We start from the raw sequence: 137,332 nt of genomic DNA, 5'->3' as shown, positions 1-137,332 counted from the left end.
AAATTTTTAGAATAATGACAATACCCTCGAATCGGTAATGGGGGAATTGAGCATAACAAATATTGAAAAAGACAAGTTGAACCTCACTGATCAGCTAGTTCAGGTCTTTTGTGAGGAAAATATTGAAGCAAGTGCAGCTGCCCAAAAAGAGGAATTAATTAAAAAAATTCTCAAATTGGGAGGGAAGAACTACACATACAAATATTTAAGGAAATATTTACTAAAAATTGAAAAGGAGGATAATGACATAAGATAGTCACAGCTAATGGAGCAAGATGAGCAAAAGGAGCATAAGAACAAAATTGATAGCAATAATGGCATAGTGGGTGCAGATGCAGACTTAGAAAACCATTCTGACATAGTGTATCAATTTCTCAAAGAATTGGTATAGGAAGAAAATGATTGTAGCCCTGAAAGTATAATTGGTGTATCCAAAATGGAAAAAGACAACCTAGATCAGCTGGGAATTCAGATGAATCAAGAAGGGCTTAAATCCCCTATCTGTGGCAAATTAAAGGGAAAAAGAGGTAGAAAATCATTATAAGAACTCAGAGAAGCAGATGGGCACAGCAAAGAGAAACAAAAAATTGATCAAATTTTTAATGTTGGGAAGGGGAAGTGCCTTCTTGAAGAGCAATGAGGATCATGACATGGAATGCTAAGGGACTTAATGCCCCTAGCAAAAAGAGGTTACTAAAGAATAACCTCAAATCTTTTGATTTAGAAATTATTCTCATCCAAGAAATTAAACTAGATAAAGTAGAGATTCCTAAATTAGATAAAAGGTTAGGATTTTGGATCTCTATTTTTCAAGAATCAATAGGGGCTTTAGGGGATTTAGGGATCCTCTGGAATCCCAGGAAGGTAGACATAAACATCATTACATTAAATACTAATTGGTTGAGAGGTTGGTTAAGAGCCTCAAATTTGACCTCAAATTCATCATCATTAATATTTATGGGCCTATTACCAACCTTGGTAAGTGATTAATATGGGAAGAAATTGGCTCTTCTATAGATAATTTGAAAGGTAATTGTTCTTATTAGGAGGAGACTTCAACACAATTTTAAATAATAATGAAAAAATAGGTGGTAATCAGCATTTATCACAAGCTTCCAAGGATTTCAAGGCATGGTGTGATTCCCATAGCCTAATAGATATACCGATTAGCAATAGAATATATACATGGAATAATAGGAGACAAAATTTTGCATATATACCAGAGAAACTAGTCAGGTTCATGATTGAAGAGGATCTTGATCCTAAGAACTTGAACTTTCACTCTTCCATGCTTCCTATTGCGAGGTCTGATCACTTTCTAGTTAGATTCAAATTTTTAGAACCGTAAAAACCCACCAGGAACCCTTTTAAATGTGAGAAAATATGGTTCCTAGATGCTGATTTCATTAATAAAATTAAAGAATGGTGGACACAAGATAAATTTGAAGGATCTAAGATGTATGTATTTGTAGCAAAAATGAGGAAACTTAAGAAACAAATCCTTAGATGGAACAAGGAGCACTTTAATGATATATTCAAAGAAAAATTAGATATAGAAAATCAATTGATTAAAAAAGGGATGGATAATGACAATTATATGAGAGAAAAAGAACTACTTGCAAGGCAAGAGGATATCCTAACCAAAGAAGAAGTCTTTTGGAGACAAAAATCTAGAGAGAAATGGTTAGATGAGGGAGGCCATGACACAATATAATTTCATAATTCTACTTTATACAAAAAAATCTCAAAATATCGACTATTAAAAATCATTAGGGCATTGTATCAGATAAACCTAGTGAAATAGCAGAAATCTTTGTTAAACATTTTTAGAATACCTTAAACAACTATGAAGGGTCCAATAGAACAACATAGGACAAGTTACATAAAGTAATACCTAAAATGGTCACTATGGAAGATAATAAGGAGTTAAACAACTCCATCTCATTGGAAGAAGTTAGATTAGTGGTTTTCAAAATGAATCCAGACAAGTCCCCAGGCCTAGATAGCTTCCAAGTTTTGCTTTATAAAAAATGCTAGGATATCATAAACATAGACCTTTGGAAAGAAATTGAAGCATCTAGAAATGGGGGTGCTCTCTTATCAGAAATTAATCAATCATTCATTACCTTGATTCCCAAAAAGTCAGAACTAGAAACCTTAGGAGATTTTAGACCCATCGCACTATGCAATACTATCTACAAAAATTTCTCCAAAATTTTAGCCAATAGGTTAAAGAAGATCCTACCTAAAATTATTGTAGAAGAACAAATGGGTTTCATGCTAGGCAGATCCATCCTAGATGGTATTATCACTATCCAAGAGATGATTCATTCAGCTTGTACGAATAAGGAGCCATGTATGTTCCTGAAATTAGATATCCAAAAAGCTTATGATATGGTGGATTGGACATTCCTCTGTAAAATTATGGATGCCTTTGGCATCTCCCACCAATGGATCAACCTTATCTATAAATTCATTTCAACCCCTAAAATCTTGATTCTCATCAATGGAACATTGGAAGGCTTCTTTGACACATTTAGAGGTATCAGAAAAGAGGACCCTCTATCCCCTTCCCTTTTCATCATCATGGCTAAAGCTTTTGGAAGAGCAGTGACTAGTGCATACAATAGAGGGAAAATATTAGGTATCTCGATTACTCAGAACATTCCCAATATCACCCATCAACAATATGCTAACAATATGATATTGCCAGGTAGAAGTAGGTTGAATGATGCCTGGGATCTTAAATCCATTGTTAAAGCATATATGGAAGCTTCAAGTCAAAAAGTCAATGAGAGTGAATATGAGATATGCTTCATAAATATGAAACCTACAGTGGAAAAATAGATTTGCAATATCATGGGGCATAAGAAAGGGTGATTCCCTTGCAAATATTTGGGAATCGCCCTTGAAAAAGGATCAAAATTCAAAAAAGTGTGGAGAAATACCCTTGAGAAAATGGATGCTAAACTCAGATGCTAGAAGAATAAATGGTTAACAAAAGATGAAAAATGTACTAAGATCATATTAGTATTATCAACCATCCCGATCTTCCCATTATCTTGCCTACCTTTGTCCAAATGGAACCTTCATAAATTCAAATCCAAAATACATAATTTTCTTTAGAAAGATTGTGAAGAGGACAAAAAATTGGTGCTCATTAAATGGGAAAAATTTTGCAAACCTAAGGAATTAGGTGGTCTAGGGATCAAGAATCTCCAATGACAAAATGAAGCTTTAGGGGCAAAACTAATCTAGCACCTATATAAGGATAGTGATAAAAAATGGACCAAGATATTATATAATAAGTATTTGAATAAGAAGGATCCTCTATCTATCTTCAAGACCAAACAACCCCCAAAAGGGTCAGAATGCTAGAACTTTATGCTTAAATGTAGGCCCTTAATCTCTAAGTATTTGACTTGGGCTATAGGGAAGGGCAATGAGGTACTATTCTAGGAAGATTAATGGGATGGTCACCCTCTTTTGCATAGACACCACACAATTAAGGACCTCAAAGACAAACTAAGTTCTCTATTGGGTATCAGAGTTTGTGACTATATGACATTAGTTTATGAGAATGGGAATCCAAAATGGGTGTGGAAATCCTTGGAGGGCTTGGACATGGATACCAAATCAATTAATATTTATCAAAAGCTATTAGAAGATAGAAGGATTAGGCAATTTGAGAAATAAGATGAACTAATATGGATAGCCTTTAATAATGGTAACTATAGTGTGAGAAGTAGATATAGGGCTATCTTAGATTCCCAAAGATGGAATGGAGGTGGATATTTCACTCAAGCTATGTTGGGACTGATTGTTTCTTTTGAAAGCAGGTTTCTTCTTATGGTTAGCATTCCAAAATAGAATTTTGACCATGGATAGGTTGAAGAAGTTGGGCATGTAAGGTCTGTCTAGATCTATTTTGTGTAAGAACAATAGTGAAGACACTAATCACATTCTATTCAAATGTCCCTTCTCCCTAAAGTGTTGGGAATGGCTTAGGAGAATGTTGGGTTGGTCAACACCATTTCCAAATTCTTTGCTTGACCTTCTTAAGGGATGACCCACCTACTGGGCCAAGGGCATATACAATAAACTATGGAACATATGTCCATCCATTCTAATATGGGAAATCTAGAAGGAAAGAAATTGGTGTATCTTTTGAAACCTTGAGTTGGGGCCGAAAGAACTAATTTCAAAAATTGAAGCTAGTATTGTTGAAACTACTAACTCACACCTTAGAAAATCCCAAAAAGAGGAAGGTTCCTTCTCCATATGGGGTGAGCACATGAAGAAAAACTGGGTTAAATTGATTAACCCCCCACTTGTTTATTTGAAATTTAGTAAGAAGGCTAGAGAAAACTGTAGATGGGCCCTTCCCTAGGATGAGTGGTTTAAATTTAATTTTGATGGTGCTATTCATTTATTCATAGGTAGAGAAAATTGTGTTCTTCATACATGTGTTTTAGCTCCTTTTCTTGGTTTAGGTTATTGGTAGAGATAGCTTTGGTTAAATTAATGTTTAAGGGATAGATCTCAAATAGCTCATAAGGCTTATAGCAACCCCAGATTCTCTCTCCATCATGAATTGGGATGGTATACAATTCTCCTTTATATGTGTAGTTGGCTTTGGTTTAGTTAATGATGGATTCATCATATTTGATCCAAGGCAAGATTAAGCCGATTCAAATAGGTTGCAACATAGGAGGACATCACTATATCCACCTTCCAAAGGCTTCTTTTGGCTTTATATGGGTCTTTTGGACTTCTTTATTGAATAATGCCTTTCCCTTTAAAGATGGAAACACGTATCTGTCTCTTACATGCAACCGAGAATTGAACCATGGCTTTTTACATAAATGTCAAATTGGAATGCTAGAACATGATACTCTACCCTATTGATGACATGTCTTGATTGGCCATTAGTAGAGCCATTGGAGAAGGGGTATTTGACTATGAATTCACCTAGAGGACCAATAGTGAAATCATAGGGTCCCTTATTGGCTGCATGAAAAAGGAAAAGGTGGATAATGAGGACATCATAAGGCTTTGATCTAATATCTTCATTCCAACTTGGAGAAAGGGATTGGAGAAAGATGTCAGGAGTATTGATGATAAAATTTGTATCCCTTTTTCGAAGAAGTATATGAGATTATCAATGGGAGACCCTAATTTAGCCACTACATTTCAAAGGTTATCGCTAATAATTTGGGAGAGTTTGGCCTTTTACCATGAATGGCTAAAAGTGAAGGCCAGCATTCAATTTTTGCTCCACTAGCAAGGAATTATAGCTAAAGAAAATAGGGATTAGCTAATGGATTACCTCACTTTTTCTAAGGCATATATTCAACTGGGAGTAAACCTTGACAATCTAGAGGCTCTTGGTTTCTGCACACCTAACTCAGAGAAATCTAGTAGGGCCAAGTCTGGTTTCAAAATTCCTCCCAAATGTCAAATTGAGAACCCAAGTGATATTAGTGAAGTCGTCATGGTGATCTGGAAATGAGGTGTGGTCACTAGTTTTTTATAGGTTTTGGTATTATATAGTTAGGGTTTTGCTAATATTGGATTAATTATGAAAGAAATATAGGATGATAGATATAATCAGTTTAGAACCTATGAAGATATCAAATATAGGACTATACATATTTTCCTTTCTATAGGCACTGATGTATATAGTTCTAGAATGTAATTACAGTAGACTCACTCTCTTTTAAGATATATCTAAAACCTAATATATATGAAGTATAGTTTATATTAATGGGTGTATATGTTCATTTTCTCCTATTTACTTGGAATGTATGGTAGCATGATCTGTTGTTTCAAATGGTAATTGACAACTATTAATTTTTTACATCAACATGGTTGTTTGAATTTGAATTTAGGCTAATTTCTAAAATTCACTCGCATTTCATGTTGATGTCTTTCCTCTTTTTTGTTCTTTTTCATGGGCTTAGATATTTGGCTTTGCTGGCTATTGTCATACATTAGCATCCCTAAATAGGCTAGGCAAGGGATTTGATATGTTAGGCTTAATGAGCATGTAAGCTATTAAAATAAGAGATGGTGACTTAACGATGAGTTTAAAGTAGGGTTTTAGCTTTACCCCATAAATGCATATCATCAGACTTAAGATAGAATTGTTTGTTAGACACTCGGTTAGATGATAATTGGAGTAAGTCGTATATCATTGTGAGCACTTGAATGTAATATTTTTAGATTATGGTTATTAGGATGATAGCATATTATTACTTTTTTTTGATGGATGATTGTAATCCTAGTGAGGGAAGCTCTGCAGTCAGGGCTCCCTGTTATACTTTGTTTTTCATTGGATTGATTTGAATAACTATTCTTGAGAGTTGGAAATGGTAATTGGTAATGTGATGGTATCTTAATCTTTGATCCTTATTGTATCGAGGAGACTCTCAATAAGATAAATCATTCATTTTCTTTTGGTATGGATAAGTTCAGTCCACAAATGCAAATTGGGTTCAGCTATTATCCCAACTAGTTTGGGGGCAGCCTTAGACTAGCTTTCAGCATTAAAGGTTATGGTTTTAACTTGAGCCTTTAACTTGCAATTTAGAATAATGGATATAGGCTTTCTCATTCTATGTTCCCAGAGCTTAAATATCTAGTGATTTGAAATTAATATGCAACATCCATGATGGTACTTAAGTTTGTATAGTGACATTAAAATTTCATTTGGATGCTATGGTAAAGCTCTTATTAAGTTCATGTACTATGGTAAAGCTATGGATACTTGTGGGGTACCTCAAAGTACCACCAGTGCATATGTGTTTACATTATTCAATGGTGCAATTAGTTGGATGAGCAAGTGAAAATCTGTGGTCATTTTGTCCACTACAAAGGTAGAGTATATGGTAGCTACTCATGCCTACAAGGAAGCCATCTGGATTAAGAGGCTATGTTCAAATATAGAGTTCAAATAGGGTGTACTAGTGACAATTTATAGTGATATTCAGATTGCAATCTACCTAGAGAAGAACTCTCATTAAGTTCTTATTAAGTTCCTGTACTATTTTGATGTATTTGTATAGTGACATCAAACTTCCAACATCACTCTCATAAAGTACTCAGGTCATCTCTTCCATCTCCAATGGGATGAAGGACACTATGAGCTAGAAAGGTTTGTTCCTGTACTATCAGGAATACTCAATGGTCTAGAATCTGGCATATTGAATATTCTTAGAAGATTACAAACATACTTACTCTAGCCTAGCCAAAGATTTCTATTTTGTCTATCTGTTATAATATCCATTCTCAGAATGTACCTTGTTGCACCAAGATCTTTCATTTTAAACTTTGTTGAGATCTAAGATTTTAATTTTATAATCAAACATTTCCCTTTGCCAATAAAAATGTCATCAAAATATAATGCAATAACTAGGAAATAATCACCATTAGACTTGTAGTATATACAATGATCAAATTTGGATCACACAAATCCCAAACTCAATACATATGTATCCAAATTTTGGTACCACATCCTAGGAATTTGTTTTAAACCATACAAGGATTTCGTCAATTTACAGACAAAAGGACTTTTCCCTTTCACCACAAAGTGCTTTAGCTGTGTCATAGAAATTTCTTCCTCCAAATCTCCATGAAGGAAAATTGTCTTCACATCCATCTGCTCAACTTCTAGATCATAAGTTGGTACAATAGAAAGTAAAAATTGAATGAATGTCATTTTTTTTATAGGAGAAAAAATTTCACCAATCGTGCTTTGTACTTCTCAATGCTTCAATCTAAACCCATCTTCCTTTTGAACACCCATTTACAACCAACAAGCTTCTATCCAGTTAGGAAACGGTAGAAGGTCCCATGTGTCATTCCTCTTAAGAGCTTCGATCTCTTCTTCCATGGCTAACTTCTAGGACTCTAAATCATTCATATCAAGAGCCTCTTCTATAGATTTTGGTTCATCAATATTAGCATTCAAAGAAAATATACATCTCCAATCGTTAAGAGAATATCCATACCTTTATGGTGCTTTTCTCTATCTACTAGACCTTTGAACAAGATCTGGTTCTCGTTCAAGATCATGATCAAATTCTCTCTCTTCCTGTAATAATTCAGAACTCATAGAGCTCTCTTCAACAACTTGCCTTTCTAAGGGACTCGATTCAACTTTCTTAGGTGTAGCAGGAAGTTGAATAACATCTTTCTTTTCTTTTATCTATTCTGACTACATTATAATAGAAGAAGGCCTGGTTTATCTAAAAATAACACTTATGGAGTAAAATATATTTTGTGTAAAAAGATCCCAAAGCTTGTATCTTTTCACACCATAGCTATATTTGATGAAGATACATTTGACAAATTTTTTGTCCAATTTTCTCCACTTCTCCTTTGGCACATGAGCATATGCATCATAACCAAAAACTCTTAGATGTCTAAGTGAAGCCTTGTGGCCCAACCATTTTTCCATTGATGTCTTATCAATAAGAGTTGATGTAGGAGACCTATTTATCAGGTAGCAGGTAGTGGCTATAGCTTTAGCCCAAAGCTTTTGTTCCAGTCTAGCTCCACTCAGCACACTCCTAGCCTTCTCCATAAAGGTCATATTCATTCTTTCTACAACTCCATTCTACTGTGGAGAATATGGAGTTGTCTTCTCTCTTTTAGTACCACAATCTTTACAAAATGTGTCAAAATCATTGGAGCAATATTCACTACCATTATTAGTTCTCAAACACTTTATCTTCTTTCCAATCTACAACTCAACCATTGGTTTAAATTCTTTGAAATGACTGAAAACTTTAGCTTTACCTCTAAGAAAATAAACCCATGTTCTTCTACTAAAATCATCATGAAAGAAACATAATAAATTGATATACCAGTAGAAGGAACATTAACTACACCAAATACATCTGAATAGGTTAGATCCAAAATACACGAGGACCTATGAGAACTTGAGTAAAACTGAACGTGGTTTTGTTTAACATAGATACAATGCTCACAAAATCAAAATTGAGATTGCAATCATTCAACCCATCAACAACGTTTTTATTTTTTAAGGTTTGTACACCTTTCTCACCTATGTGGCCGAGTCTTGGGTACCATAACATATTCTTCTCTATAGGTAACTTTGATTCAATAGATAAAGCACCCTTGGGTACCCAAAAACTATGACCATCTATTGAAAGAGATACCCTCTCCTTCTCCAACAAAGTAGTCCTCTTCACAATCTTATCAAAAGTAATATTACACTCAACTATGCATGCATCAAGCTGGTATAATGTACCCAATATACTTCCTCTTGCTATTACCATAGCACCTCTCACCATTTTCACACCTACATTAGAAAAATATACATGCACACCCACAGCTATTAGTTTGCTAATAGATAACATATTCCTTATTAGTCCTAAGATATGGAAGACACTATTAAATCTTCTAATTCTACCATCAAAAAATTTCACATGAATACTTCCATGACCAACAATATCAAGAACTGAGTCATCACCCAAATACACCTTACCACCATCAAAATTTTCATATTTACTAAACCAATTTCTATTAGGATTCATCAGAAAGCTTTGCACTTGAGTCTATCAACCATGCATTATCACCTACATGAGTGGCCAAGGCTATGATGAAATCATCTCCATCTTACTTCTTAGACTTAGAACAAAATATTCCTTTTTCTTTTACTTTTCCTCTTTGCAGTTCTTTCATAAGTGTCCAAGTTTGCCACAATTCCAAGAGATCACCTTACCACAAGATTTTGATCTCCCCTTATTCTTGTACTTAGAGCAACAATGATGCTTCTCATTCTTTCATCTTTCCTTTAGTCTTCCTCAAACACCCAAAGCCTCTTTTGCATTCAAAGATACCTTCCTTCTCATCTCTTTAGAAAGTAGAGAACCAACAAGGTCTTCTATCTTCAAGACAACTAAAGTGCTCCCTATGGCCATGACAAGGCTATCACATGATTCTGGCAATGAACATAGCAATATTTGGCACCTTTCTTCTTCATCCATCCACACCCCAATTGAGGTCAGTTGAGTCACCAACATATTAAAACTTTCAAGATGGTCAAAAATATTTCCACTTCCTTCCAATCACAAGGAATAAAACTTCTTCCTCAAGAAAATCTTGTTCACAAGTGTTTTCGCTTGATAGATCTCCCTTATCTTTTTCCAAAGCTTCCTTGCAGTAGGTTCCTCATGGACATTAATCAATATGGAGTCTACAAGACACAATCTGATGAGACTTTAGCTTTTCTATCTCTCACATCATACTTTGTGGCTAAATTTGGATATGTGAGCCTCAACTTCTTTTCATTAACTACATCACATAGATCCTGATCAATCAATAGATCTTCCATCTTCAGCTTCCACATTTCAAAGTTTGTGCCAAAAAAATTCTCTACATCAATCCTCCCTGATGTGTTTGCTATCTTTGCAATCCTGCAACACATACATAAAAACCTCTATACAAGCTCCCACTCAAACTTTGATTAGCTCAAAAAACCTTGTACCCAACAAATAGAACCAAAATGGGCCAGGCTTTGACACCACTTGTAATGAAGCTAAGGTGTGTATAATCACTTCCTATACTAATCTTTGAGAGGACGATTATGCAATTTTGACTAACTATTGCAAAGATCTCAAGAAATGCACAATAACATAATAAACTAATAATTAACACATAACATAATGATTGCCATGGGGAAACCCTTCTAAGAGAAAAACCCCACCCTCTAAAACCCGCACAATGTATTCCCAAATCTAGAAGATTAAAATACACTTGCAATGCAATTTCTTACAGGAGCACATCACCACAACTCAAACTCAAACTCAGACTTAGAAAGACTCCTTCTAGCACTAGTCTTGTAAAATGAACTTGATGATTTAAACACCTCCCCAAGCCCTCCTTTTATAATGATTTTCCACATAGAAACCATTTGTGGTTTTACTAAGCCATGTGCAAAAACCATGGGAAAAACAACCATGCCACATGTTACCCACTTGTAATCTGTAACTCCAAAAATTCCATTTTTGTCCATAATTTTGTCCTCTAGTTTAGACCCCCATAAAAGTCATATAATGAGTTGTTTACACTCAAAAAATAGCCCTTCTACATTTCTCTAGAGACTAGACATATTTTAAACAAATCATACACCTTTCTCCAACTCATAAACATGTAGAAAACTACCACAAACAAATTCTAGAATTTTTAAAAAAAATTCTAGAGTTTTTCTGGAAAAAGCTTGCAAGGTTGAGACACAATTCTCAATAAAGACTAAATGACATAGTTTGAATAAATAAAATGCTACTTTTATAACTTCTCCATCTTTTCCATCTTTAATAACCAAAACCTATTCTTACACAAAATATTACACCATTTATAATAAGTGAATTTGAAATATTTATAAAATTTTCACTATGATCTATCACAAGGACTTTCCAAGGCATTATTTTCTCATTTTCATTGCTGCTTAAGTTTCACATTGTACATGCATGTTAAATGCCTATTAGTCTAAGTAAATAAAGGAGAGATATAGAGATAGAATTGAAATAAAGGAGAGATATAGAGATATAATTGAAATAAAGCAGATGAGATATGAAGAGATTGTTAAAAGTATAATGATATAGATACTTGGAAATTTAAAAAAATCAAAAAACTATTATGCTATAATTATTTCATTTAAAATATATTTAAATAAAAATTGTCAATTTATAAAAATATTAATTATAGAATTTTTAAAATAGAGCTAAATAATTTAAATAGATGAATATTTATAATTAAGTTCTTCATACTAATTATCTCTTAAAATTAAAATAGAATAAGCTAAATGTAATAATCAAAATTATTAAAATCAAAAGAGGAAATGTTTCAATCAAATTTTAAAATAAATTTCTAAAATAATAAGTAAATTTGAAAGAAAAGATCATAAATTATAAACAAACATTAAAATTAATGAAATAAACATTTACCTATAAATTATCTAAAGTAATTTGTATTATTAAATATATAATATATAACTCTAATGTAGTGTCATTGTACATCTATATTTAGTTAGAATATAAATTATTATTATAATATTACATAACATGTATCTCTTTATTTATTGGCATAGTTATTTTTTCCTTATAAAATATAATTATATAATTACAGAAAAGAATTTTTTGTAGAGGCTTCTTCAAAGATAATCAATTATTTAGTTATGGAAATTTAAATTTATTTAATTATAGAAATTTATTAAAATTTAAGTTTTGGGATTAATTTTTCTCTTGTTCATAGCCAATTGAAACAATGATAAATAGATATTTAGATTTATAAAGACATCAAATCTAATTAATCTAAGTTTTAGAAATGATTGCACTGATAGATGCAATATGTTGAACTAGTAAAACAAAAAAATGCATCAGTAGTTAAGAATTATATCTAGCTTATCATGCACTACTATTCCCATTTCGCATATAAAGACTAAGATTATTTTTTGATGAATGGTTCTTTTCTATTAATAAAAATATAATGAGAATAAAATTAACAAAAAAGGGTTGGGGGATATTAGATCACTTGGTGAATGAGTTCACACAGCCATAGCCGGAGCAAAAACACATGGCCATAGCTAGAATCATACACTATTCATTAAAAAGAAAAACTTATATAAGGAAACATCATGTAGCCAAAGCAGTGCCAGCCGAGGGTGGTGGTTCATCTTTGTCATGGAAGCCCCAATCATCTTTAGGATTGGGGGTTAGCCTAGGAATAGTCTAGCTATCTTTTGTAGCAGCAACAGGAGGATTAGTGGCAACCTTTGCATCTTTGAACTCTGGCCACAAAGGAGAAATTTCCAGATCCATGTGAGGCCATTTTCTAGAAAATTCCTAATGAGTACTAGGAGGAGGAGCCGAGGACCAACCAAAACCACCATGGGACAAGGAAGCTAAGTGGCACCTCCATCCACCATTTCCATTGCTGGGAGAGTGGTGGCAGGAAGCCTAGGAGCGTGAGGTGTATGAGTGGAGTCCTAAGGAATGACACAATGAATGATGACCATGAGGCATCAAGGTTTCTGCCAAGACATAAGGAGGAACTGTAGCAATAGTGTACGGAGCATTGCCCCAATGGTTTAGTAGCTCCTACAGGTGAGCTACGTCAAGGGCAACTTTGTTAGCTTGCACTTGAATCTACATAATTACATTATTGAAAATGCATACCTTAGTGTACATTTTAATATTAATATCCAAAAAGCTATGTCTGAAAAGAAAAACATTCCTATCTTTCCATAGAGTAAACAAAATTTCCAGTCTGAAAGTATGCCAAATCTAGGTGAATTTCTAAGGGATTCTGGGAGAATCACCTAGGAAAATCATGTGCCAAGAAAAAGATTTAGGCCTAAATGGCTTGAAAAAATCATGAATCCTATGCCAATAATTTTGGGCATGCCTACAAAATCATAAGATATGCAAGAAAGACTCTATTTGTCCACAAAAAGGGCATCTAGGATTTGGAACCCCAATATGTTTGATTCGAGACCCCAGGGGAAGAACTTTGAAGGCAAGGCACCAAGAAAAATGGGAAATCTTGGGTTCTATTATAGCACTCCCAATGGTATGAAAGTGTTTTCTCCATTCAGGAAGAGAAGATTGCAAATGCCATCTCTGGTCTAGCATGTCCACCATCAGAAGATGGGGCAAACACCATCAATATCCTAGACTTGGCTTATAATTGGAAAATGGAGTGGTAGGATACCACTTCCAATCATGCCACCAAGGTCGAATAGACTGAATACCCACTTTATGAATTAAGTGAATTGGAATTGAAGAGAGCAATAGGTCAAAAGTCTGTCAATCTAAGTGGATAAGGAGGTATTGTACTTGCATATCTTCGTAGGACCTGAAACTCATGGAGACCTTCGAGAAGAGGTCCTTGGGAGTTTTGAAGCCTTTTTTGAAAAAATGCAGAGCCCTAGCACCTTGAGTCTTAGCAAGGGGAGTACCCTGAATGGTAAATAGGGGAGACCACCAAATGTTTTGTTGATTCAAGGAGAGACCATTTTAGACCTCATCCCCAACCCATCAAACCCAAGGCTTAATAGCTTCCCAAGCTTTCCATATGCTCTTGATGACAAACAAACCCTATATGGTTATTGGCTCACACATGATGAGAAGGGTGTGGAAACCAATCCCATTCCAAGCAAGCTTGTTGACAAGAAATCCAGAAGATATGCAATGTCAAACAAAAATCTTCCAGGCTTCATCTCTAGTGATAGCATGAATAATCCATTTAGTACAAAGTGCAAGGCCTTGTTTCTAACTGGAAAGCAGGCCAAGACCACTAGATTCTTTTGAGAGACAACAAAAATCTCAGGCAACTGTGTGAAACCCATGATGATTCAAACCAAAAGCCCAAAGAAAATCCCTGAGCAATCTTTCCAAATTCTGATAAGAAGCTTTGGAGGGAGCCCAACAAGAAGAATAATAAACATAAGTAGTCGCAAGAATGTTCAAAAAGATATGGAATTTTCCAGCAAGGGAGAGCAATTTTGCAATCTAATAATCAAGCTTATTGGTGATCTTGGGAAGCATAGCATTCCAAAGTTCAACAAGCGAACCCTGGGAAGCAAAAGGAATGCTGAGAAAGTGAAAAATCTCCCCATGCGTAACCCAATTCTATTCAAACTAGCTGAGCCAAGGTGGAGCTGGCAAGAATGACTAGTAGAAGCAAAGCATTTTATGCCACTAAATGGAAGATCGAGAGGCTTGAGAAAAGGTGTCCAAGCAACTTAAATCATTGTTGATATTTTCTTCATCCTCTAAAAGAGTGAGAAAGGAATCATCCACAAAGTGGCCATTGACTAAGTGAGAAGATAATTTGGGCAAGGAAATGCCACAAACTAGTCTAGAAGACACATTATCTTTTTTATCAATAAAAAATTTAGATGGTTTGTGGTTGAATTATTGTATGCACCTTTAATTTTTCTCCATGCAAAATCTCTCAAATTTTGAATAGGTTTGTTGCTTTCTAGACATTTTTGGACTTTGTAGCGATTCAATCCATTTAAATTATGAGATGGTCACCATTTTCTTAACACTTACAAGAATGTACAAAAGGTTCTAATCATAATTCTCATGAAATTTTGAGTGGTGCATGTACCTTAGAAGAAACTAAACTATTTTCTATTGTTGAACTTGAGAAGATGAGGGTATTCGAATAAATAAAAGCAACCTTGCAATATTTTCAAGAGGGCTTCCTAGAAATTGGAATAGACAAAAATATTAGGCCTAAAAATTTGATGTAATCGAAAATAATGTAAATATAAAGGAAAATTTCCTTTGTTTTATTCAACGAGATTCATTACATAAATAAGCTAGTCATATAGCAGCTCAATTACTATTTAATAACTACCAAAACTAAAATGTATAACATAACTTTATAACCCTAATGCTTAATAGGTTAACATCCCCTCCTTAATCAAAAAAAGTTACATGAAATTAGGAATATTCTGAGCTCTTCAAACTTTGAGCTCAACCAGAAACATTTGCTAGTTGATTTGAATCATCTTTTGAAAGCTTGTACCTATGATATGATCTAAAATCCATTTGAACTTGCAGGGTTCAAACTTAAATATATTTCAGCATGTTGTCCATTGTTGGACTTTAAATTTATATAATGTGCTTGTTTCTTTGACAGGCCTCAATTTGAGACTTATTTTGTCCCTTTTGAATTAACACACTTTGGGTGCATAATATCTTAAAATAACACACATTGGGTGCAATGAACTTGTATTGTTCATGTTATAATTTGATAAGAACACACATTGGGTTTTATAGAATTGTTTGTTTGTATTAAAATTTGATAAGAGCACACTTTGGTGATATGAAATAACACACATTGGGTATTATGATTTTTTTTGTCCATACGACATTTTGATAATAGCACACATTAGGTGCATTAAACTTGTTTGAAAATGGTATAAACTTGTAAATGTAATGGTATACAATGAATCATTCTAATTGTCTTTCATTTGAACTTGAACCTAGAACTCACTTGAACTTGAATCTGAAATTGCATTCGCTTGAACTTGAATCTGACATATACAAAATATCCTCCCCTTGGCAGATGAGAGGAAATAATTTTAATAACATTAAATTCACTTGAACTTGAATCTAACATATACAAAATATCCTCCTCTTGACAGATGAGAGGAAATGAATTCATGTGATTAGCTATTGGATAAGATACCACTTATTTATCTTCATTACTTCAAATAGATGCAATACATTATTATGTATCAATATCATTATAAAAATTATAAATTTTGCCTCCAATATTAACAAAATCATTTTCTATCACAATAAATACCTTAACACATTTTATCAATTGTTAGTGACAAGTAACTGTATATCTTCTACACCATTCACGTTTCAGATTAATCTCATTTTTCTAATTGATACTTTTGAAAGTCCATCAATGATCCCTTTGTTACTTTATAATATTATAGGATCAAACACTAGATATCTTGAACATTTAACCTAGTAATTTTATAGATTGAAGCATGGTTGATATGTTCATCTCTGAAGTGAAAGATCATAAGAAATATACTTCCTTTTGAGATAAAAAACAAATTCATCAAACTCATCTGACACACTATAATACTTTGAATTCTTTATGCCATCAAATCCACTTCTTTTGAACAATAATCATGCCTTGTGCATATCTTTTTGAAATAATAATACATCTAATTGAATACCTTAGGTAGTGCAAGACAACATATGATGTCAACAAAAATAGCATAGTCCAATGTAATACCTCTAGAAAACCACAGGATGTGTAATAATTTTAGCCACATCTCTATTTTCAAATAGAAATTGATAATAAATAGAGTTTGGTCTTTCTGCCTATCATAAAAAAATCTATTATGCATTGTTATTGCATTTATTTTTATAACTTAAACTGTCTTCACAACTATGTGCATTCTCCTCTCTTTTGGAATAACATATTTGATTCAATGACGTATACTATTCCACAAAGATGTAGAGCCATAAAAAAGGAACGGAGACTAAAAGTACTAAAATTAGAAAAGATTTATATCTCATAGAATATGCATACCATATAATTGAATTTAAATTTAGGCGCCAAACACCATTATAATTTATGAAACTAATGAAGGTTAGAAAGGAGTACTTGCAAGAGATATTTCACAGTCTCTTGTTTTGTAAAAATAATAATAATTATGTAATTGCTTTGACATTAATCATCAAACTTCTTTGCAACAAAAGAGTCAATGAAGCTACTCCCAGAATAAACAATATGATTTAGAAATGACACCTTTCCCCTTGCACAAATCAAAAACTTACATAGTAGAAGTTCATTATGGATTGTCAATAGTTTATCTTTGCAATGATCGATCCAAAAATGTTGTGGATGCTCATTCCTCCTTCAATCATAGATCACTAGATATTATGAGTGACATCATCCATTTGATTGATTTGCTTAATCACAAGAGAACATTAGTCATTTCTCATTCACAATGTATGACAAAGAACTACTCTGATACCACTTGTTAGGCCCAAAAATCTGATGTAATAGAAAATAATGTAAACATAATGGAAACTTTCCTATGTTTTTTTCAACAAGATTCATTACATAAATAAACTAGTCATATAGCAGTTCAACTGCTATTTAATTGTGAGAAATATCAAATTAAATCAAACTTAGTCTCACAAACCTAAACCTAAAAATTTATACTCGGCATTTAAAAGGTTGCTCGGCACATGAAGGTGCCAAGTGCCAGTTTTACTCAGCACTTGAAGGTGCAGAGTGACAGGTTGCTCGGCACTTGAAGAAAAGTGCTCAGCACAGGAAGGTGCCGAGTGCTAGATTACACGGCACTTGCTCGGCACAGGAAGGTGCCGAGTGCCAAACAATAGGTGCTGAGTGAACTCGGCACAAAGAGGAGCTTGGTAGCAATAGATGTCGAGTATGCTCGGCTTCAAAAGAAATTATAACTTAAGAGGTTTCAACGTGAATGCATTCAGCATTAAAACCAGAGAGCCAAAGCTTTAAGCTTTCGACCAAACTTGTCAAATGCAACATACAAGGGAAGATCAATAGATTCAAGTATGCTTGCTTGCTTTCTATTCAATCTTTCATTAAACTATTACAAATCTGGGAGCATTTGGCTTCAACCAAAAAACCCTAAAATAACCCTAAACTGATAATACTTCAAACTTCAATAAACTTTAAACCTACAACTCTAATGGCTGGATACAATGGTGCCTAGAGTAATCACTGCTTCAACAGGACAAATCCAAACAAGAACAAACTCACAGAATGAACAGAAGAGACAGTGCAGCTGTAGGCACAAAACTTCCTTCCTCTTCATTCTTTGCTCAGCTCTGCAACTTCTCTCTGATCTGCTTGATTTGCAAAAAACTCTCCTTAATGAATGTAGAAACATTCCTTTTGTCATATCTTTCCCTCTCATTTCCAAATTCAAAAATCTCACCTACCGCATTCATGTTTTTCATCTGTTCGTCAGGTGGTAGGTGGGCATTTGGCGCCAGGGGCAAACGTCAACGCTGCATTAAGTTTTCCAACATTAACAACTATCAAAACTGAATTGTATAACCTAACTCTATAACTCTAATGATTAATACGTTAGCACAAAAATGGGTCCTGATGAGAACAACTAGGTGATGGAGGAAATGAATGACTAGATCAAAAAGATAAAAGATGAAAAATAGTTTGAATTACTTATAAAATTTGAAGTTACTGACACAGGAGAACAATTAGGAGAGAAAATTAAGATTTTGAAGAACTTCTGTCGCATCCAATTCTGAAGAAAACATGTTACTTGCTATTTTATTGAATGCAAAAAGCTCTTTCACACTACCAGAAATAGATTAGGGTGGTGGTATACTCTGCCCAATTTATCTTGCTGGAAGATGTATTTCTGTTTCTAGCCCTGAGAATGAAAACGGAGGCATAACACTTCGTTCTGTTTGTATTTGTCTTGAAACAACTCTAAGCAATGTAGATATCTAAGGACATGATGAGTTGTTTTTCTTGTGCAAACCCAAAACAAATGAAATTATGCGGGTAGAAGCCAAGGTGACTTTATAATATTCTCAAGAGAGTGGTGTATTGGATCCTATAGAGGGCTCCCTGAAATTTGAATTGACAAAAATGAGTACTTAACAGAACTCGGTGATGAAGGGACGGAGAGTATATGGAAAATAAAAACATGAAAAAGACTTTGAATTATTTATGTCATTTCTGACATCTCACAATTAGGACATAAAGCTATGATTTTTTAGGACTTGGGGGCATAAATTCTGTCTCTATGTGAGCAGCTTTGCAATCATTTTGTGCATCCAATTCTGAAGAATATACGTCAATTGCTGTTCTGCTCAATGTAACAAGCTTTTTTACACTACCAGAAACAAATTTGGCTGGTGACGTATTCCACCCAAAATCTCTTGCAGGAACATGTATTTCTATTTCTGGTCTTGAGAATGAAAATGGAGGCATAACACCTTGCTCTATTGATTTTTCAAACATTTGAAAATCTAGATTATATGAATCTACCCTCTTGTCTCCGACACCAACTCGATCTCTGCTTGCTGGATCATCATGAATTTTACAAAAGCAAGATCCCTCTAAAATACTGTCTGATGCTTTAGTGTCCGAGATATCATGACCATCTAATAAAAGAGGAGTTTTTGAAAGGATATCCAAAAACTCGTCCTCTTCATGTCCTTCTCTTATAACAACAATTGAACCCTTATCTCTCAGCTCATACCTTATCAGTTGTAAAGCAGCAGTCTCTGCCTTCCTTTTCATAAAAGGGCTGCTATATTTTCCTATCCAGACATAAATTGTAGATGGCATTTGTACAATGAAAGTACCTCTGGAGTCTAATACATCTGGGCCAGCACGATCGACTGATTTTGGAACTAGATGTAGAGGAGCATACGAAGAAAAAGGCGCCATTCTATACATTCTTAGGAGAGATTTTGGGCTCAAGGGTTCCACATGCATTCTCCTCTGGTACTCTGATAACTGGCTAGCAAAGCCTATGTTGGGATTTGTGATACCTCGAGCTGATTTCACATACTCAAATGCATCTGTAAAGCTCTGACCTCTACTCCACATGAGATATGCAATTACGAGGGAGGTTGATCTTGAAATTCCCTTGACACAATGTACAAACACTCTGCCTGCTTGTTCTCTTACCTCCTCAAAATAATCAAAAACATCATACAGTATGCTTGTTATGTCTTCCCAGGGCGTGTCTTCCAACCACAATGTCCTGTAAACTAGCTCTGTATTGAAATACTCAAGACATATAAAACCCACACAATTTAGCACATGAGTTATACCATTTTTACGGAGAATCTCTCTGTTTTTTGCAGCTACATCACTGCCCAGATAGATGTGATCTGTAACCATTGAACATTCCTGATCAGAGAAGGAAAGTTTGTCCCTTTCTAGTAGCTTCCTGGCATCTTTTTGACCTCTATGTGTTGTGTAGTTTGCTGAATCTCCAATGTCATCAGATCCCGCTCCAGACAATTCTTCCAAATACTTCCTTTTGATTGAAAGAGGCTGCAAAGGTGGTAGAGACGATCTGTCCTTCATACTTTTCCCTGACCGGGCATTGACTGGAATAACCCTTCAGATATACTTGATTTTGATTCTGCAATCTCCCTAGATAAGTGGATGCTGCAAAATTTCACAAGAATTTGTACTCGATCCTTAGAGCTTGAGAGCAATTAGAGGCAGATCCCCCAGTTGTATTAGGGCATTGGCAATCTCTCTTAGTGTCTTCCACTCCCTCGAAACTTTCTTCCTTGGATTTCAAAAGTACATCTTTGGCCTATTTCCAATTGGTGGAAGAACACAGCTTGCACGGTCGCAGTGGTGAGAGTGAGGGAATTTTACCTTTTGGAGGATTCGAACAAGTCCCTCAATATTTAGGTGTAATTGTCAATTTCAATTCTTTCAGCAGGTTTTTATGATGGAGGTCATCCACAAACAAATTTTAAGTATCTGATAAAGGTCCGCAGTGCTGAAACTTCTTCTACTAAGAGCCAACAGCTAAGAAGAATTTCCAAACAGCTACACCTAAAATTTGATCGGTATAAGTTAAAAGATCAAAACATCTAAATATTCTTTTCACATCTCACGTATAAAAGCTTCTCTATTGCAACTATTGTTCTGAACCAACTTTCTTTGCTAATTTCATTCTGAACATAGCTCAATCAGGAATTCTTCCCGTCAACAAATATTTTTCAAAGAGATTCAGACTTATATTTTTCCCATCATTCTGCGAAAAAAGAATATTTCATATCACTAAAAAGTGGAGAGAATCATTTATAATCTGCCTGCGAAACAAAAGGTTTAAAAAGATATCTTTGTTAAAATATTTAGATGCCGCTTGAAATATTAAAAAAATAGTAAATACAATTTTTAACTATTTGGAGATGAGTGCATATATTGAGAGTGATAAAGAGGACTGAGCAAATTTCATCGCATACCAGGTGACTGTTAGTGTGTCTAACCAAAACTTAATTAGACAGTCTCTGCACTAAATTGTGTAGATGTTGCCCGAGTAATATTTCTTCCTTCAACATTTTCCGATTCATTGCGTGGTCTCATTTTTATAACAGTCAGATCCAAAAACATTCGTCTATTATGATGAATTCCTCAAATCTTTGTTTCACGTTTTTAACGACTTTCTGAAATTTCTGTATCTTTAACGCATTTATGTGATTAAATTTTCCCGATTTTAAGATTAAAAAAGTGGAAGCTAGTAACTAAACAAAATTTAATATCACAATATCTGTCGCAAAATCTGGAGATGCCGCATGCAAATAGTAGAAATGTAAATACTGTTACTTATTGAACAGTCAAAGAGATTCAAATAAAAACATATTAGGTGTATCATGATGAATTCGGGAGATTTCGTGTCTTTAACTATATTTTCTATTTTCAGATGAAGACTCAAGTTAAATATTTCAGATTCGAAATTGTTAATTTCCAGCTAAAAGAAGGAGACTTCAATCATAAGATCCTCGTAAAAGCACTTCTTGATAACACAAATCGGTGGTAAAATCTGATAAAATACTTGTAAAAATAAAAGTTGTAAGTACTCGATTCTTTAATGAATAGTTATTTAACTTTTCCACGGCATTCAAATCGAAGAAAGATTGATTTGTTATCGTGAATTCCAGAAATTTCATGCCTTCCACGTTTTTTTCTACTTTTACGTTAAAGGAAATCTCACATATTCTTCAACGCTTAATCTCTTTGGTACAGACCGAGTTCACAATTTTATGAACAAGATTGAAAACATTAATTTTCATCCAATACCAGGGAAAACTGCATTAGGCTGCCTATCAAACAAAAAAATAATTATACAAAGCGACACTTGCAAATATAAAAACAGTTAATTCTTTTTGCTCTTTACTGAAAAGTCGACAAATATTCCAACGATGAAAGGTACCTGGAAAATGATCGTCCAGCTTTCGTAAGGCAACCTGCAAAGAAAAATTTCAAATAAGATCTGTAAATGCAAAGCATAAAAGGATTTGCAAATTCAAAGATCGTGCGGAAAATATTTTACATTTTCATTAAATCGCTTGTACAGGTTACAACTTCTACAGGAAGTTTTTGTAGGGAAACGAACCGTACTAACACTCCAGAAACTTCTACTGTAAACCTAATTGCTTCAATTGAATATCTAAAAAAACTGTGCATAAATCAAATTTTTTACATGCATAAATACAAAGTGCAACAGATTTCCCACACTTACTAAATTCATGTCGACTCAAAGTTAGCCAGAAACTAGATTTGCAGCGAAAGTTTCCAAACTTGAATCTTGGCAAGCTTGATTTCTGTCGAACGGAAAATTTGTTTTCATTTTGTTGAAAGGGGAAATTTATGCTGAAGCTCACCATAAATTTCCCGGCAAATTCTGAATGGGTGAAAAAAGAAGCAGACTACGCAAAAGACCAGCCGTAAATTTTGGAAAAAGCGTTCATGTGGAAAATTCATGCGTAGGAGGAAGGAAATTTTCAAGAAGCTTAACTTTAACGAAATTCTTTGGAAAGAAATTCTTTAAAATCAATTGTCTGGAAATTGGAAATTTTGAAAGCTTACGTAGCTGAAAGGAACTTACATTTGTAGCCTGTATTTGTAAGAATCTTCCAGCGTGGAAGGCACTACAAACAATAAACAAAGTTAGAAGGGAAAAGAATCTACATAAAAATTACAGAATTTAACTACTTTCCATTTGCTTAACGGCATAACAAATTCAATATTGTAAATTTGGTTTCCCACTCAAAGATACATTATTTTTCAATGGGCAAGATGAATTGTAGTCAATAAAAGCAGCAAAAATACTTTCCATTTTTAGTATGGACGAAGAATAACATTTAAATTATTTTTCATTTTAAGTATAGACGAGGAAAAATTCTCTTTGGAAGATGTGATATTTATTGTAGTACAAAATGATTAATTAAAAAGGAAATTTATATAATTTGTTTTTGGTTACAGATTTTTATTTATTTATTTATTAATAATTTTTTATATTGATTATCATTTAATAATAAAATACAACATTCATGAGTAATATGAGAATAGTCTATTTAGACTACTAAAAGTGTTAGATGATAAATTAATTATCTACATCACTGTCAACACCACCAGACTGCCCATACTTTTCCAAACCTATTCATTGGTTCACCTATCCTTCATTAACGACACATCAAACCAATCTGCCCATACTTTTCCAAACCTATTCATTGGTTCACCTGTCCTTCATTAACGACACATCAAACTTTGTTCTAAGAATTCTATAGCAATTAATATGTAATCCTATAAATGTAATGAATGACAATGCAATCTGTAGAGCCCATATTTGGGTATCTCCTCTACTTTCTCCTACATGTGCATAGTATTTCAACTGAAAGTACATCATGGTGAAATAAATTCCAAATAAGAAAATATATATTTATAATCAGAGATATCAATCAATTCCAAAAACACAACATAGTTTTAACTTTTAGGAATACAACTCAAACTTTGGATCATGTACTACATAATCTCAGATCAGATTACTATAGGAATTGGAGGTAGTAGGAGATACATGTGGGTTTATGAAGACATTAGACTTCTTGTTGAACTATTCATGTCAACAAGCACTTCCAACATCTTGTTTATTCCTCCCTTTACCATTGTCTTTCAACTACTAGAATGATATCAAACTCTTCTTTGTCTCTGACGGTTGTGTATCCATGTGTTATCTCCTTCCTCTCCATCATTTTGATTTCTTCATTCAAGATATGAAGGGAATTTTCTCTCCTTCATTTTGATCATTTTTGTAACATTTAATGCAACATTAGTATAAACGAGTCTCCATAATGACTCGGTAAGTTGTTTGACCTTTCCCTAAAAAAAAAAAAATCTTAATTTTCCAATTGTTCGATAATAAGATAGATAAAAGAATGAACGAAAAGATGTTACATCATTTTCTGCTAGTGAGAAAAGATCTAGTAATAATATTATCAAAAGAGAATTTTTTATTAAGTATTAAACCAAAAAGATTCCAAACTTCTCTGGAAAAGATGTGATCAAGCAACGCATGATGAACAAACTCAAAGTTTCTTTAAACAAAATAGATATTGGGTTCTCTTCATGACTTTTAAAAGTAAATATGTTCAAGAAGAGATGCCATAAAAAATTAAGAGATAGTTTAGGCTCAATAGGGAAATTTCACATGTTTGTAAGGATCTTAATCCACTCCAATGGCTCAAATTAGAGGTTTTATTTGTGCTTGAGATGGTTACAGATATCAACTTTATGTGTGAGGTGGGAGTAAATGTACATGGATTTGACAAGCTAGAAGGGAGTGAAATCAATCCAAAACAAATGGATGAAACATGATTCTTTGGTACAATATTCCTTACACAAAGAATATATACCAAGAACACATTTTCAAGATGGTATAAGTTATTGTTGAGCTATCATTTTGCATGATGTTGAATGATAGAAATCCTTTCAAACTCCTCCCTTGAAAAGATAGTTGAGAATCAACTCCAAGGTTCCACGTGATCTTGCGACCTACTAAAATTCGCTCAATTGAAGATAAATGTATATGTTCACAACGAGGCCTTTGTTGGTTTTAAACAATTTCAGATAATCTATTTGATCTATAGTGATTTGAAAAAGTAGCCACAAAAGAGACATATTTTTGGTATTTTTTGTTTTATGATGAATGTAATTTATTGATGCAACTATATGAATTCCTATTTTAACCAAGTGTTAGAGAAAAAAATAACAAAGATAACATAATGATAGATTAAAGAAAATAACTTGAAAGAGAAATTCCTGATGGACCCAAACCACACTAACAACACGTCTACAAATTAAATCATCAAAAAGATTGGGTAGGAAATCAATGAAAATAAGAGAAACACTTCCTCAATTCCACTCATGCAATTGTCAATGGAACTCAATAATAACGAAAAGAGGTTTTACATTTCATCAAATCACAAGGCCAAGGAAAGTGCACTAATGTGAGACAAGACACTATACAAGAACAATAGGTCATCTTTTCTCCAATTCGTTACGTTAGCAAAATTTGTTCACACAAGACAAACACAAGGACTAAAAGGTCACACAATCATAACAACACAATAAAACCATTGGCTCCATTTTTATTCATGAACACGTATTCAAAAAAATAACACACTTCAGCTAGATTAACTACACTCAAAATGAGAACACCGATAGCATATATTATTGCATCAAAATAACAGTGTGGAGTACATATTACATCAATATATTTATAAGAAATCATCTCCTCCATCTATGTTAGGAGTGAGACTTCTTCAAATGCAAACACATGCTAAAAACTAATAAAACAAATCAAATTATATACAAACTGACTCTCTAAATGGTGTTAAGTAGGTCTCCAACCCTATTTATATTCATTAATGGGTGCATTAGCCTTTACATGACACACAAGAATAAAAGAATTAGAAGATAAGAAGAGTGCAATTACAAGATGATCTAGGAGTCTCTAGAAGCTCTAAAAATGCAAGCTTAACCTTCTCTAGACATTTCAGGGAGTTGAACTACTGTCAAAATGTGTTTCCCATGCATAGAATGCTCTAAATTAGGAACTGGTAGTTAATTGTTGGTGCACTACTACTTCTTCAAAATTTTCAGCACACCTCTATAACAAGTGCACCTATGCACCTTCATGACCGGTTCGAAAAAAAACTAAAATTCTTCTATGTGTCAAAACTGAATTTCCAGCATCTGGGTTTTCTTCCCCTTTGTACCAAGATGATGTCAAGATGTTTTCTCTTGAACTTCTCTATTATCTTTTCCACTTGGGTAGTTTTTGGAAAATCCAAGGCCTAATATTTTTTCTTTACTGATTGTCGATAAATACTAACTTCAATTCAAGTTGTTGCAAAATCTTCAAGATTTGTATCCAACTCCAACAATATCTCTTCAATCTTGAATGCTTGTCTTTTGGCTTCATCTAATGAAGCATCCTCAAATGTTCCTTAGAATTGTTGGATGACTGATTGTGTCACAATAAGCTTGGTCTTAGTCTCATCTTCAAAAATATCATGGCAAGGGGTGTTGTAATACCTTTCTTATTCCAAAAATTGCTCTTGAGTCTAATCCTTAAGCTGCTAGATCTCTGTGTGTAATCCTTCCATTACCTTATTTCTAGCTAATATCTTCTCAATCAGATCATTGAGCTTTTCTAGCTCCTCAATAGTATATACTTGCATATCAGAGCCTGTAGGTCATTCATGTGGGTCTCAACTTCATCCATTAGCCCAAAATATTGGTTCACTATGAAAACCAACTTGTTAGCACCAAACTATATGTGGTGCAATAGGTTCAAATTACACTTCATTATCTAATCACCTTTTTCCTCAAAATTGTCATGCCATTGCTAACATGCTTCAAAAAATGCTTATAGCTATGTTGTCCCTATTCCTATTTTCTCTAATTCCACCAAAAGAATAATCTTTAGATTTTCTAGGTCAATTGGGCGAACAATTTCATCCAGATGACCTCTTAATAGTTCATTTTTCTTCCGCAGTGCTATCAACTCAGACTCAACCCTTTCCATATGCCTGAACACCTCTTTCATACCCATAGTGATCATCACTTTGGTTGTGTCTATCGTGGGTCTTCCCAACATCACCTCCTTGGATTAGTAGTATTTAAGAGTCACATGTTTGGTGTTAGCATGTGGAGGAGGAATGGCTATATGTGCAAGAAAGTCATTATCTTGGTTCTTCATTAATAAGGTCAGTGTTTGCACTTCACCCATAGGTGGCTTAGGCTTCTTGATTAGTTTTACTAATTCCTTAATTCCCTCAGTTGTTAGGTCCAACTACCTCTTTTAGGGAAACATAACCTCCCCCTTCAGTTGTGTTGGTGTGATGCCCATGGGAAACATGTACTTAGCTAAAGAGATTGGTTCTATAATGGGATCTGTGCCCTTATCAGTCCCCCCTAGAGTCTTCTCTTAGTTTGAGTCTCTATTTCTGGTTGGGTTAAGTTTCTAGCCTATGTATCCTAAGGAGTTTGTTGAGGATCTTTAAGTATTTTCCCTTCCTCAGATACTTCATCAACATGCAGCTGTTCTGGTTCCCCTTTCTTGGTCACTTGTTCTTCTTGTTGTGTAGGCTCAAGAAATGGAGTCATTTGAACCTTTATCTAAAAAATCCAAATCCAGAGATGGTGATGGTGGAATGCACAGAGGTCACTGAGGTAGAGGTCAAAATTGATTCTAGTCCTCTCCTAAGGGTTCACTGGTGGGAGTATCTCATATTCTCTCTCCCACCATCTTAGTGACCACTAGCATGAAGTAAAAGTTAGAAAGGTTAAAGACATTAGTTTCTCAAACTTCCTTATCATCTATCTATTGTTTTTTCTCATCATTTGATATCGATACTTGGATAGGCTCCCTTGGAGAAGATGGAGGTATCACTATGGAGTTTCTTCTCCTCTGCTCATCTTTCACCCTAGCAAAGTGGGTCCTTTGGCTTAAGGGGAAAAATTCAATTTCCCCCCTTTTTCTTCATCCTCTTCTTTTGGGATGGTCTCAGCCACTTGTGGCGATGGATTTTTTTCTCTTCTTTATTCTCCTTCTCTGTGTCCCCACCATATTTGATTTAGTTCTTGTCTTCTTTGGAATAGAGGGGGAGGCTTCTTCATCTTTAGTTACTATTCGTGGCACCCTATTCTCTTCTATCTATTCTTCCTCAAATTATTTTGTTTGTAGCTAGATGCTCGAGGTTCTTTGGATGGCTTATGTGTAGGCTTGGCTTAAGGCTCAACTTGTTGAGGTTATATTGGTTCTCTCTGCTTTTGAGTTTTAGGTCATACTTCTTTCAATTGTACTTGTCCTTGTGGAGGTGCCTATGCTTGAGTGTTTTTCTTCTTGGGTCTCAAAAGTATTCTTTTCCTCTCTATACCCTTGTCAACTCCAAAGTACTCAACCTCCCACTCATGTTGATTGCAAGGGGATGGTGGGTTCAGTGAATTTTTAACCCTTTCCATCAATTGGCCTCATTGTGGCTTGTAGAAGGATAGCCTAAGGAACTAGATCCATTCTAAATGTGTTCTTGATCCATTTATTTATCAGCTTGACTATGTGCCTAGCCCAATGATTTACATTTGCATGCTCATCCCTCCCAATCTTAGCATTGATTATGTGTCATTCATAGATTTTATCCCTATTTTATAATAGATCCATGACATCTTTGGTGTCCTTTTCCACAGCCTTAATAGGGATCTTTATCTTCAACACATGTTCTAATAAATATAGATTCATCCTACAATAGTCCCTTATACAAACATCATAGTTATCTATAATGTTCATCCAATGGTCCTCCAATGCATCTTCATGTAAAAAATCTTTCCCTACTAGATATTGTACCATGCCAATTTTATCAAAGTATGGGCAAGGGGAGTTGTATTTTTCCAAGGGATATTGATCTAACTAAGAGTCAAAGGTTACAATTTCTTTCTTTTGTTTCACCTTGAAAGCCCCAGTTGTGATGGAACAGATCACCTATGTCGTCTTATATACTTCTCACTTTGTCATATGCAGAAGTGAGTTTGCTTGCAATCTCTAGGAGGATGAGTCTATCAGATGGCTATCATGGGAGATTCTTTGGGCATGGTAGGGTACCATCTACCCTAAAATAGGAGAAGGATTTGAACTGAATGTAGTAGAAGTTACTTTTTGTATTTCTAGCTACTACCTCTAATGACATTCTTTCAGCATAATCACCTTCAATGAACCTAATTATTGTGAAGATGAAACTGTCATTCAACACCCTCTATTCGACATTTAGTAGTGTGAGATTACTCTTCATAAATTATGGATTTACCACATAGGTCCAATCATTTTCGTCTTACATTATTTCCCTTTTGTAGAGTTCTAGGTAATTTGTGGTTCTAGCTGTCAATAAATACACCATTTATGATGTCATGTAGAAACATGGGTCAACTTTGATGGCTACAAGTTTCTCATCCAAGTTATCACTTAGGATAGTATCCTAATCAATTGGCATCTTTTCCATTCTAATGGTTTCTATAAAGTGGACCATCCAAGTTTGAAGGTGTCCTACTACAAGAAGTGTCATAGCTCTGCTCAAGAAAATAATTGCATATCCAATGTCATCCTCCATATATCCCCTTGTCATATCAACTTTACTGACTCTGCGGCCATTAGTGTTTTTTCAATTAGGAAGGAGGATTGAACTATTTCTTGTGCTTCTTTCAGACCATCCTCATTCCATCATTCTACTTTATCATATGTTATCTTTAAATATTGATCCACCCTTGGGAGATGGAATACTTTATCAATGTTTTGGGGTCAGACATCTAGGACTATTTCTCTTTTAATTCTCTTAATGACCTTCTCTTTAATCACATAGTGTTCTACAAGGGTCATTTGTTGGCCTTAGAATGGTTTTGACATTTGAGTGTCAACACACTTAATCACTTTTTACATTGAAGCCAAGTACACTATGTATGTCGAGCCAAAGTATATGCCGACTTAGAATTCCAATAGGTGTCAAGTGACTTCAGGTGTCAAGTAAGCAATATGTGTCGAGTCACAGTTGATGCCAAGAAAATCAGGATGCTTCATATGCTGAGTGAGCCAAAACTATACATTTGCTAAGCAAGACATAATGTAATAGGTGCTGAGCAATCTAGGATAGTATATGTGCTAAGCACCAACAGTTCAATATGTGTCAAGTAACACAGAATTAGCATATGACTTTGTGCCCTCACAAAATTAGATGTAAACCATATTTTGAGCTAACATAGGAGGAATTTGAAGGATAATAAGGATAAGATCGAATATTTTTCATTTCCTATTGAGAAGGCATGCAACCAATGAGAAAAATGCAAGGAATGAGTGGGAACTTAAGATTCAATATAGATCATAGATCCATACCTAACGCTAAGTCTTCACAATCTTTAAAAGGAGGACAAAATCCCCATTCTAAGTGGAAGAGAATAGTGTATGAGAAAACTATATCAAAATTCAGTGTGAAGTGTGAAAGACTTAGAGGAACAGAGAAAAAATTACATATATAGTTGATCAAAACAAAAGAAGGGACATCATCAGATATTAGATCTCAGTGGATCAAGATCAGAATGAGCAGATCAAATGCCTAAAATCAACAATTGGAGATTGTGAACAATCAGGTCAAAGGTTTCTAATACTCTCTAGCCATTGTATTAGATAGTGAAAATCCTATGTTGATAGGTTAGCTTAACATCTACTTTTTAGATCTTTTGAAGAGGTGACTAAATCCTTTAATAGGGTGACACTTCATGTAAAGTGTTTGTAATTCCTCTAACTAGGTCACTATTGACACAGTGTAAAGCCTTTAACAAGGCAGACCTTTCATAGGGTAGACCATCAAAAGTGGTCAAATAATTATTGTTGCAGTAATTTTTGTGGGTATCATCTCCACCCCAATTTTACCTTCTTATTCCTGGAGGGTTTCTAGGTTACCAAATCTGGTGTTATGTGTGTTGATGCATGTGTTTATTCCATGTTCATTTAATTTTTTTACATGCATATAATTTACTTTCAGTTATTTTCTTTAAAGGATTAGAAAAGGTTAAAAGTGTGGTACTTCTAATTCACCCCCCCCTAGAAGTACTCTTCCCATTTTGAACATTCCAACAATTGGTATTAGAGCACTAGCTCTCACAAGGAGAAGCCTAACAACTTAGAGAAAAGGTCTAAAGATGGAAGTCTTCAAACTTGGGAAGATCATAGACAATTAGGTGATTGATGCGCATCTTGCTCTACATAAAGTTGAGGAAGCCAAAGAAGAATTGAGAAAGTCCTTCAAAAAAAGGGTACAGCCATAGCTGAAAATAACATACACTACAAGAATATTGATACCACACAAGTGTTTTCCAGTGGAGATTCCAAGGAATTTGATGCAGCAATAACATAATTGATAGAGAAAAATAGAGCACAAGCTAAAGAAATTAGAATACTTAAGCTTGAACAAGAGTCACAAGACATAATTCTTTGTGAAGTGATTGAACAAAAGAAGAGAGCCATTGAAGACAAGGTCATGTTAGAAGATGACAAGAGAAATCTTACTAATAGACTAGAGGAAAAGACAATTAAGTTTGAAAGAATCTCAAACATGCAGTTGGACACCTTAAGCCAGATGATGAATTCTCATCATGAGCTAAATATGAAAGACATTGAGATTAGTACATTGAACATACAAAATAATCAACTACAAAATGAATTGAAAAGAGAGAAAGAGATAGTAGAGAGCTTCAAAAAATCAAGTGAAGCCATCAAGCACTTTGAACAATTGTTGAAATCACCTAGATCCAACATTGACACTTTAGGACTTGGTTACACTAGCACTAAGCAAGGAAAATCATCCAAGATTGCAGAAGGAAGGTGTAACCAAGGTAAGAACACTAAACCTACTTGTCTTTTTTGTGGAAAAAAGGGACATACCTCTAATGCATGCAGGAGCAAGAATAGTCATCAGTATGATAAGCCTACAAATACAAGTTTTTCTCACAAGTGGAAAAAACAAGGACATCAACCACATGAATGTAGAATCAAAACCATGAGGACACCAAGATTTGAAGGTCACTGCTACAACTACAAAAAGTATGGACATAGAGCATTTGAATGTAGATCAAAGTCCATGTGGACACCTAATCAGCCTACAAAAGGAAACAACCATGGTCATCACTACAACCGGGATTACAACACTAGATATAACTATCACTATTGTCAAGAGTATGGACACATTCCTAAAAATTTCATAAGGACAAATTTTAGAGGGAATTACAATAGATGGTTAAGTCAAACTACATGTTTTAGTTTCTTGAAAACTGGTCATATCAACAGGAATTGCCCAACAAAGTCAAAAGCACCCAAGATAGAAGTCAACAAAGGAAAAGAGAAGGTTGATGTCAAAAAAATAAGAGGTTAAATGAACAAGACTTGGAAGAAGAAATATGAATGTAGCACATCAAATGGAGAGATTAGTTTACTCAAAAGGTCAAGTGATCACACTTCATCTAACTAAGAAAAAGAAACATGTATGGGACTGGTATGCAAAGCTATATCCTACATTAGTCCCAAAGAACAAAGAAGTACTGCAAGGAATAAATCTGCATGAGCAAAGATGCCAAGTCAAAATTTGAAGCTTTTCCCAATACTACCAAACTATCCTTAGATATCGAGCAAAGCTCCATTACATGCCGAGTTGCTAGTAGAAACTTAGTTGATGGTTGATGTCGAGTTGAGATATGTCAATTAAAGCCAAGTGAAGTTGAAATCTAGTGGAAGCCAAGTAAAAAAAATAAAATGGGATCCAAGTCATGTTGAATCCTTTAAGTGCCAAGTTTACATCTATATGCACAAAGCATTTAATGCTAGGTTTTGATAGGTATAAGGCTGAATTTTGATCATTTTCACATCATTTGAATGTAGAGAAAAGATGAGAAAAGAGCAAGAGAAATTATAAAACAACCTTGGAGCCATTTGCATCGATTGGAACAATGATTCAACATACATTTCAATGATCTAAGGTATTTATCAAGTGCTAAGCTATGTAGAGTTAAAGTTTTTAATAAATTTAAACCCTAGTTCAGTATAATGGCTTCTAGCTCAAGAAACCCCAAAGGAAAGGAAGGTCATGAGGTTAAGGTAGTGAGTAATGAGGTCAAACAACCTAAGTTTAGGCCAATCCCTAAAGTTGCCTATAGAAATGACCAAGATGGCACATTGTCTATCATTCCACCTAAAGTTGTGATGGTACAAGACGTTAGAAAGTGTTATAACTAAAAGATAGGTGTAGTAGGTGATCTAGAAATATTCCAAGCCTATGATAAACTATGTGAAAACAAAATTTTGAAGGACGAATTCTAGATTGTTAAGAAAAAGGGTTTGACCAATCCCCTAGTTTACCCTACTAATTTCAAAATAGAATGGATATGGATTATCTTGAGAAAAATTCACAATGGATGTTTTTGGTTGGAAACTAGACCAGTGAAGATTACAAAAAGGAAACCCTAGATTGCCTAAGAACTTGTGTAGTGATTCCAAAGAAATCATTGAAAGAAATATAGTAGCCAAATGGAATAAGAGGGGTATGACTATTGACACTATAACTGATCCTCTTCTAGATTTTTCTATAAGAATAATATCCCACAAATTCTATCAATCCAGTAGATTGAATAGTGTGCAATGCATAACTATTGTTGTAGCATACAAATTGGTAAAGAAAGATCACACATATGATCAATCAAAACTGATGTTGCAGTAGATAAATGAGAACTTAGGAGCAGCAAGAAGATCAAAAGGTGCTTAATGCAAATTTGGTTCAGTCCTTATGTGTATATTCTTTTATGTCATGGAAGAATTTCCTTCTATTGGAAAGGTGAATTGGAACCCTAACAAAACTACAATTACAAAAATCAATGAGTTCATTGATGAGATGGATGACAACTTTAAGGCCCAAATGACAAGTTATTTTGAGAATTTTAAGAAATCCATGAAGCAAAGGGTGAGAATACCAGTTTCTCTAGTTGAAAAACACATCAATGACATATGCTTTTTGGTTGACATTGATTATACCTATATCTAGGCAATAATACCAAGAGTCAGATGGCTAAGATCATTAGGATATGAGCTTGATATTGATGAAGCCTTAGCAACGATCACAACATTGCTTATAGAAGAAATAGATAAGGCATCTCCTCACTTTGGCAAATATGATGTTGTCAAATCAAAGGTTGAGACAAACTTGAAGAAAACCTCTATTAACAAGAAGAAAAATAAATTAGTAAAGAAGATAAAGAAGAAACTTGGGAAAAATATTGAAGGAGAACTAGGTGGTGAAGAAGAAGAAGAAGAAGTAGAAGTAGAAGGAGAAAGTGAAGAACAAGAAGAGCAAGCGCAAGATCTAGTGGAACTTACACAAAGCTTAGGAGAATACAAGGAGGAAGGTGTTGAGGAAGAAGAAGCCAAGGAAGGACCTACTCAAGCCAAGCAAAAGAAGAGAAAGGCTAAAACTTAGCTTGTAGCTTAGCCAAAGGCCAAAAAGGTAGCAATGCCCACTCAAGAAAAACCAAAGAAGCCTACAACAAGGGCTACTACAAGGGCAACAAAACAAAAAGCAAAAGAGGAAGCAAAAGAGAAAAAGAAAGCCACTAAATAGCCTACTAAAGAGCCAAAGAAAAGAAGAAAGTATGTGGCATAACCAAATACTGGTGATGAAGAGAGAACAAAGTCAGAGGACCACAGCCAATTTAGAGTAGTAAGTCATCCTCCAAAATCTAACTTAGACAAAATTTGTGAAAAGATGAGGAATGTAGATTCAAATGATTTAAAGAATCTTGATTTTAATAAGCTTAGTAGAGAAAAGAAAAATAAAGTAGAGGAATTTGTGTATGCCATGATGGAAGAATTCAAAAACACACATCTAGAACTTGAAAATACCATGCCCAAGGAGCTATATGAGATAATTGAGAATAAATGGCATTATTGTCTAAAAATTGAAAGGGAGATCAGAGAATCTACCCTAGCTCAAGCAAAGCCTGACATGAAAAAAGCACAAATAAAAAAGGCTAATAAGAAACATGGTGGAAAATTTACATTTGAATATAGAGCCTTCAGCATCCTACAAAACAAGATTGAGGATGTAGTGAATAAATCCACACAATTGTGGAAAACAATTTACAAAATAATTGACAACAAAGAAGAGGAAGTAAATAAGGCAAAAACTAATACCAAGGAAAAGAAATCAAAAGAGAAGAAAGTAGAGGAAGAGAAGGAGAAGGAAGCCACAACAAGAGAAAATGAATAAAAGAAGAAAGAGGAGGAAGATAAAGAAAAAGGTGAGGAGGAAGAAACAAAAAAAAAGATATGGCAACAACCGAGCAATAGAAAGAAGAGGAATAGATTGTGCAAGACACACAAATGCCACCTCCTAGCCTTCCTCATATAACCATCACACCTGTAGATACAATAACTATTAAGGATGTTCCTGACAATTTAGCTCAGAACATCAATCCCCTAATTGTAGAGGATCTCTCAAAGATCCTTCACCAATCCACTTTACAAGCACAGTTATGCACAAGCCTTGTATTGGTGAGTGTAGATGAAATTTAGAAGGCAATAGCAGAACCATAAAGAGAAAAGGTGAAACCAAAAGAACCACCTTTCACCTAATCAACTACTAGCACCAAAAATTTTGATTCTTCCACCACCTCCAGCAACAGGTGATATAGTACCAAAGCCAAGAACAGAGGAAAGGAAGTCAGATGAAAAGGAAGATACCTCAAAAGAAAAGGAGAAGGCCACTATCCAAACACTGGTAGAACTACCAAAGACTGGCACTCCTACAAAGACACTTCAAAAGCCAAGCCCTAAAGCCATACCCTTGCAAATCTCAACTCCAAGCTCAAGCTCAACCAGAGTGGCTAGGGTACTTCACTACAGAGACCCTGAATAATACCCTCCTATGACTCCAAGACCATCTGTTGGCATTATGATACATTTTTGTCATTAGTTACAACACTTATTGGATTCTGAATGCTTACCGAGCTCTCACCGGACATTCCTTTGTAAGCCAAGCTTTACCTAGTTCTCAGTGTTTACCGAGTGATCGAGGTGAACAAAGAAGTCAGTGTTTATCGAGTGATCGAGGTGAACAAAGCAGCCAGTATTTACCGAGTGATCGAGGTGAACAAAGAAGTCAGTGTTTACCGAGTGTTCGAGGTAAAGAAAGGAATCAATTTTGACCGAGTGAAGATGTACTTAGTATTGACCGAGAACTTCATGATAATCGAGCTCCTAAGGTTATCAAGGAAATTAATTTTACTGAGCTCAGACGGTTATCAAGGAAACTAACTATCACCGAGTCACAAGGTTCTATCGAGTGTTTCCTTTGATCACCGAGCTACAGTTCAGATAGAAGTGTTCACCGAGTGACATCTCTTCTACCGAGTCTCCAGTGGTTACCGAGTTCAGAACTACTCGAAGTGTTTAGTATGGACCGTGCCTTCACTTCTATCAAGTGCATGATGATGCCGAGTAACGCAGTGGATGCCGAGTATTAGAAGGACATCGAGTCAGTTCAGTGAACCCGAGTTTTTACCTTGGTCCGACTTTGTATAGAGATTTGCACTTGTTGTTTTGGCTGACCTTGCATGTATTCTTTATTTGGATGGTATATATATGCAATGTATTGTATCATTCAAATGTAATGGTAATGAATGAAAATGTGAAAGTGTGAAAGAAATACATGCGTGCGAAAGTATGTGTGCTGAGTTGTGAAGGTATTCAGCAAGGTCAAGTTTTGGAGCAAAAAAGTTTTATCTATCACATCAAGGTGAATCAGAGCATAGCAGATCTTATTAGCAATCAGTTGTAATCAGATCCACTATTTCATTCTAACAGGTGAATCAATTTTTGTACATCCTTTAACAAGGTAGACTTAACAGTCTTTTGTAAATCTCCTAACAGAGTGCATACTTTATTGTATGTTTGTAAATCCTCTAACAAGGTGGATCTAGCAATCCTTTGTGCTCCTAACAGGGCAGATCACCAGAAGTGGTCATTGTAAGCCTTAACCGGCCAACTTCATACTGCAGTAACGAAGCTTTGTGGGTTTCATCCCCACCCCAGTTTTACTTTCTATTTGGAAGGTTTCTGGGTCACCAAATCTGTGTGTTCAAGTGTTGCAAATGATTTTGTTTCATGCTTACAGTAGGTTACTTGGATGAATGGTGAATATATCAGTATGCAATTTTATTGTTTGAAATTTTAAAAGTTACTGAGTCACCCCTCCCCTCTCAGTAACTTGTCATATCTTGAATATTTCCAACAATTGGTATCAGAGCAATAAGGTTCTCAAGATAAAAGTTTCACAGCTTGAGCAAAGATCAAGGACAATGGAGATATTCAGACTTGACAAATCTATTGAGAATGAAAAGCTAGATCTAAAAATGGCCATGGCTCAAATCAATGAAGCAAAAGAGAATCTTTCACAATCTTTGAAAAGAAGAAAAGAACTTGCAAGGCAAATGAATGACCATCAGTATGTTGAAGAAAAGATTGAAGATCTCTCACCATCAAGTAGTTCAGATGAAGCTGACAAAGCAATCAAAGAACTTTTAGAAAAGAATGGATCTCTGCAGGAAGAAGTAAGAAAGCTCAAAAGGGAACAAGAAATCCAGTCCATCAGGCTATGTGAAATCTTGGAGCAAAGGAACAAGGCAGCTGAAGAATTAGAGGTAAGGAATAATCAATCCTCTCAGCTTGAAAATCTTGTAACTCAATTATCTAATGCAAATGAAGAAATTATGAATCTAAGATCTGAGAATGAGAATTTGAGAAATGACTTAATTACTGAAAGGCAAATCAATGCAAGCTTACAAAGTGATCTAATCTTTGAAAAAAAAAGTCAATGAGAGAATGGTAAAATCTCAAAAGGACATGGATCAATTGAATCTGCAAAATGAAGAAAACTTTCATAAACAAAATGGTAAAGCAGGCCTTGGATACAAGGAAGAAGGTGAATCCTCCAAACAGGGTACTCAAAAGAATCAAAGACCTACTTGCAGCCACTGTGGTAAGTTAGGTCATACATCTAACAGATGTTGGAGCAATGGAAAAGGTAAATTTAATGGAAAGTGCTACAATTGCAATCAGCATGGACACAAAGCCAATGAATGCAAAGAGAAACCAAAATTTGAAGGTAAATGTCACAAATTCCAAAAGAAAGGTCATAAGGCATCACAATGCAAATCCAAATCATTTAATCTAGCTGAACAACTTGTCAAAGCAATATTTGGTTGGGACTACAACACTTGGTGCAGATGTCATTATTGTGGAGAATATGGTCATACTGGCATAAACTGTGCAAGGCATCACCTAAGAAAAATGGATACCACTGTAAGATGTTATACATGTACAGAACTTGGTCATATATCTAAAAACTGCATGAACATAAAGAAAGTCGAGGATGAGAAGAAAATCAAAGTAGACAATATTCGGAAGCAAATGAAGCAGCAATGGATTCCTAAGTCTACCGAGCCAGATAATTCAAGTGATGGAATGGTCACTCAAGAAGTGAGTGACTCTACCATTTCCAATTAAGACTCATCAGGATAAGACCAAGACTGTATCTACAAAGCAATATCCTAAACAGTCCTAGAATGAAAATATGATCAAATCAGTATTTCAGATACATCAGGATCATGGCCGGTACATGACCTTACCGAGCTCAGTCGGGTGCAATAAGGCTTCTTTCACCAAGTTGCACTTACCGAGCATTGTTGGTTCTTCTCTTACCGAGTTAAGGTCGGTTTAACCTATTTTCTTTTGGTCACCGAGTTGTGAAGTTTAAGCCGAGCTAGTGGATGATAGTCTGTCGATCGTAGCTACCTCTGTACTGAACATTAATGGCAAATTTTTTATCAAAAGGGTAGATTTCGACCTCATTTTTCACCGCGAATTCGAGATTTACACAGAAAAAAAAAGGCTTTCAAGTGAGTTCAAGCGATTTGAAGAGATTTTCTAGTGAATTATTCTTACGAAACTTTTTCACTCACCGAGCAGCAATGGCATCTGCAAGCACCAGCAACAGCAAGGCGAAGAAGGGTTCCAAAATGCTTGTGAAGGGAACGAAATGGAAGGCACCTACATTCAAGCTCGTTCTTGCCATCACTGAATTGCTCGATCCCAATGGAGCTCAATCATAGATTTCACCCAAGGTACTCCTCTTGAACGACATTCACACTCATTTTAAGTGTGCTATTCAAGAAATAGGGACATTGGACATGGATAATGCCCTAGCGGAGTTATGTGTAAATGGTTCTCTGAAAATCGAGCACAAGCATTTGGAAACTAAAGGTTTGACTCACATCGCGCATATGCCTAGAAAATTCCAAACCAAATGGATTAGGTATATCTTGAGTCGAGTGCATAATGGTCAGTTGTGGTTGGAACAACCCGTTTTGATAACCAAGAAGAGGATTCATGAAATCACGGGTCTCTCGATGCTCAGCAAAGCCAAAACCACCGAAACCCTAGGACGGGATGAGTTACAGAGGCAAACCCTAGCCGAGTGGGATGGTAGAGGTTTGAAGGTTAACACTGTAACAGATCCGGAACTAAGATTTGGCATACATATTATTGCATATAAGTTATATAGCTCCAGTAGGTTAAATAGTGTACCGTGTGAAGCTGTGGATTTGGCCCTGAAAATTGTAAAGAAGAATCTTGAGTTTGATCTGTCAGAAGTAATGTTGAAGCAGTTAAACAAGAACATGGATAGTATAAGGAAATCGAAGAATAACCCCTATAAATTTGGATCTCTGTTAATATGTTTACTATTTTATGTACAAAAATTCTTTCCATCAAAGGGAACTGTAGAATGGAGAAAAGATGTCCCAATTTTGTATCAGATTAAAGAGTTTATAGCAGAGATGGGAGAAAATTTTGATAGTATCATGGATAACTATTTTGAAGACTTTAAGGAGAGGATGAATAACCGATTCAGAATTCCTCCTAGGCTTGTTGAAGAATATAAAGATGACGTATGTTTTATGGTTGACTGTGACAAGGTGTACATACAGGTAGTTAGACCCCGAGTTGCATGGGTGAAACCTCTTCCATATGAGGTAAATATTGATGAAACAAGGGATATCATTGAAGCACTGGTAAATGAGCCAGTAGACCCAAGGCAACGGATTTTTGGTACTTATGATGAAGCAAAGGCCAGAATTGAACTGGAAATCAAAATTCCACAGGCCATCAGTAAAGGTAAGAGGAAAGTGGCCAAACTGAAAACTGCAATGGGTCCTCTTATGCTCACCAAGGGAAAAGGTGAAGATAAAGAAAGTGAAGAAGAAGGAGAAGAAGAATCAGAAGAAGAGCAACCGGCAAAGAAGAAAGGCAAGGTAATCATTACCAAGCCCAAGAAGCAGCCTACTGCAGTATCTACTCGGAGGACAAGAAAAGGTATTCAGGAACATGTATTGGTCAAACCTACACCTACATTCGAGAAAAGGCTCAAATCATTGGAAGAAGGAGCTGGCATCACAAATTTCAAGGCATTAAAATTTGAGACAAGGACTAATGCAGAGAAAATGCAGATTGAGGAACTGGTACTTAACAAAATGGGAAAATGGAAATACTCCCTGGACCAGATTGCTCCTCATATCTCTAAAGAACTACTGGAGAGAGTACAATCAAGATGGGAGTTAGCCACCAAGACGGTAAAAGATATATATGAGCAATCCCTGAAGAATCTTCGGCCTAGCCTCACTGGAGAAGAGGTAAAATCTAAATTGAAAACCTATGAAGGTAAAATGATGATCAGATTCCACACTTGTTTGATTTTGATCAAAGATATAGAGCATGTTGTAAATGATGCTACAAACATGTGGAAAAACATCTATCATCTACATAAGCCCAGTGTAGACCCAGTAGAAATAAAGGATGATGATAGCAGCAGCAATAGTGATGAATCAGATAGCGCTCCATCCATCACAGTTACACCTGGAGAATTGCATGCAATGATGGAAGAGAAAGAGGAAGAAGACAAAGAGGAAGAAGCTGAAGAGGAAGATAAGGAGGATGATCCGGTAAAAATTGCAGCAGCAGTTATTGCATCCCTTCCTCACTCCCCAGCTAAACCTGTGACATCATCAAGGTTGGAGTCAGCTTTAGCAGGTTCATCTACACCAGATTTACCATCTACACTTGTCATATCTCAGCTCCAGGTATCATTAGTGGAAGTGACTACCACTTCATCTACCAAGTTGCATCCCTCTTCTTCTACCGAGCTGCACCCCTCTTCATCTACCGAGTTGGCCTCCTCGACTCCATCATCATCAGTTGGTATTGCTGTGAGTTCTCCAATTTTGACTACTCCAATTTGTTCTACAATTTTGTTGCCATCTACTTTAGGCACAGTGAGCGTAGATACTATATTACCGAGTGTATCACCATTTTTGGCCAATACTCAAATTTTTGACCCTGTACATACTCCTATTGGCTCTCAACCCTCAAGCATCCCAGTTTTTACTGCTAGTCCTTTTGTCTCTATGATTGTGTCCATTCCAAAGGTCAAACCAGTCATCTCAGAAGTCAAACAAAAGCAACCATTAAGACTTATGATCACTGGAAAGGAAATTCCTGAAGACATTGACTTGGACACAGAGATAGTAATTCCAAAGATTAACTTTGATAATGCTACCATTGAAGAAATGAGGTATGCTAGTCAACTTATTGAGAAAAAGGCTACTCAGATGCAGTTAAGATTGGAAAGGGATAAGGAATACAGGATAATTGAGGATGCCCGGAACATAATTACTGAGGCTATAGGTGTTGATGTTGATACTTCTCAACACATTTTGATTCAATTGGAAGAGGCAGTTAATAAATTCAATGAAGATGCCTTCGGACAAGAAAAGCTGATTGAGCGTGCAGCAAAGAAATTTGATAATAAGGTGTTGGGGCACATAGCCCAAAACATTGCAATAAATCAGGTTGCATTAACCTCAGTTTTGGCAGATATGGAAAATTCTTTTAATAATGTAACATCTCTTTTTGCTAAGCTTTGTGATGCTACCGAGTACACTAAGGGAATAAGAGAGAAACTAAATAAAATTGATGAGGATCTGAAGGTGAGCACATAGAACTTGATGCTTGACCCCAGTTCAAGCTCATCTCATCACCTCAAGATCAAATTTTTGTCAGAGAAGCAGGCAGAGCTGTTGAGAGAAGAGGCAAGGATCCGATCTACATTGATAGATATCCAAAACATGATCCATCCCATCATGGATTCAATGCAAAAGCACATTACACATTCAAAGACATTAATCCATGATAATAACTTCTCCATTGCAGACCATGTGATTGAACTTTCGGCTGAAGTTCAAGTAGCTCTTTCCACCTGCAAAATTTTGCAAGAGAATTGGGATAAGACTCTCCAGCTTATTCTTCAGATACATTCAGAGTTCATCTCTCATTTTGGTGTTTCTATATAAGTATATATATTCTTTTATTCTTTGGAATTATTGTCAAAAAGGGGGAGATTATTGTTGGATATGTATACTATGGGTGAATAAGTGTTTCGGAGAAATTGTATAAAGGAAGAGATATACAGCTCATGTAAATACTGTATGTACATTCTATGGGGGAGTTGTATATAACGAAGCTATGTATATTCAGAATTAGTCATCAGCATGTCAGATAAATTTTGTCTCATAAGTGTTTTTGTCACTAATGCCAAAGGGGGAGATTGTTGGCATTATGATACATTTTTGTCATTAGTTACAACACTTATTGGATTTTGAATGCTTACCGAGCTCTCACCGGACATTCCTTTGTAAGCAAAGCTTTACCTAGTTCTCAGTGTTTACCGAGTGATCGAGGTGAACAAAGAAGTTAGTGTTTACCGAGTGATCGAGGTGAACAAAGCAGCCAGTGTTTACTGAGTGATCGAGGTGAACAAAGAAGTCAGTGTTTACCGAGTGTTCGAGGTAAAGAAAGGAATCAGTTTTGACCGAGTGAAGATGTACTTTGTATTGACCGAGAACTTCGTGATAACTGAGCTCTTGAGGTTATCAAGGAAATTAATTTTACCGAGCTCAGACGGTTATCAAGGAAGCTAACTATCACCGAGTCACAAGGTTCTATCGAGTGTTTCCTTTGATCATCGAGCTACAGTTCAGATAGAAGTGTTCACCGAGTGACATATCTTCTACCGAGTCTCCAGTGGTTACTGAGTTCAGAACTACTCGAAGTGTTTAGTATGGACCGTGCCTTCACTTCTACCGAGTGCATGATGATGCCGAGTAACGCAGTGGATGCCGAGTATCAGAAGGACACCGAGTCAGTTTAGTGAACCCGAGTTTTTACCTTGGGCCGACTTTGTATAGAGATTTGCACTTGTTGTTTTGGCCGACCTTGCATGTATTGTTTATTTGGATGGTATATATATGTAATGTATTGTATCATTCAAAAGTAATGGTAATGAATGAAAATGTGAAAGTGTGAAAGAAATACATGCGTGCGAAAGTATGTGTGCTGAGTTGTGAAGGTATTCGGCAAGGTCAAGTTTTGGAGCAAAAAAGTTTTATCTATCACATCAAGGTGAATCAGAGCATAGCGGATCTTATTAGCAATCAGTTGTAATCAGATCCACTATTTCATTCTAACAGGTGAATCAATTTTTGTAAATCCTTTAACAAGGTAGACTTAACAGTCTTTTGTAAATCTCCTAATAGAGTGCATACTTTATTGTATGTTTGTAAATCCTCTAACAAGGTGGATCTAGCAATCCTTTGTGCTCCTAACAGGGTAGATCACTAGAAGTGGTCATTGTAAGCCTTAACCGGCCAACTTCATACTGCAGTAACGAAGCTTTGTGAGTTTCGTCCCCACCCCAGTTTTACTTTCTGTTTGGAAGGTTTCTGGGTCACCAAATCTGTGTGTTCAAGTGTTGCAAATGATTTTGTTTCATGCTTACAATAGGTTACTTGGATGAATGGTGAATATATCAGTATGCAGTTTTATTGTTTGAAATTTTAAAAGTTACTGATTCACCCCTCCCCTCTCAGTAACTTGTCATATCTTGAATATTTCCAACACCATCACCATTGCTCAAATCACTAAAATGCAAGATGCTTTAGATAAAAGGAAGAGGTAGGAGATACACAGAAAAAAGCATAAACACAAGCAAGCATTGAATGACATTAAGGACATCTCTATGGATGCATTCATCTTACAGTCACCAAATGAAGCAAATTCAATAATAAAACAACTATTTGATATAGTTGACCAAGTGACTAATGAAGACTAGGACACCAATGTTAAACTTATGGAATGGTCTAAGAGAAAATTTTAGGGGAAAGTAAATGAGAAGATATCAAGTGGTATAGCAGGGTGAATGCACAAAGTTGGGTCGCAATTTTGCGAAAGTCAAATCTGCAAAATGAAACTTCTTAGAAACGGGAACCAAGTTTTAAAAAATGGGCACCCGTTGTTTTTAAAAATTGGGTACCCGTTTCTCAAACAAATAAAAATTTAAATTTTTAAGAAACAGGCACCCATTTTTTAAAAATTGGGTACCCATTTTTTAAAAGTAAAAAACAGGTACCCGTTTTTTAAAAATTCAATTTTTTAAGTTTTTGGTAGATTTTACATGTCGCTTTTAGCTTTTCAAAATGGGTACCCATTTTTTGAAATTCAAATAATGGGTGCCCATTTCTTACAACATGAGGCGGGATTTTTTTTTCCTGCCTCAGATTTTGGTTTGGGATAGGCTTGGTGAGACTAAGCCTATGCCTTGGCCTCTTAAGATTTGGCTAAGGCATTGAACTGACAAATTCATGCGTTGCCATAATTTTTAGAGAGTCTTCCTGATCAATTTTTTTAATGAAACAAAAACCCATTAGAGTTCTCACTATCCTAATTTTAAAAATATAAATTTTACAGAGTTATGTTTTTATTTACTATTTTTTTAAATTTTTTAATCAAATTTGGTACCTAAATGTAAAATAGCAATGTTCACTAAAAATTTAATAACTTTTTTAGTTTATATTTTTTCTTAAATTAATTTATATGTCATCAATCTACATTCCATTCTTTTGAAGTTAAAAAAAAAAATTGAAAAAAGTGAAATTTTGATCAAATTATGGTGTCAGTACACGAGAGGTTTTAAATTTTTTTTATAGACAATTAAAAATTAATAAAAAAAAATATTCATTAAAAAATTCAAGAAAAATATTCTCATAAATCTTTGGTGTGTCAGATAACTCCATTTAAAAGGATTCACAAAAATTCATTCATTTGTGTCAAATTATGGTGTCTATACACGAGCGTGGTATGGTCCTAAAACAGGCATTTTGAAGAAGTGGTTTTTAAAGATCCATACCAAAAAAATAATCTATCATATGGGTATACAAATAAATTACATATTCAAAAAGTAGATTCCATGCACTACAATTTTTATTTTTGAAGTTTTTTTATATTTAATTTCTAAATGGCTCAAATTTTGGCATCAATTGACAAAATATTTCAGAAACAGGAAAAACACTTCCACTTTTTGGCCAGAAGTGAGACCCAACTTCTTGCACTGACCTAGCACTTGAATAGGTAGAGTTGGCAAGAAAATTGACAAGGTCAAAGCTATACTTGAGAACATTTTCTCATTGTACAAGAAGTTGTGTGGTTTTTCCAACTTCACACAAGAAAAAAATCAAAGGTTATTGAGCTTGGAAGGAAATTTGAAGATTTCTAGCATGCAACTGCCAAAAGATCCAGCTCAAAGTGAGAAGCATTTTGCACAATCACTTTACACTCAAAGGGAGTTAGCTGTACTCATAGTAGAGGAAGGCAATATAAAGGCTAAATTAATGTAGATTCAATCTTCTATCACCCCACATTTGGAGGTCCTCCACAAGGAACAAGTCTATGTTGAAACTATTTTAAAGAAAGATCCAAATCTCTTTACATTGGATGGACTTGTACATCTTGCTGTAGAGATTTCAATCCAACACAAGTCACTTGACATTGCTTTGGAGAATTGGGATGTAGCTTTGAAAATAATAATGGAGGTAAATAGCACATTTTTGGCAAAATATGCTATTACTCCTTAGAACCCTTTGACATTAGTGTCAAAAAGGGGGAGAGATATGTTTTAGGGGAGATATAAGGAAGATATAATATTTTGATGAAGATATAACTAAGGGGGAGAATAATATAAATTTTGATTACATTATTTCATTCATTTTGAGAATAAAAAAGAAAGTTTGTAAATAGCCAAAAGGGGGAAATACAAAATTTTGGCAATCATATGGAAGATAGTTCTATTCCATTTAAGATCTGATACAAAATGCAGGAATTCCATAGCTCTGATAGATCAGATACAGAACACAGGTATAGAATATAGGAATAGGGCAAAAGATAAAGAGTATCAAGCACATCAGCATAGAATTTAGGTTTCAAGAATGTCAAGGCACAATAAGCTCGGGGGGAGTAACAAGGTATTTTGAACAAATTTAGAAATTTTGTACATATGCAAAACATATTGGATAGGGTACTCATAAGGACAAATTAGTAATGATAAGTTAAGTGTTTTTGATACTCATGTCAAAGGGGGATATTGTTGCCCTTAGAATGGTTTTGACATTTGAGTGTTAACACACTTAATCACTTTTTACATTGAAGCCGAGTGCACTATGTATGTCAAGCCATAGTATGTGCCGAGTTAGAATTCTAATAGGTGCTAAGTGACATTAGGTGCTGAGTAAGAAATAGGTGCCAAGTCATAGTTGATGCCAAGAAAACTAGGATGCTTCATATGTTGAGTGAGCTAGAACTATACATGTGCTGAGCAAGACATAATGTAATAGGTTTTGAGCAATCCAAGATAGTATATGTGTCAAGCACTAGCAGTTTAGTATGTGCTGAGTAACATAGAATCAACACATGAGTTTGTGCCCTCAAAAACTCAAATGTAAACCATTTTTGGACCTGACATAGAAGGAATTTGAAGGATAATAAGGATAAGATTGAATATTTTTCATTTCCTATGTAATCAGCATGCAACCAATTAGAAAGATGGAGAAGGCATGCAACTAATGAGAAAAATGGAAGGAATGAGTGGGAACTTAAGATTCAACATGGATCGTAGATCCATACCTAACCCTAAGTCTTCAAAATATTTAAAAGGAGGACAAAAACCCCATTGTAACTGGAAGAGAATAGTTTATGGAAAAACTATAGAAAAATTCGGTGTGAAGTGTGAAAGACTTAGAGGAATAGAGCAGAAATTACATATATAGTTGATCAGAACAAAGGAACAGACACGATCAAATATCAAATCTCAATAGATCAAGATTAGAATGAGTAGATCAAGTGCCTAAAATAAGCAATTAGAGATTGTGAAAAATCAAGTCAAAGGTTTCTAATACTCTCTAGCCATTGTATTAGATAATGAAAATCCTATGTTGATAGGTTAGAAAAATAGCTACTTTGTAGATCGTTTGAATAGGTGACTAAATCCTTTAACACAGTGACACTTCATGTAAAGTGTTTGTAAATCCTCTAACTAGGTCACAATTGACATAGTGTAAAGCCTTTAATAGGGTAGGCCTTTCATAGGGCAAACTATCAGAAGTGGTCAAATAGTTATTGCTACAGTAATTTTTGTGGGTACCATCCCCACCCCAATTTTACCTTCTTATTCCTGGAGGATTTCTGGGTTACCAAATCTGGGGTTATGTGTGTTGATGCATGTGTTTATTCCATGTTCATTTAATTTTTTAACATGTATATAATTTACTTTTATTTATTTTCTTTAAAGGATTTGAAAAGGTTAAAAGTGTGGTACTTTTGATTCACCTCTACTCTCAGAAGTACTCTTCCCATTTTGAACATTCCAACATCATTATCAGTTTAGAAGATTGAACTAATCTTGGGTGATATTTTGCATTGAAAAGGCTTGATTGGATGAGTGCTAACACCATTGTAGATCTCTTCTTAGGTTTGTTGCAAATTGTGAGGAATGCATTCTAGTCTATATGCCTGAGTTTTGTATCTTTGATCTTGAGATGTCCATCTTGAAATCTTGACTTTCTGGGTGGCCCTTGGTGATTTAATGCTACTATTTCAGAAGCTATCTTTTCTACCATTTAAGAGGATGGTGATGCCATCTTATTTGTACAAGAAAAGAAAATATTAGTCAAAAGGTTAAAACTTGATGTAAACAAGACTGTAATTAACTAAAAAATAGGTCAAAATTAATCAAAAATGCAATCAAAATAGTCAAATCCCTCTGAAAACCCCTAGAATGTAGTTCTATGTAGCTAAGATACCTTGTCAGGTGCACAAGTGTGTGTTTTGGCCTTTGAATAGCCTTTTATGTGCAGTTACATGCACACTGCATGGAAACTAGGGGGAAGTCATCTGTACTTTTTATGAGCATGGAAGTGCACACATGAAAACATCATTGAGGTGCACATGTGCATGCTTCCATGGTGCCTTAAGGTTTTAACATTTTTCTCTTGATGTTTTTGTTCGAAGGTGCTTATATGTGGAAAATCATTATTCTTTGGAGTTAGGCTTTTAGGTTGTGTGCAGAGGTTGGAAGGTATGGACATGTGCACCTTATGGAGGTGCATGTACACACCTTTATTAAAAGAGCTGCCCTTTGTTGATGTTGTTACTTGTTTGCTAGATGCAAAGAGGAGTGTACTTGAAGAATTGTGAAGGTGTAGGTTGTGGAAAAGGAAAATGTGAATTGAAGAAAGGGAAGGGGGTTCAGGGTCTTCTATAGATGCTGGGAAAGGCGCACCTAGGAGGTTTTACATGTGTACACCTCCAGAGGTGCACACATGCTTAACTCTAGGGTATGTGCACTTGTGCAACTATGAAAGGTGCAAAAGTGTACACCACTAGGAGTGTGCAAATGCACACTTTTGAAGTTATGTATTTTCACACTTCTGAAAGGGTGTGCATATGCGCACCTTATGAAAGTGCACATGTGTTCACCTACTTGGGAGTGCTAAAATATCCTCAAAAGGTATCCTTCTATGTTTTTGATTCTCCAAACCTTTCCAATCACATATTGGGCCTTGACCTAGCCTCCTAAGGGAGTCCAAAAGTGACCCAAACTCTAGGCTAGGAGCCTAATAGGAAAAAATTTACTAGGGGGTCCCTATTTGTAAGAAAAATGGGGCATGCATTGTGAGTCCACAACAAATAGCCCCAAAAAAAGGGAAGAAATGACACAACCATTTCTTCATTAGAAAGCATACCTCTAACATGTATCAAATGACAACTAAATTTTGGATACTTCAATCAACTTTCAAGTCCCTTAATAGTCCAAACTTTAGAATATTAAATCCTCAAACTCAATGTGTGCTCAATGTATTCATTTCCTTTGACTCTCAAGGGGTAGTCTCTTAGAAGCTTCTAGAAACTTGGAGAAAACCTTTACTCGGTCAATGCATTCATCAGGAATCCTCTTAAAACTTGTTTATCAAGCACTATCTAATCATATGAGACAACTTGTTTTGATGGCTTTTGACAAGTTATCAATTTTATATTTTGAGTTCTTAGTAATCTCTTTTGATTTGCTTTTTAGAGCTCACATGTTTCCACTTGATTCTTCCTTCAAGAAAGTTTCTATATAGGGTGGATAATGTTTTTTATAGAGGGTGGGTATCCATTTTTGAGTGCATATCCCCTTTGTTTGATTAACTTTTAAGATCTTCTGGAATCTTTATTTTTAACACCATCTATAATTTTTTTTTTCTTCTATACCCTGACCATGCTTAGATGGTGTGGCTAAGGTATTGGTGTATTTTCCCTAATTTGTTGTTTATTTTGATAATCCATGTGTTCCTCTTTTATTGAACTCTTGGGAAACTCTCATGCTAGACAGTGATTTTAGCAGTTCATTGAAGAGACCCTTTATCTGAACTAGAAAGTTTGGATAATACCTTGATACTATTGACCTAGATTCAAAAATCACCAAGATAGTCAATCATTATAGTTCACAAAGTGTTGAGAGCTATTGATCTACAACTCTAATTTTAGGACTGAAAGTTCTTTACAAATGCAAGCCATATCAGTTTTCAATTTCTACAAGAAACAAAATCATCTGAATGATTTGACAAAGTAATACCTCTTCCCTAAAATCAAAACCAAAAAGAGAGATCTATTAGATATGTCAAGAAAGAGCCTTGATTTCCCTTAACCACTAGACTAACCAAAAGTGGCAGACACTACTTTTAAATCAAACACAAAACTTTAGTTAAACACATAACTAAAAGTAAACACACTTGTAGAAAGTAAAAATTTATTTTATTTTATTTTTGTTTATTTAGTTTTATTTTTTTTGAAATGTTTTTTTCTTTTACTCCTTGAAGTAATATTTCATAAACTAGACATTAACATGCAATGGAACCAATTACCATTGTAGAAAACTTAGCCTAAAAGTATTTTCTCCCAAAATCTCCACAATTTGATAAGGGCCAATCCACAAGCACTGAAACTTAGTGTGATTGCCTGAATTTTCTTTCACCTTGTCCCATAGGATAACAAGGTTGGATATTTTGAAAGATTTGATTTCAGATTTCTTCTTGAACCACCATTTAATAATGACCTGATGTTTCACTATATGCTCTAAAGCTACTAGTTGTTTCTCATCCAATTCCAAGAGACTCATTAATCAGATCTAAACTCTGTCTACATCCTCAACATACCCTCTCATGAATTTCAAAAATGGAATCTTGAGATTAAGTGGGAATATTGGTTGTTGTCCATAGATGAGTAAATGTGAAGATGTCCCCAAAGCATTTTTAATCGTGACTCTATCCATCCATTATGTATATTTAGCTAAGTGTACAAATCTTTTGGGTTTTCCTATAGAATTTTTTTTATCACTATGATCAATTTCTTATTAGTGGACATAGCCACACCATACCCATGGGGATAGTAATTAGATGAGAACTTGATGATGACCTAATTGTCTAGTACCCATTGCATAAGGAAGATTTACACAAAAGATAACACATTATCACATACAAGGAAGAGTGACATACCAAACCTCATGACAATGTGTTCTTCCAAGAAATTATTAACCACTCTTTTTGTGCAATTTTGAAAAGTCTTAGCTTCTATCCAATGCATGTAATAGTCTTCATCTATAAGGAAAGACATATTTCATGTAGATGATGGTGGGTTTACTAGTCCAATAAATTCCAACCCCTGCTTTGCAAAAGGACATACCTCAAACACTGGTTGTAGTGGCATAGTTGGATGTCTCTCTTTCTCTCTATTAACACTTGTCTAACAAATGTGGCAAGAATGTACATGTTCAAATGTATCCTTGAAGATGGTAGGCCAAAAGTTACCTGATCTCAAAATCATGTGGGTTGTAGCCTCTGCTTATCTGTATCCCATATCATACTTTTCATGAAATTGTTCCAAAACTTCTTTCACTTCTTCACTTCCCACACCTTTCAAATAAATTCCCTAATAGTTTTTTTAATAATTTTTTCTATTTTGAAGCATATAGAATTCACATTTCATCTTGAATCCTCTGAATTGGGAACTATTCATCTAGTTAGGGTATTGATTCTACAAAATATAATAGACAATATCTTAATACCATACATCTATGATTATTCCTTGATCAATATCCACTTGAGATAATATGATCTTTTGTTGATTATTGGTGCTGATTTCTTCATCAAATCCAATTTCATTGTCAACATCAATCTCATTACCAACTATCATCTTAGTTAGTCCTTGTCCTCTCACCAATTTCATTGATTGATTCTCTAAATTGAAGTCTTATAATATAGCCATCCATTTTGCTTGACTTTTTCTTAACTCATTTTACATTAATAATGTTTTGGCAACAAGATTTGGCACAATTAAAAATACCTTGCTCCTGAGTATTTAATGAAGAAATTTATTGAGTGCATTTACTAGATTAAATAATTTTTTGTCAAGATTGGAATAGTTTAATTCAATTTCTTTAGTGTAAGATTCAAGAATGCAATAGATCTTTCATCCTCTTTGTCTTTCTTTTGAGTGATAATATTGACACATGGATCTTTTGAAGCAAAGGAGTAGATTTTAAAAGACAAATTGTAATCTAGACTTACCAATACGAAAGTTGTGGATATAGCTACTTTGATGTCCTCAAAAGATTTCTTTATTTCAGGAACTCATTCAAAATTTTCTCTCTTTTTTAGCAAGTTATTACTATCTAAGCTAATCCATTAAGGAATTTATGCACAAAAGAGATCTTCCCGAAGAAATATTTCAGCTCTTTATGACTATGAGGAGGTGGCAGATTAAGAATCACCTCTACCCTTTTAGGATCAATGGATATCCCAACTTTAGAAATAATATGACCGATAAGCTTTCCTTTTGTGACCCTGAATGAACACTTCATAGGAGTACTTAGATCTTTTGAAAGGATAGTTAAGGCATCCATATAGATAACTATACATTTGTTTATCAAGCCTTTGAATGCTTCTTCTGTCACTCTTTGGAATATGGCTCATGCATTGATCAATCCAAAAGGAATCCTTCGATATGCAAAGGTTCGCCATTTTTTTGTAAATGCAGTCTTCAACCTATCTTCTTCAATCTATAAAATACTTCATTTTAGACCGATTCACAATTTTTAGTACTCCATGAACCGAGGGAAAAGAGTAGTTATACTTCTTGGAAGCTAGGCTCAAATTGAGAAAATCCACACAAAGGATAATTTCTCTAGTCTTTTTCCTTATTGGAACCAAGTTAGCAACCCATGTAGAATGTCATATTTGGAAAATAATTTTAGCATCAAGTAATTTTTGGACTTCTTTCATTATCAAAGGCTCAATTATGAGATTCACTAGTCTCCATCTTTGATGAATATGTTTGGCATCAGGCTTTAACAAAATGTCATGAGTGATGATTCCAACATCATATGTCTTGAGTTCTTCATAACTCCATACTATGAAACCTTTGTATTCTATAAGTAATTGAATCATACTTTCTCATTATTGAGTTTTACATGCCTTTTCGATTCTCACCATCTTAGGAGCTTCTTCCGTACCCAGATTATATGAATTGCATTCTTCAATCCCCTTTACTTGAATAGTTCTTTTACTATACACTAATTTTTCTCAATCAAAGATATGTTCCAACTCTACCATCCCCTTAGGAAAAGTATTGAGCTAAAAATTTATAATCCCATCTTCATCCTCTAGCTCATCGTCTTGAGGTTTATCATCAAGAGTATCATCAATCTCCTATCATTTGAAAAGGCCATTGCACATATTAAGCTTGATAATATTTTTTTCATCTTGGAGGACTTAGAAGTTTGTAATGTTGTTTGGAATAGATGGGGAAACAACCAATTCAACTGAAAACCTCTTTATTTTTGTTCTTTAAGAACAATAGGTAATCTTTTCTCCAATTTTCTATGTCAGTAAAATTTATTCACATGAGACAAACACAAGAACTAAAAGGTCACACAATCATAACAATATAATAAAACCATTGGCTCCATTATTATTCATTGGCATGCATTCACAAAAATAACAAACTTCAACTAGATTAACTACACTTAGAATGAGAGCACCAATAGCATATATTATTGCATAAAAATAATAGCATGGAGTGCATATTACATCCATGCATTTATAAGAAATTGTCTCCACCCTTTCTATTAGGATTGAGACTTCTTAAAATGTAAACACATGCTAAAAACTAATAAAAAAATTTTCTAAGTATATACAAACTAACTCTCTAAATGGTGCTAAGTAGGTCTCAAACCCTATTTATACTCATTAATTGGTGCATGAGATGTTACATGACACAAAAGAATGGAAGAATGAGAAGTTAAGAAGAATGTAGTTACAAGATGATCTAGGAGTCTCTAGAAGCTCTAAAAATGGAAGCTGAGCCTTCTCTAAGCATTTCTAGGAGTCAAACTATTGTCAAAATGTATTTCCAGTGCAAGTAATGCTCTAAATTAGCAATTGGTAGTTAATTGTCAATACACTACTACTTCTTGAAAATTTTTGGCACACCTCTCTAACAAAGCTCATTTGTTCACCTTCATGACATGTTTAAAAAAAAACTAAAATTCTTCTATGTGTCAAAACTGAATTTCCAACATCTTGGTTTTCTTCCCCTTTATACTAAAATGATGTCAAGATGTTTTCTCTTGAACTTCTCTATTATCTCTACCACTTGCATAGACCTCTTCAATCTTGAATGCTTGTCTTATGGCTTCATCTCACAAAGCATCCTCAAATGTTCTTCAGAATTGTTGGACCACTGATTGTGTTGCACTAAGCTTGGTTTTAGCCTACACTTCAAAAATATTCAAGCAAGTGGCATTTTACACTAGTAAATTTGGACTTAATTTTTGACAAATTTTGGTCAAAATTTCAACCCAAGTTGGTTGAAATTTTAACCAAGTAGTACATGGAAAATTTTCTCATTGAAATTTCAACCAACCTATAGTTTAGTCAAAATTTTGACCAATAAATTCATCAAAAAAAATTAATTTTTTATAGCTCTGATTTTTCATTGTTGATCAACATTTCCACCAATGTTTGGTTGAATTTTTTTTAGAATTGGTGGAAATTTTGATGAATTTTTTTTATAATTGCTGAAAATTTTGACCAATTCTTGGTAGAAAACTATCAAGAATTGGTCAAAATTTCTACCAGTGTTTGGTCAAATTTTTTTTAATATTGTATCAAGAAATTTTTTCTTATCCAAGCCATTTAATTTGCAACCCTTTAAATTTCTGCAAAGATAAATTTGGAGTAAGAAAATATTTCTTCTCAAAGGCGTCCTCTGATTGTAAAGCATCCATTCTATTGGCCTGATTTTTCACTATGCAGAGGATAAGGGAAAATCTTCTGAAAAATCATTTATGTCTTGAAATTTTTAAAATTAGGGTTTTATTCCTTGTGTTTTTCAAATCATTAGATTTCCCTAGTTTTAGAATACCCTCAAAATATTTTTAGAAAAATGCTTTCAATGATTTTTTTTTCCTAAGGGAGGGCTTGCATAAGCATGAGGTCATTATAATTTTATTTAAATCTACATGATTGTGCTTAGCATACAAATTGCTTAATCATTCTATTAGCAATTACCTCTGATGATGCAAAGTTTTTTTAATCGTTGATCTTGTTCAGATCAACAAGTATTGCATACCCACAATTTTAAGATGCAAGGTATTTAAATAGTGTGAGTATGCAACTTGGTGACACGTAGCCTTTACATTCCTAAATTCTAGTGAATCATAAATTATCAGGAACTTTTGCAGGTTTGTTAGTACTTTTGCACACATCTTGATTTTCTTGCAATATTATTGGTGGATTCACAATAGAGGTATGCAATTTATCACCAAGAAGTGTCAACCATTGATTTCATCTCAATCAAGGGCTAACACTTTCCCACAAGAAGGAGATTCTCATTAGATAAATAATGCAGGGAAGAAAAAGTTGGACAAGTGGCATGGTCTGATGAGATGGGCCTGCCATTCTAAAGAATAAAAAATAATAATGGTGAGACATCCTCTATGGCGTGTGTCAGAGGAGTTGGAACATCATTTGTCACTATTATCCAATATGCTACTCAAATGGTGAAGTTTCTATAACCGTTGATCCATCAAAGACCAAAGCCTAGTGCATGCCCACAATCTGAAACTGTACAGGAAATAAGTAATGCGGGCAAGCAGATTTTTGACATGTGGCAAGGTGGGGTCAGGTATTTGTAATGCAATGTGCCATACTGTAGATGGTTGATGATGTATACTGCCAGATGTGCCACTAAAGGAGTTCGACTACTAAATGAAAATGAAGACTTATCAATTGTAGATCTTTCAAAGATCTACGGTTAGTGCAATCCCACATTATGAAGCTACAAGTTAGATAAGAAAAGTGGGAATGCGCCTTTGCGACGCGTGTCACAGTGGGGCTAGACTATGGAAAAATGCAGAAGTCACACCATAAGATCTACCAATTGTGCTTAGCTGGAGCTACTTATGATGTGGGCCAGAAAGGTGTTAGAAATAAATACAATAGTCAAAACATGCGGGTTAAAAGTAGTCATGTCATTGGCCCAAGTGGATAATGCGAGCATAAAATGAAGAATTGTTTCTGATCATTGATCCTTATCCTGATCAACGAAAGGTGCTTCTCCACATTTTTAATTTGAGAAAAGTTTAAACAAAGCAGGAATGCACCTTGCAGACACGTTTCCATGGTGACGTCAAAAGTTTTTCTTAGATTCCTTGTAGGATAGAATTAGTATTGCCATTGATCTTTCGAAGATCGATGACTAGCACAATCCCACAATTTGAAGATACTCGTTAGATAAGGAAAGTAGGAATGCGCTAGCATGACACGTGGATTGAATGATGCCAAGTACTTGCTCACTCAGAAGAAGATATGGGATCTACTGGCATGGAATGTTGTCAGATAGCATGAGCTCATATAGTGATTTCTTATTGGTCAATACAGCTAACAAGTTTTTATTAGAAAGTGGATTAATCCGATTATCGATCTTGTCTTGATCAACGAACGATGCTTCCCTACAATTCTAAGATGCAAGGAATTTAAATAATGCGGGGAAGTGAATTTGTGACATATAGCATCATTTTAAAAGTCGTAAAGCTTGTTAATTTTTAAATCAAAACCATCTGATCTGGTAAAATCTACAGATGGGATTCAAACTTGGGTGTAAATTGTGGGCAACGATTACTAAGATTAAATATGATTCAGACGTTGTGCATGCAATTTTAATGTATGAGAAGAGCCCATGATTTCATCATTAATGAACCACCAAAGCACATAGAGAACATCAGGGCATACAAAATTTTTAGAGCCAGGGCACAAAAATTCTTGGTTAACACTCTAGTAAAATTGCAGAAGATATCACATAGTGCAGAAGTGCGAATTCTAGCAGGTAAGCACTTTGTGACTTTCTAAGTAATTTTAAAGTATCTATTGTTGTGAAATTCCTAGGGTTCATTCAACTATGATAAGGGTATATGGTTTTGTAGGAGAGCGACATGTGTTGCCTTTTCATGTGCCCTTGAAGATAGGAATTGTTGAGCTGTTATGGTAGATAGGCACTATAGATGAGAGGGAATTGATTAAGAAGGGCACTTTCTTTCCAATTGTTACTATGGTGCATGATTTTTTCTTTGTCAGAAAAGGGTGGAAGCACCTGAATTTGTTTTTGGATAGATATAACATGGTAGAGTCTCAGGCCAGATTCATTGACCCTAAAGGATTCTATGACCTTTTAAAAGAAAGGGTGAGAGCATCTCATATGTTACATAAAGTTTACTATCCAGAAGATATAGTAAAAAATATCTTCACATTGCAGGAAGAAGAATTGAGGAAAGAGAAATGAATAGTTTTTAGTAAGACCCTGGAATTCATTAATGCTTTTGAACCCCAGTATGACCCATTGAAAGATAAGAAATACTAGGGAGCTAAAATACAAGCATTAATGAATAATTTTTCCATAATAATTCAAACCATGAATAAAAAAAAAGCTATGTATGTTGAGACACATCCAAACAAGGTTACAGAAGTACAAAGAAGAATAAGCAGTAGAAATGTGGTAGCTCCTAGCCAATATACATTGCAGAAAAGGGTAGGTTATGTCATGATTCAAAATGTGCAACATGCACCCCCTCATCAGAAGCCAAGGTCAAGAAGTCCATCTACAGCCAGCTCTCCAAAAAGGAAAAAATTAGAGCAGGGGTCTTCTTCTTCTCAAAAGGAACAATACTCCCCAAGCCAGTCCCCAATCTAGATAGATGATGAAGCATCTCTAAGGGAACAATTTAGACAAATTGGTGGAGAAGGGGATGTGATTGTCACTTCTATAGACCTAGATGTTAGAGAGCCACAAGAACCTCCTACACCTTCCTTGGACCTAACCATCGCTGATTACCAAGGTGAGGAAATTGACCCAATAGTTTCCCAGGCTTCTGAAAGATTTATTAATGATGAAAATTTTGTAAGATCTAGGGCTTTTGCTCAGTTTTTGTGGAGATTAAATATGGGAAATTTTGAGAAAGCCTGTGAGAAACTAAAGGCTAAGCAACCAGATAAACCTAACCCAGTTATTAAGGGACAGGTGAAATCAATTTTTTTGAATGATTTTTCCTAGTTTACTCCTGAAGCTAGGAGGAAAATAGTTAGACAGTCAAGAGTCCTCCTTCTATCAGAATTGGATATAGAAAATGCTATTGTTTTTGATTCAGTAAGGAAGTAGAATGATGTTCAACTAACAACTATTGAAGAAATATTATAGGCTCATAGAGGAGTCAAATTTAGTGATGACCACCATACCCTTGTTATATGGTCCATGGAAAAGAGAGAAAATACAAGAATGCATGAGTTTCCCTCTGCTGAGCATACTGGTACATTGACAGTATATAGGGCTGGTGAAGTGGGTAGTAAGAAAATAATGGGAATGGCCTCAGAAGTGCTAAAATTTTGTGGTGTTGTATATGGCTAGGAAGAAGATAGATTTACCCAACTCAATGCTAGGTTTGAAGATGTTTTGAAAGCATATGAGGAAAGGGGTATACAGATACAGTCACTAGAAAACAAAGTGTTTGAAATGGAGAAGGTACTGGGGAAAAGAAAAATGGGAGAAACTAGCAAAACAAGGATTTCCTACCGCCCTAGGCCACCTATTAAACCCTTCAAGTCTACTCCAATAGTTGAGATACCTAATACTCCAAAAAGACCTTAGTTCTATACTACAGATGATTTTGAAGAAGAGAAGAATAAGTTGTATGCCATGCATGTAGAGCTTAACAATCGGCATGAAGAAAAACTGAGGCATGGTATTATGTATTTAATAGACAGAATAGAGTGGCCCACATTCTTTGATCAATTGTCAAAGATTTCAGCAATCAGGGATGAATTAAAGAAAATGAAGATATATTCAGACCCATTGTATAGAAGTGGACATAGAGAAGCTTAGATATCACTGCTATGTGTATATCTGTTATTCATTTAACATATCATCAGATAGAAGGAATTTTTGACTTACTAAATAAGTTGCAGGATTTTGATGATAAACAAGATTCTTTCTATATAAGATTAACCAATTGCCTTTCCAAGTATTTTGTAGAAAAAATTGATTTATTCCCTTGTGCTCTAAAGTCAGTTGATAACACAAAAGAAAATGAAGAATGCAAGAAGGAGCTAGATGAAGCTTTTTGTGAGAGAATAAATAGGGTTATAAATGAAGCTGGCTATCTATTGTGGGCAATAACAAATGAGGAGTTGCTTAAAGTGCAGATATTTTACAACTCTATTTCAAAAGAATTGATTAATATGGAGACAATTGCAAATTCCCTTTTAACTGTACAAAGAGAAATTCTAAGTTTTGATTGGCCAGATGATGTTGTCTATAATAAGTGGAAGGAAAAATTCATGTCTATAGAGCAGATTTCAGAAGATGATGAGGCAAAAGATCATGCAAATGTAACTGTTACTTTAACAGTTGATGAAAAAGACAAAGAAAATCCCTAAGTTAAAGTAAACTTATAGATAAATCAAGGAGCTACACATCACTTTCAAGCCTCATGGTCATTTATTCCAAGTAATTAGATAGATAAAAGAATCAAATCATTATACCAATTCCAGAGGATGTAACAGAAAGGGCCCACAAAAGGAATGTTCGATGTAAAACTTTTTCTGTTACTCACATTTTTATCATCTTGTGATAAGTGTATGCAAATGTTTCCTATAAAAGACACCTGTCACTTTCTCTTAGCCTGAAGCTTGTTGCATCATACACTATTTAAGTGAGATTCCAAGGCTAAAGGAGGGTCCAAATTCTATTTTTCTAACTGATATGCTTAGTCTATCTTTGGTCCAAACTTTTGAAAGCAAGTTTACGATGTATTTTCTCTATCAATTCTCTGAGAATACATGAATATAGAATGAGTTGTGTTTCTTTCTGAAGGTCATTCTGAGTCTATTGTAAATGGTATACAATTTTCAAAAAAACTGAATACAAATTGTAAACTATCCCCATATCAGTTCTTTCTGAATCCTATCTCCTTTCAATTACTTGGTTATCTTGATATTGTATAAGTAAAGGCTTGTGCAATTGAAAGCAATCTAGATAGGTTGTATATTAGTTTATCACTGTTGTTAATTCAATGGATTAAGTAAAAGCTTTGGTGAATGTGATAAGGTTTCTCTAGTAGTGGAAAGGGTTTTGAATGATAAATTCTCATAAGAATTGCTGATAAAATTTGTTGTAAGGCAACAAATTAGATTTAGAAATTTTTAATAGACTCTATACCCCAATGGATTAGGCATTGATCAAATGTGACCCAGCCGAAAGAGGAATATGTCACAAATGGTTATGAAAAATATAGAATTAAATCAATTTTACTTTTGTTTCCTGTAGATCTTCAAGGCTAGCCAGTACTTGTCTGCATGGAATGTTTTAGCTTTAGTTAGCCACTATTAATTAGGAACATCTGTAGATCTATAGAATAATTTTTGGCCATATCTATTATATGGGATGTGTTTATCAAGTTATCAAGAATTGTGTATGTATTTGAAGATTTGAGATGAGAATCAGAATGAAACTAAAAATAATTCTCATACATTTTTCCCAATCTTGAATCATCCCTGGGTATACCCACCCTAGTATTGCAAAGCCAAAAGAGTAGAAAACCACTCTTGGTTTTGTTGAAGTTGGGCCCAAATGCTTTGCACATGCAATTGTTAACAAGAATTGGCCATTCTTTAGACTGTATGAGTACTTTCATCTTGGTATTTAGTATTTTGTTGCTTAGTAGTTTTAGTTCATTTTAAAACACCAACAAAATGGCGACTCTACTGGGGAGTTGTCCAACCCATCTATAAAAAGTACTGCAGTTTCTTTGGCCTTGTTGTGTATGTGTGTGTTAGGTTATCTATGTTTTACCCATGGTTATAAGGGAATATTTTAGTGACAAACCTTGAGAATTTAAAGAGAGAATAGCCCAAGTACCACCGCTACACACTAACGTATCTTGCCTATCCAAGTGTCTTATCTAACAAGCAAGTGTTGTAGTCTTACAGCATCAGTGATTGGTCTATCTATGTTAGATATTTTTTTTTACTTGTGTGTTGTTTTCTTTGAGCCAACAATAAGTGTCATTGTATATTTTCCCGAGAATAGGGTGGCAACTTAGTCAAGGTTTTGAAGCTAGTGCTTATTTTAACAAAAGGTGAATATGGCTGCCAAGAGAAAGAACACAAGAGTTTAAATGAGAGCCAATCCTAATGTACCAATGTATACTGATCAACCCCAAGGTTGTAGGAAGAACCAAAATAAGAAAAGGACAGATCCAAATCCCACCTGGAAACCAAAAGGAAATGCATTCATCAATTCCCAGTATCAACCAACATTAGGAAGAGAGTCTTCTTCACTTAGTTCTGAATCTGAAACTACAAGACTCTTAGGAGGCATTTTTAGTACCCCATTACCAGATGAGAGAGTCTTTTAGGACAAAGATGTGTCCACAGTAGGAATTGTTTCATCGAGGCTAGATCCTTTAGTAGACATGAACTATAGGCTAGGATTTAGGAGTTCATTTGATAATCCTTTTAATCCTAGAGTAGCCCCATATGTGCAGCCCAACCTTATATATCTAGACGATCTTGCTAATTCAGAGACTACTTTTGTAGATCCTAAAGAAGTGCATTCTGAGATAGGAGTTCTGAAGAAATGGATTGCTGATGAAGAAGCTAAATGCATTCGTCTTGAAAAAGAAAAGGAGCGAGCCACCTTGGATGCCATAATAAAAAGGGATTCTTTGCTAAGAAGGATGGCTACTTTGAAGGAGCAGAACAAAAAGTTAGAAGAGAATACCACAACTCTCCATACTGATGTATTTGGTGATGTAGACAATCTGAGAGCTAAAGTTTAAGAACAAGAAAAATGACTAAATCAAAGGCAAGAACCAATTATTTCTCAAGTCCAAGCTTATAAAACTATTCAAGTGGACCCTGTAGAGCCCACTATAAAAGCTCTAGATAAAGGGAAGGGAAAAGCTATAGGAATCCAAATAAATGAGCCTCAAGCTATACCAAGAAAACCTATACAACCCTCCATGTCAAAATTAGATTTAGATCTAGAGAAGGCTAGAAAAGAGAGGGAAGATCTTGCAAAAGAACTTTAGAAGGTTGAGAATGAAGCTCAAGTTGTAGAAACTAGGAGAAAAATCCAATTCATAAAATTTAATTCTACATTGGCTTCATGGACCAATTTGTCTATCCCACCTGCAACTCCAACACCAGCTAGTGGTCCAATAATCTCAACTCAGGGAATATCCCAATTGGCTCCTGCCTCATCATCCACTATTGGCACCCAAATCCCATTTGCCCCACCTCAACAATCCCAAGCTGCTCCTCTGAGTCAAACTAATATAGCTAGTACCTCAAATGTTCTTGGTTTCTACAAGAAACTTGTATACCTAGAAAAGTATAGAAAAATATCATTTGTTGGTATTCCTGGTGCCCCACATCCCATATTGTTTGATTTAATAGATAAAGTGGCTAAGTTCTCTGGGAATAATGTTGTTACCGGTGAAGAAAATTTGAGAATTTTCATTGATATGTTGAATGATTATGAAGTTGAACATGAAGATATGGTAATGAAATTTTTTCTGCATTCACTAACTAAGGATGCAAGGGATTGGTTTAGGAGGTTGCCTGATGATAGTATCACCTCATGGAATGATTTGGAGAAATTATTCAAAGAGAAATATGGAGACAACACTAATGCAGGATTCATGCTGAATGAATTCAACAACATCAAGAAGAATCCAAATGAGTCCACATTTGATTTCAATGTAAGATTCTAGAAAGGTATGTATAGACTATTTCAAGTTATGAGGTATGTATAGACTATAAAATTGTAGTAAATATAGAGAATAATAGGAAGGCATCTAGTAAACTGGGTAGGAGGGATGATCCAAAGCTTTTTAATCCTAAGAACAATAATAAAAGGGAGGGTGACAAATCTCCTATAGGAAAGAAGCCAGAAGAACCTACTATAGGCTAGGTTTTGGAATTACTCAAGAAGATGAATCCCACTAATTTTAATAAGACAAATATTGTTCAGAGAACCCTTGTGAATAAAAATAGTTTCAATATGCAGCCTAGAATGCAAAATTACCCTTACACCACTCAGTGGAAAGATGGTAAGCCAATTCCCAACCAGACCCAAAATGTGAAGGATAAGGGTACTCCAGATCCCCTACAAGGGAACACTATGAATATGAATGATGATGTACCATGGTGTATTATATGTCAATCACCTCATTCTACTAATTATTGTGTTGTTTCTCAGTCATTTTCCCAAGGTCAAGGTGTGAAACTTGAAGAAGAAAGTGAAGAGAAAAGCCATGATGATATAAGTTGCAATATGGTAAGCATGTGTGATGATTTGATAGATTGTGATTCATAAGAGCCTAAAAATGACATTACTAGTCAGAGAGTTGCTCATCATTTACATCATCAGAAAGTGCTTTTAGATGATGAAGGGTATGATATAGATAAGGTATGCATCACATATTTTGATGTAGGTCTCACAAGCTTAAGAATGCCCTCCAAAGAGGAAATTGACAGAATTACAGTAGAAATGATTTCAGAAGTCCATAGTAACTACAATTTGAGAAATAGAATAGTAAATAATAATGTAAGAAAGACATCTAGTGTATTCATCAAAGATATCACCCATAAGATGAATGATCAAAATAAGAGAGTCAGTGAAGATGTGCCTAAGATCAAGGACAATAAGGGTAAGAAATGGGAACCAAAAAAGAAGGTTCAATTTCAGACAAATGAAGCAACAAAAACCAGTGGTGCAACCAAAGAAATTAGAAACTGATACTATCAAGAAAACAGTAATGCCTACTATTCCAAAGGTTTCAAGTCCAAATACTCTTGTTAAACCTACTATTACTGAACACGTTGATATGATATCTATGTTGTCCCAAATAACTGTGAAAGTGCCTTTTTTTGAACTTCTTAAAATTGAAGAGCATAAAAGCAAGGCTTTATCATGGTTGGGTGGGATAGGAAATAATAACATTGTTATAGATTAAACTATTGCCCAAAAAACCCCATTAGTAGTAGAGGATAATGGTATCATATCCCAAATTCCCCAAATGTTTTTAGATGATTCCTCAGTGGCATTTATAGAAGATATTGACCCTTTTTTCCTCAGTCTAGTCATAAAAGGGAAGACCCTAATAAATTGTATGATAGACTCAGGAGCTTCCAACACCATAATGTCTTTCAAAGTAATGGAAGTGTTAGGATTGAAAGTGGATACCAAGCAGGGAAAATGTAGATGAATGGATGCTAGGGAAGTCCCAGTCATGGGTACCATAAATGCATTACCTTTCAAACTAGCTACATATCCCGAAGTAGAGTTAACCATGTCTATCCTTGTGGTGGATATACCTCCACACTATGGAATGTTACTCTCCAAAAAATGGAATGCTACCATGGGGGGAAGCCTGCAGTGTGACTTAACCTATGCTACTTTCCACATTGGGGATAAATTTATCAGGGTAAATAGAGAACCAAGGGTTAATCACATTTTACGGGAAGAAATTGATAAAGATGCCACTTGTTTCTTAGATACTGGGGTAAATGCTTTCAGAGCTGAATTGATTATTCAAGAAGTTGAAAAATTACCTGCTATAATTGAACATGAAGTTGAATGTTGCATGAAGTCACCAAAATTATGGACAATGTTCTTTGATGGGGCTATTTCTAAAGTGTGTGCAGGGGCAGGAGTAGTTTTTGTCTCCCCTGAGAATAATACCTTTAGGTATTAATTCACATTGAAGTTTTCCTGCACAAATAATATTGCAAAATATGAGGCATTGTTGCTAGGATTGAAAGTTTCCACACATCATAGAATTAAGAAATTACATGTTATAGGGGACTCTGAACTAGTTATCTCCCAGATAAAAGGAACTGATTTATCCAAGAATAGGATATTAAAGTAGTATAGAAATGTAGTTTGGGATTAGATAGAATCCTTTGATGCATTTGGTAGGTCATGGAGAGATAGGACTCAAAATAAGATGGTTTATTTGTTAGAAAATGTAGCAATCAAGCCTAAGGAAATATCATTTGAACGAATATCTCAAATTGAGGTACAAAATAGCCTTCCATACCTGGTAACATTGAAAATTGGCAAGTCTTTGAATATGACAAAGACATTACAAATTTTTTGTTAAATGTAGATAAGCACCATGGTCAGGAAATGGATTGCAGCAAACTGATTGAAACCATAGATGGTAAAGAAACCATTTTTGGCCAGGAGGTTATGCAATTGAAAACCAATAAGGTGCCTAAAGGGTTAGTGGTCTTGAAAAATATTTTTGATAACCAGGACAGAGTAAAACCAAGAGTTAAGGACCTTAAGCCCCAGGAATTAGAAGAGATAAACCTAGGTATTGATGAAGCTCCCAAAAAGGTTTATATTGGCCAAAATCTACCTGTTAAAATCAGAAAAAAATTGATTGACCTGCTTAGAAAGTATAGACATGTTTTTGCATGGTCATGTCATGACCTTAAGGCTTATAGAGAAGATCTATTCTAGCAGGTCATACCCTTAAAAGATAATGTAAAACCTTTCAGACAAAAATAGAGACCAGTAAACCCTACCCTAGCTCCCAAAATGCAAGAAGAGTTGATGAAAATAAGGGATGGGGGAATAATCAAACCAATTAGGCATTCCACCTAGGTTTCAAATTTGGTTCCTGTCAGGAAGAAGAATGGAGATATAAGATTGTGTGTCGATTTCAAGAACTTAAACATTGCATCTTTGAAGGACAATCATGGATTACCCAATATGGAAGCCATGTTGTAGCAAGTGACTGGCTTTGAGTTAATGTCAATGATGGATGGTTTCTTTGGATATAATCAAGTTCTAGTAAAGGAAAGTGAATAGTTCAAGATAGCCTTCACAACCCCATGGGGAACATATGTATAAGTAAGAATGCCTTTTGGCCTAATTAATGCAGGAGCTACTTTCCAAAGAGCCATGGATGTGGCATTTCATGATTATATTGACAAATTTATGGTTGTATACCAGGATGATCTTACAACATATTATAAAAAGGTTAAGGATCACTGTAGACACTTGGAGAAAATCTTTATCAAAGCTCTAGAATATGGAGTATCCTTAAACCCAAAGAAATGCACATTTGGGGTGAGAGAAGGAAAATTACTAGGAGATATAGTATCTAAAGACGGGGTGAAAATAGACTCTAAGAGTGTAGCAGCTATTGACAAAGTCCCCAAGCCAAAAAATGTAAAAGGAATTTAGTCCTTCTTTTGGCCAAGTCAATTTCCTTAGAAGATTTGTTACCAATTTTGCTGAGATTAGTAGACCTATCTCAAAGATGCTCAAGAAGGGAGCCACTATAGATTGGAATGGTGAGCCTTCACAAGCATTCCAAGATATTAAAACTACAATAAAAAATGCTCTAGTACTAAGAACTCCAGATTACACAAAGCCTATGCATATCTTTTCTTTTGCATCTTTTCACACTGTAGCTATAGTCTTATTGTAAAAAATCAAGACATGAGCAACCCATTGCCTTTTTTAGTAAGTCACTACAGCCTGATGAATTAAAATATGAGATAAATGAAAAGTAGGCATATGCTTTAGTAAAGGCTGTAAAAGCTTTTAGATGCTACCTAGTAGGTGCTACTGTCATTACCTTTGTACCTAGTTCTACAGTGAAAGATATATTTTCTCAACAGGAAGTATCAGGTAGGAGGTGTAGATGGATCAACAAGATCCAAGAATTCGATATTGACATATAGATAACTAAGTTGGTAAGAGGTCAAGGTTTGGCTAAACTCATGGCTGAATCTAATTTGGATGCAAATTAGATAAATGTGGTAGTTGATAACCTCATATCTAACTTATGTGACATGGATCATTGTGATTAGTACACCAATGTTATATATTACCTGCAACACATGGAAGCTCCCCCTCATCTACTTGAAAATGAAAAGAGGAGTACTAAATTGCAAGCCATCAGGTATATAATTGTCCAAGGCAATCTATGGTGGAGAAATTTTTAGGGAGTATCATTGAAATGTGTTGATCAAGAAAAGGCAAAAGAGGTCTTGAAGGAAATGCATGCTGGAGTGTGTGGGGGACACTATATGGCCAAAACTACTGCACATAAATTAATGAGGGCTAGATTTTGGTGGCCTTCCCTTTTCAAGGATGCTCAGATTATGATTATAAAATGTGACCCTTGTCAAAGGTTTGTTGGAAAATTGAAGTTCTCAGGTAATAATCCATTGAAGCCAATGGAGGTTCAAGCACCCTTTCAACAATGGGGTCTGGATTTCATAGGAGAGATTTTCCACAAGTCTAGCACTAGCTACTCTTGGATTCTAGTGGCTACTGATTACTTTACAAAGTGGGTAGAGGCTATCGCCACAAGAAATGCAACAAGTAAAGTTGTCAATAATTTCCTACTGAATAATATTATCTCTATATTTGGTTGTCTTCAAAAAATTGTAACAAATAATTCTATGTGCTTTAGGTCTGAGGAATTTATTAAATTTTGTGATAAATATAAAATAACAAGGTCATCATCTTCTCCTTATCATCCACAAGGGAATGGACAAGCTGAATCCACAAATAAGAGCTTGTTGAAAGTTATTAAGAGAACCTTGGATGATAACAAAAAGGCATGGGATTCCAAGTTACAATTAGCAATATGGGCTAACAGGGTAACTATGAAAAAAGCCATCGGTGTAGCTCCATTTGTTTTGGTGTATGGAATTCAAGCTAGAATGCCTTAGAACAACTTGATGGGACTCTATAATTACATTCAGTTGTATGATGAACATACTACAGATGAAATGCAAGAAAGCATGGATGAATTGGTAGGACTAATAGATACCAGAAGAGAAGCATCTCTTAAGAACCAAAAGTTGCAACTACAAGTTAAGACACTCTATGATAAAAGAATGGTAAGCAGAAAGTTTGAAGATGGAGATCTAGTATTAATATCGAATGGAAAAATTGAGGATAAAGGAAAACATGGAAAATTTGATCCTATCTGGTTAGGCCCATATCTAATTGAAAATTCTTGGGGTGAGGATTCTTATATACTCAAATATGTATTGGATAATATTCTTGAACTACCAATTCATGGATAGTTCTTGAAAGAGGTATTTTTCTTGAAAGAAACTTATTTTGTCCATGAGCAGTAGTTTTAGGGTTTCCTGGTGTTTTGTACATTCTGTATATTCTGTAAATCTTTGTAAATATCCTTGTGCAGTCTGGTTCATTGTTTCTGTATGTTGCTCAGTGTTTTCTAAAGAAGTTGTTTTTTTTACCAAATATGTGGTCTACTCTCCTAGAGATTTTAAATTCTTGCATAGACTCAGGCAGTCTATCATCCCTAGAAAGAGCCACTGTTGGCCTACTTTTTCACTATGTAGAGGATAAGGGAAAATCTTCTGAAAAATCATTTAAGTCTTGAAATTTTGAAAATTAGGGTTTTGTTCCTTGTGTTTTTCAAATCATTAGATTTCCCTAGTTTTAGAATACCCTCAAAATATTTTTCAGAAAAATGCTTTCAATGATGTTTTTTTTCCTAAGGGAGGGCTTGCATAAGCATGAGGTCATTATAATTTTGTTTAAATATATGTGATTTTGCTTAGCATACAAATTGATTAATCATTCTATTAGCAATTACCTCTGATGATGCAATGTCAGATGACATGAGCTCATATGGTAGTTTCTTATTGGTCAGTACAACTGACTGGTTTTTATTAGAAAGTGGATTAATTTGATCATTGATCTTCTCTTGATCAATGAATGACGCTTCCCCATGATTCTAAGATGCAAGGAATTCAAATAATGTGGGGAAGCAGATTTGTGACATGTATCATTGTTTTAAAAGCTATAAAGCTTGTTACTTTTTAAATTAGAACCATCTAATCCGGTAAAATCTACGAACGGGATTCAAACTTGGGTGCAAATTGCGAGCAATGATTACTGAGAGTAAATATGATTTAGACCTTGTGCCTGTGATTTTAATGTATGAGAAGAGCCCACGATTTCATCATTAATGAACCACCAAAGTACAGAAAGAACATTAGGGCATACAAAATTTTCAAAGTCGGGGCATGAAAATTCTTCGTTAACACTCTAGTAAAATTGTAGAAGATATCACATAGTGCAAAAGTGCAAATTCTGGCGGGTAAGTGCTCTGTGACTTTCTAAGTAATTTTAAAGTATCTTCTATTGTGAAATTCCTAGGGTTCATTCAAAATGCCTCCCTAAAAAGAGTTTACTAGCAAACAAATTATTTGAAATGTTCTGTGCATGATGACTTTCTTGAAAAAATCCACTTATTAGTGCATGAAATAACTAAGGGGAGGGAACTCATTCCAAAACATCCCAGAGTAGTTGTAGCAGAAGGTTTTTATGACAAAGCTAATTGGGTAAGAGATGCCTAGGTTTCCATGAGAGGTCTGGATTTATTTAAGAAATGGTTTTCAGAGCAAAAACTAGACACTCCCATGAGAAATGTTTGGGAGTTTGATATTGGTAAATTAACAGTCCTCACAATTTTCTTTGATATTGATTTATTGATAGACCTGGCAAAGAAATATGATCCTATTACGGGATGGGTAAAAAATCATTTTGGAGTCAATCTTTTTAGGGTTTTCCCTGAGCTGTTCAGTGAGGTTTTCAACTTTTACATTAACCACGATGTGCATGAAATCATTCATATGGATGATTTACAAGCCAGATATGATGCACAATGAATTTACCTAAGAACAGGGCCACTAAAAGAGCATGCTGCTAAAATTGGCACTTTGCCTATGATTACAACCAGTACCATAGAGCCATTGTTGAGAAGACATTTCAACTTGAGAGCTCAAGCACTGTATTTTTCTCTTTGCAAGATTTTTGGGATAGATGAAGGTGATCAAAATCTAGGTTCTATTATCCTTATAATGGCTCAAACCCTTCAATTTGGAATGAGTACCATTTTGGATTTTGCCACTTTTCTAGGAAAAGAAATTCACAATGGTTTGGTTGGAATAGAAAAGGGAAAATTGAACAAACCATTCTGTTGGTATTCATTGTTGATGGATGTATGCTTATACAAGGGATACACTTTCTTCTCCAAGGATATGGAGTTGGAAACAACCAAGGATGGAGAGAGGAATCCAGTGCAATTGTGGAGTGCGGATATGACTTCAGAAGCCATAGATGCTAGTTATGTAAGATTTGACAGATATTTCACATCTAGGCTAAGATTGCTTTTGAGAGGTGACAGCCCCAGGATTCCACAAGCATTGTTGGAATTGGTTAGACCTAAAGACCATGCACAAGGACTATTGGTTAGTCATAATTGGGGGGATATAATCCCTTATAATGTTTAAACTATGATAAGGGTATATGGTTTTGTAGGAAAGGCACATGTGTTGTCTTTTCATGTGCCCTTGAAGATAGGGATTGCTGAGCTCTTGTGGCAAATAGGCACTATAGATGAGAGGGACTTGATTAAGAAGGGTACTTTCTTTCCAATTGTTACTATAGTACATTATTTTGTCTTTGTTAGAAAAGGGTGGAAGCACCTGAATTTGTTTTTGGATAGATATAACATGGTAGAGTCTCACGTTAGATTATTGACCCTGAAGAATTATATGACCTTTTAAAAGAAAGGGTGAGAGCTTTTCATATGGTACATCAAGTTTATTATCCAGAAGATATAGTCAAAAATATCTTCACATTGCTGGAAGAAGAGTTGAGGAAAGAGAAATGGATAGTTTTTAGTAATACCCTAGAATTCATTATTGCTTTTGAACTTCAGTATGACCCATTGAAAGATAAGAAATACTGGGGAGAAAAAATACAAGCATTAATGAATGATTTTTCCATAATAATTCAAACCATGAATGAAAAGAAAGCTATGTATGTTGAGACACATCCAGACAAGGCTGCAAAAGTACAAAGAAGAATAAGTAGTAGAAATGTGGTAGCTCTTGGCCAATATACATTGCAAAAAAGGGCAGGTTATGTCATGATTCAAAATGTGCAATAGGCACCCCCTCATCAGAAGCCAAGGTCAAGAAGTCCATGTACAACCAGCTCTCCAAAAAGGCAAAAATTAAAGCAGGGGTCTTCTTCTCAAAAGGAACAATACTCCCTAAGCTAGTCCCCAATCTAGATAGATGATGAAGAATCTCTAAGGGAACAACTTAGACAAATGGGTGGAGAAGGGGATGTGATTGTCACTTCTACAGACTTGGATATTGGAGAGCCACAAGAACCTCCTACACCTTCCTTGGAACTAACAATCACTAATTACGAAGGTAATGAAATTGACCCAATAGTTGCCCAGGCTTCTGAAAGATTTATTAATGATGAAAATTTTGTAAGATCTAGGGCTTTTTCTCAGTTTTTGTGGAGATTAAATATGGGAATTTTGAGAAAGCCTGTGAGAAAATCAAGGCTGAGCAACTAGATAAACCTGACCAAGTTATTAAGGGAGAGGTGAAATCAAAATTTTTGAATGATTTTGCCCAGTTTAATCCTAAAGCTGGGAGGCAAATAGTTAGACAGTCAGGAGTCCTCCTTCTGCTAGAATGGGATATAGCAAATTCTATTCTTTTTGATTCAGTAAGGAAGTAGAAGGATGTTCAACTAACAACTACTAAAGAAATATTACAGGCTCATAGAGGAGTCAAATTTAGTGATGACCACCAAGCCCTTGTTATATGGTCTATGGAAAAGAGGGAAAATAATAGGATGCATGAGTTTCCCACTATAGAGCATACTAGTACATTGACAGTATACAGGGCTATGAAGTGAGTAGTAAGCAAATAATGGGAATGGCCTCAGAAGTGCTAAAATCTGGTGGTGTTGTATCTGGCTAGGAAGAAGATAGATTTACCCAACTCAATGCTAGGTTTGAAGAAGTTTTGAAAGCATATGAGGAAAGCGGTATATAGATACAGTCAATGGAAAACAAAGTGTCTCAAATGGAGAAGGTACTGGGGAAAAGAAAATTGGATGAAACTAGCAAACCCAGGATTTCCTACCCCCCAAGGCCACCTATCGAACCCTTCAAGTCTACTCCAATAGTTGAGATACCTGATACTCCAGAAAGACCTTAGTTCTATATTGTAGATGATTTTGAAGAAGAGAAGAATAAGTTGTATGCCATGCATGTAGAGCTTAACAATTAGCATGAAGAAAAATTGAGGCATGGTATTATGTATTTAATAGACAGAATAGAGTGGCCCACATTCTTTGATCAATTGTAAAAGATTTCAACAATCGGGAATGAATTAAAGAAAAATGAAGATATATTCAAACCCATTGTACAGAAGTGGATAGAGAGAAGCTTAGATATCACTGCTATGTGTATATATGTTATTCATTTAACATATCATCAGATAGAAGGAATTTTTGACTTAATAAATAAATTGTAGCATTTTGATGATAAACAAGATTCTTTCTATAGAAGACTAACCAATTTCCTTTCCAAGTATTTTGCAAAAAAAATTGATTTATTCCCTTGTGCTCTAAAGTCAGTTGATAAAATAAAAGGAAAGGAAGAATAGAAGAAGGACCTAGATGAACCTTTTTGTGAGAGAATAAATAGGGTTATAAATGAAGCTGGCCATCTGTTGTGGGAAATAACAAATGAGGAGTTGGTTAAAGTGCAGATATTTTACAACTCTATCAGAAAAGAATTGGTTAATATGGAGACAATTGCAAATTCCCTTTTAACTATACAAAGAGAAGTTCTGAGTTTTGATTGGCTAGATTAATGTTGTCTATAATAAGTGGAAGGGAAAATTTATGTCCACAGAGCAGATGTCAGAAGATGACAAGGTAGAAGATCATCCAGATGTAACTGTTACTATAACAGTCAATGAAAAAGATAGAGAAAATCCCCAAGTTAAATTAAACTTACAGATAAATGAAGGAGACACGTCACTTTCAAGCCTCATGGTCACTTATTTTGAGGAATCAAATAAATAAAAGAATCAAATCATTATACCAATTCTAGAGGATGTAATAGAAAGGGCCCACAAAAGGAATGTTTGATGTAAAACTTTTTTTGTTACTCACATTTTTGTCATCTTGTGATAAGTGTATGCAAATGTTTCCTATAAAAGACACCTGTCACTTTCTCTTAGCCTAAATCTTGTTGCATCACACACTATTTAAGTGAGATTCCAAGGCTAAAGCAGGGTCTGAATTCTATTTTGCTAAGTGATATGCTTAGTTTTTCTTTGGTCCAAATTTTACGATGTGTTTTCTCTGTCAATTCTCTCAGAATACATGAATATAGAATGAGTTGTGTTTCTTTCTGAAGGTCATTATGAGTCTATTGTAAATGGTATACAATTTTTGAAGAAAATGAATACACATTGTAAACTATCCCCATATCAGTTCTTTCTGAATCATGTCTCCTTTTAATTACTTGGTTATCTTGATATTGTATAAGTAAAGGCTTGTACAATTGAAAGCAATCTAGTTAGGTTGTATATCAGTTTATCACTACTGTTAATTCAATGGGTTAAATAAAAGCTTTGGTGAATGTGATAAGGTTGCTCTAGTAGTGGAAAGGGTTTTGAATGATAAATTCTCATAAGAATTGCTGATAAAATTTGTTGTAAGGAAAAAAATTAGATCTAGAAATTTGTAATAGTCTCTATGCCCCAATGGAATAGGCACTAATCAAATTTGACCTAGCTGAAAGAGGAATATGTCACAAATGGTTATCAAAAATATAGAATTAAATCAATTTTACTTTTGTTTCCTATAGATCATCAAGGCTAGCTAGTACTTGTCTACATGGAATGTTTTAGCTTTAGTTAGCCTCTATTGATTGGGACAATCTGCAGATCTATAGAAGAATTTTTGGCCATATCTATTATATGGGATGTGTTTATCAAGTCATCAAGAATTGTGTATGTATTTGAGGATTTGAGATGAGAATCAAAATGAAACTAAAAATAATCCTCATACATTTTTCCTAGTCTTGAATCATCCCTAGGTATACCCACCCTAATTTTGTAGAGCCAAAAGAGTAGAAAACCACTCTTGGTTTTGTTGAAGTTGGGCCCAAATGCTTTGCACATGCAATTGTTAACAAGAATTGGCTAGTCTTTACTTTGTATGAGCATTGTCATCTTGGTATTAAGCATTTTGTTTCTGAGTAGTTTTGATTCATTTTAAAACACCAACACATTCCATTATGTATTAAAAAAAAAGACATGTCTAGTTCAACAAATAATGGAATGGATGCTTTACATTCAAAGGACACCTTTTAGAAGAAAAATTCTCCTGCTCCAACTTTATCTTTGCATAGATTTAAAAGGTTACAAATTAAATGGCTTGGACAAGAAACATTTTCTTCATATATCATGGAACAAATGGACACTTATGCATAGGGCACCATGAATTAAGTGAGTGATGTAGATGCAACCAAATTTTTTGGGGTCAAAGCCACCAATTAATATAAGGTTTCTAATCTCCACGAGGTCAACATTGTGGTTGTAAGGGCTATGGAGAGGGAATTTCTTCATTGTCTACTTCATCACTAATTAACTTGCACCACAAATCGATGATCTTCATCTTTATTGTGGGCTCCCATCCCCTATGTGAGTTTTGATGTAGAAGTCGAAGTCAAAAAAATAAGTGAAATCATGTTGAGTAAGGTTTCTAATCTCAACTTGGTCAGCATTGTTTATTTAAGGGCTATGGACTAGGCAATTCTTCAATGTCCAATTAGGGGTAGTATTGCATCCTCTTTAACTATTACATGTATAACCCTAGGAGGAAATAAGTTGTTGGCTACTTCTTTGAGCCTTGCACTTTCTTCTTCGTGGGTTTTTCTTAAACATGACTCTATATCCATCCCTAATTTCAATAGATTTGGCAATGCATATATTTTCTACAAAAAACAATACCCATTTCTTCTTTTAGTTTTTGATAGGTCTTACTCAACTCTTTCATTTTTAGAGAAGGTTTCCATCATGGCAGAAATGCATAAAACATCTCAAGATAAAACTGAAGATGAAAATGAGTACAAGCATATGGTTGACTTACCTTAGACGAGCTTCACCCTTGGAGCAATTCAATGGTGTGTGAGCTAGAAATATAGAAGCTGTGGGATGAGAAATAGATATTAAATAGTGTAAGAAAACTTGGCAACTATCCATAGCAAGTAATATGAAAGGTAAGCTCGATAACTATGCATAACAAGTTATATGAAAGGTAAATATGGACAAGAAGTTATATGAAAGGTAAATAAGAAAACTTAGAAACTATGCACAACAAGTTATATTAAAGGTAAATATGTACAACCTAATGATTAGTAATCATCCATATAAAAGCTTGATACTTAGAATATCGGCAGTGATCCTAAACCTGATAACTAAGCTGCATGTTAAACTATAACAAATGTCTTCAACTCGATATGAATCAATAGATAATACAATAGAGATTCTCAATAGACTTGTATGCATATTTGTATATATGTATACCAATTATATATCTAATTTGATATATGTCAAGCTTTCAGTTAATACACAAGTCAGGGCAAGTTCAATTGATCATTAGACAATCGAGGAATCAATAGTCTATAATTGGATGGATTGAGGAAAATGATAAAAGTGGCCATCCAACTTATCAAGATGAGATACATAATGAATATGATAATAATGGAAATATTGTGTAAGGAGCAAAGACAATCCATAGCTATGATTTGTTTGTAACAAATAAGAATAGTCCATATATTAAGGAAAGCATCCATGATTATGGTTGAGGGAAATATAATTAGTTGACCAAATTAGCAAGTTTGATTAACTTACATGAAGAAGTATGATTTTTTGCATGAGGCAAAATGGTTAGATGTGACTTCTACCATCATGGCTCCTCAAAACATATTAAAGAAGACTAAATTACTTCTCAAAGGACTTCAATCACATCTATTCATATTTACACACCATAATCAAGCCCTTAAGGAGCCTTGTCATAGCCAAGAAGGGTCATATTGATCCACAACTATCTGGATAAAGAAATGCATGTACATCTAGACTCAAACAGAGATAGCATCATAACAAGATCATCACATAAAAAATATAGACAATAATTAGAGATGGTGATAATCATAGTTGTAGATTCATAAAGAGATTGCTATAAATAGCAATTGCATTAATAATTCATTTACCCACTCATACATTCTAAAGTTATAAAAGACTTCTCTTCATATCAGCCATCATATTAGGATTACCATTTGGATCAAAAATTGTACTCATCCAATCCATATAGGATTGATTCACAAACATATCCAAATATCTATCTCACCAAATCAAATATTGCATTTGCAACTCATTCAATCTATAAAGAGATGAATCAAAAACATATTGAACTTCTTGACATCCTAAATTTTATTATTTTATTCTAAGAGCATTATTGATATTACTAAAATTGACATAATAGAAATAATTATTTATATAAATTTATCTCCATTATCTAAATTACTCTAGAAATAAGGTTTATATAACTGATATTTGTTTTATCTAGATGACATCCATCAATGGTAAATAGTTAGCCTCTCATATGGGAGTGTTGGGTCCTCGAACTTAACACATAATAATAATTAATTTCAAAAAATAATAAAATAATGAATAAACTAGACTTCATCCCATTACCTACAAAAAGAGATTGGTCATATTATGAAAAGTGAGGATATAGGACAAGTGCTAAAGTTCTTCAATTGTTTTACTTACCTTCCTGTCTACCCAAAGTATAAAATAATTACAAGGATGCATAGTTATGGCTTCAACAAGTTGTAAAGAAAGAAACTATATTAAGATTTGATGATGTTGAAATTCTTCTTACTAAGGACATGAAGAGGAAGAATCATGAAACTTCATTGGGAGACACTTTCATAAACAACAAAGGGGCCAGATCACAAGGAGGTATGAATGTTCAGATGACTTTTAGACTTCACATTCAACAATAACCATATTATCTATCATCTTGAATCCATTTATTGAGTGTCACACTGTCTATATAGAGTGTCACAATGTATATATAGAGTGTCACAATGTCTATGACATTACATGTTTTGAAAAGTTTCTTTTTAGCACTCTGGACTGTGGAAGTTTCCCATGCTATTCACACTATAAAACTTAAAAAATATAATATTCAATCATAACTGAAGTATAATTTTTAAGCACAAGCAAGAAAACTAAAGTAGATGAATTTGAATCAATTTTTGGAGGAAAATTCCTAATTTTAAATTTTTTTGGTATTTACTCGCAAGCTTTTTAAGAAAATGTTGCTGTCAATTTTACAGAAACTTGTCAGCATGTTATTGTGTGACTCACCTAGTGAGGAGGATCTCAAGTTCTGCAAGGATTGGACTTATTTTCAAACTACAATCCTAACATTCCTTTTATGTCTCTAAATTTCTTAAACATGAAATAGTTTTAAAATTATTTACAAGATATTAACAATGCCTTGGACTCTTCAACGCTACCTTGAATACTCAAAGGACTGCTCCAACTCTATAAAACTTATAAATTTCTCTATAATTCAGCTTTTCACCTCTTCAAACTAACAAAATATTCATACTTAAACTCAAACTTGAATTATCAGAGTGCTTATGATTAAAATTCTTTAGGGTTGATTGTTCAAGATTTAATGATATCATGAACATTAGACAAAAACTCTGATTATCTCATCAACGCAAACATATAATACTTCTTCAATCTTTGTATGAATACTTACATGTAAACTATATAATTCACCATTTACATAATACACTGAGATCTAAAAGATTATAAAGGCATGGTCACACACTATGATTTATATGATTTAATTGGAAACTTTCAAGGAAAAAGAAAACTAAATATATATTCTTATAAAGCATACTCACTTCTGATGATTCTTTATATATGCTAGAAATATTTGCACTGGATTTTTTTTCTCCAATGCTAGGAAAGGGGATGGGCATCAATGGTGGTGAAAGAGCTTCCTCAAGGAGTTGTATAGTTTCTAAGACTTCTATACTCTTTGGTAGCTACAAAAATTGACCCTTTGGACCATTGGGTGGTATAGATAGACTATGAGTTACAAGACTAGGAGGAGGTGGAGGCAATGGAGATGTAGGCTTCGGGATTCTTGATCCAATCTTTTGTATAATTCAATTCTCTTGACTCTTCTTACCCAAAAAATGTGCTAAATGAGCTATATTAGATATATTAGAAGACCTTAAGGCTTTTCTAAATCAATAGGTGGCTTGGGAAGCACATATAGTGTGGTTTTGTGGGATGGAGATAGACTAGGTGGTGAGACATTGGGAGAAAATTTTGATGTACCATCATGACAAGATATTGAGGAATGAAGGATAGGGTTAGATTTTAATGAAGACTCTATACACTTAGATGTCAATGGGCCATTGCCTAGTATACTTGACTGATTAGACCACAACTTGTGTGTCAATGGACCTAAAACAACATGTCATTTGATTCTCTAAGAATCAGAAGCATCTGGAATGTCAAACCTTACCATAGGTATCCTTTCAACTAAAGCTAGCACAAGCAATGTGTTTGGTCAAATGCCTATGTTTGGTTTTTCCAAAAGTGGTTGACCTCTTGATATGACATTTTGACCTAATATGTGCATAGTATGAAGTTTTTTAGCTGATTCAACAAGATTCAACTCATTCTTTTCTGATCCTATATATTGATTATTGGATTGTGATAATGGAGATGTGTGATACAAAGAGCCAAAAGTCTTAGTTCCACATGTTGTCCCTAATCCCACTACAAATTTACTTCCTCCACCAGTTGTATTCCCACTTCCACCACCAACTAGAATTGGTAGAGCATAAGTGTGCATTTATCTGTGTTAATGTGCTTGTATCTTGTATCCTGTCAACATTGTTAGACTTTCTATGCATGGATGGTGCCAAGGGTACTAATTTACTACCAACCATTTGATGCCTGGTAATACTAAGTCTATACTCAACCTCTTCAAGTCTTGCTTGTGCATACAAACATATTCATGTTATATGTCACTAAAAAAATTCAATCATCTTAAATTTGTTGCTTACTCTAACAAAAAACTTATAACAAGGATTCAATAATAATAGTGTAGATAATAAAGAACAAATTAAGATCCTCATGGAAAATTGGAATTGAACTAAAATTTGTCAAAAATAGCCTACTACTAGCACTCTAATTGGTAGACTTTTGAACTGCTAAATTCTAAGAGAATATCAGGAATTTTTAATTTATGGACAACAATGTATTGAAGCATGTATGAATATAAGAGAAAGAAGAACATAAACATATAACATGGACATGCATTCTTTGAAAAGAAAGCATCCAAGACAGTAAGAAAAAGCATAACTATTGAAGTGTAACATGCCTCATTATGCACTCTTGATATTGCCAAAGTTGACAGAAATTTTGTCAACTGTGAATAATGATATATTATTTAATCAAAGTAACAAAGGAATTTCATATTCATGATAGTTGATTTTCAAAGTACAGTACAATGCATAGGTTGAAGAAGAAAAGTATCCTAAACTGAACACCACTATATGAAAATTATGCATTTTATCTGACAAGAACTTCAACACTGGAACAACTACTTTTGAAGTTTACTCAAAATGAATAGGGCATAACATTTACATAGAAAAGAGATAACAAATTTTCATTAGAATATAGGATATGCCATGTTGTGTTTGTTGACTATGGTTGTATATTTGCTTTGCTCTGTAAGATGACCTGTAGCATTTAACTATGAGTAAATCTAAAATAAAATGTTTCCAAAACTATGCATTCTATTTTGAATTTTCTAATAAAAATAGCTATAAGAAATATCTCTTTTTCACCGTTCTATAAATTTTTTGCATAAATATCCTTAGTATTTTTTCATTCTTTACTTTCTAAGTTGGATCAGATTAATTGTTAAAGATGAGACTCCATGTCTAAGCTTTTCATTGAAGACTAGATTCCCAAAAGACAATTTTGTCTACATGGTCAATCTATAATGTAGCATCCTCACATAATTTTATAAATTTAAGTGAATAAAATTTGAAGTTCACGAACCAAACTGGAAACTAGTAAGATCTCTATCTCACTGTATTGAAAACTCTGCATAAATATCCTTTACTATTTTTTCATTCTCTCCTTCCCATGATGGATGAGATAGATTGATACAGATGTGACTCCATGTCTAAAGCTTTATTCAATGACTAGACTTCCAAGCATGAAACTAAAAAGAAAATTTTGTCTTTAGTGTGAATCTATAATGCAACATCCTTACATAATTCTATAAATTTATGCCAATAAAATTTTTAGTTCATGAAGCAAAATGGAAAACAACAAAATGACCATGTCCATGCTTGGAATACATGATAATCAAAATTTCAATAGAAAAGACCAAATGAAGAACTCACCTATAAAATACTAGCCAAAAATATTCAAATTATCACTTGAACAAAAAATTAATCTTAAGCTAAATCTTCTACTATCTTCATTGATATTTTATAGTATCCTCCTTCCAAGTAAGGGAGTGCTTAAATACCTCTGATTGGGTAGGCTCAACTTGTAGAGATGAATATAGAGAAGATGACTCAAATCTGTCTAACTGCAAAATATGATTGCTATATAAAAGTACATTAGAATCAAATCTAGTGTATGATAACCAACATACAAACAAAAGAATTCTTTGGATAATTATATTTGACATTAAGACAATTAACCAAAAAGACATTTATATCAAGCATACAACTAAAAATAGCCATTAATGCAGATCCATTAACTCAAAGATTTTCCAACATAAAATCCAAATATTCTAACTAAATAAGGTAGTGCTTTCTGTTGAAACCATTTTGAATAGAAAAAACTATTAAACTATAATTTTCTTTTAAGAATATTCTACAAAGCTATGATGAGCATAAATCTCACTTTATCTTCAGTAGAAATATGATAACATCTTAAAATCCATACAAAAATAATATCATGGCTGACTTTCAAAGGATAAACTACTCATCTCAGATTGGTTTTGACAATTGAGTGTCAACACACATAAGACATCTACTTAGTTTATGTCGAACTAGTAATACATGCCAAGTATAATATGTAAATACAAGATTGTGCCGAGTCACTCATGTGCTGAGTCACTCAAACTCCAAGTAGATAGACCATGCTGAGTGATTCAAGTGTTAAGTAAACAATAGATGTCAAGTAGTTTAGGTGCTGAGTAAAAATCACAATTATAGTATGTGTTGAGCATCAATAACCTCAAGTACTGAGTAACACAGGATATACATGTTTGTGATTGCACAAACAACTATGTAAACCATTTTTTAGCCAACCAAAGAATAGAATATGATCTTTTTAAGGTAAGGATGAATTTGTATGCGAATTTCCTATTCAATTACATGCAGCTAATCATAAAATAGGAAGGATTAAGTGACAAAAAGGATGAATCTTAGCTATAGATTCATACCTAACCCTAAGCCACCAAAGCTTTTATAAGGGAGACAAAGCCTGAAAAAAAATATATAGAGAATAATCAAGAGCGTATGAAAGAGATCATGTCACAGGAGGTAAAAAGAATGAATGATTGAATTTATCCAAAGAAAATTCAAGGTGACTTAGCAATGATAGTAAATTGTAGAATTAGTTGGATGAGAACAAGAATAGAAGGATACAAAAATTGTCACATCAGGTAAAAAAGGATCAAGAAGGACACTAAATGGATTTGATCTTTAATCAGGGAACCAAAGCCAATGATAAGATCTATATTGAAACACCCTAATAGGTTATTTTTGTTACTTACACTCCTATTTTAGCACATAGTGTCTACAACGTAATTTTGGATGCTACACCTTTGTAGGCTTATCCTCTCATCATCACACCTACTCCTACACTTAATAGAGAATAACCCACACCTAGTGGACATGTGCCTAGTTGTATGATTTATCATGTTGCTAAATCCTAGAAATTCTGGAAGCATTCCATATATACAAGCACTCCTGGTGTACTTTCACATTGAATTGAATACATATCGATATTCTGATCATACTCTTTTGGTTTACTATTGTGCTTGTGCTTGAGTTCCTTGATCTTAGGTGAATTTTTCCCTAAGGAAAATTCTTACATGGTATTAGAACTATACCAAATTCTTACATTGTATCAGAGATGAGGAAAATTTTCTTTACATAGCCATTCAAGATCAATCTTGCTTTACCTCTCTGAGGGTACCTCAACCTAAATTTGAAGAATCCATAGAAATTGGGAGTGTCTAGAGCCAATGTGGACCTTGCCATTATGTTTGGAACATCAATTTAGTGAAAATCAACTATAAATATTTCTATATTGGGCCATAGTCAAATTTGAGACAGTATTTTTCTACAAATTGGCAACCAAAAAGCTTGATTTGTGAAATTGGTATGATCATTTCCGATCCGTACGTTTAATTTTTAGATCTGCATTTTTTCATCTACATCTCTACCAAAAAAAAATTTAGATCTGCATTATATTTTGGAATTTTTTTTGGCCATTAGGCCTGTAGAGGAGAGATTTTTTGTAGGACAAGGTTGGAGCTTATTGGTACAAATTAGACATTTCATCATATTTAGAAGGTCAAAAAACTTCCATATTGACTTTTGTTTCACCAAAATTGGACCTTTGACATGAAACTTAGAGGAATTTGATTTGTAGAGGTTTAATGATGGTGATTCAAGAAAAATAATAACAGAGGTGGTTTGTGATCTTTGTTCCTAATTTTTTTTTAAACTCGCAAATCTCAATTTTTTCCACTTCAAATGCTCCATACGGGCTAATCTTGACTCCAAATCAGGTTCTATTTTTTTTGCAAGTGAATATTATTTTGTCTACTTTCTAGATCTACAATTAGATTATAGGTTCTATGGACAAAAATACTATTTTCAAAAATAGGCCCTACATTGCCCATTATAATCGTACTACCTATAAAGTGTCAAATCATATATTAGGGGGTTTGATTAATTATTTCTATATTTTGGGAGGTGCATACATTTATTGATCTCATGGAGTTTTGTTACATATGTCAATCTAGTATAAGACCAAAGTTTACACTGGGGAACTATCATAAATGTAGTGCTTTAATGGTTGATCATCTATGAGAACATCAAGAAGTGTTTCCTTATCTCTACTCAAACATATTTCGACCTAATCCTAATTGAGTAGATCATCTTCTTCTTCTTATTCACTTTATGTATAATAATATGAGTAAGGAATCTTTTTCTCCTCTTCGTATGGAAATTTTTCCTCATGATGTTTGGATGGCTCTTTGGGAAGCATATGGAGATCCATGAGTTCCTCCTTTTCTAGAAGGCATTCTATCATTAGTCACTTCAGCTATGTTTCCTCCAACTCCAAATAAGATCACACCTCCTAATACTCCTATTGATACTATTGATCCAATTCTAGCAAAAAATGCTTCTGATTTAGTGCAACAAGAAAAATTATGTCTTCCTACTTCAGCTTCATGGGATGACTTCCTTCCAGATATTGTAGGTCTATTCATGGAGTCTCACATTGAAGATGTGGGAGACATCATCAATGATATTTATCTTCTCTTTGTTGAAACAAATACTTCATCCATTGCCATAGTGATAGATTCACATACTTCAGCACAACAAGGTACACCTTGTCTTCTAGCTCCAGCATCAATGGATGACTTCTTCACAAATATTTCAGGTTTGTTTGTGGAGTCATAAATAGAAAATTTGGGAGACATCCTTTGATATAGATCTTCTCTTTGATGAAGAATATCCTTCTCCAATTTTTACAAGGGCTTACTCTGACCTCTTGTCCATTCTCTACATGATTGAACTTCACAAGTTGATATGATTGTGGATCCTTATGTACAACAATGTTAGGAGGTCTCTTTATCATTTGAGGAGATAGATGGTTCTTTGGGATAGGTTCTACATCCATCCTTGCTTGATTTGCACATGTTCTTTTTAGTAGTATTGGAAGGAGTGACCATCAACATTGGCATAGGGACAACTAAGTACATTTCAAAGACATCATTCATCTTCACTATTCTTTCTACACATAGGGGAAGAATCACACCTATACCTTTGCTATTGTTTCTTCCAAAAGGGAGAAACATTATTCAACAACATTGGATTAGCTTCTACATTGGATCAGCTATCACTAATCAGCACACTACATTTGGGAAGAGGGACTACATTTTCTTCTTATTATTCTCTTTTATGGGGGGGACTTTTTCCTCTTATGGGGTTTTGTCCTTCTCATACTTCTCTTTTGTATATACTTGATGTATATCATAATGGGGGGGGGTTTTGATTACTCCATCCATCCATGCATCTTGTTTCTTTCATCTCTCTTTTTGGGAGAGGGTTTTTCCCATGAGTTTTTCCCTCTTTCTCCATGTAATGAGATATTTTATTATATTTTGTACATGGGTACCTAACATGGCCTAGTAGTCGGAACCCATCTTGCATTTCATCCTAGCTTTTGTAAGCTTAAGTGCATTCCCCTAAGTTCCACTTAAGGGGGGGTGTTTGTGTAAATAAGTATTTAATTATTACACTTTACTTAAGTTTACTTAGGTCAATGCATTATTTTATTATTTCTTAGGTGAGACACTTAGGATTTTGTGTACTCTTATGAGTTGTCATGTTGACAACAATAGAGTAAGGAACTCTAATTCAACACATGGTGTCTACAACACTGGAGTTTGCATAATTAACTGAGATGTCATGTAGACAACATAGTTACTTGCACTCCTATTTTAGCACATGGTGTCTACAATATAATTTTGCATGCCAAACCTTTGTAGGCTTATCCTCTCATCATTGCACTTACTCCTATGCTTAATGGAGGATAACCCAAACCTAGTGGATATGTGCCTAGCTATATGACTTTTCATGTTGCTAACTCCTAGGCATTCTAGAAGCATTCTAGAGGCCTTTATATATAGGAACTCCTAGTGTGCATTCACATTGAATTGAATACATATTGATATTCTAATCATACTCTTTTGATCTACTATTGTGCTTGTGCTTGAGTTCCTTGCTCTTGGGTGAATTTTTTCTTAAGGAAAATTCTTACACAGTATCATAGCTATACCAAATTCTTACAATTTTAATTGCTGATTCACACCCCCCTCCCCTCAGAAGTTTACCTTTCCTATTTACAATTCCAAAAATTGGTATCAGAGCTAAGTTCTCAAAAGAAGAAGCTTTGCAGCTTAGAGGAAAGATCTTGAAATGGAAGTCTATAAGTTAGAAAAAACCATTGAGAACTAGGAGATTGAAATACATCTCATATTACATCAATTGAATGAAGCTAGAGACATTTTGAAGAGTTCCTTGAAAAGAAGGAAAGAAATTGACATAGCAAACAATGAGACACAATACAAAGAGATTAACACCACAAACTATTTGCAAATGGTAACTCCAGTGAATTTGATGAAGCAATTGAAGATCTAATGGAAAAGAATAGATCAAAAGTTGAAGAAACCAAAAATCTCAAGTTGGAGCAAGAATCACAAGCTATACTACAATGTGAAGTGACTGGGAAAAAGAAGAAAGCCATAGAAAACAAGGTCATGATTGAGGAAGAAAAAACAATTTTGGCAAACAGATTGGAAGAAAATTCAATAGATCTATCTAGGATCTCAAACATGCAATTGGATACTTGAAGTCAAATGAAAAATTCTCATCATGAGCTGAATGTCAATGACATTCAAATTACTACATTGAAATTATAGAATGAACAACTATAGAATGATGTAAAGAGATAAAGAAAATTTGTTGAAAGTTTCAACAAGCCAAATGAAGCCATCAAGTACTTTGAACAATTACTAAAATCCCCTAGATCCAAAAATGATTTAGTAGGATTAGGCTACACAAGAAATGAAGAAGGAGAATCATCCAAAGTTGCTAAAGAAAGGAAAAATAGAGGTAAGAACTCCAAACCTATTTGTCATGGTTGTGGTAAGAAAGGACATATTGCTAATGTGTGTAGGAGAAAGAATATGAATCAGAATGCTAAGCTTAAGAACATGTCTCATTGTTACAAGTGAAACAAACAAGGTCATTAGGCACATGAATGTAGAACCAGAACCATGCATGCAACAAGATTTGAAGGACACTGCTACAAATGTTAAAAGTATGGACATAGAGCCTTTGAATGTAGATCCAAGTCCATGTGGTCATGAAACAAGCCACCAAAGATAAGAATCTATGAAAACTCTTATAGTTGGGATTACAATACAATATATAGCTATTATTATTGTCAAGAATATGAACATGTACCTAAAAACTACATTAGGACTCACATAAATGGTAATTACAAGAGGTGGTTGAGTCAAATCACATGTTTCAGCTATCACAAGATTGGTCACATCAGTAAGCATTGTCCAACTAGGTCCAAGGTACCAAGTTTTGAATTTGATAAAGTTAAAGGAAAGGAAGATGTTTAACACATCAGAGATGAGATGAATAAGACATGGATGAAGAAAGATGGTGGTAGTACATCAAAGGAAGAAGGGATCACTTCACCTAATAGGTCAAGTACTCACACTTGATCAAACTAAGCAACAAAAGGAATGTGGGACTGATACTCAAAGTGTTATATCATACATAAGTTCCTAAAGAAGTTAGTTTTGATATTTGATTGAAAAGATCATTTGAAAAGAGTATTGTTAAGAAGGTGATTGTTGAAGTAGACTATGTGTTTCAATCATTGTTTTTTCAGTTATGTCAAACCTTCTATTTGCTGATAAGACAATTTCTTATATGTTTTAAATACTATCACTTAGTTGATTGATGATTCGATCAATAAAATGTAACAAAAATACCTAGAGGAAAGGTTGAGTAATGATTATGTAATGAAGTACAAGGATCAGTTAAGACAATGACAACATAATGTATTCATGATCTACTTGAGGTTACAAAATGGTTGGCTACACTTAGAAAGTTTTGAAGAATCAGTTAAACTAAGTTCATCTTCTAAGCTTGACCAAGTGGATAGTAGGTGCTGAGCAAAGTTAGTTAAAGCTGAGCAAAAAGTTAGTTGGAGCTGAATGAAAGCTAATTCTGGTGGATGTCAAGAAAGCTAGTAGATGCTAATAAATTTTAGTTGATACTGAGCACCCGTAAAATCTAGTTGATGCTGAGTGATTTTACAGTTGATGTTGAGTGATGCAGTATGTGTTGAGCATCAGAAGACTGATAATGCAAAGCTACTGCATTATGAAAAAGATTAAATATTCACCAAATAAAATACTAGAAGTTTGTTTTTTTGAACTGGTGGCATAGAATCTTATGTAAACCATTTTGGAGGAAAATTCAAATGGATTCTAAGAGAAGTTTCTAGAGAGGACAAGATATGGGGTAGATATGTTGAATCCTACCTAATCCATCTAAAACCCTAATTTAGATAAGGGATAATGAGTAGGAAAATATTCTAATTTCCTGTATATAGGAATGTCTAGTCATGAAGCAAATAGAGTTAGAGATTTTGGTGCAAGAACCTAAGAAGGAGAAGGAGAAAGAGGTTTTTCTTCATCAAGTGACCCAAGAGAAGAGTTTGCAATAGTGTACTAAGAAAGAAGGCTTAAGAAGATGAATTCTTTAAGGGTGAACAAGTTGTTAGAGCTACAAAGAATGGAAGCCAAGAAGAATTGAGGATGAGGTAGATATTTGTAATCTACAAGTGAAGTTGTAAGTTGTATCAAATCAAAACTCTATTGTTACTTTCTAACAATCGTATCAGTCTAAGGTAAATCATTTGGAGTAAGCTGGACTTAACAATCATTGGAAAATTATTTAATAGGGTGGCATTCCATCTGAATGACATAAAGTCCTCTAACAAGGCTCACTTTTAATAGGGAGATTGAAATCCCTTGACCGGGTCACATTTAGTAGTATGTATTGTAACCTTTAATAGGGTTGGCCTTTCACATGGAATCACTTTAGAAGAGTGAAAAAGGAGTAGAATGTTATTGGTGGTTTTTCCCAAATTGGGTATCCACATTAAATCATTATGTCAAATGTACAAATGAATGCGTTGTGTTTCATGCTTTATAGTTCTACAAAACTGACTTGACAATAACATATAAGTTCTAGTAAATGCACAATGAATGCATGAATGAGTATGAATGTTTTATGGGATCAATAAATTGAGAGAAAAGTTTTATTTGTACATCTAGAACTTGAATAACTGATTCACCCCCCCCCCCCCCTCAGTTATTTTAAAATAGTTCCAACAAGTAGTATCAAAGCCATCTTCTTAAGAGGATTATTTTTAAGGTACTAGAAGCACAAAGATGAAGATGTCAAAAAGAGAAGTACCCAAGCTCAATAGAGATAAATTTCCTACATGGAAAAGTTTGATGAAGCTACACCTTGAAGGACTTCAAGATCATGCACAATCTTCCATTACAATGGACCATATTGATCCAGTAGGAGCCCTAACTACTTAAGATATGGGGAAAAAGAAAGACACAATCAAGTGATGTTGGAGATTGCCTCCACCCTAAGCTATGTCAAATTTGATGATATAAAAGTATGTGATAGTGCAAAGAAGATGTGCGATGCCCTAGCCACCATCTATGGAGGAGAAAAAATTGTTCAAAGAGCCAAGTTAGAGAGTCTCAAAGGTAAGTTCAATGACATGAGAATGGAAGAAGGTGAGAATATTGTTCAATATGTTGCTATGATAAAAGAAGTTGTTAGTGCAATAAAATATGCTATTGGTAAAATAGATGATGATACTATGCTAGGTAAAGTCTTGAGGACATTACTACCTATCTATTCCATTAGAGTTTCTATAATTGAAGAGTTAAGATGTATACGAAGAAATGATCTAACCCTTGAAGGTCTGGTAGGTAGACTCACTTCTTTTGAGCTATCTAATTTTGACAACTACAACCTAGAGAGTATTGAATCAACTTTCAAAGAAAAAAATTTATTGAGGGATTCTAAGGAGGTAAAGTAGAAAAAGAAGAAGAAAAAGATAAAATATGCATCCGGTGATAGCAACATAGATGAGGAAGACATTGAATAATTGGAAGCACTATTGGCAAGAAGATTTCATAGAGGAAAAGTCAAGTTCAAAGCTAAGTTACCAATCATTTGTTTCAATTGCAATGAAGCTGGTCATATTGCTGCAAGATGTACATAGAAGAAGAAATACAAAGAAGGAAACAACCACAAAAATAGAAGAGAAGATGATGGCAGAGACTACAGAGACAAAGGCAAGAAGTCATGCTACATTGCTGATGAACATGATTTTGATGAACATGATGATGAAGTGGTGTATGTTGCAATGAAGGACAAATCTAATTAGGATGAGGAAACTACACTTGTGACTTGTGTGGAAAAGAATGATAAATGGATCATTCACGATGGATGCTCACATCACATGACTAGAGACAAGAGTAAGTTTGTTACCTTAACTTGTTCTGATGGAAATAGTGTGAGGTATGGTAATGATGCACCATGTTTGATAAAAGGAAACGGGTCTATCAAAATCACAGACAAGATTTCATGTGGCAATGCATACTATGTTGAAGGATTGAATTATAACTTGTTAAGTCCATCATAATTGAATAATTTGGGATGCAAATTTGGGTTTGAAAATAAAACTACCAAGATATATGACACAAATAACCTGATTGTAAAAGGTGATCAAACTAGAAGCAATCTATTATATCTAGATATAGAGGATGCTACTTGTCTTATTGCAAAATTTGGTGGTGTATGGCTTTGGCACAAGAGATTATGTCATGTTAATTTTGATAATCTAATTAGTTTCAGTAACATGAAAAGAGTTAGAGGTTTGCCTATGTTGAAGAAACCTGATAGTATAGTATGCAGACAATGTTAGCTAGGAAAAAAAATAAAGTTAAGCTTTAAAAGTAAAGCTTATACCTCTAAAGAAATACTAGAAATTGTTCATACTGACTTGTGTGGAACTATTGAAGTGTAAAGCTATAGAGAAGATAAGTACATAATGCTATTTGTTGATGATTACTCTAGGATGATGCCAGTCATGTTTCTAAAACAAAAATCTAATGCTTTTCAAATATTTAAGTGGTACTTTGCAAGAGTTGAAAAAGAAATAGATAAAAGTCCAAAATGGTTGAGATTAGACAAAGGAGGATATTTCACTTCAAATGAGTTTGAGATGTTCTATAATGACAAAGGAATCATATGCACCTAGGACCCCTCTACAAAATGGAATTGTTGAAAGAAGAAACAAGTCTATAATGGACTGCGCTAGAACACTTATGATGGAGACGAATGTTTCTCAAAAATACTAGAGAGAAATTTCAAGTACTATTATATATAGCTTGAACCATGTGCAAGTCAAGAAAGGTACTCATTTAACACCTTTTGAACTATGGTATGGATGTCCACCTAATGTGAAAAAACTTTAACATATTTGGAAGAAAATGTCATACTCTTAAAGATGTTAGGAGTGGAAATTTTGATGTAAAAAGTAATGAAGGTATATTCCTTAGTTACTCCACGAGAAGTAAATCTTACAAGCATTTAAATACTAACACTAAAAAAACTACGAAAAGTGCAAATGTGAATTTTGATGAATTTACAGAAGTACATGAGGTTGAACCTACAAAAGAACCAAAAGAATAAAAATCATTTGCATACTTCTATGAAGAAATGCCTACTAAAGAAGATGCTACAAATCAAGTTGCAAACCACCAACAAGTCTAAGATCAGTATAAATGAAAGAGATGTTGAAATAATTAATAGAGATGTACACAGTGTCACAGAAGTTGCGACGCAAAATGTAGTTACAAGAACTAAACCGAGATTGTCCAAATATGTCAATAGACATCATCCTACAGATCAAATCATTGGAGAAAAAGATGCATGGCCAATGAAAAGAAATAGATTGAGAAAGAAATCATATTTTTTAAGCATGAATGAACCTAAGATAGTAAAAGATGCATTGGAAGATGTTGACTAGTACAAGGCTATGGACAAAGAAATTTAGCAGATAGAGAAGAAGGAACTCAAAGGAAGTTATATTTTATAACTTAATCAGAAGATGGAAGTTGTTGATAGAGGGAAATATTTCAATACAAGTTTTCTTTTTGGTATTGTTTGACTATTTTAACCTAGTTAGTTTGATTAAACAAGATGTTCATCATTTTATTGACTTGGTTGATCAGTTTGGTTTGCCATCAATGCCAAAGAGGGAGATTGTTGATATATGATTAAAAAGATCATTTGAAAAAAGTATTGCTAAGAAAGAGATTCTTGAAGAAGACTATGTTTCAATTATTGTTTTTTCACTGATGTCAAACCTACTATTTTCTGATAAGATAATTACTTATATGTTTCAAGTACTATCATTTAGTTGATTGAAGAGGAGGATTTGATCAACAAGATGTAACAAAAGCACCTAGAGGAAAGGTTGAGTTATGATTATGTAATAAAGTACAATTATTAGTTAAGATAGTGATAACATAATGTACTAATGATCTACTTGAGGTTAAAAAATGGATGGCTACACTTAGAAAGTTTAGAAGAATAAGTTAAACAAAGTCCATCTGCCATGCTTGACCAAGTGGATAGTAGGTTCCAAGAAAAGTTAGTTCAAGTCAAGCAAAAAGTCAATTGGAGCCGAGCGAAAGAAAATTCTAGTGGATGTTGAGCAAGATAGTATCTATGCTAAGTAAATTTTAGTTGATGTTGAGCACCAACAGAATCCATTTGATGCCAAGTGATTTTAGAGTTGATGCTAAGTGATGCAGTATGTCCCAAGCATTATAAGATTGATAATGCCGAGCTACTTTATTATGGAAAAGATCAAATATTTTCTAAATAAAAGCTAAAATTTTTATTTTTTTGGAACTTGTGAATCAGGAGGAAGATAAGATTGATGAGATGGTGGCACAAAATCTTATGTAAACCATTTTGGAGGTGAATTCAAATGGATTCTAAGGGAATTTTCTAGAGAGGAAAAGATATGTTGTAGATACATTGTATCCTACCTAATCCATCTAAAACCCTAATTTAGATGAGCAATAATGAGTAGGAAAATATTTTAATTTCCTCTATATAGGAATGTATGGTCATTAAGTAGAGAGAGTTAGAGAGTTTGGTTCAAGAACTTGAGAAGGAGAAGGAGAAAGGGGGTTTTCTTCTTCAAGTGACACAAGAGAAGAGTTTGTAATGGCATACTAAGAAAGAAGGCTTGAGGGGTGAACAAGCTATCAGAGCTACAAAGAATGGATGCCAAGTAGAATTGAGGACCAAATAGAGATCTATAATCTACAAGTGAAGTTGTAAGTTGTATCAAATCAAAACTCTACTATTACATTCTAGCAATGGTATTTTTCTAAGGTAAATCCTTCGGAGTAAGGTTTACTTAACAGTCCTTGGAAAATCCTTTAATAGGGTGGCATTCAAAGTGAATGGCCTAAGGTCCTCTAACAAGGCTTACTTTTAATAGGGTGATTGAAATCCCCTGACTGGGTCATATTTAACAATGTGTACTGTAACCTTGAATAGGGTTGGCTTTTCATAGGGCATCATTTTAGAAGAGTGAAAAGGAAGTAGCATGTTATTGGTGGTTTTTCCCAAATTGGGTTTCCATGTTAAATCATTATGTCAAACGTGTTGATAAATGTGTTGTATTTCATGCTTTATATTTCTGCAAGATTGACTTGATAGTAACATATATATTTTAGTAGATGCACAATGAATGCATGAATGAGTATGAATTTTTTATGGGTTTGTTAAATTATGAGAAAAGTTTTATTTGTACATCTAGACCTTGAATACCTAATTCACCCCCTATCTCAGTTAGTGTAAAATAATTCCAACAGTTAGCACTAAAATGGATAGATTAGCATGAATAAAGATGTAAGGTGTTGTGAAAAGTTCAGGGTTAAATCTTTAAGTTTTCAAGTTGTTACCAAGCATGGAAAGATTTCAATGGATGTTGAGTGGAATGCTAGTTGGTGTTGAGCTAGGAGACTTGCTAGTAGTTGCCAAGCCTATAGTAGCTACTGAGTAAGGGAAATCTCTATAGATGTTGAGTGGAACAAAAATTGTGTTGATGCCAAGTTTACAATTGTACAAGCACCAAGCATTACACTAGTAGAATTTTAACAAATAAATGACTACGTGACTAAATTTTTTAGTCACAAGACTAAAAATTTTAGTCACATGACTAAAAATGATCAAATTGTAGTAATGTTTTACAATTTATAACTATTAGTGACTAAATAAATGACAAATTTGGTCATCAGGTAAAATCACAAGGTTAGACATAGATAAGTGACTAAATAAATGACTAAATAATTGGTCACCAATAATTAGTCACCTATACAATTTCCTAAATGATGACAAATCGTCTCAAAAATGATATGCAAGTCTCCTCAAATATTGTAAAAGAATTAAAATTCTCTCCCTCAACTAAGTACATTCCAATAAATAATCAACTCCCCTTTTCTAGAAAATTTCCTCTAAGGTGTCTCAAAAACTAAAATTACATTCTAATTCCCCTTCAAAGCACATAAAAATACTTTGAATTTCATGTTATAAAAGTTAATATTTATTGATTGATTTATGACACATCAATTGGTAAATAATAATTATAACATATCAATATTACAATTTGACTCATTTTGGAAATTATCTCCTACTTATCAATTATACATATTGTTTAATAAACATAAAACACAATAGATATGGAGCATGCCCTAGATCCAATGAGTGCTAAGTGTAACATTTATTCTCATGAGAGATGGATTCATGTTGAATCACTACTCATGAAACATGGGTCAATGAGTTTGAATCAAAATCACACAGTTAAATCTTGATAGCAATATCACAATATGTATAATTTTATTTTAAATATAAGTCTTAATTTATATTTACTGATTTTAAGTATAAATTACATTCTAATATTATTATCATTTCTAAATTAAAAAATCAAAACACCATAAATAAAATGAAACCCACAAAAATAAGTACATAGAATGAATCATTTTTTAATGTTTCACTTTATTTTTTCCTGCTTACACTTAGTTTCTACCTTTGCATGTAAATATAAAGGGTATTTTGGTGCTTCTCCTCTTCTACTTTTATTCCACAAACCACTAATATGGTCATTAACATTTTCCTAAGTTGTGCATCACTAAAACTTAGAGACAGTAGTAAATGTGTATATAAATTTGGTAAGACTGAAGCTATGGAATGTCTCTTATTTTAATGGAAACTATTTAGGTTGATGCAAGCCCCAAGCCTTCGATGATGGTGGAAAAATAAATTCTTCTAGGTTCAAAAAATTTCATTGGTTGATATAGATTTTGCATGTACATAAGAATTGATCAAAAAATCTATGGTTTTCTAAAGGAGAAATGTTGAATGACCTTGCAATAGGTATCATTTTAGAAAATCATCCAAAATCTGCAAATACAAAATAAATGAAAACCTTTTTTCCTAAAATGTTTATTTCTATTCTATGCTAGGGTTTTAGTACATATTCTTTTTTTTTTTCTTCAAAACAAAACATATAAAATGATGAGTTATTTCCTACCTATTGCACATTTTCTACCATTTCTAAGTATAGATAGCCATAGCTTTTACATTTCTTTTACAAATATAACAAAAATCTTGATCACTCTAGGAAATGAAAAAGGTATATGGATTTTCCATGCTTAAATAATATGAGACTGATGGTATTATAGGACTATGCACTTAAAATTGAGGTCCTCAAAACTTTGGCTAGAAAGGATAATACATTTTTCCAAGATATTCCTTAAGAAATCTATTTCAACTAGGCCAATATCTTTAAAAAAACTTGTCTAGACTAGAGATTATAAAAATTATGAATTAAAGACAATGTTTCCATTAAGAGATATTTTTTACTTTGGATTATGTGATAATATATAATTCCATCATGGTTAAAATCTACCAACTACAAGAATTTCAGACTAGAAATTCTTTTTGAGGCATCCAAGACAAATATTCTAACAAACTTTTAGGGGAAGGTAATATTGACTCAAATTAAACCTCCATAACCATTGAGTATCAAACATTTAGGCTCTTGTCAACCATGTATCATCTAAACGTCCACTTTCATATCATCAAGTATCACTGGACAATAGTTATATATTATATCCACAATAGCATAGGCTTCCAAACACCATTTCACCTTAATATCCAATATCCATGCTTCATTAAAAACTACTCAAGAAGAAAACCTACAACCTCAATAATTTTAGATCCAAGATCTAAATCAATAATACTATTTCCAATTTTGAATCTTTGAATTTAACTCAAGAAACATAAAACATGCCTTAAGCTACTCCTCCAAGAAACTATACCCCTCATTACTTATTTGGCAATTCAACTACATGCAGAAGTAATATGTTTAGTATTAAAATGATTATGATTTTAATATTTTTTCCTTTCAATAATTTAAGAATTAATATCATTTTTTATGTATATTATATCAAATAAAGTGTAAGCTTCCAAGCATCATATCACCTAAAAAACAAAAAGATATTTAAAGGAAACAACAAAGCATAACCTTTCCACACTAATACAATTTTGTGGGATAGTTCGTCAAAAGAAAAAGAAAAAAATATAACTTTTTTCAATTTGAAGAAATTTAGTGGACTTTAGACATAACCTTATGTGAACTAGAAATATTAATTTCAATTGATAATCAAGTCCCTTAGTAAATACATATGTACTATGATTTCCCTGTGCTATTTTTTTAGGATAGGGTAGTAGGTCACTCTATAGAGAACCTATGGATATTTCAGGGCCAATATTTACCAAGAAAGTCTCCCTTTTGCACCCATTATCATGACCCCTTCTAGAATGGAACTCCATAATTATACTAAATAAAAATATATAGTAATAAAATAATCATACAATTAAAAAAATATACTATCATAATTTTATGCATATGAATGAAAATTATTCAAATTTATTATTGCCCTAATGAGATGAATATTAATAACAAATTTATAAAGCCACAAAGCTAGTTAGATGATAATGAAAAAACCTAATTACTATGAACCATTACATTCTCAAGAGAATTAACATTAAGAAAACAACATTATCAACAATTAATATATATATTTATTATACCTTTTATTTTATTCAACCATAAAATCATATCTTATGAAAATAGTAGTATCTCATTATGAACAGATGTGAAAAATAATATATAATATCATATAAAATTTTATTGTTATAAGTATTAATAATAATATCTAATCTCAATGCAAAATTCCATAATAACTCATTACATTAAAAAAATGCATCCAATATCACGAGGATGGGGAGGTCCCACATAAAATGACATGTCCATCCCATAATGTTATGCATCTTGGCACATATACATATGTTTGATTAATGTGTTTGAATAGCTAGAGGGAGAGCATAAAATAAAAGAAAGATGGAAATAAATTTAGAAACTACCAACAGAGGAATGAATCCATGTGGGATAACGTGGGAAAAGAAGCCAAGAAAATAAACAACCCTAACAATTTTTTCTTAGAAAATTGATTGAAGATGTACACTATCAAGTGTAGGAAGTCTATTCCCTAGTAGATTATGATGGTTTGGAAGGAAAAATTTCCCATAATTGGAAGCAGATGCCCTCGAGGGTTTACGTGAGACATCTTTCGAGGGTTCGACATCAACATTTTTGGGTATTGTATCTTTTGAGGGTTTTAAAAAGACTTCTTTTGAGGGCTTGGAAATGAAATTTTGAGGTAAAATTTCTTCCAGAGGGTTTTGCTTCAATAAATTCCACTATAATTTTTGTTGATATCTTCATTACTATATTACCATTCATGCTAGAAGAAGACTTTTTGCTATAATTTTTATTAGTAGAAATCATAGTGCTTAAAAAACCAAGTGTGAAATCAAACAAATATTTTGATCATAGAAAATAGTTATTTCCATTCAAAAAATAATTTTGTGATGAAGTTTTGAATTTGGATGAGAGTAGGAAATCTCAGCTCAATATGCATACATATCAAATAATTAACATTTCTTGCACATCTTTAAATGTGGGTAAACAAATTCCTAAACTTGCAACATAATCTCTTCACAAATGTGTATCCATTTTGGTATAAACCTCTATTTTAACTTCTACAATTAGTAATTTGATAAGGTGATGCCAGGTATTGAAGATATCCATCAAGAATTTCAACATTTTCAACTAAATATTCTTATTGGTAATCAGATATTGAGTTGTGCATTTTCTTAAGAACATTTATACTACTTTAGGTGTTCTAGGGCATCATTGTTGGAAGATATAGTTGAAACAAGGGCTGCTTGTAGCTCTAGTCCTTGCCTTTGGTGGGGTTGGCTAAGGGTGTGTATGTAATATCACAACAATCATTGAATTCAATGCAAATAATAAAGTTATGTCATTATTTCAAAACTTTCCACCGAAGAAAAAGCTTCAAAAGATGCCAAATGGCAGTTTAGATATATAAACTTTCTCAACTAAGCCTATTCTTGTCCTACAACTTGGGCTCTTTGGCAAGACCTGAGGCTTGTACACAATGGAATGGCTAGTTTTTTTTTCATGTTATTGTGTCATATATAGTATTCATTCAAGTTGTATAGATGAAATTTCAATTACATGCAATTCAAACCCAGAAGCACACTCTACATAGTCCACTGGGTGAACACATATTTCCACATTATTGTAATTAAAAAAGTCCTAAAATCTCCACATGTTAAGATTTAAAAAGCCTTGTCTATAGGTAGATTGATTCCCAAGATTGAGCAATTATTTATGTTACAAACATGACATGAACTGAGTGATAAACAATACTCGTTGAACTATCCCATGACCTAGATAGAAATGCTATTATAGGTTATCACAACATAAGCTAAGTAAACACCTTTTAAAACCTATTTGAATGGGATAGTTAAGTGATCTAAAATATACACCATCACAACCTAAATCTCAACTATAGCTACAACAATTTCATGAGATCTAGAGAGAAATAAACAATTTTAGTTTTAAACCAAACTCCATGAATGAAAAATATTTTAATCTAATTGCATGTAAGAAGATGTGCTCATCAATAATAGTTTGTAGAGGTTTTCTATTCTGATTGGAACACTTGTATTGAAGCTATAGAGAAACTTTTTCTAATCAAACACCATTTGTGAAACACTTGAACAAATCATTCCAATTAGACTAACCAATGAAAGATTAAGAATTTAAATAAACATTGAAAACAATGAAAAAAGACAATTGGAGTGAGTGGTACAAAGATACTTGTAAACATATTTAAAGAATAAGAAAATTGATACAATTCATGAGTCATAATGCAAAGATGAAATGTTTTGCCTTTTTATTTTTTTAAATGTAGCTGATAAATCTAAGTAATATCTATTTGTCTCAAAAATAGTAACCCTGCTATTTAAAAACCATCTTTTTGAATTATTCAAGATAGTATTTCACTAGACTATCTATAAAATAGAGTATCCATGTTATATCAAAGTATTTAAGAAGTTTTTGCATGTCAATCTTATAGAGTTTTATAGAAGTAATTTCTAATTCATTAGCTCTATAGTGGATAGGTATATCTTAGGTAAAATGGTTGTATCATTGCATTGATAGTGAAAGCCCTATGCTTTTAAATAGTGGAATTGATTCTATATTTTTCGAGTACAGGCAAGTGAATCTTATACAAATTTGATCATTCAAACTACAATTGAAATCATGCAACAAACACTACTGAGAAACAAATATGAAGCCTAATTCATCTATCAAGGGTACAAAACTATGTTTAGAAGAGATTTGGTGTAGATATTAGTCATTTGGTCAGATGTAAGAAAAATTTATACTTGACATTCTCATTTTTAATAAAATCTTGAATAAAATGATGTTAAATCTATATACTTTTAATCTAGAAATAAACATAGTGTTCTTTGTAGTTGCGGTGGTGCAAACATTCTCATAGAAAAAAGTAGTTGTATGTTCTCATACTAAACATAGATTGTACAAGAGAGAGAGATAACAACAACAATATAAAACACAAAGCCATGGTTTTATGTTTCTTACTAAACCCAAATAAAAGCTCTAACAAACCAGTTTTTCCACTTACAACTAAAATGTTTCTCTACCTCTATTTTCTATTGCCCTCTTTTAGTTATACTAGTCATTACTCTTAACCTTAACTATTTTAAATCTCACCAACATGTGTCCATACATCTCCTCTGCATGCAAGGCTTCTGACTATAAATCCAAGGACACGGTACCTAGGAGCCCAAAATCTACACAAGTAATCAAACATATTTGGAAATAGAGAAATTTCATGAATAGAAGGAAGCTCAGTGGAATAGAAGATCTACAAGTTTGCATCTTCTCTAACCTGATAAAACTAAAAACCTTTTCTGACTTTTTACAGCCCTAAACATACACAGATTATAGATTGTGGGGAGAAAAAGCTAGTTCTGATTCATAGAGAGTAAATCATTTAATACCAGTGAAAATGAGGGAATGCAGCAGCACTTGTAAGCATTTTAAGTTCCAAAAATATGAATAACTCTTATGCAACTTAAGAATATAGAGGAGATATGTTGGTGTGGGAAAAGCATGCAAACACATAACATTTATATAGTAAATGTTCCAACAAAATAAGTTCAATATTTCTCCTATTATATTGTAATGCACATGGTCTTCACATTGTTAACAAAAAACATAATACCCACCTCCATAGCCAATGGTATATTGTTGGGACTATCCAGTTGCTTGCTCTTAGAAGTGAAACCCTTTTGTATAATCAAACTCTAGGAACAAAATACAATGTATATTGATTAGGACTAGAAATTTTGAAATTAATTATTAATATCACCTTTAAAATATAATAAACCCATGAAATCGATATATGTGTCTGGTGCATTGAGTTGCAGAGTAGAATATGCAAGGCTAAGACCACTGTCCACCCACTGCAAAGGAAAACTCTATTGTAGTATGAAGTAAGTACGAGTCGATGTGCCTAAGGTTAAGTTTATATGCACAAGCCATGTGTAGAGTCTATAGAGGACACTTGGTGAAATGCATTACTCTGTTGCCACTACTCACCACGTTATGGGGACTCCTATTTTATGTAAGATTTTTAAGTAGAAAAACAAAAAGGACTGTCAAGAATAAATTCATGAGGCAATGGGAAAACAAGAATATTGAGCCTAGAATTTGTTTAAAATGGAGAATATTATCTACCAATGAATTTTGTTGGAACATTTTTAGTTTTTTCAGACTCTCGAGGGACAAATTAATGAAAGGAGTGATGTGAAAAAATTTGTCCCTGCCTATGGGTGGCAAGGACTAATAATGATAACCAATGTGCTTCCAATGTTTGAAATTACTTATAACAGAAATTCAGTAATTTTAACTAACATTTCTCATTACATTTTCATACTATATAAAGTTTTAAACAATGGCATCCAACTCTAGGTTTGAGCTCACAAGAAACTTGATAAGAGTTGAAAGTGGAGTAGTTTCACAGTAATTCCCAGTTTAACATTATCAGATTTACATAATCTATTTGAAATGTGTCAATTCATTTCTAGATTTGATGATTTTCAGATCACACTCTATAATCTATAATCCATAATTTATATTCTTATATTCTCTCATCCTAATGATGGATCACAAAGTGTGATCCAAAACGTTGATGCTAAAAAAATTAGACAATTCAATCCAAAAATTAATTCGCATAATTTCCAGTTTAACCTCCCCATAAAACATATCAAGTGGATATTACACAAAACATGACATGTAGCTTGGGTGTGAAAACTAAATATATGTTACTAGAGTTCAAACTAGAGAGAAATACAATATAAAACTATTATTGAACCCTTTTCCTTGGCTTAGAGTGATATTGGAGAAAAAAAATCTCAAATAAGACTAGACAAAACATATTGTAAGTATCGAATGACTATTTTTAAAGATTGCATAAAATCTTTAATTCTGAAGACATCCGAAAGGTGCACAATCTTGCTCAAATTATTTTTAAAAATAATTATTTTTATAAAATGGTATTATAATAGGGCAATGAGATAAATTTTACTTCTATAAAAAAAATGTTAAACATGTATCCATACCAAGTCAACTCAACTCAAATCATGACAATCTATGTAAAAATGGAACTAAATCAGAACCTTCAAATGTTTTTTCTTGACTGTAGTTCTTTTCATGATGAGACAAATAAGATTATTTTATTGAAGGAAAGTGGTTTCTTCAAAATTGTGGCTAAAAGAATCTTGTATTGAGATAAGTAATTTGAAGAATATCAAATGCTTTAATATACTAAGATCTTGAATTAGCAAAAGTTCCAGACTTTGATTTTAAACTTGAATACTACATTTCATTGTGGAACTCACTAAAATAGTTCACATGCTTTTTCTATGCTATTATTTTTTTTTTATGGAGTTCTCTTATGAAATATTTGTAGCTATCTTATATAGGAACACGAACCTTACAATTGAACCTCTTTGACTCAAGGACTAAGGAATATACATTCTATCAAATTCACCTAGTGCATGATCCCAATTACATTTTGAATACATGTCTACCAGAACATTTGTAATTGTAATATATGAAAATAATCCCACTTACAGGCTATGATCTCATCGGTTAATAAAAAGATCCACACTTTTTCTTGGGACTATGAAATCTGCGGAGTCCACTAGTTCTATCTCATTTTAAAAGATCCTACAATGATTTTTTTGAGGATATAGTAAGAAGGAAATCAAATGTGTTTTTCTCCATTACCTCTACAATTTTGCATCACATAACACAATTATTAACAAAATCAAAATGTGAAAGTTAGAGTTCACAATTTCCATATGAGAATGTCGGCATAGCAAAAAATTAAAAGCAAACTAGAGAGTAAAAATTCAAGCACAACAAGGGAAATTAATGCAAAACAACAAAATTCATTAACTAAGAATTTTCTATGAGCTTGCGGTAATCAAGGAGAACTATGGTTATACCTAGCACTGTTATTTTTATTTCTCATATTTTATTATTTTTCTATGCTATAGTGGAAAAACTAAGTTTATGATTGGCCCTTTCAGAGCTCCAAGCTATGTTTTTCTTTCCATAGCTCAATTCGCTTCAACACCCATTTCAATCAAAACACACAATATTATAGAGCTAAAAGTTGCTTAACTTTTCTTTGGTAGTCGCCTTTCTCTAAGCACTATGAATTGTTGTCTTTCTCTAGGACTTCATGAAAAATATTGCTTGACATTGGAGATTTTAGAGATTACAATAACTCAATCTCTGAAGTCAATGATGGTTGTTCTCTATGAAGAAACATAACTAGTAAATGGTAAACATAAGAGTTAACTAGTTGTAAAATCTCACTACCTGCAACAATAAAATTAATAGCTGCCCTTCTAACCCATTGGCTAGGATGACATAATACTAGAGTAGAATGTGTAATTGATCCAATCACTAATCATTTTCCTAGTAATTTACTTTTTGACAATGTTGCCAAACATTTCAAGGAATTCATAGTAACTTCTTCCACAACATCATTTAAAGCCTCTTCAATGTAAGGAAAAGATACTGCTCCACACTAATTTGACCAACAAAATAACATACATGGATAATCTATTCAAAGAATACAGCTCGTAATGGTTCATTGTGATCATTTAGAAAAGATGGAAGAATAGGCAACAAGAAATCATTACTTTTCTTCTTTCTGAAAAAATCACACAATTTCTTTATATGCTCTAGTAGTGACCTCTTAATGATTGGACTTTGCTTTGGTCCCATTACCAATTCTTGTATAACATGATCTATTGTTTGTTGTAACTCTATAAGTTCTGCATTGTATTTACTCTTCTTTTGATGACCTACAACTTGTGAACCTAAAGTCTAAGCTGAAGCCAAATGAACTTTTCTTGCCTTATGTGAAACATTTAATCTATCTAAAATGTCTGTCTAATTCAAAACTTGTGATCGTATAAGAACGTGTGAGGTGGTTACAACTATCTTGTATATATTATTAGCATAAAAAATATGAACACTCTCCTCATGATCATTTGGTAATGTTGAAAGCATAGGAAGAATATATTTTTGAAACATTTTTGCATCACTTGAGGAAAATTATATTTAGTGAAATACAACTAGCTGTAGCAAAACTGGGTCAATTCTCTTTGGTTGGTATTTTCCATGCATATGTGTTAACCTCCATGATTTGAAACAAGGCAAGGAATTCCCACATGATAAAAATTGGATGGGAGTTGGATTCTTTTTCTAGAATCTCCCTTATTGACTTGTAATGTTGAAAGCATAGGAAGAATATATTTTGAAAACATTTTTGCATCACTTAAGAAAAATTATATTTAGTGAAATACAACTAGCTGTAGCAAAAATGGGTCAATTCTCTTTCGGTGGTATTTTCCATGCATATGTGTTAACCTCCATAGGATCATCTGGTAATTTTGAAAGCATAGGAATAATATATTCTAGAAATATTTTTGCATTACTTGAGGAAAATTATATTTAGTGAAATACAACTAGTTGTAGAAAAACTAGGTCAATTTGCTTTGGTTGGTATTTTCCATGCATATGTGTTAACCTCCATGATTTGAAACAAGACAAGGAATTCCCACATAATAAAAATTGGATGGGAGTTTGATTCCTTTTCTAGAAGTTCCCTTATTGACTTGTATACCAAGAACACAAGTATAGAAGATTTTTTTTTTTTTTTTCATAAAATGTCAAACTAAAATGAAGTCTCTTGCAATACACTAATTATCAAGTTTGTGCAACTTGGGTATAGTGAATTGGCATTGAAGTTGTTTGGTAAAATGTAGGAGAACATAAGGAAGCCAAGCCAAGTTATTCTCATAAGTATTCTTTGACCCTATGCTAGTGTAGCCATTCTACAACATGGCTTGCAATTTTATTCTAAATCTTTAAAACTATATTTTCATTGGATGTTTCTATGGAAAATGAACTTGTTGACATGTATGCCAAATGTAGGAGTATAAAAGGTGCACTAATTATTTTTGAGGAAAGGCCATATCATGATTTGGTTTCATGGAATACAATGAGTGTGGGATACTAATATCATGGACACGGTGGAAAATCCATCCAACTCTTTGAAAGTATGAAAGTGGCTAGTTTAAAGCCGTACCACATTACCTTTATTAGTGTTTGGTCTACTTGTAGCTATGCATATTTAATGGTTTAAAGTTTGAAACAATCATAAAATATAAAACTTGTAATAGAGTAAGTGTTACCAGTTATAATAGTACAATTGAATCTACTTATTAATATTCAACTATAAATATGGCAATTTTTTCTATTCTAGGCATGATAACTGAATACCATTTTACCAATGTTAGCCAATGTCTCAAAAATAAAATGAAGAATAAGAAAGCACTACACATAACATAATCAGATCTTGGACAAAATTAGTGGCTAATCAATTAAAAATGGAATTATTTAAAAATTAATATTTCTAGTCTTTTTTAAAAGTCATACAACTCCTAATGTATACTATGATGTTGCCCCTCACTAGTAAAGGCCTAAAAATTTCCACCAAAAAATATCAGGAAGGTCAATATATCTAGCTACAGAATAAAACAAAAGTTGACCAGTTCAAATTAGGAAAAGCCCATGAAAATTATATCTGATGAGTGTAAAAACAAAACAAATTCTGCAACAAACTATTTTCATATTCAAAAGCAAGAAAATAAGTTACCTCCATAGTATACAAAAACTTGACCACTTCTGTAGTGAGTGAGAGCTCCAAAGAGATTTGTAGTCTAAGCCAAGGCATGTGCTACAAATACCCCAGGTACTCCAACTACTAAATGCATGGCTAGAAAGACAAAACACAAGGCTCCCCCTCATCTCTCTCCTGCATTATTTCAAGAACTATTGAAGACACTTGTAGACATTATTAGTTGTTGAAGACATATGTAGACACTTTCTCTTCCTAGCCCACACCTAAGTTTCCTACTGTTAGCAGTTGTTGAAGACACCTGTAGACACTTTCTTTGCCTAGCTCGCACCTAAGGCAAGGAGTGGAGCTACGTGCAACCCTTGTTTTTTGTATATCCTTTTGATTTTGATCAACTCTTCTATATATCCCTCTGAAGCATTATGACTAAGTACATGTAGCTTTATCATATTTTATAATTGTTATTATCTTATTTTCAATGATATGTTATATTTTTTATATTAATTATATTTATTGTTATATATGTAATATTAAAAATATTGACTTGGAATAAGATTTATTTTTATTTAACTTTGTATTTAGGCTCTATTATCATTCAAATCTAGCTTTGAAAATGGGATATTACATTATGGTCAAGGATATGAAGTTTATGGTTATGATCAACCATCTCGGGATCCATCAATGTATGGTTTTGGGGCATATCCTATAATTGGGATTATCAACAAGTGAATCATAGCCATTGTCTACCAAACTTTACTAGTCCATTATTTCCTTTTGTTATAGGTTTTTTAAAGCAATTTATCATAACTATATTATTTAGTTCATTGTTACAGTTATGAATTAGAACCACTTTCCCTATTACTAGGAATAACATAATCAAATTCCTATTTTTATGTTATTTGTAGACTAAGGTTCAATAAATGTCAACACTAGGTGTAGTGAACACTTTTAACACCCACATAAGCATAAGGAAGAGGAAATATTTGATCATTTGGCACCTCCATATGTTAAAAAGTGAGTATTTAAATTGATTTTATTTTGTAGTTTTTAATAGATGTAATTTTTTAATGGAGTTTGATATTTTTTAATGCAAAGGTCTATATGCTTGACATAAATTGCATAATCATTAGTATCTTTATTTGACAAGTTAGCACAAGAAACACTATGTGTGTGTTGCCAAAGTGATCCGAATTATATTTTATAAGAGTCTATCACTACAAGATTTTAAAGAAGTGTAATTGATATGAAAGATAATTTTAAAAGTTTGAACAGAAGAATTCAAAATTGTTTAATTGTCATTGATAAAGATTTAGATTGTTGTTTTTCATAATAAATGCAAAAATTGTTCTTTGAGAAGAGTATGTCATGTTACAGTGACCATGATCATAGTAGATCTAATGTTGGGAAGACAACTTTGTCAATTTTTTTGCATTATTCTTTAAAGGGTACGAGCTCAATGGAAGAGCACCTACTTTATAAGTAGGAGGATGGTGGTTCAATTCCATCATATCCTAATATGACTAAATTAATGATTAAATAAACTACTTAATAAACTACCAACTATATTGCCAAATATACTACCAAATATAATACCAAGTATACTACCAAATAAATTACCAAATATATTAGCAAATATACTACGCGAAAAACTATCAAATATACTATCAAATATGTTGCCAAATCAACTACCAAATCAACTACCAAATCAACTACCAAATATACTACCAAATATATTACGCAAAAAACTACCAAATATACTATCAAATATGTTACTAGATAAACTACCAAATAAGCTACCAAAATGACCAAATAAACTACCATATAAACTACCAAGTAACAACAATAAATGGCTAAATTATTGACCTAATCAATGATTAAAATAACTTGGTCATAAATTTGGTTGGGAGATAAATGTCTGGCAATAAACTACCATTGGTCATGTGATCAAAATTAGTCACATATCTACAATTTTTAGTAGTTTATTGAGTAATATATTTTTGTTTTTGTACTAGTGTTTGATGATGGGCCACACCAACTGTACCAACTCACAACCAAAAAATGCAAGAATATGGAGATAGAGAGATGACAAAAATTCTTCATAAAGCATCCATTAATACTTGAAATTCATTAGAAGAGATTACATTTGAAGAGCTTACAATGCAAGAACTTCTATTTCTCCAACTTCCTTTAGGAGAGCTTCCATTTCTTGAACTTCTATTTCTTGAACTTGATTACAAATGATAATAGGTCTTTCTTAAATAGGCACTTCTAACCCAAGACATTACAAACACAACCAATGTGGGATAAAAGGTAAATACAACTACCTTTAAATAAATATTAAATTCTCACCCAAATACAACTAAGCACCCAAGAAATATTAAATACATGATTTAAAGAACTTTCCACAAACTTCTAAAATGCCACCTACACACCTCGATTAATGGAATGACAACTATTTTTTATTATTTTCTATGTATGCCACCCATGCACCTTGAAAATAGAAATTCCTCTTTTATCCACTTTTCCTATTTTCTATTTTAAATTATTTTCCTTCCATTTTCGTCACTCTCTCTCCTCCACAAATTTTTTTTTTCCCCTTTTTTTTCTCTTTTTTTTTTTCTAATAATTTAATTTTCCCATGCAAGATGCTCCTGCATCAGACTCCCTTGGTAGATAGAAAAGTGTGTCCCACACTTTGATGCCAAAAGAGAGATATAGAACCATCTTCATCTTCACCACAAGCTTCCACCTCAATAAGGACAAGAAAACCAACATGCAAATCTTCCACATTTTTTTTTTGCTGATGCATGATGCTCCTGCATCTGACTCCCATGGTAGGAAAAATTTTGTGAATATGGATTGACAAAATGAAGTAGCCATTGTTGACAAATTTTTTTCCTCTTCCTCCAACACATAGCTAGAACAAGTATCCGATGCTGAAATTTCTCCTTTGCAATGAACTCTATCCAAGTATAAATCTCATCCTCATCCAATCTTGTTGAATTAATCACACCTGTAATAAATCCAACAACACCATACCAATCTTCCTTTGCATACCATACATCATGAACAAGATCCTCATGCAAACCATCATTAATATCTTTTAAACTCATATCAAGGACAACATCCCATGATTCATAAGAATTTACCTATTTGACATCTTCATCTTCGCTTGCCTCTTTTATGTCGTCAACAATGCACGTAACTACTCCACTTGCTTGATCTCCAACTAAGGCACTATACTCTTTCTCCATTGTTTTAGTCTTCCAATCACCTTCATCTACTTTTGGCATACAAATCTGGTTATCTTCATGCTCTTCCTCTTCTCTTTCATCTTTTTCAACTTTTGGTTCACAAATAATTTTCTCTTCATCCGCTTGCTCTTCCACTGGATCATCTTCCTTTTCCACATCCAAGGAATTATCAACATCTCTTTTGTGGTGACATGCTCTTCGTTTCTGCAACTCAACTTCTAATTTATTCACTTGCTTCTGCAAATCAACTAGCAATGATTGTTGATTTCTTGCTCTAAATTTCTCAAGTCGAGGAATCCTCAGAATCCATCCAATCAAAAAAGTCATCTTCTTCTTTCTCTTCTCCATAGTCAAGTCTTCAGAAGACAAATCTCATCCAAAACAAGAACCTCGTACAAACTGCCTCACAATTAGTGCTCTGTCTACACAATCAAGAACTTCTTCACAAACTTCACCCAACTCAAGGTCCTGGTGCAAACTACCTCACATTCGGCAATCTGTCCACAAGCTCAAGAACTCTCGCTCTGATACCACTGATGACGGGCCACACCACCCGTACCAACTCATAACCAAAAAATGCAAGAATATGGAGATAGAGAGATGACAAAAATTCTTCATAAAGCATCCATTAATACTTGAAATTCATTAGAAGAGATTACATTTGAAGAGCTTACAACGCAAGAACTTCTATTTCTCCAACTTCCTTTAGAAGAGCTTCCACTTCTTGAGCTTCTATTTCTTGAACTTGATTACAAATGATAATAGGCCTTTCTTAAATAGGCACTTCTAACCCAAGACATTACAAACACAACCAATGTGGGATAAAAGGTAAATAGAACTACCTGTAAATAAATATTAAATTCTCACCCAAATACAACTAAGCACCCAACAAATATTAAATACATGATTTAAAGAACTTTCCACAAACTTCTAAAATGCCACCTACACACCTTGATTAATGGAATGACAACTATTTTTTAGTAATTTCTATTTATGCCACCCATGCACCTTGAAAATAGAAATTCCTCTTTTCTCCACTTTTCCTATTTTCTATTTTTAATTATTTTCCTTCCATTTTTGTCACTTTCTCTCTCCTCCACAAATTTTTTATTTTTTATTTTTCCCGCTTTTTTTTCTCTCTTTTTTTTTTATGTGATGTTTGGAAGGGTATATGGTTGATTTTAACCTATTTTTTGTCATTACAAATTCAAGTGAGAGCAAGTAGAGTGAAGAGGTGATTCACAATCCAATTTGAAGCATTTTACAAAGATCCTAGTGATGATCAAGCATCAATTCATCAATTTTTTGACATATTCTTCATAAGTTGAGTTACATAGTTTAAAATTTGTTAAACCCTTGTTTGAAAAAATGGCTTATAGTTCAAAGAATGTAAGGGAGAAAGAGTTTTTTGATGTCCAATTAGTCAGTAATGAGGTCAAACAACCAAATTTCAAAGCCATCCTAGACATTGCTTATAAACAAGACCCATCAGGTGCATTATCCATGATTCCACCTAAGGTCATAATGGTACAGGACATAAGAAAATGTTTCAACTACAAAGTACGAGGTATAGGTGATATGAAAATAAGGAAATCTTTTGATAAGTTAGGTGAAAATTGTATTTTGAAGGAATAATTTAAGATTGTTGAGAGAAAGGGTTTGACCCATACCCTAGACTTCCCCATACTATTCAAAATAGAATGGATCAAGATAGTGTTAAGCAAGATACACAATGGATGTCTATGGTTGGAAGGAGGACCAATCAAGATTTCAAGAAGAATTATTCATAGGGTGGCTGGTTTTCCAACCCTAGATTGGCCAAAGACCCTACAAAGTAACTCAAAAGAGGTAACTGAGAAGGACACAGGTGCAAAATGGAATAAGTGCAAAATGATAATAGATACCATCATAGACCCAATACTTGACTTTTTAGTTAGGGTTATTTCTCATAAATTTTATCAATCAAGCATATTAAATAGTGTTTCCTACATCACAATTGATGTTGATGATAAAATTGTCAAGAAAGATGATACTTATGATCTTGTAGAGCTTCAATTAGAACAAATAACAAAAAATCTTGGAGCAGCTAAGAAAACCAAGAGTGCACAATGTAAATTTGGATCAATAGTTGTGTACATATTTTTCTATGTACAGAATGAATTCCCATCTTTTGGTAAAATATGTCAGAAGACAAATAGATTAGTGGTTGTATAGATCAATTTATATATTGAGTAGATGGGTGAGAACTTTGAAATAGTTATGACAAGCTATTTTGAAGACTTCAAGAAGTCTATGAAGTAGATAATGAAGGTACATGTCTCTTTAGTTGAAAAATACTACAATGACATATGTTTTCTTATAGATATTGATTACACATACATATAGGCAACAGAACCTAGGGTAAGATGGTTAAGACCTCTAGGATATGAGATTAACATTGATGAAGCCTCAACTACCATTGTTGCACTCCTAGTACAAAAGATTGATAAAGTGCCAAGATATTTGGTAATTATGATGTTATGAAGTCCAAAGTTGAAATGGAGTTAAGGAAAACCTCCACAATAAAACATAAAGACAAATTGGTGAGAAAATTAAAGGCCAAATTTGGAGAAGGTGTAGGTGAAGAGGAAGAAGAAGATGATGAAGATGATGAAGATGATGAATAGGAAGAATATGAACAAGTCTAAGAACCTCTTGCTTTAACCCAAGGCATGTGTGAGGACATTGAAGAAGAAGATGTTGAGGAAGAGCAAACTAAAGAGGCACCAATACAAATAGATCCTAAGAAAAGAAAGGCCAAGGCACAACCTGTGGCAAATACAAAGGTAAAGAAGACTGCTAAGCCTAGCCCAACAAAGCCAACAACACCAAAAAGCAAGTAAAGCACAAGGGCCACTACAAAAAAGGCCAAAGAGAAAGTCAAAGAAAAGATAAAGGCTACAAAAAAAGGGGCCCACAGCAAAAGAAACAAAGGAGAAAATGCATTGCACAACTAGAGACTGATGATGAAAGGACATAATATGAAGATACAAGCTAGTTTAGAGTGGTAAGTCACACACCAAAATTTGATCTTAAAAATTTCTTCGAGAATGTTAAGAATAATGCAGATTTGATAGGTTTGAAAAATATTGATTTTGATAAACTTGGTAGAGAAGAACAAAATTTGATTGAGGAATCAATAATACAATGCCTAAGGATTTGTATACTATTGTTGAAAATAAGTGGCATTATTGTTTAAACCTGGAAAAACAAATTAGAGAATCCACACTAGCCCAGGTGATTCCAAAATTGAAAAAAGGACAAATTGTGAAAGCAAATAAGAAATATGGTGGATAGTTTGCACCAAAATATAGGGCATTTAGTATCCTTTAGAACAATATTGAAGATGTTGTCAAGAAATCCACCCAAAAATGGAAATTGATCTATGGGTTGACAATTGTTAAAGAAGGAGAAGAAGATCCCTTTGAAGGTAGAAACAATGGAAATGAAGATGAGGAAAAGGAGGAAGAAACTAAAAAAGATAAAACTATTGTGGAGGAGACACAAAAAGAAAAAGATGACATGGCTATAGCTAAAACGTAGGAGGAAGAATAGAGTGTGCAAGACACACAAATGACTAGTATGAGCCCTCCACATGAGATAAACATGCTTGCAAAAACTATAACTATTATGGATTTCATTGATGTCTATACTTAGAAAATCAATCATTTAACTATAGAAGACCTAAATAAGATTCTTGACTAATCCACACTACAAGCCAAATTGTGTGAAAATCCAATGGTGGTCAGCACTGATTAACTTTAGAAGGTAGTACTAACATTATAAGGGATAAGGTGAATACACAAGAACCTCCTTCTACCATCCCTTCAGCTACTAGTGCTCAAACTTTAATATAAACATCAGTAGACACATCCACAAAGGTTGAAATAGCTATTAAAATTGATTTGGTCAAACAACAATAGAATGAAATAGAAAATAAAGAAACAAAAAATGATCAACTTGATGTACAAACAAAAGGTACAAGTAAGGACATACCAAAGGAGAAGGAGAAAGAGTTCGTTTAAGCATTGGTAACATAACCAACATCTAGCACTCATACAAAAGTCCTTTAGAAGTCAAGCACTAAAGTTGTACCAATATAGACCTTAGCACTAGACTCAAGTTCCTCTAGGGTCACTAAGGTAATTCACTATGGAGATGTAACTTTAGATGAAAAAGTAGTGATAGATAAGTATTATTATGCAACCATAACATTATAATAGATAGGAATAATGCAACAAGCTTTGGAAAAGAAGAAAAAGTAGGAAATAATAAGAAAGGAGTATAGATAGAGGCAAGCATTACAAGAAATCAAAGACATCTTCTTAGATACATTCAGCTTACCAACACTTGAAGTATCAAAGCCATTATTAGAATAGTTATCAAAAATTGTGAAGCAGGTGAACAATTAAGACTAGGACACTAATGCCAAACTTTTGGAATGGTCTAAAAGGAAATTTCAAGGGAAAGTAAATGAAAAGATATTTGGTGAAATAGCATTGATGCAAGTTGAATTGGCTACAAAAATTGAGAAATTAAAGAAGGTACTCGAAAACATATTCTCATTGTACACCAAACTATGTGATCCCACACTCTTCACTCAAGAAATAAACCATATAATTATGAGTTTGGAGAGAAATTTAAAGTCTCAGGTATGCAATTACCTCATAACCCAGCTCAGAGTGAGAAGCATTTTCACTCATTGCTTCAATCACAAAGTCAACTAGCTGTGTTAATAGTAGAAAAGACTAATATAAGAGCCAAGTTGACTAATATCCAAGCCTCCTTTACCCCCCATATGGAGATACTTCATAAAGAACTAGGATATGTAAAAACTTTGTTGAAAATAGATCCTAATATTTCTACATTAGATGAACTAGTTCACCTTACAATAGAGATAGCAATCCAAATAAAGTCATTGGATGTTGCATGTGACAATTGGGATGCTGCTCTAAAAATAATCATGGAGGTCCAAAATCCTTCTTTTATAGATACACTCTAAGTATATAGACCCTTTCACATAAGTGTCAAAAATGGGGATATATATATATATATATATATATATATATATATATATATATATGTATGTATGTATGTATGTATGTATGTATGTATGTATGTATGTATGTATATATCTGTACATATATATATATATATATATATATACATATATATATATATATATATGTACACATATATATGTATATGCATATATATATATATATGTACACACATATATATATATATATATATCTATCTATATATATATATGCATATACATATATATATATACATATATATATATATATACATATATATATATATATACATATATATATATACATATATATATATACATATACATATATATATATATATACATATAGAAAGGGGGAGATAAACAAAAAGGGAAAATAAACCAAAGGGGGAGAAAACAAGGAAATGAATAGATAAAGAAAGAAGAGAATAATGAAGGGGGAGCTGAATCAGTTTTTAACCCTAGTAATATACATTTTGAAGAATATAGATACAAAGACAAACATAGACCAAAGCACATATCAGACGACATAGCATTAGTTAAAAATACATTGAAGATGAAATATATATATATATGTATACATATATATATGTATGTATATATATATATATATATATATATATATATGTATGTATACATATATATATATATATATGTATGTATACATATATGTATACATACATATATGTATACATATATATGTATACATACATATATATATATATATATATATATATATATATATATCTATATATATATATATATATATATATGTATGCATATATATACATATATATACATATATATATACATATATATATATATGTACATATATATATATCTATATATATATATATATACGTATACATATATATATACATATACATATACATATACATATACATATATATATATATACATATACATATATATATATACATATATATATACACATATACATATGTATCTATATATATATATATATATGTATATATATATATATAGAAGGGGGGAGATAAAAGAATAAAAAGGGGAGATACAAGTGAATGAAAAGAGGGAGATAAACAAAAAGGGAAAATAAACCAAAGGGGGAGAAAACAAGGAAATGAACAGATAAAGAAAGAAGAGAATAATGAAGGGGGAGCTAAATTAGTTTTTAACCCTAGTAATATACATTTTGAAGAATATAGATACAAAGAAAAACATAGACCAAAGCACATATCAGATGACATAGCATTAGTTAAAAATACATTGAAGATGAAGAGTATTAGCAAGAGACAAATCTACTCAGTATGGAGAATAGATTTTTGATATAGATTAGGCAGATTAACTTAGGGGGAGTTATAAGTTTTGAGGTATATAGGTTATTACAAAATTTTGAAAATTTGAAGTTTTGTATGTAAGTCGAGTTGTCAATATGATTATACTTGAGAAGATTAGATTAATTATGTATAGTTAAGTTTTTTTTTACACTCATGTCAAAGGGTGAGATTGTTGATCTCATATTGGTTTTGACAATGCAGTGTCAAAACACTTAAGACATTTACTTAGTTTATGCCAAACTATTAATGCATGTTGAGTGTAATATGTAAATACAAGACTATGTTGAGTCACTCAAGTGCCAAGCAGATAGACCATACCTAGTGATTCAAGTGTTGAGAAAACAATAGATGTTGAGTAGTTTAGGTGCTGAGTTAGAATAAAAATTATAGTATGTGCTGAGCATTAGTAACCTCAAGTGCCGAGTAATACAGATTGGTCATACTTGTTTGTGATTGTACAAAGAATAGAATATGATCTTTTGAAGATAAGGATGAATTTTTATGCATATTCCTAATGCAATTACATGCAACCAATTAGAAAATAGGAAGGATTAAGCAGCAAAAAAGAAGAATCTCAGTCGTAGATTCATACCTAACCCTATGCCACCGAAGTCTTTGTAAGGAAGACAAAGCCGCAAAAAAAAAATATAGAGAGGAATTAGGAGAGTATGAAAGAGATCATGTTACAGAAGGTAAAAGGGGTGAATGATTTAATTTGTTCAAATAAAATTCAAGGTGACTTAGCAGTGAGAGTAAATTGCATAATTAGTTGGAGGAGAACAAGAATAGAAGGATACAACAATTGTCACATCAGATTAGAAAGGATCAAGAAGGACACTATACTAATTTGATATTTAATCAGGAAACTAGAACCTATCATAATATCTATGTTGACATATCCTAACAAGTGATTTAGTTGAATCTCCGAAGTAGAGTAGTCCTAACAGGCTTTACTAAATCCATTAATAGGGTGGAATTCCACATGAATGACCAAAAGTTCTGTAACTAGGAACACTTCTAATAGGGTGTTGAAATTCTCTAACATAGTGGGACTTAATAGTCCTTGTAAGCCTTTAACAGGTTAGATCATGATTCATGGTCAAACTATTGTAACCTTAATTGGCTACACTTTATTACTGCAGTAGTGAAGATTTGTGGGTATCATTCCCACCCTAGTTTTACATTCTCTTTGCAAGTTTTATGGGTAATCATGTTTGGTTTCAAATGTGCGATTGCTTATATGTTTACATGATTTAGATGTATGTGCTTTACATGTCATTTCAATTTATCTATTTAATGCATGAAATGGATGAGTGATGAAAAGTTTCATGGGTTCCTAGTTTAACTACTAATTCACCCCCCTCCAGAAGTTTACCTTTCCTACTTATAATTCTAACATAAATATGTTTAGATTGGAATAAAGTAATGATTTAGAGTAACCCATTTTTTTATGTTAAAAGAAGAAGATAAATGCAATGTACCTCCATGGAATTATCAGAATTGGTTGTAGATTCATCATATTCTAGATAGAATTCAAAACTCACTTCTTCATCATCTTTCTCTAGCTCATTAAGTTGATATTCAATATGCTACTTCTTAGTAATCTTCTTTACATGAGGTTCAACTACCTCAAGAGTGACATGCCCCTTTCTATATAAATGCAACTATTCCATCGAGAAAAGGAAAGAATTGGTGAGAAAAGTACCAAAGATTGATTTCTTGAAACTTAAAAAGATAGAGTGAGGGAAGAGTGCAAGCATTGCAGTTATAAAGCTGAGCAATATAGTTCTAAGAAACTTGAGTTAAAAGACTGCAAGATTGCCCTTCATTCAAAGACTTCAATCAAAAAATAAGAAGTGTCACCTCATTCTCATAGTCCTCTTTAGCTAACTACAAATGTTTAGAGGTAAATATTTCCCATTTACCAATGTTATATTTTCCTTTTTCTCTCTCTACATGCATATGCTTGTATGCTTATCTTAAATTGATAATATACTCATAAAAATATATTTCTCTAGTTGTACCATTTAACATAAAAAGGGAGGAAATAAAGAATAAATAAAATATTGTCTACCTTTTTGCATCACACTGCTTTTTAGTTCCTACAACCAAACACAAAAATGTGAGGAGTGAGGACATAATTGAAATATACTTATGTAGTATCACATATTTAGAAGATACTCTGACAAAACAATAATATTAGATTGATCACTTTTATGTTTTGTATATGTTCTATGAGGAAAGCTTCATCCATAAAAATAATTTTCATGGCAAAACAATGATCAAGTATCTAAGATCATTAGTTCAAACTTTCAAGTCCATAAAACCAATATTTTAGTATTGTTTGCATTTCACCAAATTGGCAAAAAGCTATGTCATTAAGTCCAATGCTTGCCCCTTCCATTCATTTTTGTTTTTATTTTTTTTTTTGTAGAGAGATTAGGTAGAAAGTGGGAAAGATGGAGGTGGGGTGAGAGGGGAAACATAAATGAAAATGTTAAAAGAGCATTCCTTGAAACCCTAGATCCATATCTCATTAGGAAAATACCATGGGAAGAACAAAGATCAAGGGATGGTGAAGCACACTTATGGAACATAGCTTTTGACTAGAGCATGAAGCATGATTACTTGTTAGTTTAGTACCAACCTTTAAGTAAAAGCAACTGATTGGATCCTATAGACCCTTATTCTTAATTGACTCTTATTCAACTAAAAAGAATTTGCAGAATTTTCATTCCAACATAGTTAGGTATTGAATTTACCATTGATGCATTGCCAGGAGCCATCCAGAAGCAACATGTGCTGGTCGTTGATAAGAAGGAAATTTTTCTCCAAATTTTTTTTGTAATCTTGGTATTAAAATCAATAACAAAGATAAATGGGAAGCTCCCACATAAGAGTTAATCTTGATACCTAATAAGGGTTGCAAATAATTACTAATTGAAGGTGACTCAAGAACTAGTAAAGGCATTGAGAAAAGGTTAATAGTCCTAATTGGCATTGAGATTGTATGCCAAAAAAGCTTTCAGGTGGATGAGAAAGTACTCCAAAGTGCAATTTGTGCACTACCATTACAAAAAAAATTGAGCTATTGATTTGTTGGCTAACAAGAAATTGATAATAATATTACATTTTCAATAGAAAGCTTTGATATGTTGGCATGGGAGGGTTTCAATAAAACTATTGACCTAGATAAAGCACTTATAAATAACATTTTCCACTTGATTATTTCTGGCATCTGGAAGCAATAGGTGGCTTGTACATTTACACATGCATGGCATGATTAGGCACCATAAGTGTATAGTGTGTGTGGTGAGATATTACAGCATCTGGTATTGAATAGGGTAGCTTTACATGTTGTAAAATGAGCTTCTTCAGTTAGTTCTTTGAACTTTCTACTGGTATGGTGTGTTGGGCCTTGTGTTTAGCTAGCTTGGGCTTCTCCGTAATAATGTAATCATGTGCTCCTTCCTCTAGAGATTTCCTTAGGAAAGCCCAAGTTCAGATTTCAAATTCAAAAAGATCTTTTATTGTGTAAATTGAGCTTTAGTTCCCATCAATGTGAATTTTGGCCCATAAAGGGTGTTGGAGAAGGGTCATTTTGGGTTATAAGCTACCTAGTGGATTTCTAGTCAAAATTTGAGGAGGTAATAAGCTATACTAATATAAAACAATTTATTGTTAATTTCTTTGTTTTAATGTTGATGGAGATGATTTTTTGTAATGCAGCTTCAAAGGAGCCTCTAGTAGTTTATTATGAACTAGTCCTGGCAAAAGATGTGACAATGAAAGAGTTTAATATCTTTAGTAGCAATGTAGGAATTCTAATGGAATTTTAGCAAGAATATAAGGATTCTGGTGGTTTATTCTTGAAAATATGGTTATTTCCCATCATCATGGATTGCTAGAAGAGTGGTTATTATTGTCATAAAATGTACATTGAACACCTTGCATATCATAAAATAGCAATGCGAATGAAGTAAAATAAAATATAATTGGATAAATTAGAGTCTTAGACATTCTTGGAGAAACTATATGCTATATGTGATAGTAGGATAAACATTTAATGTTGTTGCTACATTAGAATATTGGAGAAACTTAGTACCAAATATCTAATTCATGGGTCATGGTTTTGAGAAAATGGTTTATGTGATACCACTTAGTGTTGTTGTGTAAAAATGTTTCTATTAAAAACAAGTACACGAATAGTTATTAAGTTTGGCTCAGTAACCTTTTGCTTGTCAATTAAAGTTTGATTGAGCATCTCTTGTAGTTTGCATTTTTGAGTTGGTGAAGCATGGATTGAGAATGTGGCTACATCATTCTCATTTCCTTGTTCACATGAATGAATGCAACTAGGTTGTTTGATGCTTCAAAAGATTTGCATGGAGATTTTTCGAGTGCATTAATAATTATGTTTCTTTAGATTATACAATGAGTATGTGAGTGTTATTAGAAGCTAGGTTTTTCTTTAGAAAATGTTTCCCCAAGGTAAATCTAGTGTAATCTTGTGGTATGTTTGTCATTTTATTACATTGTGTATTTTGATTACTTGTTTCACATAACTTTCTCTAATATGGGTTATGTGGAAATGAATATTATTGCTACAAAATTCTTTTTCAGTTCTCTTCTTCCATATTTAAATGACACTCTAGGAGGGTAGAATTATTGGGGTTCATTTGTGTAGTATGGACTCAGCCAGAAATGACAAGAGAAAGCATGGTGAGCAAGGCTAGCAATCAATGGAAAACTATTTTGAGGATACGTGTCTCCCTTGTTGGGATATTCTCAGTTTTAGATAGCTAAAGGGATGGTATTGTTATTGTGGCTTTTCATTCTTTGTGCAGGCTCATATACGGGTGGCACCCTATCCCAATAGTCCCAATGTCTCTTAATGTTGACTTTTAGAAATACAATGCATTAGTGTGCGATGGGATTTTCAATATGTGTGCTTAAAGGTGTCAACTAATATTGTTTTAATGTTCCTTGGATTTCTCTATTGTATATAAGAAATTTTATAGAATACTATCGGTAGTAACATATAAAATCATTCAAATATAAAGCCCAGATTTAATGGAAATTCTAAAAAATAAAAAAAGATAAGCATTCAATAAGAGATGTTTACAAAGAGAGACAATAGTTCAAAGAATCTAAACAAATAAGAAAACGTATTGACCAAGAGAAAAGACTAGGAATATCAAAACATGGAAAATATAAGGAAATAATGATGACAAGTTACCTTTCTCGCATAGTTGCACTAGATAAAACCTTTCCATATGCCCTATTTATAGTTCTCCTACTTCTTTTTAACCTGTTGGCCTTGTACACAGTTGGCCTCAAATGGGGGATCCGTAAAGTATCAATCCATCAAAAAAAAAGATGAACACCATTAGTCTATGGTGTAAGTTAATCACTGATGAAGCAAATGTTGAAGAAGTGCCCTCTTCACAACCTTTACAGCCATAATTTTGACCTAATGGAGATTAGAAATATATCACAAAACTATGATACACAAATGCATTGAGGACCTACAATGTAGAAGGACCCAAAAATGTAGGAAAAAATAATGCCAATCAAATGCCACAATAACAAAACCCTTACACCATGCTTCAACTCTAGCTCCTTCATGTTGAGATAATGAGTGTTGCACACATTGCATAATATTATTATATTGTATTATTTTACTTTATTCTGTAATGTTGCACCTATATGGAAATGCAACATGGAAAGATTCCCATGGGATATACTTGATGACTTATATTGTGAAATTGTGGTAATATTTCATGTAATTATTTAATATTAGGGAAAAGAATTAAATGTCCAATATTAAATGTGGGGTTAGGGGTTTAGGTAGCACATAGTCTTAGCACATTATTTATGCAATACCACTTGGTGGTTTTGTGGGACTTGCTACTATATAAGCAATCACAAGGGTAGTTGTTTTATGAGTGAGAGAGAAGTGAAGAAAAAGGCAAGAGTTGAGTGGGACAAGGCTTGATAGTTAGCCAAGGAAGCATTTGTGAAGGTTGGAAGTATGGCATGAGATGTGTGGATTCATGCTTGTTCATGTAGATTGATCAATGGTGGTTATGAGTTTGAAGGCTTCCATGGTTGTATTGCAATGGTATTTTTTGTTGACTAATACATGGTGATAGATGCTTTCGGAGGCTATGTTTTTCACTCAATGAGGGTTTTCCAAGGAATATCTTGTGTCACATTTTTGTGTGTATGTTGTCTCTTCTCTTGTATGTGGATTTTAATTCTATGTTTATTTCAGATCTATTATGGGTTATGTGGAAATGGTTATATTATTTTTTGCAAGTTTCCTTACAAGTGGTATCGGAGCTATGATTTTATTATCATAACGCTAGATTGAATCCATGAAAATGCATGAGAGGGTAAAAGAAAGGGAAAGATACATAAGTTGTTTATTGTAGATCTAAAGGTTTTGGCTTTTTTTTTTTTATGATGGGATATTGGTAGATTTTGGGCATGTGAAATTTTTTTTCAAAATAATTTTTGGATGTTTCATTTAATTGAGGGTTTTAGGGGTTAGTTTGCATAAATGACCACCTCGGTAGAAATAGACCTCACCATTAGATCTAGGTCAACATTTTTCGTAAATTTTGATAAATAATATGCCCTAGTTTGGCCATGTTTAGAGGAAATGAAAGAGTTTCTTAGTTTTAGCCCATGGTGGCCATCAAATTTAATCCCATCAGAATTTTTGTCACACACACCAAAGAAAATGTAGTGAAAATGGTAAAAATATTGTTGTAGTAAAATGAACATAACTTTCTCTTAGTATATTAGATTTTGAACTTTTAATATTCAACATAGAGCTCTTAGAGAGCTCTACACATTGGTTCAAATTTGGTGTAGGTTTGGCATGCTTTATTTGGTGATATATTAATCTAAATAGTTTATGACATATATTGACTATGGTAACATTGTGAGTTTATGACATTGTATGTTTAGAGACTTAAGATTTCATTTCATTGTATACTTAGTTCATATTTTAGATTGGTCTCATGATGGTATGGTTATCAGTATTTGATTTGGATATGTATGATGATTTGTTGGGTGTACAAGTTGTGCAGTGTTGTAAGTGGTCTATACTTGCAGGTTGCATTTATAGCTTGGTTATGGGTTGTCTTTTCCCATTGATCTTTCATTATTGATGCATATTTAGATTGGTGGCTTAGATTTGAGTTGTCTATGCCCTAAGTCACATGTGTTGCTAATTTTTTTTTATGTAGAAGGGATGAGATGCTGTTACTAGGTACAATCATGATGGAGAATTATGATTGACTATTTTATGCTAACAAATTAGACACTTTAAGAGTTAGATGCTTGGTTCATGGATGTGATCATGATTCCATCAATTTTGGCATGATGCGATTGGATATATAAGTAAATCTTTGATGTTAATTGGTTTGGATTTCTAATTTAGTTATGGTGGTATATCTTCTTCATTGAGGATCATGGTTATTTGGTTTCTTTTGAGGAGCTCATGATGTGCACTTTGAGTTCTTTGATGGTTTGATACCTTCGTTGATTCTCATGGTTAGAGGATGGTTTTTCATCATGATATCATGGATAGCTTGGATACATGATTTAGTGGGAGCTTTTGATAGTGATAAGGTGATAGTGTAGGATTAGTTCCTAGTTTGGTTTGTATCTTCTTGGTTTAGAGATCTTGATTTCACTTGGTATTGACACTTTAGTTGTGTGAGTGTAGACCTGGTAGATCTTCAAGTAGGAGATGGATTTTATGATTCTATAGGTGACTTGGTACCATGGTTGAGTGGGATATTGTGGCATTGATATATTTATTGAGTGTTTGTAGATGTTAGAGATTTGTCTTAGATCTTGTTACTATAGAGGCATTTTTGACATTTGCATGGTGAACTTGTTATCTTCATGGTGTGTGAAGATGGTTAGATCTTGAGGATTCATGGAGTTCTTGGTTATATTCATGCTATGTGAAAAAAAAAAATCTTCATGGTGTGTGGAGATGGTTTCATCTTGAGGACTCATAGGGTTCTTGGTAAAGATGCAATTTATGCTTCCATTTGACATTTTATCCTTGGTGTTAGGATGGTTTCATTTTATGTCATGGTATAATCTTGATACATATTTAGAGTTTTGACATTTTATAGTATGTTCATATGGATCATGTTATCTCTTAGGTTGAGATGTTTTAGATCATGTTGTCATGTTTATGTTCCTAAGGCCATGGTTGGAACTTTGACATTGATCTTGGTTTAGTATCTTGGTATTGAGTACATTGATCGTAAGCTAGATACTTCATGATATTGCTATGTTGCATTTGGAGTTGGCATGGATTAATTGGTTACAGATGCTCATGGATACTTATAAATAGTGACGATGCTGATTTCTCTTGAATTAGAGAAGTATTTGTTAGAATGGTTGATGGTTTCAACAGGAATATTAATGGCATCCACCTGATATGGAATTGAGAGGAGATTTTTCTTAGATGAGTCTTGGTTGGAGAGTTGGGTATCTTGATGAGCATTCATATTCTCCACTCTTGGTCTACTCAATGTTTTTCTACTCGAGAGGTATAGCCCATAATTTTTCTCAAGTGCATTATATTTATGCCTTCCTTTCTTGAATATGGATCTTGAGCTACAGTACACAAGTTAGGTCTAGAGGGTTCATTTGAGGGATGGTTTAGCATTGGTTATCTCCATTTTCATATGTTTCTATGTTGGTTGAGTTTGGGAGATGGTTTTATATTGGGCATTTTCCTTGATTTATGAATTATTTATGAGTTTGGTCTTCTTATGAGAGGTTTACATCCATGATTAGTTATATGGTATGGTTTGGGTGTTTTTGAGGCTTCTTTTTGGGGTTTTATGGAGGAGATCATACTTGCATAGTTCACATCTGGAGGTGTGTGTAGAATGACATTATACTAGTTATAATTTGCATGGTTTCTCTTTGGTCTTGGTTATCTTTCTAGATGTTTGATTTCACTTACATCAAATTTGAGATTGGTTAGAGATTGTGATGATTGATTTTTACTCATGTATGTCATGTGAGAGATGACATGGTTATTCATTTATCTCTTTCCTCTATTGGTTGTGTAGATCTTGGGAGACTATTGGAGATTTTTTATGAGAGTTGTTCTTGCAAGTTATTGGTTTATGTGTTGTGGATTTCCTTGATAAAACATGGATCCACTTCTTAAAGATGGTGTGAGTTGATTGGTTATAGATTTGACATTATCTTTTTTAGTGGGAGCTTCTTGGTATATAAGTGGCAGGTATTGCTCCAAAGGCTTGTGACTATAGGTTACATATTGTATATGTTGATGATATGAGATTCACTTGGTATACCTTTGGAGATATGGATAGTTGGATGGGTTTAGAACTTTCTGTGGGTGTTATTTCATTTGTGGATATTTTGATAACTATGGATACATGTGAGTACCTTTAGATTAGGTTTTTTTGCTTGGAATTTAAGTTGGTACAAAATTTTAAGATCTTCTAGTGTGACATGCTAGGTGGTTCTCTCTTTGGATGACTTGTATGTATGTCTAGTGGTAGTGGCATAATAGGAGGTGGCTTCATTAATGTTTGAGATGCTAGATACTTTGATTTTGTTGTAGGTACTAGGATGGAGCACTTGGTGTACATTGGTCCATGATGGTGGATGTGCTAGGAGGGATCATTCCCTTGTTCATTTATGTGGCTACAGATTGACCCTATACAATGTATAGAACAAGTGGGAGATTGTTAAGATAATGGGTGTTGCACACATTGTTATATTGTATTATTTTATTTTATTATGCAATGTTTCACCAAGATGGACGTGCAACATGGAAAGATTCCCATGGGTTATACTTGATGAGTTGTATTATAACATTGCGATAATATTTCATGTAATTATTTAATATTGGTGGAAAAAATTAAATGTTCAATATTAAATATGGGGTCAATGGGTTAGGTATCACATGGTTTATGTAATACCACTTGGTGGTTTTGTGGGACTTGCTACTATATAAGTAGCCACAAGGGTAGTTGTTATATGAATGAAAGATAAGTGAAAAAAAATGCAAGAGTTGAGCTGGACAATGCTTGATAGGTTAGCCAAGGGAGCATTTGTGAAGGTTGAAAGCATGGCATCGGATGTGTGGATCCATGCTTGTTCACATAGATTTCTTGCTGGTGGCTATGGATTTGAAGGCTTCAATGGTTGTATTGTAATGGTATTTTTTGTTGAATAATACATGTTCATAGATGCTTTTGGAGGCTGGGTTTTTCCCTCAATGAGGGTTTCCTAGGGTATATCTCGTGTCACATTTTTGTCAGTATGTTGTCTATTCTCTTGCACATGGATTTTAGTTCGATTTTATTTTAGATCTATTATGGGTTATGTGGAATCAATTATATTATTTCTTGCAAGTTTCCTTACACTTCGTGCACTCCATCAAACAATGAAATGGAAAATGATTTTTCATTTTAAAGTTAAGCCCATGTTGGTTATAATGTTGACCAACATGGTCCTAGATTTATTTTAAAAATAAGTTTTTCCTTCTACAATCTAACCAACCTAAATATTTTTAATTAATGTTCAAAAAATTTTGTAGAGAAATGAGGTCAAATATAGTAGTGGTAGTACCTTTCTTCTTCCAAAAATTTCTCTTGAGTCTGATCCTTAAGCCTCTAGATCTTTGTGTATAATCCTTCCATTACCTTATTGACAACTGATATCTTCTCAATCAAATCATCAAGCTTGTCTAGCTCCTTAGTAGTATATACTTGCATTTCAAAGCCTGTAGGTCATTTTGCTAAGTATGAACTTCATCCATTAGCCCAAAATCTTGGTTCACTATGGAAACCAAATTGTTTACACCAATCTAGATGTGGTACAATAGGTTCAAATTACCCTTTATTACCTATGTACATTTTTCCTCAAAATATTCATGCCATTGCTGACATGCTTCTAAAAATGCTTATAGCTATGTTGTCCCTATTCATTTTTTATCTAATTCCACCACAAGAATAATCTCTAGATTTTCCAAGTTGATTGGGCCAACAACTTCATGCAAATGACCTATTAATAGTTCATGTTTCTTCTACAGTGCTATCAACATAGACTCAACCCTTTCCATATGCTTGAACACCTCTTTCATACCCATAGTGATCGTCACTTTTCTTGTGCCTACCATGGGTCTTCTCAACATGACCTCCTTGAATTGGTAGTATTTAGGAGTCACGTGTTGGTGTTAGCATGTAGATGAGGAATGGCTATACATGTAAGAAAGTCATGATCTTGGTTCTTCATTAATAAGGTTAGTGTTCACACTTCACCTATAGGTGGCTACAAATTATTAATTACTTCTACTAATTCCTTAATTCCCTCCTCATCTATTAGGTCCAACTAGCTCTTTTGGTGAAACATAACCTCCCTCTTCAACCATGTTGGTGTGGCTCTCATGGGAGACATGTACTTGGCTAAGGAGGTTGCTTCTACTATAGGATCCTTCCCCTTATTAGTCCTCTTTGGAGTCTTCTCTTGTCAAGAAAGATCTTTACTTTGAATCTCTATATTTAGTTGGCTTAAGGTTCTAGCATCTATATCTTGAGGAGTTTGTTGAGGAACTTTAATTATTTTCCCTCCCTCAAATACTTCATCAACATGCAGTTGGTGTGGTTCACATTTCTTTTATTTCTTATTCTTCTTCTTGTGTAGGTTTAGGAAATGTTGTCACTAAACATTTATCTAAAAAACCCAAATCTAGAGATGGTGGTGGTGGAATGCATAGAGGTCATTGAGGTAGAGGTGGAAATTGATTATAGTCCTCTCTAAAGGTTTCACTCATGGGAGTATCTCTTATTCTCTCTCTCACCATCTCAGTGACTACTAGCATGAAGTAAAAGTTAGATAGGTCAAAGACATTAGTTTCTCAAACTTCCTTGTCACCTATCCATTCTTGTTGCTCATCTTTTGATGTCAATACCTAGATAGGCTCCCTTGGATAAGATGGAGGTATCACTATGGAGTTTCTTCTCCTCTCTTCCTCTTTCATCCTAGCCAAACAAATCCTTTGGCTTAAGTGGAAAAATTCAATTTCCCCCCTTTTTTCTTCATCCTCTTCTTCTAGGATGGTCTCTACCACTTCTAGCAATGGATTTTTTCTATTCTTTATTCTGCTTCTCTATGTCCCCACCATAGTTGATTTAGTTCTTATCTTCTTTGAAATAGAGAGTTGGCTTCTTCATCTTTAGTTACTAATGGTAGCACCCTCTCCTCTTCTATCTATTCTTCCTCTAATTATTCTATTTGTGGAGGTGCTTGTGGTTCTTTGGCTGGCTCTTGTGTGGGGTTTGCTTAAGGCTCAACTTGTTGAGGTTGTATTGGTTCTTTCTATTCTTGAGCTTCAGGCCCTACTTCTTCTAATTATACCTATCCTTATGGAGGTTCCTATGCTTCATTTCTTTGCTTCTTGGGTCTGGAAAGTATTCTTTTCTTATTCATACCCCTGTCAACTCCAAAGTACTCAACCTCTTCCTCATGTTGATTGAGTAGGGAAGGTTGGTATGGGTACTTTTGCACCTTTTCTATTGATTGGCCTCATTGTGGCTTGTAGAGGGATAGTCTGAGGAACTAGATCCATTCTAAATGACTTCTTGATCCATTCCTTTATCAACTTGACTATGTTCCTAGCCTGATGATTTACATTTGCATTCTCATCCCTCCCAATCTTAGCATTCATTATGGGTCATTCATAGATTTCATCATTGTTGTATAATAGATCAATGGAATCTTTGGTGTCCTTTTCCATACCCTAAATAAGGATCTTTATCTTCAACACATGTTTTGATAAATATAGATTCATCCTACAATAGTCCCTTATAGAGATATCATAGTCATCTACAAGATTCATCCAATGGTCCTCCAAGGCATCATCATGTAGAAACTCTTTCTCTGCTAGATATTGTACCATGCCAATTTTATCAAAGTATGGGCAAGGGGAGTTGTATTTTTCCAAGGGATATTGGTATGACTCAGAGTTAAAGATTACAATATCTTTTTTTTTTTTCACCTCAAAAGCACCAATTGTGATGGGCCAAATCACCTATGTCTTCTTATATTAACTTCTTACTATTTCGTATATAGAAGTGAGTTGGCTTGCAATATCTAGGATGATGAGTCTATCAAATGGGTATCTTGAAAGATTATTTGGGCATGGTAGGGTACCATCTATCCCAAGAAAGAAGAAGGATTTGAACTGAATGTATCATGATTTGCATTCTGTAATTTTGGCTACTACCTCTAATGACATTCTTTTGGCATAATCACCTTCAACAAACCTAATTATTTTGAAGATGAAACTGTCATTCAAAACCCTATATTCCACACTTTTTAGTGGGAGATTAGTCTTCATGAATTATAGATATAGCCCATAGGTCCAATCATTTTCATCGTACATTCTTTCCCTTTCGTAGAGGCCTAGGTAATTCATAGTTCTAGCCACCAAAAAATACAGCATTTATGATGTCATGTAGAAATGTGGGTTGAATTTGATAGCTACAAGTTTCTCATACAATTTACGACTTAGTATGTCCCAATCAATTGGTATCTTTTCTATTCTAATGGTTTCTATAATGTGGACCATCCAAGTTTGAAGGTGTCCTACTACAAGAAGTCCCATAGCTCTACTCACAAGAAAAATTGCATATCTGATGTCATCCTTCATATATCTCCTTGTCATATCAACTTTATTGACTCTACAACCCACTAGTGTTCTGTGAATCGGGAAGGAGGATTGTACTATATTTTGTGCTTCTTTTAGACTATCCTTGTTCCATTGTTCTTCTTTATCAAATGCTATCTTTAAATATTGATCCACCCTTGGGAGATGGAATAATTTCTCAATGTTCTAGGGTTAGAGGTCCAGGGCTATCTATCTTGTAGTGCTCTTAATGAGCTTCTCTTCAGTCACATTGTGTTCCGCAAGGGTCATTATCAATTTAGGAGACTAAAATAATGTTGGATGAGATGCTACATTGACAAGGCCTAATCGGATTAGTGTTGACACCATTACAAATCTCTTCTTAGGTTTGTTGCAAATTGTGAGGAATGCATTCTAATATATATGCCCAAATTTTGTATCTTTGATCTCACCATGTCCATCTTAAAATCTTGACTTTTTGGGTGGGCCTTGGTAATTTAATTCTACTAGTTTAGAATCCATCTTTTCCACCATTGAAGAGGATGATGAACATTAGTTAGAAGGTTAAAACTTGATGTAAACAAGACTGTAACTAACTAGAAAATAGGTCAACATTTGTCAACAATGTAATAAAAAATAATCAAATCCCCCTAAAAACTCTTGGCATGTAGTTCCACACACCCAAGGCACCTTATCAAGTGCACAAGTGTGTTATTTTTGCCTTTGAATAGCCTTTTATGTTCAGCTGCATACACACTACATGGAAAGTGGGGGGAAGTCTTTTGAATTTTTTATGAGCATGAAAGTGCAAACATGAGAACCTACTAGAGGTGCACATGTGCACACTTTCATATTGCCTTAGGATTTTAACATTTTTTTCTTGATGTTTATGTTGGAAGGTACACACATGTGCACCATAATTGTGCTTTGGAGTTAGGTTTTTAGGTTGTCGTTGTGTGCAAAGGTTGGAAGGAATGCACATGTACACCTTATGGAGGTGTACATGTGCACACCTTCATTGAAAAAGCTAATCGTCATTGATGTTGTTACTTGTTTAGAGGAAGTAGAGAGGAGAACACTTGAAGAATTGTGAAGGTGTGGGTTGTTGAGAAAGAAAACTTGAATTGAACAAAGGGAGGGGTCTAGGGTCTTCTATACACCTTGGGGAAGGTGCAACTAGGAGGTTTTTCATGTACACACCTCCAAAGGTGCACAAATGCGTAACTCTAGCTACACACACTTGTGCACCTATGGAAGGTGTGAAAGTGTACACCACTAGGAGTGTGCAGATGCACACTTCTAAAGTTACATATTTTCACACTTCTAAAAGGGTGGACATATGCACACCTTATGACTTGGGAGTGCTAAAATGTCCTCCAAAAGTATCCTTCTGTGTTTTTGATTCTTCAAACCTTTCTAGTCATATACTAGGGCTTGACCTACCCTCTTAAGGGAGTCCAAAAGTGACCCAAACTCTAGGCTAGGAGCTTTTTAGGAAAAAATTTACTAGGGGGTACCCATGCATTTTGAGTCCACAAAAAATAGCCCCAACAAAATGGAATAAATGACAACCATTTCTTCATCAACAAGCATTCCTCTGACATGTATCAAATGACAACTAAAATTTGGAAACTTCAATAAGCTTTCAAGTTCCTTAATAGTCCAAACTTCAAAATATCAAATCCTCAAGCTCAATGTGTACTCAATGTATTTAGTTCTTTTGATGTCTCGAGGTGTGGTCTCTTACAAGCTTCTAGCAACTTGGAGACAACCTTTACTCCACCAATACATTCATTAGATCCGCTTAAAACCAATTTGTCAAGAACTATCTAATAAGATGAGACAACCTATTCTATGGGCTCTTGATGAGTTATCAATTTTATATTTTGAGTTCTTAGTAATCTCTTTTGATTTTCTTTTTAGACCTCACATATTTCAACTTGATTCTTCCTTGAAGTGTGTTTCTATAGAGGGTGGATAGAATTTTTTCAAAGAGGGTGGATAGCCATTTTGGAGTGCATATCCCCTTTGTTTGATTACCTTTTAGGATCTTCTGGAATCTTTATTTTTAACACCATCTATAATTCTTTTCTTTGTTTTGTACTTTGATGATTCTTAGATGGTGTGGCCAAGGTATTCATTATTTTCCCGGATTTTTTGTTCAATTTGCTAAGCCCTATGTTCCTCTTTGATTGAACTCTTGGGAAACTCTCATGTTAGACAATGATCTTACTAGTTTATTGAAGAGACCCTTTGTCTAAACTAGCAAGTTTGGATAATACCTTGCTTCTTTTGACCTAGATTCAAAAATCACAAAGATATTCAATCATTAAAGTTCACAAAGTATTGAGAGCTATCGATCTAAAACTCTAATTTTAGGACTGAAAGTACATTACAACTACAAGACTAGTCTATTTTTAGTTTGTACAAGAAATAAAATCATCTTAATGCTTTGACAAATAAATACATTTTCCCTAAAGTAAAAACCAAAAAGTGTGATCTACTAGATATGTCAAGAAAGATTCTTGTTTGCCCGTAACCCCTAGTCTAACCAAAATTGGTAGACACTATTTTTAAATCAAACACTCAACTTTAGTTAAACACACAACTGAAAGTAAACACAGTTGCAGAAAATAAAAATTTATTTTATTTTATTTTAGTTTATTTAGTTTTAGTTTTTTTGAAATGTTGTCTACTTTTAGTCCTTGAAGTAATATTTCATAAATTTTCCATTGATGTGTAATGGAACCAATTACCCTTGTAGAGAAATTAGCCTAAAATTATTTTCTCCCAAAATATCTACAATTTGAGAAGGGCCAATCCACAAGCATTGAAATTTAGTGTGACTGCCTGATTTTTCTTTCACCTTGTGCCATCGGAGAACAAGGTTGGATATTCTAAAAGATTCTATTGTGGCTCACTTGTTGAACCACCATTTTATGACAACCTAATGTTTCACCATATTCTCTAAAGCTATTGGTTGTTTCTCATTCAATTTCAAGAGATTCATTAATTAGATATGAATTATGTTAGCATCCTTAGAATACCCTCGCATGAATTTCAAAATTGGAACCTTGAGATTAAGTGGGAATTCTAGTTTTTGTATATGGATGAGTAAATATGGAGATTTCCCCAAAGAATTTTTAATCCCAACTCTATCCATCCATAATACATATTTAGTTGAGTGTACAAATATTTTGGATTTTCATTTAGTGATTTCTTTATCATTATGATCAAATTCTTATTGGTGGACTTAGGCACACCATTTCCTTAGGGGTAGTAATTAGATTAGAACTTGATTATGACCTAATTGTCTAATACCCCTTGAGTAAGGAAGATTGACACAAAAGATGACCCATTATCACATACAAAGAAGAATGACATACCAAACCTCATGACAATGTGTTCTTCCAAGAAATTAGTAACCACTCTTTTTGTACAATTTTAAAAAGTCGCAACTTCTATCCACTACATGCAATAGTCTTAATTTGTGAGGAAAGAAATATGTTCTATAGATGATGGTGGGTTTATTGGTCCAATAAAGTCTAACCCCCACTTTGCAAAAGGACATACCTCAAACACTGATTGTAGTGGCATAGTTGGATCTCTCTCTCTCTCTCTCTCTCTCTCTCTCTCTCTCTCTCTCTCTCTCTCTCTCTCTCTCTCTCTCCCTCTCTCTCTCTCTCTCTCCCTCTCTCTCTCTCTCTCTCTCTCTCTCTCTCTCTCTATTAGCGGTTTTCTGACAAATGTAACAAGAATGTACTTGTTCAAATGTATCCTTGAAGATGGTAGAGAAAAAGTAACTTGATTTTAAAATAATGTGGATTGTAGCCTCTACTGATCCATGTTCCATGTCATAATCTTCATGAAAATGTTCCAAAACTTCTTTCACTCCTTGATGTCCCAAAAAATTCAAATACATTACCTTCTAGTTTTCTTTATAATTCTTTTCTTTTTTGAAGCATATAGGATTCACATTTCATCTTGATTCTTGTGTGTTTGGAACTATTCATTTAGTTAGGGTATTGATTCTTCAAAAGATAATAGAAAATATCTTGATACCATATAACTATGATTATTCCTTGATCAATATCCACTTGAGATACTATAATATTTGTTGATTATTGATGCTAATTTCTTCGTCAAATCTAATTTCAATGTCTACACCAATCTCATTATCAACTATCTTAGTTAGTCCTTGTCCTCTCACTAGCTTCATTGGTATCAAACTATTATAATATAGCCATCCATTTTCCTTTTCTTTTTCCTAACTCATTTTGCATTAGTAACTTTTTGATGACAATGTCTAGCATAATTGCATATACATTGCTCCTAAGTATTTAATGACAAAATTTATTGATTGCCTTTACTAGAGTGAATAATTTTTTGTCAATATTGGGACAATTTAATTCAGTGCTCCTTAGCAAAAAACTCATGAATGCAATAGGTCTTTCATCCTCTTTGTCTTTCTCTTGAGTGATAATCTTGACACATGAATATTTTGAAGCAAAGGAGTAGATTTTGAAATGCAAGTTGTAATCTAAACTTACTAGTATGGGAGCAGTGGATATAACTTCTTTGATGTCCTCAAGAGACTTCTTTATTTCAAGAATTCATTCAAATTTTTCTCTCTTTTTTAGAAAGTGATTAAGATAGTGTACTACTAATGAATTTATGTACAAAAATGATCTTCCCGAAGAAAGATTTCAGCTCTATACAACTATGAGGAGGTGACAGATCAAGAATCCCTTCTATCCTTTTAGGATCAATGGATATCGCAACTTCAAAAATAATATGACTGAGAAGCTTTAATTTTTCGATCCCGAATGAAAACTTTGTGTGATTAAGTGATATGTCATACCTTCAACATAAATTGAATAATTGTCTCAAATCAGAAATATGAGTACTCAAATATTTTGAAAACATGGTTAACTCATCCATATAGATAACTATACATTTTTTTATTAGCCCTTTGAATGCCTCTTCCATCACTCCTTGGAATATGACTCTTGCATTGATAAATCCAAAAGGCATCCTTAGGTATGCAAAGGTTTGCCATTTTTTGGTAAATGTAGTCTTCAACATGTCTTCTTCATCTATCATCACTTGGTTGTATCTGGAATATCCGTCTAGAAAATACTTTATTTTAGATCGATTCACAATTTGTAATACTTCATTAACTAAGGGAAAAGGGTAGTTATCCTTCTTTGAAGCTAGGTTCAAATTGAAAAAATCCACACAAAGGAGAATTTTACTAGTCTTTTTCCTTGTTAGAACCAAGTTAGTAACCCATGTAGAATATCATATTGGGAGAATAATTTGAGCATCAAGTATTTTTTTGACTTATTTCATTATCAAAGGAAAAATTATGGAATTCACTGGTCTCTATCTTTGACAAAAAAGTTTGGCATCAAGCTTTAACAAAATGTCATGAGTGATGATTTCATGATCATTTGTCTTGACTTCTTCATAACTCCATACAATGACACCTTTGTAGTATATAAGTAATTGAAGAATACTTTATCATTATTGAGTTTTACATTCCTTTCCAATTCTCACCATCTTAGTAGCTTCTTCTATACCTAGATTATATGAATCAAATTCTTCAATGCCCTTTCCTTGAATAGTTCTTTTACTATGCACTAATTTGTCATGATCAAAGATATGTTCTAACTCTATGATCCCCTTAGGAAAATTATTGGTCTACAAATTTATAATCCCATATTCATCCTCTAGCTCATCATCTTGAGGTTTATCATGAAGAGTATCATCAATCTCCTGTCATTTGAAAAGGCCACTACACATAATAAACTAAAGAATATTTTGGTCATCTTGGAGGACTTGGAAGTTTGTAATGTCGTCTGAAATAGATGGGGAAACAACCAATTCAACTAAAAAGCTCTTTATTTTTGTTCATTAAATGGGTTTCAATGCATTTTCTAAAATGGCAAGTGCATCAGATACCATATTCTTCTTCCTTGGAATGGACCTTATGTTCAAGACCTCAAAATCTTCCATTAAGTCCCAAACTCTTTTCTAGTACATAAGTAATCTTCTATCATTGCAAGAATAAATTTATTTCAATTGTTTAATGAATAACTCAGAGTCTCCTTCAATTATGAGTACTTTGATGTCTTTCTCTAATGTAGAGAGAAGTCTGTGAATCAAGGCTTCATACTCTACAACATTTTTAGTACATATAGATTGTAGGCAATATGTTGAATAAAAAGACCTACCTTTGGGATTAATTAATTCAAAATCCACACCAGCTACTAATATGCATTTAGAGCTATCAAACTTGAGTGTCCAAATTGGTTGTTCTTTGAACTTTCTAGAGTTGTGTTTATTTGTTTGAATCTTGTCTTTCACTTGAACTTTGAAGGATTGTTTCTTCGGGATTCATTGTAATATTTTGCATGGTGGACTTGGAGAACTACTATTGTTTACCTTTGAAATTGGGGTTACCCAATTTTCTTGTTGATTTTCAATATCCCCGATTAATTATATAATTTTATCAATTTGTGGTTTAGGATGAACAACTAACAAGGTCTGCCTTGACCTTTGACAAATCATTTTCTCCTTAGTACTTTGATCATCCCTAGTGTAGAAGAAGATAAACCCCCACCATCTAAAGAGGTTTCTCTATACAACACATTAAAATATTTTTTTTCCTCTTTAATTTTGTTTGTGACTTCAAATATGTATGTAGAACTTGATAATTCCTATTGTATCCCCCCTATATTTTGGTCATTTTTTAATTGCATTATCTAAGTTAGTTCCCAGGTGGTTTCTTCTTGGAAATGTGAGCCCTCAAATTCTAAATGACTTACTTTGTGCAACCTACAAAGTCCTGGAAGAAGAAAAACATTTGGGTCATCTTCTTCACCTAATAATTGTAAGTTCCCAACCATGTTGTCTATGAATTGAGTCAAAACCTCTTCTTTTGGGGTAGGGATCATAGATTCTTTATTTAGATTGTCCATTCTCTTGGCTAAAGTTATGTCCAGATCCATAACTTTGTAGGAACCTAAATTGGCTTGAAAACATGCTACCTCATTTATTGCATCTTATTCTATGATCATCAGCTTTAATTTTGGCTCAACATTGATCTTCATCAAATTATTCAGTCCTTTCCAAGATAGCCATAGTTGAGTAAATTTAGTTGACAACCATCCTCTTAAGCATTTTGTCCATTATCTACTCTAGAATAATCCATATGTTTCTAGAACCTCCACCGCATGTATATCTATGATGTATTAATATTATGGGGTATGTAGTCAATTGTATTCAAACATCTCTCCATACCCCCATAATTTTACTTTCATCTTTTCAAGTTGAATCATTATTCAATTCGTAGGTTGAGGAGTAACTCCCGACCACTAAGTTATTGAAATTGGCATGACATTACAAGAAGTTTTCAAATCAATGAGACAATTGTGAAGGTTTTTTCCAAATATTCTGATGTTACACAAGAAAGGAGGCACTTCGGCATTATCCTTATACACGGTTGGCATAGCCTCAAAAGTGTTGACTTGTTGTGATACTGTCTTTTGAGGACCCATGTTAGGAATTTCTTTTGTATAATTGAGATTCTTTATTAGTGCTTCCATTTGATTATGACAATTTTGTAGCATGTCAAACAAGGATATATTAGCCTTTGTTCATTTTAAATCTTTCGTTGCACTATATTCTTCACTTGACCATGCAAGATTCTTGAGGATTGTAAGCACATTTCCTTGGTTTCAATTTTTTTTTCCAACATAGGGTTCTCTAGTATGTACTAGATTGATATTAGCCCTTGGATCTAGAGGCATTAGATTCAAAGCAAGAGGAATCCCACCATTCATGGGTTCCCTTCAATTCTGTGAATTGCAAGTATTCTGATTTTCATTTTGAAAAGAAAGCATATCTTTTGGTTGAGGATCTGATTCTTGATTGAATGGAAAAGTAAATTCTTCACTAATTTTCTCTTCCATCCCTAAATTTTGTAGAGAATTGTAAGATTCCAATAGCATAGTATTAAATTACATAGGGGACTCATTAACATTGCCTTGTGAATTTTGGTTCATTTCCATTGAAATATGCAACATCATCATTAGGTACATTTTGATTACTACCATATTCATTGGTGTCTAAAAACTAAGCATTATTGTTGTTATCTACACAGATGCTTCCATTGTTGAATTTGTCTTTGGAAACCATTGTTACAATTTGGAGGATTGAAATTTTTCCCTACATTATTATTTCCTGCATTGTTATTTCCACTGAAATTATTGTTGTAATTTTGACCATAGTTATTGTTGTAAGGACCTACATTTGTACTTTGAAATTTATTGTTCTTTTGTTATGGAAACCTCATATAAGTTAACTCATTGGTAATCTAAGACATTGTTTTCTTCATTTGGCCAATCTCAAATGCAAAATTATTTTGTGCTTAATAGATGTGGTTGTCTTTTTCTCTAAGAAAGCATCTTTTGGAGGTTCATATCTTGGATAAGTTATGAGTGGAACTAGTATAACTAGTGCCTATTGTAGTGGAATTGGGTTCATTGGAATGAATTGAAAAGGCATCACTTGCGCTCCAATAGGATATGTTGGTACTATTGTAGTAACTTGAGCTAAGACCATCATTCCTTCTCTATTAGGATTGGCTTCTTTAGTAAAGGTAATTGCTTTTGAGAAAAATTTGTCCAATGTGTTGATGTCCTCCATAGGTAATCTTCTCAAAGAAATAGTTGTAAGATAGTCCATCGTATTTCATTAAATCTAGGTTGTATCTTCAACTAGTATGGTGTAGGGTGTCTACAACTTGTGGTAAGCCATGCAAAATCGATGGTTGAAATGTGAAATGGTTTTTGTTGGATCCCTCTTGATTGATATAAACTTATGATATATCATAGCCATCTTGATGAATGTTTTAAATTTCTCAAGGAAAATTTTTTAAAAGGTGGTGCAACTATGGATACATCGTAGCGAAAAATTCACATACCAATT

General features: G+C 33.7%; 1 protein-coding gene and 1 pseudogene across 1 annotated transcript; both read right to left on the bottom strand.

The window, feature by feature from the left end:
- Positions 1 to 18,829: 18,829 nt before the first annotated feature.
- On the bottom strand, positions 18,830 to 22,535 carry LOC149580216 (protein-tyrosine-phosphatase MKP1-like). The gene is made up of 2 exons (XM_089813222.1): positions 22,502 to 22,535; positions 18,830 to 21,120 (listed from the first exon to the last, which is right to left on the bottom strand). Exon 2 carries the CDS (start codon positions 20,632 to 20,634, stop codon positions 19,297 to 19,299), a length of 1,338 nt encoding a protein of 445 aa, XP_089669348.1. The 5' UTR covers positions 20,635 to 21,120; positions 22,502 to 22,535; the 3' UTR covers positions 18,830 to 19,296.
- LOC149580215 (uncharacterized) lies at positions 22,395 to 116,592 on the bottom strand (annotated as a pseudogene).
- Positions 116,593 to 137,332: the final 20,740 nt, after the last annotated feature.

Source organism: Cupressus sempervirens, chromosome 1 (genome assembly GCF_028749045.1).
Source record: "Cupressus sempervirens isolate cs-2001-9-10 chromosome 1, ASM2874904v1, whole genome shotgun sequence".
In the NCBI taxonomy this organism is placed as follows: domain Eukaryota; kingdom Viridiplantae; phylum Streptophyta; class Pinopsida; order Cupressales; family Cupressaceae; genus Cupressus; species Cupressus sempervirens.
Note: the sequence above shows the minus strand (reverse complement) of the source record. Positions and strands in the feature narration are given on the sequence as shown.

Coding starts and splice junctions, on each gene's coding strand:
- LOC149580216 (XM_089813222.1), bottom strand. CDS start 20,634: ATGAAGGACAGATCGTCTCTACCACCTTTGCAGCCTCTTTCAATCAAA.